The following is a 144,179-nucleotide window of genomic DNA, read 5'->3' as shown; positions in this document are numbered from 1 at the left end:
CATTGAATCCTCTTAAAAAAATAGTTGGTAATATCATGCGATAAGTGCATTCCAAGAGACAAGATGCATACCTATCACACCCAAACTCTTCCCTCCAAACATGCATACAAGCAACAAGAAAGCGGAAGCACACCACCACCATCAAGCTCACTAATATCTTCAGAATCGAGAAGAGAAGCACGTAGGGACTTCTTAACACTACGTAAAGTTGTGAGGTCTGAGAAAAACTAGTAATTTTGATGTGATTCTTGTCGTGATCATGCCCATGATTTCTTATCACACGAGCATGATTCTGGATGGATCTGTGCAAATCTAACTTTTTAGACAATGAAAACCATTTCATGCACATAAGGTCCGGAAGGCTTGTGACAACATTTCCTTTGATGATATAATGCATCTAGCCAACCAGGATCCTCCTCCCAAAACAAGAAAGCAACGCGCGGCCAGCACACACAAAGGAGTGTGTTTTCTGTGCACTGGCTGAATTCTCTCTGAATCGTCCAAGTAGTGAGGAATCCAAGGAGAATCCTCTTAACAAGGAGGGAGAATAGCACTCCTGGGCTTAGCTCAAAAATCTAGAATGCTTTGGCTGCCTATATATCTTTGTTTGGATTTGATGGGCTAAAATAAATGCTATGTACTTGTGCAAGCAAGCCATACTTAGTATACATATCTAGAATGCTTTGGCTGCCTATGTATCTTTGTTTGGATTTGATGGGCTAAAATAAAAGGTATGTACTTGTGCAAGCAAGCCATACTTAGTATACATATCTACCCAATAATTTTCAACAAAATCTTATCTTTTAGAGTCAATATGTTCAAGTGTAGGATGGTTGGATGTGAGAAGATTCCAGCCAATAGTAGTAAAAAATTTCATGAGGATATTCACAAACATGGGCTCCTTGTTTGCGGATGTTTCATTTTGGAATACCGCTCTTGACATGTACTCTAGGAGTCTCTTAAGGTTTCCACGATGCAATGAGATTGTCTGATCATCAGTTTACACTTGGGGTATGCTCATATATGGATCAGTGTGTATGCATTGCTCACATATTAAATGCTCCTGTGGTGGTTGATCAAACATTTTTTATCCTTCCTAGACGCTCCTTTGCAAGGGCACTGCGTTTAATATACCCATAGTCCACCAATATATTGTCAAGTGACCCCACTATTTCCCACCAAGCCCAATATGTTGTCAGGTGACACCACTATTTTCCACCAACCCCACTTTGACAAAATAGAGGTGAGGACATTGAATCCTCTTAAAGAAAATTGGTAATATCATGCGATAAGTGCATTCCAAGAGACAAGATGCATACCTATGGCACCCAAACTCTTTCCACCAAACATGCATACACGCAGCAAGAAAGCGTGAGCACACCGCGTAAACTTTATAATTTAATAAGATAGACATTTGAAATAGTTCCTAGGGGTATCAGGAAACTCATTTGAACAATTGGTTGGGCTGATTAGGGTGAAGACCATCACAGTGATTCTAAAGATGATCACGGCTGTGACTCTAAACCCTGCAAAATCAAGTCGACTAATATCTTCAGAATCGAGAAGAGAAGCACGTAGGGACTTCTTAACACTATGGAAAGTTGTGAGGTCTAAGAATAAATAGTAATTTTGATGTGATTCCTGTCGTGATCATGCGCACGATTTCTTATCACATGAGCATGATTCTGGATGGATTTGTGTAAATCTAAATGTTTAGACAATGAAAACCATTTCATGCACATAAGGTCTGGAAGGCTTGTGACACCATTGCCTGTGATGATACAATGCATCTAGCCAACCAGGATCCTCCTCCCAAAAAGGAAGCAATGCACAGCCAGCACACACAAAGGAGTGTGTTTTCTTTGCACTGGCTGAATATCTTGGAATCATCAAGTAGTGAGGAATCCTCTTAACAAGGAGGGAGAAGGGTACTTCTGGGATTATCTCAAAAATCTAGAATGCTTTGTCTGCCTATATCTTGGTCTGGATTTGATGGGCTAACAAAAAAAGTATGTACATTTGCAAGTAAGCCATACTTAGTATACGTATCTACCTAGTAATTTTCAACAAAATGATATCTTTTAGAGTCCAAATGTGCAAGTGTAGGATGGTTGGATGTGAGAAGATTCCAGCTATAATAGTAGAAAAATTCATGAGGATATTCATAAATGTGGGCTCTTTCAGGGTGTTTCATTTTGGATCAGGGGGTCTATGCATTAATCATATATTAAATGTTGTGTCGTGGCTCAGAAAATACTTCTTAATCCTTCTCAGATGCTCCTTTGCAAGGGCATTGCATTTAATATACATATAATCCACCAATATGTTGTCAAATGACCGCACTATTTCTCACCGAGCACAATATGTTGTCACGTGACACCACTATTTGATGATACAATGCATCTAGCCAACCAGGATCCTCCTCCCAAGAAAGCAATGCGTAGGCAACACACACAAAGCAGTGTGTTTTCTTTGCACTGGCTAAATTCTCTTGGAATGATCAAGTAGTAAGGAATCCATGGACAATCCTCTTAAGGAAGGAAGAAGAGCACTTCCGAGCTTAGATAAAAAATCTAGAATGCTTTGGCCGCCTATATCTTTGCTTGGATTTGATGGGCGTTAAGCAAGATTGCCATGATGCAATGAACATTGGCTCAGCATCAGTTCAAGCCTGGGGTATGCTCATGTATGGATCAGGGGTCTATGCATTAATCATATATTAAATGATGGTGTTGTGGCTCATAAAATACTTTTCAATCCTTCTCAGAAGCTCCTTTGCAAGGGGATTACATTTATTATACATATAATCCACCAATACGTTGTCAAATGATCGCACTATTTCTCACTGAGCACAATATGTTGTCAACTGACACCACTATTTGATGATAGAATGCATCTAGCCAACCAGGATCCTCCTCCCAAGGAAGCAATGCGCAGCCAGCACACAAAAAGGAGTGTGTTTTCTTTGCACTAGCTAAATTCTCTTGAAATGATCAAGTAGTAACGAATCCATGGACAATCCTCTTAAGGAAGGAAGAAGAGCACTTCTGGGTGGCTTAGACCAAAAATCTAGAATGCTTTGGCCGCCTATATCTTTGCTTGGATTTGATGGGCATTAAGCAAGAAAAGTATGTACTTCTGCAAGCAATCCATACTTAGTATACATATCTACCTAGTAATTTCCAACCAAATGATATCTTTTAGAGTCAAAATGTGCAAGTGTAGGATGGTTGGATGTGAGAAGATTCTAGCTAATAGTAGAAAAGTTCATGAGAGAATGGATATTCACAAACGTGGGTCCTTTTAGGATGTTTCATTTTAGAATACCGCTCTTGACATGTACTCTAGGAGTCTCTTAAGATTTCCACGATGCAATGAGATTGAGGTGAGGACATTGAATCCTCTTAAAAAAATAGTTGGTAATATCATGTGATAAGTGCATTCCAAGAGACAAGATGCATACCTATGACACTCAAACTCTTCCCTCCAAACATGCATACAAGCAACAAGAAAGCGGAAGCACACCACCGTGTAAGCTTGATAATTTAATAAGATAGACATCTGAAATAGTTCCTAGGGGTATCAGGAAACCCATTTGAACAATTCATTGGGCCGTTTGGGTGAATACCATCATTGTGATTCTAAAGAGGATCACGGCCCTATATATATTTGTATAGATTTGATGGGCTAAAACAAAAGGAACGTACTTCTGCAAGCAAGCCATACTTAGTATACATATCTACCCAATAATTTTCAACAAAATCTTATCTTTTAGAGTCAATATGTTCAAGTGTAGGATGGTTGGATGTGAGAAGATTCCAGCCAATAGTAAAAAAATTTATGAGGATATTCACAAACGTGGGCTCTTTGTCACGGATGTTTCATTTTGGAATACCGCTCTTGACATGTACTCTAGGAGTCTCTTAAGATTTCCACGATGCAATGAGATTGTCTGATCATCAGTTTACACTTGGGGTATGCTCATGTATGGATCAGTGTGTATGCATTGCTCATATATTAAATGCTCCTGTGGTGGATGATCAAACATTTTTTTATCCTTCCTAGATGCTCCTTTGCAAGGGCACTGCATTTAATATACACATAGTCCACCAATATGTTGCCAAGTGACCCCACTATTTCCCACCAAGCCCAATATGTTGTCAAGTGACACCACTATTTTCCACCAGCCCCACTTTGACAAAATAGAGGTGGGACATTGAATCCTCTTAAAGAAAATTGGTAATATCATGCGATAAGTGCATTCCAAGAGACAAGATGCATACCTATGGCACCCAAACTCTTCCCACCAAACATGCATACAAGCAGCAAGAAAGCGGAAGCACACTGCATAAACTTTATAATTTAATAAGATAGACATTTGAAATAGTTCCTAGGGGTATTAGGAAACTCATTTGAACAATTGGTTGGGCTAACTAGGGTGAAGACCATCACAATGATTCTAAAGATGATCACGGCTGTGACTAAACCCTGCAAGATCAAGTCGACTAATATCTTAAGAATCGAGAAGAGAAGCACGTAGGGACTTCTTAACACTATGGAAAGTTGTGAGGTTTGAGAATAAATAGTAATTTTGATGTGATTCCTGTTGTGATCATGCCTATGATTTCTTATCACACGAGCATGATTCTAGATGGATTTGTGGAAATTTTAACTTTTTAGACAATGAAAACCATTTCATGCACGTAAGGTCCGGAAGGCTTGTGACAACATTTCCTTTGATGATACAATGCATCTAGCCAACCAGGATCCTCCTCCCAACAAGGAAGCAACGCGCGGCCAGCACACACAAAGGAGTGTGTTTTCTGTGCACTGGCTGAATTCTCTCGGAATCGTCAAGTAGTTAGGAATCCAAGGAGAATCCTCTTAACAAGGAGGGAGAAAAGCACTTTTGGGCTTAGCTCAAAAATCTAGAATGCTTTGGCTGCCTATATATCTTTGTTTGGATTTGATGGGCTAAAATAAAAGGTATGTACTTCTGCAAGCAAGCCATACTTAGTATACATATCTACCCAATAATTTTCAACAAAATCTTATCTTTAATAGTCAATATGTTCAAGTGTAGGATGGTTGGATGTGATAAGATTCTAGCCAATAGTAAAAAAATTCATGAGGATATTCACAAACGTGGGCTCTTTGTTGCGGATGTTTCATTTTGGAATACCGCTCTTGACATGTACTCTAGGAGTCTCTTAAAATTTCCACGATGCAATGAGATTGTCTGATCATCAGTTTACACTTGGGGTACGCTCATGTATGGATCAGTGTGTATGCATTGCTCATATATTAAATGCTCCTATGGTGGTTGATCAAACGTTTTTTTATCCTTCCTAGACGCTCCTTTGCAAGGGCACTGCATTTAATATACACATAGTCCACCAATATGTTGTCAAATGATCCCACTATTTCCCACCAAGCCCAATATGTTATCAGGTGACACCACTATTTTCCACCAACCCCACTTTGACAAAATAGAGGTGAGGACATTGAATCCTCTTAAAGAAAATTGGTAATATCATGCGATAAGTGCATTCCAAGAGACAAGATGCATACCTATGGCACCCAAACTCTTCCCACCAAACATGCATACAAGCAGCAAGAAAGCAGAAGCACACCGCGTAAACTTTATAATTTAATAAGATAGACATTTGAAATAGTTCCTAGGGGTATTAGGAAACTCATTTAAAATAGTTCCTAGGGGTATTAGGAAACTCATTTGAACAACTGGTTGGGCTGATTAGGGTGAAGACCATCACAGTGATTCTAAAGATGATCACGGCTGTGACTCTAAACCCTGCAAAATCAAGTCGACTAATATCTTCAGAATCGAGAAAAGGAGCACGTAGGGACTTCTTAACACTATGGAAAGTTGTGAGGTCTGAGAATAAACAGTAATTTTGATCTGATTCCGGTGTCGTGATCATGTGCACGATTTCTTATCACACGAGCATGATTCTGGATGGATCTGTGTAAATCTAAATTTTTAGACAATGAAAACCATTTCATGCACGTAAGGTCTGGAAGGCTTGTGACGCCATTGCCTGTGATGATACAATGCATCTAGCCAACCAGGATCCTCCTCCCAAAAAGGAAGCAATGCGCAGCCAGCACACACAAAGGAGTGTGTTTTCTTTGCACTGGCTGAACTATCTTGGAATCATCAAGTAGTGAGGAATCCATGGAGAATCCTCTTAACAAGGAGGGAGAAGGGTACTTCTGGGATTATCTCAAAAATCTAGAATGCTTTGTTTGCCTATATCTTGGTCTGGATTTGATGGGCTAACAAAAAAACTATGTACGTTTGCAAGTAAGCCATACTTAGTATAAGTATCTACCTAGTAATTTTCAACAAAATGATATCTTTTAGAGTCAAAATGTGCAAATGTAGGATGGTTGGATGTGAGAAGATTCCAGATATAATAGTAGAAAAATTCAAGAGGATATTCACAAATGTGGGCTCTTTCAGGATGTTTCATTTTGGATCAGGGGGTCTATGCATTAATCATATATGAAATGTTGTGTTTTGGCTCATAAATACTTTTTAATCCTTCTCAAATGCTCCTTTGCAAGGGCATTGCATTTAATATACATATAATCCACCAATATGTTGTCAAATGACCGCACTATTTCTCACCGACGAGCACAATATGTTATCACAGGTGACACCACTATGATGATACAATGCATCTAGCCAACCACGATCCTCCTCCCAAGGAAGCAATGCATAGCCAGCACACACAAAGGAGTGTGTTTTCTTTGCACTGGCTAATTTCTGTTGGAATGATCAAGTAGTAAGGAATCCATGGACAATCCTCTTAAGGAAGGAAGAAGAGCACTTCTGGGCTTAGACCAAAAATCTAGAATGCTTTGGCCGCGTATATCTTTGCTTGGATTTGATGGTGGGCGTTCAGTAAGAAAAGTATGTACTTCTGCAAGCAATCCATACTTAGTATACATATCTACCTAGTAATTTTCAACGAAATGATATCTTTTAGATTCAAAATGTGCAAGTGTAGGATGGTTGGATTTGAGAAGATTCTAGCTAATAGTAGAAAAGTTCATGAGAGGATATTCACAAAACGTGGGCCCTTTTAGGATGTTTCATTTTGGAATACCGCTCTTGACATGTACTCTAGGAGTCTCTTAAGATTTCCACGATGCAATGAGATTGTCTCATTCAGTTCACACTTGGGGTATGCTCATGTATGGATCAGTGTGTATGCATTGCTCAGTTTGAATCTCTCTGCAACAAGGAAGTTTATCGCATTCTAGTATTGCCCCATATCTTCACAAAGACTCTTGAGAGAGATGTTCTAAAAGAACAGCTTCGCTAATTGGCATTGCACCGAAGAGGTAGCTCAGCTATGGGTGGAGATAAGGGGGTGCACAGATATCTTCACAAAGACTCTTAGAGACCGAAGAGGTCGCTCATCTATGGGTGGACATTGAGGGGGTGCATGGATATCTTCACAAAGACTCTTAGAGAGAGGCTATAAAACATTTTCATTGGCTCCCATTGGACTGAAGAGGCAGCTCATCTATGGGTGGAAATGTTGCTGCAAATTAATGCTTCCCTATCTTGTAGGTATTGGCCTCCATTATGGGAGAATCCTTGGTTGAGCAGCCCAAACGCTTGCTGGTGTGGTTTGGCTGATCAAACATTTTTTAATCCTTCCTAGACGCTTCTCTGCAAGGGCACTGCATTTAATATACACCTAATCTACCAATATGTTGTCAAGTGACCCCACTATTTCCCACCAAGCCCAATATGTTGTCAGTGACACCACTATTTCCCACCAACCCCACTTTGACAAAATAGAGGTGAGGACATTAAATTCTCTTAAAAAAATAGTTGGTAATATCATGCGATAAGTGCATTCCAAGAAACAAGATGCATACCTATGACACCCAAACTCTTCCCTCCAAACATGCATACAAGCAACAAGAAAGCAGAAGCACACCATTGCGTAAACTTGATAATTTAATAAGATAGACATCTGAAATAGTTCCTAGGGGTATCACGAAACCCATTTGAACAATTCGTTGGGCTACTTTGGGTGAAGACCATCATTATGATTCTAAAGAGGATCACGGGTGTGACTCTAAACCTTGCAAAATCAAGCTCACTAATATCTTCAGAATCCAAAAGAGAAGCACGTAGGGACTTCTTAACACTACGTAAAGTTTTGAGGTTTCTTATCACACGAGCATGATTCTGGATGGATCTGTGCAAATCTAACTTTTTAGACAATGAAAACCATTTCTTGCACGTAAGGTCCGGAAGGCTTGTGACAACATTTCCTTTGATGATATAATGCATCTAGCCAACCAGGATCCTCCTCCCAAAGGAAGAAGCAACACGCGGCCACCACACACAAAGGAGTGTGTTTTCTGTGCACTGGCTGAATTGTCTCGCAATCATCAAGTAGTGAGGAATCCATGGAGAATCCTCTTAACAAGGAGGGAGAAGGGCAATTCTGGGCTTAACTCAAAAATCTAGAATGCTTTGGCTGCCTATATATCTTTGTTTGGATTTGATGGGCTAAAACAAAAGGCATGTACTTCTGCAAGTAAGCCGTACTTAGTATACATATCTACCCAATAATTTTTGGAATACCGCTCTTGACATGTACTCTAGGAGTCTCTTAAGATTTCCACGATGCAATGAGATTATCTGATCATGAGTTCACACTTGGGGTATGCTCATGTATCGATCAGTGTGTATGCATTGCTCATATATTAAATGCTCCTGTGGTGAATGATCAAACATTTTTTTATCCTTCCTAGACACTCCTTTGCAAAGGCACTGCTGCGTTTAATATACACATAATCCATCGGTATGTTGTCAAGTGACCTCACTATTTCCCACCAAGCCCAATATGTTGTCAGGTGACACCACTATTTTCCATCAACCCCACTTTGACAAAATAGAGGTGAGGACATTGAATCCTCTTAAAGAAAGTTGGTAATATCATGCGATAAGTGCATTCCAAGAGACAAGATGCATACCTATGGCACCCAAACTCTTCCCACCAAACATGCATACAAGTAGCAAGAAAGCAAAAGCACACCACGTAAACTTTATAATTTAATAAGATAGACATTTGAAATAGTTCCTAGGGGTATTAGGAAACTCATTTGAACAATTCGATGGTGGGCTGCTTTGGGTGAAGACCATCATAGTGATTCGAAAGAGGATCACGGCTGTGACTCTAAACCCTGTAAAATTAAGTCGACTAATATTTTCAGAATCGAGAAGAGAAGCACATAGGGACTTCTTAACACTATGGAAAGTTGTGAGGTCTGAGAATAAACAGTAATTTTGATGTGATTCCTGTCATGATCATACCCACGATTTCTTATCACATGAGCATGATTCTCGATGGGTCTGTGTAAATCAAAATTTTTAGATAATGAAAACCATTTCATGCACGTAAGGTCTAGAATGCTTGTGACACCATTGCCTATGATGATACAATGCATCTAGCCAACCAAGATCCTCCTCCCAAAAAGGAAGGAATGCACAGCTAGCACACACACAGGAGTGTGTTTTCTTTGCACTGGCTGAATTATCTTGGAATCATCAAGTAGTGAGGAATCCATGGAGAATCCTCTTAACAAGGAGGGAGAAGTGTACTTCTGGGATTATCTCAAAAATCTAGAATGCTTTGTCCGCCTATATCTTGGTCTAGATTTGATGGGCTAACAAAAAAAGTATGTACGTTTGCAAGTAAGCCATACTTAGTATACGTATCTACCTAGTAATTTTCAACAAAATGATATCTTTTAGAGTCAAAATGTGCAAGTGTAGGATGGTTGGATGTGAGAAGATTCCAACTAATAGTAGAAAAATTCATGAGGATATTCACAAATGTGGGCTCTTTTAGGATGTTTTATTTTGGAACACCACTCTTCACATGTACTCTAGGAGGCTCTTAAGATTGCCATGATGCAATGAACATTGTCTCAGCTTCAATTCACACCTGGGGTATGCTCATGTTGTATGGATTAGGGGGTCTATGCATTAATCATATATTAAATGATGGTGCTCATAAAATACTTTTTACTCCTTCTCAGATGCTCCTTTGCAAGGGCATTGCATTTAATATACATATAATCCACCAATATGTTGTCAAATGACCGCACTATTTCTCACAGAGCATAATATGTTGTAAGGTGACACCACTATTTGATGATACAATGCATCTAGCCAACCAAGATCCTTCTCCCAAGGAAGCAATGCGCAGCCAGCACACACAAAGGAGTGTGTTTTCTTTGCACTGGCTAAATTCTCTTGGAATGATCAAGTAGTAACGAATCCATGGACAATCCTCTTAAGGAAGGAAGAAGAGCACTTCTGGGCTTAGACCAAAAATCTAGAATGCTTTGGCCGCCTATATCTTTGCTTGGATTTGATGGGTGTTAAGCAAGAAAAGTATGTACTTCTGCAAGCAATCCATACTTAGTATACATATCTGCCTAGTAATTTTCAACCAAATGATATCTTTTAGAGTCAAAATGTGCAAGTGTAGGATGGTTGGATGTGAGAAGATTCCAAATAATAGTAGAAAAGTTCATGAGAGGATGGATATTCACAAACGTGGGCCCTTTTAGGATGTTTCATTTTAGAATACCGCTCTTGACATGTACTCTAGGAGTCTCTTAAGATTTCCACGATGCAATGAGATTGAGGTGAGGACATTGAATCCTCTTAAAAAAATAGTTGGTAATATCATGCAATAAGTGCATTCCAAGAGACAAGATGCATACCTATGGCACCCAAACTCTTCCCTCCAAACATGCATACAAGCAACAAGAAAGCAGAAGCACACCACTGCGTAAACTTGAAAATTTAATAAGATAGACATCTGAAATAGTTCCTAGGGGTATCAGGAAACCCATTTGAAGAATTCATTGGGCTGCTTTGGGTGAATACCATCATTGTGATTCTAAAGAGGATCACGGCTGTGACTCTAAACCTTGCAAAATCAAGCTCACTAATATCTTCAGAATCGAGAAGAGCACGTAGGGACTTGTTAACACCATTTAAAGTTGTGAGGTCTGAGAAAAACTAGTAATTTTGATGTGATTCTTGTCGTGATCATGCCCACGATTTCTTATCACACGAGCATGATTCTGGATGGATTTGTGCAAATCTAATTTTTTAGACAATGAAAACCATTTCATGCACGTAAGCTCCGGAGGCTTGTGACAACATTTCCTTTAATGATACAATGCATCTAGCCAACCAGGATCCTCCTCCCAACAAGGAAGCAACACGCGGCCAGCACCCACACACAAAGGAGTGTGTTTTCTGTGCTGTTTAAGGCTAAAAATTAGATGCTCTTTTTGTCTACTTTTTTGTCTTTTAATTTGTCATAATCGGATGTAATGTGAAGTGTCTTTTGGAATCTGGATGGAAGTTAGAAGTCATGGGAGTCTTTATATATGGGGGTAGTTCTTGGTGGTTTGGGGAGAAGAAGACGAAGATGAAGATGTTTTTAGGCAGATTTTCTGTGTAGTTATGGGCAGATTTCTGAATGCAAGATGCAGTTTGTCAATCTACTTGTCAATCTACTTTTGTCAATCTTGTTGTCAATCGGTTTGTCATCACACCAGTGCTGTCATTTAGTTTGTCAAATAGTTTGTCAGAAAGTCTGAAGTCCCTTAAAGTTTGTGGAAGATGTGATAAGCCATAAACACTTGGCGATCACGGTGTTTGTGATGAATTTCATGCGCGGGCTTACATTCTTCTGTTAATGGTGAGTGCTGGAAGATGAAGAGATTCATGCAAGCAACAGTTAGAACTTTTTTCATTCATGCATTAATAGTGGCGGGGGTTTGAGTTCGCTCTGGAGGATTCAGGGGAATCATCTCATTTCTATTTTACAAGGTCGAGAGCAAGGCGTTTGGGTTTGCAGCATCGGGGAGATGACCAACATCAACGATGGTTGCATGAAGGTGATGACAGTGGAATGTCAACAGATAGTTCTAATGAGGATTCAGAGAATGCGGTGGTTAATTCAGGGGCAGCAACTCCAGGATTAGCAGGAGGATTTCCACATGCATTAGCAATAGCAGTAATACAACAGGCATTATTGCCTAGAAGACGGTTGCAATTCAATCCATTATCGAATAGGAGAACCAACAGGCAGGTACCCCCAAACAGACCTTTTAACATGGCAGCGGCGACTAGAGCAGATTTGCACGTCAAATTCAGAAGCTTTTCAGGAAAGTCAAAAGAAGACCCTGATTGTCACATAGCTCAATTTGAGACTCGATGGAAGGCTAGAGGATTTGCCGGAGTATATGATGCGCAAGCCAAAATGCGCCAGTTTGAGGCAACATTTGAGGGGAAAGCTGTGCAATGGTTTAGCAATTTTGTGCCAGGACATTTTGCAGATTATGATGCATTGAGGATTGCATTTTTGAATCAGTTTCGGGTGGAAAAGACCGCCAATGATGTGTTGACGTAAGACCTGCATCACTTTGTCATACACCCAGTGATCCTAGGGTATGCGAACCCCATCTACTACAGTGTCGCAGCGGTGTCGGCCCTGGGGGTACCGACGAACCAAAATAAGCGGATCATCTTCAATTTCTCAATCCAATGAATCCGCTTAAGGTCGGTGGTGAGGTTCCCAATTTGATCTGCTCGGATGAAGAAGTATCTCGGCCCACGACTCCAGAAATCTCTGCCCCATCCTCTTTGAATATGAGAGAAATGAGGGAGGGATATCTTCTCTAATATCTGCACCATGGTGTCGCGAAACTCGAAATTCGAGGAGTGACTTAGCAGTCTCGAAGATGCATTGGAAAACTAGAAACTTGGAGTAGGCATATTCCTCTTCCTACAATCATTCAAACATCAATTCAACTTATTTGTTTTAGTAGGATGTTTTTACTAATTAGCATTATGTTAGGTAAAACATTCATTGCAAAACAATCCTTAAATGACAATTCCTAGGAGCTAAGATTGGCTCTGATACCAATTGTAAGGTTCCTCCCTTCTAAAATGGGAGAAATACTTAAGATAGTCTGCTAAGTCTTATCTTGGGAAAAATTTCCTATTCATCGACACCTTGACCCTGTAGAGATTCAAGGATACGATTCATAGGTATGACCTAGCTCTATCCCACAGGGGGAGCATGATTTTCTAAACATCAAATCACCCATAGGGCAATTGATCATAAATTGGGCAACTACTAGACTTGATTTCTAGAGACAACGCTTTTTTCCTCATCTTATGCAAGGCACAGCCGCGCTGGCCTAATCTTCTAGAATAGAGTTGCCCAGGAACCTAACTATCTAATGTAGGGCTTTCACTTAATCTGTTGGAAAGCTACCCGACTAATCAGGTCCACCCGTCCATAGGATGGTGCCATCAGGGCAATCCATCCTCCCACTTTCCACCCTACTCACGCATCAATTTGTTTTCTAATTAATCCTACCACACTGTTTGACATAAATAAACATATTCCTTAATTAAGGCCCTTTTTCACAAGGTTCGTTAAAACAACCTTCTTACACAATACAATCATACCAAAGACAAGATGTAATTATATAAAAAGTTTATACATGAACCAATTCCATACAAGCCAAACCGGCTCTCTTATTCTTATTATGCCGATGATCTAGAATTTGGCCTTCCAGCCTCTACATGCTGGGCAAAACCCTACGGGACCATACACCTCATCGTCGGGCTGGCGAGGACTCAAGCCGGCCTGTCGCCCTCTCAGGCTCCATCGCTCGATCCTCCCGCCCCCTCAGAGGGATGTCTACACACTAGGGTGGGCTTATTTACCGCACTAGCTTGGGCCCTCAGAACTAGGCAACCTCATAATCTCTTGCCTCAATTGGCGATCCTTATTCTCCCAAAGGTATGAGGGATACCTTGGGCCATTCCCGGGCTTGCTAACGACATCGCCCGGCTACACAAGAACGGAACGGAGTTAGCGTTGAAGCCAAAAAAATCTTGAATTCTAAAGATAACAACTTCAATGCAATTTACTAAATATAGCATTCACAATTCAATGAGATAACAATTTCAACGTAATTTATCGAATACAACATCACATAATTCGTAACTTCATATAATTTTTATGTCATCATTTTAAAAGGAAAAGACACCATTCATTAACACTAATTTAAGAAAAATCTCTTCTTTTGAAAATTAAGCAAGCTAACCTGGCCACCGTTTCCTTGAGGGGCTTGAAAAGGGAGGACTAGAGCCGCATTGGGTGCATCTTCCCCCATCTCGTTGTTACGTGCTCCTCTTGAGGCAATATTTTGTCGTCTCCAAGATGAGGCCATCTTAGGCGTCGCCTTGTAGAGCTCGCTGCTGCGATCGAAACGCTTCAGTCGGATCTGAATTCCGAGCTCGTTTGCTCACCGTATGAGCAAAAGAATATGGTGCACGAACCCTTTCTTGAGGCAAAAAACCCTTATTAAAGTCTACGCAAATGGGGGGGGGATTGTGAGATGTCCTTAAGGGCAAAAACGTGGAGAGGGCTGGGAGGGGCTGACTGCCTCTAAGGAAGAGGAAAATGTGCAAGTGTAGGATGGTTGGATGTGAGAAGATTTCAGCTAATAGTAGAAAAATTCATGAGGATATTCACAAATGTGGACTCTTTTAGGATGTTCACGATGCAATGAACATTGTCTCAGCATCAGTTCACACCTAGGGTATGCTCATGTATGGATCAGGGGGTCTATGCATTAATCATATATTAAATGATGGTGTTGTGGCTCATAAAATACTTTTTAATCCTTCTCAAATGCTCCTTTGCAAGGGCATTGCATTTAATATACATATAATCCACCAATATGTTGTCAAATGACCGCACTATTTCTCACTGTTGAGCACAATATGTTGTCAGGCAACACCACTATTTGATGATACAATGCATCTAGCCAACCAGGATCCTCCTCGCAAGGAAGCAATGCGCAGCCAACACACACAAAGGTGTGTGTTTTCTTTGCACTGGCTAAATTCTCTTGGAATGATCAAGTAGTAACGAATCCATGGACAATCCTCTTAAGGAAGGAAGAAGAGCACTTCTGGGCTTAGACCAAAAATCTAGAATGCTTTGGCCACCTATATCTTTGCTAGGATTTGATGGGCGTTAAGCAAGAAAAGTATATACTTCTGCAAGCAATCCATACTTAGTATACATATCTACCTAGTAATTTTCAACCAAGTGATATCTTTTAGACTCAAAATGTGCCAGTGTAGGATTGTTGGATGTGAAGATTCCAGCTAATAGTAGAAAAGTTCATGAGAGGATATTCACAAACGTGGGCCCTTTAAGGATGTTTCATTTTAGAATACCGCTCTTGACATGTACTCTAGGAGTCTCTTAAGATTTCCACAATGCAATGAGATTGAGGTGAGGACATTGAATCCTCTTAAAAAAATAGTTGGTAATATCATGCGATAAGTGCATTCCAAGAGACAAGATGCATACCTATGGCACCCAAACTCTTCCCTCCAAACATGCATACAAGCAACAAGAAAGTGGAAGCACACCACCATGTAAACTTGATAATTTAATAAGATAGACATGTGAAATAGTTCCTAGGTGTATCAAGAAACCCATTTTCTATGCAAATTTGAATACGTATGTATGTATGTATACATACATAGTTTATATGCACACAAACATTTGTACATATTTATATATTGATATGATGTATGTATATGTATATTTGTATGTGTGTTTGTATTCATAAATACATACATATGTAGATATATATCTACCTACATGTCTATGTACATATGTATGTATACATATATGTGTATTTACACACACACATACACACATCAAAACGTTTGGGATAATACCAAATTGGCATTATATAATCCAATCTATGTCAAAATGTGTGCTATATCACAACTTTACGCATACATTGTTTTGTGGAAATTTGCCTCAGGTAAAATAATTATAATTCATTACCATATTCTTTAATCTTTATATCTAAATACCATTCTCTCTTGATATTTTTGTTTAGATAATAAGAATCTTCGTAGGACCCCATACATCTGAATGCACAACATCTAGTGCATTTCTGCTCACATATCTGTTACGTGGAAACATATGCTTTGTTTGCTTTCCAAATTGGCATGCTTCACATATTCTCTGCATACCTTCCACTTTAAATTTTGGCAGTCCTATCACAATTCCTTTTGTCTGCATAGACTTCATTCTCTGCACATTCACATGTCCAATTCTTTTATGCCATATGTCTGTGTCTGTAACAATTCCTGAACCATTTGCAAACATCGCAGCACTCATTTCAGGCATGTCTACATTTAACGTAAACATTCTGCCCACTCTGTTGCCTTTTGCAACCAACCTGCACTTGTCTTTAAAGTCTTCAATATAACAACCATCAGGGTTAAACCGAACCTGCAAACCCTGCTCAATCATCTGGCCAACTGAAACAAAATTTTTTGTTATGTTTGGAATGTGAAGTACATCCTGCAAGGTACTTCACTTTGCCATCCTGCATAGACAATGGCACATCTCCAACATGGGCAATTGGATGAGCAATGTCATCCCCTGTTTCCATAAAACCTGGTCTTTTCGGGTTTTTCATCTCCTTGAACCACTCCCCATGACTTGTCATGTGGTTCGAAGCACCTGAATCCACATACCATACATCATCTTTTTGTGCTGCGTCAACATTTTCAGACATGGCATTCGCGACATGCTGCATAACAAACAACCTTTCATTATCATTATTTCTGCTTGAGGATGCATAGTTGTTTTGCTGCACTTTCCCATTTTGCATGTCAGCCTACTTCTTATAGCATTCTACCTGCACATGTCTAGGCTTACCACAATAATAGCATTCACGTGCATCATTATATTGCCTTTGCCAATTTCCATGGCCTCTTTGACTCCCCCTACCTCTGAATTTGCCTCTTCCACCTGCGTGTTGTTGTTCATTCTGGGACTGTTGTTGCTGTTGTTGGCCATAATTCTGATTACCTGTTCGGCCACCTCCTTGACCGTGTCCATGGCCTCCTCTACCTCGTCCTCTTCCTGAACTCGTGTAGAAGGCCTATTGCTGTTGTTGGCCATAATTCTGATTACCTGTTCGGCCACCTCCTTGACCGCGTCCATGGCCTCCTCTACCTCGTCCTCTTCCTGAACTCGTGTAGAAGGCCTATTGCTCTGAACCGTTTTTGCTTTGTGAAGACTGTTGGTCTTCACCCAAGCTCTTCTCTTCGATAATCAACATGGACACCAAATCTGTAAAGTTGGGAATGTTTTCTCGAGTCCGAATAGACGTCTTGAATGCCTTGTATTGTGGCCCGAGACCACGTATACAGACCTCCACCTTATCATCATCATCTACTGACACACCAATAGATGCAAGGGATTCCACAATACCCTTTATCTTCAACGCATAGTCATTCACAGACATGCTCTTTTTCTCCACAGTATGAAGTTCATTCTTCAACTGTATCTTGCGTGCCTTGGTATTTGTTTCATAAAGCTTTACCAAGGTGTCCCACGCCTCCTTGGGAGACTTGGCATCCTGAATGTGCCCAATCATGGTGTCCTGTATACTAATGGAGAGCTAAGTCATGACTTTCCTGGCTCCTTGGTTCCAATCTTTAAAACCTTTCACATCTGCAGCAGTAGGATTTATGTCCGGTATCTCCGGTGCCTCTTCATGCTCACCTTCTATGTAGTCCCAATAGCCCTTTCCCATCAGGAAATTCGTCAACTTGAACCTCCAAGCATGGAAGTTATTCTTATTAAGCTTCTCAGCCACAATCTGGGTTATCCTATCATTTGATATCTTGCCAAACACACAATTTAACCAGAAATAGCACTCTGGTTTGTCCTGCACAAACTGCTATATTTCTGCACAGCGGTACTGTAGTACTCTCAAATGTAACCAGTGACCTCAATGTGCATACATACACCCAATGGCAACTGTAGACCTCTTTGCAGCACCCACAATGTCTGCACAGTCAATCTGTCTTCCTGCAGTTCTTAAAACAGAGTTCTGCAGAGAATCGATGACTTATCCGCAGTGCTCAAAATCGCCTGCTTTCTGAAAAACGGAGGTCCAGACGCGCCCGAAACGCGTTTTCGGCCCAGAAAATACTGTCCGATAGGAAAGTATAGTTGCCCTATAGCTTTACTCTCACGAAGAAAGCTCCTCAATCAGAGATCGTTTGCCGGTGCCTCCCGTAGAGCTCCCGACAAGGGTGTAGTCACCAACACAAATAGGGAAGAGTAGTTGAAGCTCTTACCCTCGTACTGCTTCCTGTGGTTCTCTTGCTTGCAGCTCAGCCCTTAGCACGAACCAGGCTCTGATACCATGAAAAGATGGAGGGGGGAAGAGAGCTTAAGCTCTTGCAAGCACACACACAATCACAAAACCCTAATAGAGAACACACAAGGTGAGAGGCTGAAAATCTTCTTCTTCTTCACTCAACACTCAACACACCATATACAAGATAAGAGTACACATAATATTGAAAGGTACTCAACCAATACATACACGGGTTCTCTATAGTGTGAACCCGACTAAATGAGCTGGCGCTATAACTATGCCAGTCTCTAGAATGGCTGTCACATAGCCTATCATCCCACTGGCTACATATCACCCAAGATCTCACCAACCATGCCAGTGGTGTAAGTGTGGGGCCTATCCCCCCAGGCGGGTCATCAGTGGCCACCGCCTCACTAGACGAGCTCGATATCTCAACAAAAGGAGCCCAACGAATTGTTCAAATGGGTTTCGTGATACCCCTAGGAACTATTTCAGATGTCTATCTTATTACATTATCAAGTTTACGCGGTGGTGTGCTTCCGCTTTCTTGTTGCTTGTATGCATGTTTGGAGGGAAGAGTTTGGGTGTCATAGGTATGCATCTTGTCTCTTGGAATGCACTTATCGCATGATATTACCAACTATTTTTTTAAGAGGATTCAATGTCCTCACCTCTATTTTGTCGAAGTGGGGTTGGTGGGAAATAGTGGTGTCACCGACAACATATTGGGCTTGGTGGGAAATAGTGGCCACGGTCACTTGACAACATATTGGTGGATTATGTGTATATTAAATGCAGTGCCCTTGCAGAGAAGCATCTAGGAAGGATTAAAAAATGTTTGATCAGCCACCACACCAGCAAGCGTTTGGGCTACTCAACCAAGGATTCTCCCATAATGGAGGCCTTACAAACTAGAGCTAGTCGCCAATACCTACAAGAGAGGGAAGCATTAATTTGCAGCAACATTTCCACCCATAGATGAGCTGCCTCTTCAATCCAATGGTGAGTCAATGAAAATGTTTTATAGCCTCTCTCTAAGAGTCTTTGTGAAGATATCCATGCACCCCATCAATCTCCACCCATAGATGAGCGACCTCTTCAGTCTCTAAGAGTCTTTGTGAAGATATCTATGCACCCCCTTAATCTCCACCCATAGATGAGCTGCCTCTTCAGTCCAATGGTGAGTCAATGAAAATGTTTTATAGCCTCTCTCTAAGAGTCTTTGTGAAGATATCCATGCACCCCCTCAATGTCCACCCATAGATGAGGGACCTCTTCGGTCTCTAAGAGTCTTTGTGAAGATATCTATGCACCCCCTTAATCTTCACCCATAGATGATCTACCTCTTCGGTCCAATGCCGATAGCGAAGATGTTCTTTTAGAACATCTCTCTCAAGAGTCTTTGTGAAGATATGGGGCAATACTAGAATGAGATAAACTTCCTTGCAGAGAGACTCAAACTGAGCAATGTATACACACTGATCCATACATGAGCATACCCCAAGTGTGAACTCATGATGAGACAATCTCATTGCATCGTGGAAATCTTAAGAGACTCCTAGAGTACATGTCAAGAGTGGTATTCCAAAATGAAACATCCTAAAAGGGCCCACGTTTGTGAATATCCTCTCATGAACTTTTCTACTATTAGCTAGAATCTTCTCACATCCAACCATCCTACACTTGCACATTTTGACTCTAAAAGATATGATTTCGTTGAAAATTTAATTACTAGGTAGATATGTATACTAAGTATGGATTGCTTGCAGAAGTACATACTTTTCTTGCTTAACGCCCATCAATTCCAAGCAAAGATATAGGCGGCCAAAGCATTCTAGATTTTTGGTCTAAGCCCAGAAGTGCTCTTCTTCCTTCCTTAAGAGGATTGTCCATGGATTCCTTACTCCTTGATCATTCCAAGAGAATTTAGCCAGTGCAAAGAAAACACACTCCTTTGTGTGTGCTGGCTGCGTATTGCTTCCTTGGGAGGAGGATCCTGGTTGGCTAGATGCATTGTATCATCAAATAATGGTGTCATCTGTGACAACATATTGTGCTCGGTGAGAAATAGTGTGGTCATTTGACAACATATTTGTGGATTATATGTATATTAAATGCAATGCCCTTGCAAAGGAGCATTTGAGAAGGATTAAAAAGTATTTTATGAGCCACAACACAACATTTAATATATGATTAATGCATAGACCCCCTGATCCAAAATAAAACATCCTGAAAGAGCCCACATTTGTAAATATCCTCATGAATTTTTCTACTATTATAGCTGGAATCTTCTCACATCCAACCATCCTACACTTACATATTTTGACTCTAAAAGATATCATTTTGTTGAAAATTACTAGGTAGATACATATACTAAGTATGGCTTACTTGCAAACGTACATACTTTTTTTGTTAGCCCATCAAATCCAGACCAAGATATAGGCAGACAAAGCATTCTATATTTTTGAGATAATCCCAGAAGTACCCTTCTCCCTCCTTGTTAAGAGGATTCTCCATGGATTCCGCACTACTTTTGATGATTCCAAGATAATTCAGCCAGTGCAAAGAAAACACACTCCTTTGTGTGTGCTGGCTGCGCATTGCTTCCTTTTTGGGAGGAGGATCTTGGTTGGCTAGATGCATTGTATCATCAAAGGCAATGGTGTCACAAGCCTTCCAAACCTCACGTGCATGAAATGGTTTTCATTGTCTAAAAATTTAGATTCACAGATCCATCCAGAATCATGCTCGTGTGATAAGAAATCGTGCGCATGATCACGAAAGGAATCACATCAAAATTATTGTTTATTCTTAGACCTCACAACTTTCCATAGTGCTAAGAAGTCCCTACGTGCTTCTCTTCTCGATTTTGAAGATATTAGTCGACTTGATTTTGCAGGGTTTAAAGTCACAGCCGTGATCATCTTTAGAATCACTCTGATGGTCTTCACCCTAATCAGCCCAACCAAGTGTTCAAATGAGTTTCCTAATACCCCTAGGAACTATTTCAAATGTCTATCTTATTAAATTATAAAGTTTACGCGGTGCGCTTCCGCTTTCTTGCTGCTTGTATGCATGTTTGGTGGGAAGAGTTTGGGTGCCATAGGTATGCATCTTGTCTCTTGGAATGCACTTATCGAATGATATTACCAATTTTCTTTAAGAGGATTCAATGTCCTCACCTCTATTTTGTCAAAGTGGGGCTGGTGGAAAATAGTGGTGTCACCTGACAACATATTGGGCTTGGTGGGAAATAGTGGGGTCACTTGACAACATATTGGTGGACTATGTGTATATTAAACGCAGTGCCCTTGCAAAGGAGCATCTAGGAAGGATAAAAAAATGTTTGATCAACCACCATAGGAGCATTTAATATATGAGCAATGCATACACACTGATCCATACATGAGCGTACCCCAAGTGTAAACTGATGATCAGATAATCTCATTGCATCATGGAAATCTTAAGAGACTCCTAGAGTACATGTCAAGAGCAGTATTCCAAAATGAAACATCCACAACAAAGAGCCCACCTTTGTGAATATCCTCATGAATTTTTTTACTATTGGCTGGAATCTTCTCACGTCCAACCATCCTACAGTTGAACATATTGACTCTAAAAGATAAGATTTTGTTGAAAATTATTGGGTAGATATGTATACTAAGTATGGCTTGCTTGATTTTTAAGTTAAGCCCAAAAGTGCCCTTCTCCCTCCTTGTTAAGAGGATTCTCCATGGATTCCTCAAACTACTTGATGATTGTGAGACAATTCAGCTAGTGCACAGAAAACACGCTCCTTTGTGTGTGATGGCCGCGCATTGCTTCTTCCTTGTTGGGAGGAGGATCCTAGTTGGCTAGATGCATTATATCATCAAAGGAAATGTTGTCACAAGCCTTCCGGCCCTTACGTGCAAGAAATGGTTTTCATTGTCTAAAAAGTTAGATTTGCACAGATCCATCCAGAATCATGCTCGTGTGATAAGAAATCATGGGCATGATCACGATAGGAATCACATCAAAATTACTAGTTATTCTCAGACCTCAAAACTTTACGTAGTGTTAAGAAGTCCCTACGTGCTTCTCTTCTGGATTCTGAAGATATTAGTGAGCTTGATTTTGCAAGGTTTAGAGTCACAGCCGTGATCCTCTTTAGAATCACAATGATGGTCTTCACCCAAAGCAGCCCAACGAATTGTTCAAATGGGTTTTGTGATATCCCTAGGAACTATTTCACATGTCTATCTTATTAAGTTTACGCAGTGGTGTGCTTCCGCTTTCTTGTTGCTTGTATGCATGTTTGGAGGGAAGAGTTTGGGTGTCATAGGTATGCATCTTGTCTCTTGGAATGCACTTATCGCATGATATTACCAACTATTTCTTTAAGAGGATTCAATGTCCTCACCTCTATTTTGTCGAAGTGGGGTTGGTGGGAAATAGTGGTGTCACTAACAACATATTGGGCTTGGTGGGAAATAGTGGGGTCACTTGACAACATATTGGTGGATTATGTGTATATTGAATGCAGTGCCCTTGCAGAGAAGCGTCTAGGAAGGATTAAAAAATGTTTGATCAGCCACCACACAAGCAAGCGTTTGGGCTGCTCAACCAAGGATTCTCCCATAATGGAGGCCTTATAAACTAGAGCTAGCCGCCAATACCTACAAGAGAGGAAAGCATTAATTTGCAGCAACATTTCCACACCCATAGATGAGCTGCCTCTTCAGTCCAATGGTGAGTCAATGACAATGTTTTATAGCCTCTCTCTAAGAGTCTTTGTGAAGATATCCATGCACCCCCTCAATGTCCACCCATAGATGAGCGACCTCTTCCGTCTCTAAGAGTCTTTGTGAAGATATCTATGCACCCCCTTAATCTCCACCCATAGATGAGCTACCTCTTCGGTCCAATGCCGATCAGCGAAGATGTTCTTTTAGAACATCTCTCTCAAGAGTCTTTGTGAAGATATGGGGCAATACTAGAATGAGATAAACTTCCTTGCAGAGAGACTCAAACTAAGCAATGCATACACAGTGATCCATACATGAGCATACCGCAAGTGTGATCCATACATGAGCATACCGCAAGTGTGAACTGATGATGAGACAATCTCATTGCATCGTGGAAATCTTAAGAGACTCCTAGAGTACATGTCAAGAGCGGTATTCCAAAATGAAACATCCTAAAAGGGCCCACATTTGTGAATATCCTCTCATGAACTTTTCTACTATTAGCTAGAATCTTCTCACATCCAACCATCCTACACTTGCACATTTTGACTCTAAAAGATATCATTTCATTGAAAATTACTAGGTAGATATGTATACTAAGTATGGATTGCTTGCAGAAGTACATACTTTTCTTACTTAACGCCCATCAAATCCAAGCAAAGATATAGGCGGCCAAAGCATTCTAGATTTTTGGTCTAAGCCCAGAAGTGCTCTTCTTCCTTCCATAAGAGGATTGTCCATGGATTCCTTACTACTTGATCATTCTAAGAGAATTTAGTCAGTGCAAAGAAAACACACTCCTTTGTGTGTGCTGGTTGCGCATTGCTTCCTTGTTTGGGAGGAGGATCCTGGTTAGCTAGATGCATTGTATCATCAAATAGTGGTGTCACTTGTGACAACATATTGTGCTCGGTGAGAAATAGTGCGATCATTTGACAACATATTGGTGGATTATATGTATAATAAATGCAATGCCCTTGCAAAGGAGCATCTGAGAAGGATTAAAAAGTATTTTATGAGCCACAACACAACATTTAATATATGATTAATGCATAGACCCCCTGATCGAAAATGAAACATCCTGAAAGAGCCCACATTTGTGAATATCCTCATGAATTTCTCTACTATTATAGCTAGAATCTTCTCACATCCAACCATCCTACACTTGCACATTTTGACTCTAAAAGATATCATTTTGTTGAAAATTACTAGGTAGATATGTATACTAAGTATGGCTTACTTGCAAACGTACATACTTTTTTTGTTAGCCCATCAAATCCAAACCAAGATATAGGTGGACAAAGCATTCTAGATTTTTGAGATAATCCCAGAAGTACCCTTCTCCCTCCTTGTTAAGAGGATTCTCCATGGATTCCTCATCACTACTTGATGATTCCAAGATAGTTCAGCCAGTGCAAAGAAAACACACTCCTTTGTGTGTGCTGGCAGCGCATTGCTTCCTTTTTGGGAGGAGGATCTTGGTTGGCTAGATGCATTGTATCATCACAGGCAATGGTGTCACAAGCCTTTTAGACCTTATGTGCATGAAATGGTTTTCATTGTCTAAAAATTTAGATTTACACAGATCCATCCAGAATCATGCTCGTGTGATAAGAAATCGTGCGCATGATCACGACAGGAATCACATCAAAATTACTATTTATTCTCAGACCTCACAACTTCCCAGAGTGTTAAGAAAGTCCCTACGTGCTTCTCTTCTCAATCCTAAAGATATTAGTCGACTTGATTTTGCAGGGTTTAGAGTCACAGCCTTGATCATCTCTAGAATCACTGTGATGGTCTGCACCCTAATCAGCCCAACCAATTGTTCAAATGAGTTTCCTAATACCCCTAGGAACTATTTCAAATGTCTATCTTATTAAATTATAAAGTTTACGCGGTGTGCTTCTGCTTTCTTGCTGCTTGTATGCATGTTTGGTGAGAAGAGTTTGGGTGCCATAGGTATGCATCTTGTCTCTTGGAATGCACTTATCGCATGATATTACCAATTTTCTTTAAGAGGATTCAATGTTCTCACCTCTATTTTGTCAAAGTGGGGTTGGTGGAAAATAGTGGTGTCACCTGACAACATATTGGGCTTGGTGGGAAATAGTGGGGTCACTTGACAACATATTGGTGGACTATGTGTATATTAAACGCAGTGCCCTTGCAAAGGACCGTCTAGGAAGGATAAAAAAATATTTGATCAACCACCACAGGAGCATTTAATATATGAGCAATGCATACACACTGATCCATACATGAGCATACCCCAAGTGTAAAGTGATGATCAGACAATCTCATTGCATCGTGGAAATCTTAAGAGACTCCTAGAGTACATGTCAAGAGCGGTATTCCAAAATGAAACATCCGCAACAAAGAGCCCACGTTTCTGAATATCCTCATGAATTTTTTTACTATTGGCTGGAATCTTCTCACATCCAACCATCCTACACTTGAACGTATTGACTCTAAAAGATAAGATTTTGTTGAAAATTATTAGGTAGATATGTATACTAAGTATAGCTTGCTTACAGAAGTACATAACTTTTGTTTTAGCCCATCAAATCCAAACAAAGATATATAGGCAGCCAAAGCATTCTAGATTTTTGAGCTAAGCCTAGAAGTGCTATTCTCCCTCCTTGTTAAGAGGATTCGCCTTGGATTCCTCACTACTTGATGATTCTGAGAGAATTTAGCCAGTGCAAAGAAAACACACTCCTTTGTGTGTGCTGGCCGCGTGTTGCTTCCTTGTTGTTGGGAGGAGGATCGTGGTTGGCTAGATGCATTGTATCATCAAAGGAAATGTTGTCACAAGCCTTCCGGTCCTTACATGCATGAAATGGTTTTCATTGTCTAAAAAGTTAGATTTGCACAAATCCATCCAGAATCATGCACATGTGTGATAAGAAATCGTGGGCATGATCACGACAGGAATCACATCAAAATTACTGTTTATTCTCAGACCTCACAACTTTCCATAGTGTTGAGAAGTCCCTACGTGCTTCTCTTCTCGATTCTGAAGAATTAGTTGACTTGATTTTGTTCAAATGAGTTTCCTAATACCCCTAGGAACTATTTCAAATGTCTATCTTATTAAATTATAAAGTTTACGCGCTGTGCTTCCGCTTTCTTGCTGCTTGTATGCATGTTTGGTGGGAAGAGTTTGGGTGCCATAGGCATGCATCTTGTCTCTTGGAATGCACATATCGCATGATATCACCAATTTTCTTTAAGAGGATTCAATGTCCGCACCTCTATTTTGTCAAAGTGGGGCTGGTGGAAAATAGTGGTGTCACTTGACAACATATTGGGCTTGGTGGGAAATAGTGGGGTCACTTGACAACAATTGGTGGACTATGTGTATATTAAATGCAGTGCCCTTGCAAAGGAGCGTCTAGGAAGAATAAAAAAATGTTTGATCAACCACCACAGGAGCATTTAATATATGAGCAATGCATACACACTGATTCATACATGAGCATACCCCAAGTGTAAAATTAATGATCAGACAATCTCATTGCATCGTGGAAATCTTAAGAGACTCCTAGAGTACATGTATGAGCAATGCATACACACTGATTCATACATGAGCATACCCCAAGTGTAAAACTGATGATCAGACAATCTCATTGCATCGTGGAAATCTTAAGAGACTCCTAGAGTACATGTCAAGAGCGGTATTCCAAAATGAAACATCCACCACAACAAAGAGCCCACGTTTTTGAATATCCTCATGATGAGCTTCCGGTACGGTGGATGAGGGGCCAAGGAAGCGGCCTATGAGTGAAGCGCTAGGTCACCTGCGAAGGTGCTCGGGCTCTGGGTCGCCTAGGATACCCACGCGTGCGTCGAGGAAGATATTGGAACAAGAGTAGGAGTTGTTTTCTGAAATCGGGCATGGATCTGGTTGATTGACCTTGCTGGTCTTCAATGGATAAGTCCATGGCTCTTTATATGGATCTGTTGGTTGATCTTGCTGATCTTCAACGAGAGTCCATCTTGATAAGTGATTATATTGCCGAGTATTAAGGGCTAGGAACTATCGAAACGGCTCCTGAGCGTTCTAGTTGCCAATGATGCCATAGATACTCTGATGAAGGAATGATGGGAAACTAAGAATCAACCGGATAAATTGGAAGATGGTGATCAGTGATACTATGGTTTTATTAAAGGATTGTTTTAAACTGGTTGAATCTGTGAAAAGGCAATTTCATATTGGGTGTGTGAGTGGTGTGACTAGTTTTATTTTGCATGAACACCCGGCTAGGGGGCCTTGGAGCTCTTTTCCTTGGTACCCGGGACAAAACCTAACCAAATTCTTAATTGGATCCCATCACTACAGTGGTTGGGCGGTTGGCTAACCCATGGGACTGGATGGGGTTAGGCTGGACTGATGGATCCGTAAATCGAGACTCAAACTTTTGTTTTTACGATAGATAAAATAAGTCCCGGACAGTAACTGTTCTATGGATAGGAATCAACGGCTGTGCCTCTTGAATGGGGAAAAAAGCGTTGATCCCAATGATCCAAGTGCAAGTTTCTCCCTTGATCTGACCAAGTATCTTATAGATGTAATTGGATCAGCTCGATCAGAAATGATCTTGACTACGTTAGAGTAAAAAGTTATCCTGGTGGAATTGCCCGTGCTTTCCGGTAAAGGAAGTTTTTCCGAGTTCGGTTTTGGAACAACCGACGGATTAGTCTCTTATCTGGATATTCGTGGGTGAGACCCCGAATGTGGGACCCCTGTCCCGCACGAGAAGTGCTACTTCCGCTGCTAGTATCCCGAATCTGTTGCTCGGTGGGAACAGGGATCTTACATGGGGTATGCTCATGTATGGATCAGTGTGTATGCATTGCTCATATATTAAATGCTCCTGTGGTGAATGATCAAACATTTTTTTATCCTTCCTAGACGCTCCTTTGCAAGGGCACTCTTGCGTTTAATATACACATAATCCACCAGTATGTTGTCAAGTGACCTCACTATTTCCCACCAAGCCCAATATGTTGTCAGGTGACACCACTATTTTCCACCAACCCCACTTTGATAAAATAGAGGTGAGGACATTGAATCCTCTTAAAAAAATAGTTGGTAATATCATGCGATAAGTGCATTCCAAGAGACAAGATGCATACCTGACACCCAAACTCTTCCCTCCAAACATGCATACAAGCAACAAGAACGCGGAAGCACACCACCGCGTAAACTTGATAATTTAATAAGATAGACATCTGAAATAGTTTCTAGGGGTATCACGAAACCCATTTGAACAATTCATTGGGCTGCTTTGGGTGAAGACCATCATTGTGATTCTAAAGAGGATCATGGCTGTGACTCTAAACCTTGCAAAATCAAGCTCACTAATATCTTCAGAATCCAAAAGAGAAGCACGTAGGGACTTCTTAACACTGCGTAAAGTTTTGAGGTCTGAGAATAACTAGTAATTATGATGTGATTCCTATCGTGATCATGCCCATGATTTCTTATCACATGAGCATGGTTCTGGATGGATCTGTGCAAATCTAACTTTTTAGACAATGAAAACCATTTCTTGCACGTAAGGTCCGGAAAGCTTGTGACAACATTTCCTTTGATGATATAATGCATCTAGCCAACCAGGATCCTCCTCCCAACAAGGAAGAAGCAACGCGCGGCCAACACACACAAAGGAGTGTGTTTTCTGTGCACTGGCTGAATTGTCTCGCAATCATCAAGTAGTGAGGAATCCATGGAGAATCCTCTTAACAAGGAGGGAGAAGGGTACTTCTTCTGGGCTTAACTCAAAAATCAAGCAAGCCATACTTAGTATACATATCTACCCAATAATTTTCAATAAAATCTTATCTTTTAGACTCAATATGTTCAAGTGTAGGATGGTTAGATGTGAGAAGATTCCAGCCAATAGTAAAAAAATTCATGAGGATATTCACAAACGTGGGCTCTTTGTTGCGGATGTTTCATTTTGGAATACGGCTCTTGACATGTACTCTAGGAGTCTCTTAAGATTTCCATGATGCAATGAGATTGTCTGATCGTCACTTTACACTTGGGGTACGCTCATGTATGGATCAGTGTGTATGCATTGCTCATATATTAAATGCTCCTGTGGTGGTTGATCAAACATTTTTTTATCCTTCCTAGATGCTCCTTTGCAAGGGCACTGCGTTTAATATACACATAGTCCACCAATATGTTGTGTCAAGTGACCCCACTATTTCCCACCAAGCCCAATATGTTGTCAGGTGACACCACTATTTTCCACCAACCCCACTTTGACAAAATAGAGGTGAGAGGACATTGAATCCTCTTAAAGAAAATTGGTAATATCATGCGATAAGTGCATTCCAAGAGACAAGATGCATACCTATGGCACCCAAACTCTTCCCACCAAACATGCATACAAGCAGCAAGAAAGCGGAAGCACACCGCATAAACTTTATAATTTAATAAGATAGACATCTGAAATAGTTCCTAGGTGTATTAGGAAACTCATTTGAACAATTGGTTGGGCTGATTAGGGTGAAGACCATCAGAGTGATTCTAAAGATGATCATGGCTGTGACATTAAACCCTGCAAAATCAAGTCGACTAATATTATCAGAATCGAGAAGAGAAGCACGTAGGGACTTCTTAACACTATGGAAAGTTGTGAGGTCTGAGAATAAACAGTAATTTTGATGTGATTCCTGTCGTGATCATGCGCACGATTTCTTATCACACGAGCATGATTCTGGATGGATCTGTGTAAATCTAAATTTTTAGACAATGAAAACCATTTCATGCACGTAAGGTCTGGAAGGCTTGTGACACCATTGCCTGTGATGATACAATGCATCTAGCCAACCAGGATCCTCCTTCCAAAAAGGAAGCAATGCGCAGCCAGTACACACAAAGGAGTGTGTTTTCTTTGCACTGGCTGAATTATCTTGGAATCATCAAGTAGTGAGGAATCCATGGAGAATCCTCGTAAAACAAGGAGGGAGAAAGGTACTTCTAGGATTATCTCAAAAATCTAGAATGCTTTGTCCGCTTATATCTTGGTCTGGATTTGATGGGCTAACAAAAAAAGTATGTACATTTGCAAGTAATCCATACTTAGTATACGTATCTACCTAGTAATTTTCAACAAAATGATATCTTTTAGAGTCAAAATGTGCAAGTGTTGGATGTGAGAAGATTCCAGCTATAATAGTAGAAAAATTCATGAGGATATTCACAAATGTGGGCTCTTTCAGGATGTTTCATTTTCGATCAGGGGGTCTATGCATTAATCATATATTAAATGTTGTGTTGTGGCTCATAAAATACTTTTTAATCCTTCTCAGATGCTCCTTTGCAAGGGCATTGCATTTAATATACATATAATCCACAAATATGTTGTCAAATGACCACACTATTTCTCACCGAGCACAATATGTTGTCACAGATGACACCGCTATTTGATGATACAATGCATCTAGCCAACCAGGATCCTCCTCCCAAGGAAGCAATGCACAGCCAGCACACACAAAGGAGTGTGTTTTCTTTGCACTGGCTAAATTCTCTTGGAATGATCAAGTAGTAAGGAATCCATGGACAATCCTCTTAAGGAAGGAAGAAGAGCACTTCTGGGCTTAGACCAAAAATCTAGAGTGCTTTGGCTGCCTATATCTTTGCTTGGAATTGATGGGAGTTAAGCAAGAAAAGTATGTACTTCTGCAAGCAATCCATACTTAGTATACATATCTACCTAGTAATTTTCAACGAAATCATATCTTTTAGAGTCAAAATGTGCAAGTGTAGGATGGTTGGATGTGAGAAGATTCTAGCTAATAGTAGAAAAGTTCATGAGAGGATATTCACAAAGGTGGGCCCTTTTAGGATGTTTCATTTTGGAATACCGCTCTTGACATGTACTCTAGGAGTCTCTTAAGATTTCCACGATGCAATGAGATTGTCTCATCATCAGTTCACACTTGGGGTATGCTCATGTATGGATCAGTGTGTATGCATTGCTCAGTTTGAGTCTCTCTGCAAGGAAGTTTATCTCATTCTAGTATTTCCCCGTCAGGCAGTTGCAACTTTATCATCACGACTTTAATCACAAGACGGTCAAAATGCTCCCCCCAGCATTCTTGACATAAAACAATCATTTACAAACAGCATTTACAAACAGCATTTACAAACAGTTTACAATACAATTTCTATTTTAACTTTCATTTTTCCACATTGTCCCTCATCAATCTACATTACTTATTTCATATTCCATTTATATGTATACTCATCCCATCACATCATTTCCATCTCATCACTTCAGATTCCCTCACATCACATATCGTATATTCACATCCATACATCCACATCTATATGCGTACATTCACATCTACATGCATACATCTACATCTCTATGCATACATCCACATCCACATTCACATTCACCTCCATACATCTACATCTACATGCATACATCCACCTCCACATTCACATCCACATCTATACATCTACATCTACATGCATACATCCACCTTTACATCCACATCTACATCTATACACCTACATCTATATGCATACATCCACATCTCCATTCACATCTACATCTATACATCTACATCTACATGCATCCATCCACATCCACATCCACATCTACATCTATACATCTACATCTACATGCATACATCCATATCTCCATTCCCATCTACATCTATGCATCTACATCTACATGCATCCATCCACCTCCACATCCACATCTACATCTGTACATCTACATCTACATGTATACATCCACATCTCCATTCACATCTACATCTATACATCTACATCTACATGCATACATCCATATCTCCATTCCCATCTACATCTATACATCTACATCTACATGCATCCATCCACATCTCCATTTACATCCTCATCTACTTCTACATGCATACATCCACATCTCCATTCACATCTACATCTATACATCTACATCTACATGCATACATCCATATCTCCATTCCCATCTACATCTATACATCTACATCTACATGCATCCATCCACATCTCCATTTACATCCTCATCTATACATCTACTTCTACATGCATACATCCACATCTCCATGCATACATCCACCTCCACATTCACACTCATATCCATACCTCTACATCTACATGCAAACATCCATATCTCCATGCATAATAATATTCTTTTAATTAATCTAGGATGATAGTTCCTAGAATATGGTAGGAAGTCCTCTTTTTATACTTTGAATGAAATTATTTTATGCGTAATTTCTATAAAAATTTTGCCATAGCTCCGCTACTATGACTGATAAATCTCAATTTTTTTCTAAGGGATAAGGCTCATTATTAAACAAATAATTAGAATGGTCTCTAATTGGATCATCAATCCATAATGGTCTCTAATTGGATCATTAAGAAAATAATTAGAATGGTCTCTAATTGGATCATCAATCCATAATGGTCTCTAATTGGATCATTAAGAAAATAATTAGAATGGTCTCTAATTGGATCATCAATCCATAATGGATTGAATCATCAATATACATAAACTAAAAGCATAGAAAAAAGCCATTAATTTGGCCTCAAGCATAGCTTAATCTTGGATTAAGGAAAAGCCTTATGAAAAGCTTCATTTGGATTGAAAAGGATCATGAGTATGACCATTTCTTAACTGAGAGAGAGAGAAAAACCATTAGAATTAAATATAAATAGAATTTTATATAATTCTTTACTATCATTACTTAATTAACTTCAATAGCATTTCAAAAACCATACCAATTAAGCTTCTCAAGCTTGAGAGGGGTTGAGAAGAGAGAATCATTGAGAAATTATAGAAAGATCAAAATTCACTATACTTATCTTATAATTTGCTTGATTCTTTGTTCACGGTAGAGGCCCCCAACCAATCAATTGGTTTAGTATGTTGATGGAGCCACCAATGGGGATTGAAGAAAGAGAGAAGTATCAAAACTAGTGAATTATTAAAGAACTCACAGTTCTTGGCTTAGGTGGAGTAGAGTAACAATGCATAAGACACTATCTTCTTTTCAACAAGGGAAGGCTTCTATTTATAGGAAAAATTGAGCTCCTAACCAAACAAACTGATTCTAGAATTTCCCAAGTCAGTTTGGTTGAATTTGGACTAGATTTGGACCTAGTTTGGTTACTTTTTGTTTCGGTTTGGATCCATTTTGATTTGGTTTGGTTCAAGAGAGATGAGAGATAAAAATATCACATTATTTTTGAGTTTAAAACTCATTCAAGCATGTGAAATATGCACCTCCTTTAAAGAATTCCCCTTCCTTACATATGTGTCAAAATTTTATTGCTCATAGTTTTTTACTAATAAATCTTGTACATTTTCAACTCTTCATCTTATGTGAAATATGCACCTTCTTTAAAGAACTCTTCTTCCTTACATATGTGTCATAGTTTTTTTACTAATAAACCTTGTACATTTTCAACTCTTCATCTTATGTGAAATATGCACCTCCTTTAAAGAACTCCCCTTCCTTACATATGTGTTTATTTACTAATAAACCTTGTACATTTTCAACTCTTCATCTTATGTGAGCATTTACTCATTTTTGGATACCCAAAATATCTCATATTTTTAATATTGCTCATAGTTTTTTACTTATAAACCTTGTACATTTTCAACTCTTCATCTTATGTGAGCATTTACTCATTTTTGGGTATCTTCTTTTACAATTTGGATTTATCTCCTCCCTACACATGGATTGATGCTATTGGCCCATAGGAACCTTAATTGGACCATAATCCAAAAATTTCTGAAAATCTAGACCCTTAGACTAAAGTCCTTTATATCCATTTCTAATTAATTCCAATTGCACATTGGAAAATTCTTTTTGAATTTCTGTTTCAGGGAAACTTATTTTAATAAGATGAGATATTTTTCTATCCAAAAATATTCAAAATCTGAATATTCTCTCTCTAGAATATTTTCTCTCTCTAGGTTAAAACAGCCACAAACAAGATCTCTTATATTTCAGAAAATTGATTACAGGGGAATATGTTAGACATCAAAAAGGGGGTTGGGGGAGGAATCTTACATTACATCCACCTCCACAACCACTTCTACATCTATACATCTACATCTACATGCATACATCCATATCTCCATTCCCATCTACATCTATGCATCTACATCTACATGCATCCATACACCTCCACATCCACATCTACATCTATACATCTACATCTACATGTATACATCCACATCTCCATTCACATCTACATCTATACATCTACATCTACATGCATACATCCATATCTCCATTCCCATCTACATCTATACATCTACATCTACATGCATCCATCCACATCTCCATTTACATCCTCATCTATACATCTACTTCTACATGCATACATCCACATCTCCATTCACATCTACATCTATACATCTACATCTACATGCATACATCCATATCTCCATTTCCATCTACATCTATACATCTACATCTACATGCATCCATCCACATCTCCATTTAAATCCTCATCTATACATCTACTTCTACATGCATACATCCACATCTCCATGCATACATCCACCTCCACATTCACACTCATATCCATACCTCTACATCTACATGCAAACATCCATATCTCCATGCATAATAATATTCTTTTAATTAATCTAGGATGATAGTTCCTAGAATATGGTAGGAAGTCCTCTTTTTATGCTTTGAATGAAATTATTTTATGCGTAATTTCTATAAAAATTTTGCCATAGCTCCGCTACTATGACTGATAAATCTCAATTTTTTTCTAAGGGATAAGGCTTATTATTAAAGAAATAATTAGAATGGTCTCTAATTGGATCATCAATCCATAATGGTCTCTAATTGGATCATTAAGAAAATAATTAGAATGGTTTTTAATTGGATCATCAATCCATAATGGATTGAATCATCAATATACATAAACTAAAAGCATAGAAAAAAGCCATTAATTTGACCTCAAGCATAGCTTAATGTTGGATTAAGGAAAAGCCTTATGAAAAGCTTCATTTGGATTGAAAAGGGTCATGAGTATGACCATTTCTTAAGTGAGAGAGAGAGAGAGAAAAACCATTAGAATTAAATATAAATAGAATTTTATATAATTCTTTACTATCATTACTTAATTAACTTCAATAGCATTTCAAAAACCATACCAATTAAGCTTCTCAAGCTTGAGAGGGGTTGAGAAGAGAGAATCATTGAGAAATTATAGAAAGATCAAAATTCACTATACTTATCTTATAATTTGCTTGATTCTTTGTTCACGGTAGAGGCCCCCAACCAATCAATTGGTTTAGTATGTTGATGGAGCCACTAATGGGGATTGAAGAAAGAGAGAAGTATCAAAACTAGTGAATTATTAAAGAATTCACAGTTCTTGGCTTAGGTGGAGTAGAGTAACAATGCATAAGACACTATCTTCTTTTCAACAAGGGAAGGCTTCTACTTATAGGAAAAATTGAGCTCCTAACCAAACAAACTGATTCTAGAATTTTCCAAGTCAGTTTGGTTGAATTTGGACTAGATTTGGACCTAGTTTGGTTACTTTTTGATTCGGTTTGGATCCATTTTGATTTGGTTTGGTTCAAGAGAGATGAGAGATAAAAATATCACATTATTTTTGAGTTTAAAACTCATTCAAGCATGTGAAATATGCACCTCCTTTAAAGAATTCCCCTTCCTTACATATGTGTCAAAATTTTATTGCTCATAGCTTTTTACTAATAAATCTTGTACATTTTCAACTCTTCATCTTATGTGAAATATGCACCTTCTTTAAAGAACTCTTCTTCCTTACATATGTGTCATAGTTTTTTTACTAATAAACCTTGTACATTTTCAACTCTTCATCTTATGTGAAATATGCACCTCCTTTAAAGAACTCCCCTTCCTTACATATGTGTTTATTTACTAATAAACCTTGTACATTTTCAACTCTTCATCTTATGTGAGCATTTACTCATTTTTGGATACCCAAAATATCTCATATTTTTAATATTGCTCATAGTTTTTTACTTATAAACCTTGTACATTTTCAACTCTTCATCTTATGTGAGCATTTACTCATTTTTGGGTATCTTCTTTTACAATTTGGATTTATCTCCTTCCCTACACATGGATTGATGCTATTGGCCCATAGGAACCTTAATTGGACCATAATCCAAAAATTTCTGAAAATCTAGACCCTTAGACTAAGGTCCTTTATACCCATTTCTAATTAATTCCAATTGCACATTGGAAAATTCTTTTTGAATTTCTGTTTCAGGGAAACTTATTTTAATAAGATGAGATATTTTTCTATCCAAAAATATTCAAAATCTGAATATTCTCTCTTCTTATGTGAAATATGCACCTCCTTTAAAGAACTCCCCTTCCTTACATATGTGTTTATTTACTAATAAACCTTGTACATTTTCAACTCTTCATCTTATGTGAGCATTTACTCATTTTTGGATACCCAAAATATCTCATATTTTTAATATTGCTCATAGTTTTTTACTTATAAACCTTGTACATTTTCAACTCTTCATCTTATGTGAGCATTTACTCATTTTTGGGTATCTTCTTTTACAATTTGGATTTATCTCCTCCCTACACATGGATTGATGCTATTGGCCCATAGGAACCTTAATTGGACCATAATCCAAAAATTTCTGAAAATCTAGACCCTTAGACTAAGGTCCTTTATACCCATTTCTAATTAATTCCAATTGCACATTGGAAAATTCTTTTTGAATTTCTGTTTCAGGGAAACTTATTTTAATAAGATGAGATATTTTTCTATCCAAAAATATTCAAAATCTGAATATTCTCTCTCTAGAATATTTTCTCTCTCTAGGTTAAAACAGCCACAAACAAGATCTCTTATATTTCAGAAAAGGAATTGATTACAGGGGAATATGTTAGACATCAAAAAGGGGGTTGGGGGAGGAATCTTACATTACATCCACCTCCACAACCACATCTACATCTATACATCTACATCTACATGCATACATCCATATCTCCATTCCCATCTACATCTATGCATCTACATCTACATGCATCCATACACCTCCACATCTACATCTATACATCTACATCTACATGTATACATCCACATCTCCATTCACATCTACATCTATACATCTACATCTACATGCATACATCCATATCTCCATTCCCATCTACATCTATACATCTACATCTACATGCATCCATCCACATCTCCATTTACATCCTCATCTATACATCTACTTCTACATGCATACATCCACATCTCCATTCACATCTACATCTATACATCTACATCTACATGCATACATCCATATCTCCATTCCCATCTACATCTATACATCTACATCTACATGCATCCATCCACATCTCCATTTAAATCCTCATCTATACATCTACTTCTACATTCATACATCCACATCTCCATGCATACATCCACCTCCACATTCACACTCATATCCATACCTCTACATCTACATGCAAACATCCATATCTCCAGGCATAATAATATTCTTTTAATTAATCTAGGATGATAGTTCCTAGAATATGGTAGGAAGTCCTCTTTTTATGCTTTGAATGAAATTATTTTATGCGTAATTTCTATAAAAATTTTGCCATAGCTCCGCTACTATGACTGATATCTACATCATACATCTACATCTACATGTATACATCCACATCTCCATTCACATCTACATCTATACATCTACATCTACATGCATACATCCATATCTCCATTCCCATCTACATCTATACATCTACATCTACATGCATCCATCCACATCTCCATTTACATCCTCATCTATACATCTACTTCTACATGCATACATCCACATCTCCATTCACATCTACATCTATACATCTACATCTACATGCATACATCCATATCTCCATTCCCATCTACATCTATACATCTACATCTACATGCATCCATCCATATCTCCATTTAAATCCTCATCTATACATCTACTTCTACATGCATACATCCACATCTCCATGCATACATCCACCTCCACATTCACACTCATATCCATACCTCTACATCTACATGCAAACATCCATATCTCCAGGCATAATAATATTCTTTTAATTAATCTAGGATGATAGTTCCTAGAATATGGTAGGAAGTCCTCTTTTTATGCTTTGAATGAAATTATTTTATGCGTAATTTCTATAAAAATTTTGCCATAGCTCCGCTACTATGACTGATAAATCTCAATTTTTTTCTAAGGGATAAGGTTTATTATTAAAGAAATAATTAGAATGGTCTCTAATTGGATCATCAATCCATAATGGTCTCTAATTGAATCATTAAGAAAATAATTGGAATGGTCTCTAATTGGATCATCAATCCATAATGGTCTCTAATTGGATCATTAAGAAAATAATTAGAATGGTCTCTAATTGGATCATCAATCCATAATGGATTGAATCATCAATATACATAAACTAAAAGCATAGAAAAAAGCCATTAATTTGACCTCAAGCATAGCTTAATCTTGGATTAAGGAAAAGCCTTATGAAAAGCTTCATTTGGATTGAAAAGGGTCATGAGTATGACCATTTCTTAAGTGAGAGAGAGAGAGAGAAAAACCATTAGAATTAAATATAAATAGAATTTTATATAATTCTTTACTATCATTACTTAATTAACTTCAATAGCATTTCAAAAACCATACCAATTAAGCTTCTCAAGCTTGAGAGGGGTTGAGAAGAGAGAATCATTGAGAAATTATAGAAAGATCAAAATTCACTATACTTATCTTATAAATTGCTTGATTCTTTGTTCACGGTAGAGGCCCCCAACCAATCAATTGGTTTAGTATGTTGATGGAGCCACCAATGGGGATTGAAGAAAGAGAGAAGTATCAAAACTAGTGAATTATTAAAGAATTCACAGTTCTTGGCTTAGGTGGAGTAGAGTAACAATGCATAAGACACTATCTTCTTTTCAACAAGGGAAGGCTTCTATTTATAGGAAAAATTGAGCTCCTAACCAAACAAACTGATTCTAGAATTTTCCAAGTCAGTTTGGTTGAATTTGGACTAGATTTGGACCTAGTTTGGTTACTTTTTGATTCGGTTTGGATCCATTTTGATTTGGTTTGGTTCAAGAGAGATGAGAGATAAAAATATCACATTATTTTTGAGTTTAAAACTCATTCAAGCATGTGAAATATGCACCTCCTTTAAAGAATTCCCCTTCCTTACATATGTGTCAAAATTTTATTGCTCATAGCTTTTTACTAATAAATCTTGTACATTTTCAACTCTTCATCTTATGTGAAATATGCACCTTCTTTAAAGAACTCTTCTTCCTTACATATGTGTCATAGTTTTTTTACTAATAAACCTTGTACATTTTCAACTCTTCATCTTATGTGAAATATGCACCTCCTTTAAAGAACTCCCCTTCCTTACATATGTGTTTATTTACTAATAAACCTTGTACATTTTCAACTCTTCATCTTATGTGAGCATTTACTCATTTTTGGATACCCAAAATATCTCATATTTTTAATATTGCTCATAGTTTTTTACTTATAAACCTTGTACATTTTCAACTCTTCATCTTATGTGAGCATTTACTCATTTTTGGGTATCTTCTTTTACAATTTGGATTTATCTCCTCCCTACACATGGATTGATGCTATTGGCCCATAGGAACCTTAATTGGACCATAATCCAAAAATTTCTGAAAATCTAGACCCTTAGACTAAGGTCCTTTATACCCATTTCTAATTAATTCCAATTGCACATTGGAAAATTCTTTTTGAATTTCTGTTTCAGGGAAACTTATTTTAATAAGATGAGATATTTTTCTATCCAAAAATATTCAAAATCTGAATATTCTCTCTCTAGAATATTTTCTCTCTCTAGGTTAAAACAGCCACAAACAAGATCTCTTATATTTCAGAAAAGGAATTGATTACAGGGGAATATGTTAGACATCAAAAAGGGGGTTGGGGGAGGAATCTTACATTACATCCACCTCCACAACCACATCTACATCTATACATCTACATCTACATGCATACATCCATATCTCCATTCCCATCTACATCTATGCATCTACATCTACATGCATCCATACACCTCCACATCCACATCTACATCTATACATCTACATCTACATGTATACATCCACATCTCCATTCACATCTACATCTATACATCTACATCTACATGCATACATCCATATCTCCATTCCCATCTACATCTATACATCTACATCTACATGCATCCATCCACATCTCCATTTACATCCTCATCTATACATCTACTTCTACATGCATACATCCACATCTCCATTCACATCTACATCTATACATCTACATCTACATGCATACATCCATATCTCCATTCCCATCTACATCTATACATCTACATCTACATGCATCCATCCACATCTCCATTTAAATCCTCATCTATACATCTACTTCTACATGCATACATCCACATCTCCATGCATACATCCACCTCCACATTCACACTCATATCCATACCTCTACATCTACATGCAAACATCCATATCTCCATGCATAATAATATTCTTTTAATTAATCTAGGATGATAGTTCCTAGAATATGGTAGGAAGTCCTCTTTTTATGCTTTGAATGAAATTATTTTATGCGTAATTTCTATAAAAATTTTACCATAGCTCCGCTACTATGACTGATAAATCTCAATTTTTTTCTAAGGGATAAGGCTTATTATTAAAGAAATAATTAGAATGGTCTCTAATTGGATCATCAATCCATAATGGTCTCTAATTGGATCATTAAAAAAATAATTAGAATGGTCTCTAATTGGATCATCAATCCATAATGGTCTCTAATTGGATCATTAAGAAAATAATTAGAATGGTCTCTAATTGGATCATCAATCCATAATGGATTGAATCATCAATATACATAAACTAAAAGCATAGAAAAAAGCCATTAATTTGACCTCAAGCATAGCTTAATCTTGGATTAAGGAAAAGCCTTATGAAAAGCTTCATTTGGATTGAAAAGGGTCATGAGTATGACCATTTCTTAAGTGAGAGAGAGAGAGAGAAAAACCATTAGAATTAAATATAAATAGAATTTTATATAATTCTTTACTATCATTACTTAATTAACTTCAATAGCATTTCAAAAACCATACCAATTAAGCTTCTCAAGCTTGAGAGGGGTTGAGAAGAGAGAATCATTGAGAAATTATAGAAAGATCAAAATTCACTATACTTATCTTATAAATTGCTTGATTCTTTGTTCACGGTAGAGGCCCCCAACCAATCAATTGGTTTAGTATGTTGATGGAGCCACCAATGGGGATTGAAGAAAGAGAGAAGTATCAAAACTAGTGAATTATTAAAGAATTCACAGTTCTTGGCTTAGGTGGAGTAGAGTAACAATGCATAAGACACTATCTTCTTTTCAACAAGGGAAGGCTTCTATTTATAGGAAAAATTGAGCTCCTAACCAAACAAACTGATTCTAGAATTTTCCAAGTCAGTTTGGTTGAATTTGGACTAGATTTGGACCTAGTTTGGTTACTTTTTGATTCGGTTTGGATCCATTTTGATTTGGTTTGGTTCAAGAGAGATGAGAGATAAAAATATCACATTATTTTTGAGTTTAAAACTCATTCAAGCATGTGAAATATGCACCTCCTTTAAAGAATTCCCCTTCCTTACATATGTGTCAAAATTTTATTGCTCATAGCTTTTTACTAATAAATCTTGTACATTTTCAACTCTTCATCTTATGTGAAATATGCACCTTCTTTAAAGAACTCTTCTTCCTTACATATGTGTCATAGTTTTTTTACTAATAAACCTTGTACATTTTCAACTCTTCATCTTATGTGAAATATGCACCTCCTTTAAAGAACTCCCCTTCCTTACATATGTGTTTATTTACTAATAAACCTTGTACATTTTCAACTCTTCATCTTATGTGAGCATTTACTCATTTTTGGATACCCAAAATATCTCATATTTTTAATATTGCTCATAGTTTTTTACTTATAAACCTTGTACATTTTCAACTCTTCATCTTATGTGAGCATTTACTCATTTTTGGGTATCTTCTTTTACAATTTGGATTTATCTCCTCCCTACACATGGATTGATGCTATTGGCCCATAGGAACCTTAATTGGACCATAATCCAAAAATTTCTGAAAATCTAGACCCTTAGACTAAGGTCCTTTATACCCATTTCTAATTAATTCCAATTGCACATTGGAAAATTCTTTTTGAATTTCTGTTTCAGGGAAACTTATTTTAATAAGATGAGATATTTTTCTATCCAAAAATATTCAAAATCTGAATATTCTCTCTCTAGAATATTTTCTCTCTCTAGGTTAAAACAGCCACAAACAAGATCTCTTATATTTCAGAAAAGGAATTGATTACAGGGGAATATGTTAGACATCAAAAAGGGGGTTGGGGGAGGAATCTTACATTACATCCACCTCCACAACCACATCTACATCTATACATCTACATCTACATGCATACATCCATATCTCCATTCCCATCTACATCTATGCATCTACATCTACATGCATCCATACACCTCCACATCCACATCTACATCTATACATCTACATCTACATGTATACATCCACATCTCCATTCACATCTACATCTATACATCTACATCTACATGCATACATCCATATCTCCATTCCCATCTACATCTATACATCTACATCTACATGCATCCATCCACATCTCCATTTACATCCTCATCTATACATCTACTTCTACATGCATACATCCACATCTCCATTCACATCTACATCTATACATCTACATCTACATGCATACATCCATATCTCCATTCCCATCTACATCTATACATCTACATCTACATGCATCCATCCACATCTCCATTTAAATCCTCATCTATACATCTACTTCTACATGCATACATCCACATCTCCATGCATACATCCACCTCCACATTCACACTCATATCCATACCTCTACATCTACATGCAAACATCCATATCTCCATGCATAATAATATTCTTTTAATTAATCTAGGATGATAGTTCCTAGAATATGGTAGGAAGTCCTCTTTTTATGCTTTGAATGAAATTATTTTATGCGTAATTTCTATAAAAATTTTACCATAGCTCCGCTACTATGACTGATAAATCTCAATTTTTTTCTAAGGGATAAGGCTTATTATTAAAGAAATAATTAGAATGGTCTCTAATTGGATCATCAATCCATAATGGTCTCTAATTGGATCATTAAAAAAATAATTAGAATGGTCTCTAATTGGATCATCAATCCATAATGGTCTCTAATTGGATCATTAAGAAAATAATTAGAATGGTCTCTAATTGGATCATCAATCCATAATGGATTGAATCATCAATATACATAAACTAAAAGCATAAAAAAAAGCCATTAATTTGACCTCAAGCATAGCTTAATCTTGGATTAAGGAAAAGCCTTATGAAAAGCTTCATTTGGATTGAAAAGGGTCATGAGTATGACCATTTCTTAAGTGAGAGAGAGAGAGAAAAACCATTAGAATTAAATATAAATAGAATTTTATATAATTCTTTACTATCATTACTTAATTAACTTCAATAGCATTTCAAAAACCATACCAATTAAGCTTCTCAAGCTTGAGAGGGGTTGAGAAGAGAGAATCATTGAGAAATTATAGAAAGATCAAAATTCACTATACTTATCTTATAAATTGCTTGATTCTTTGTTCACGGTAGAGGCCCCCAACCAATCAATTGGTTTAGTATGTTGATGGAGCCACCAATGGGGATTGAAGAAAGAGAGAAGTATCAAAACTAGTGAATTATTAAAGAATTCACAGTTCTTGGCTTAGGTGGAGTAGAGTAACAATGCATAAGACACTATCTTCTTTTCAACAAGGGAAGGCTTCTATTTATAGGAAAAATTGAGCTCCTAACCAAACAAACTGATTCTAGAATTTTTCAAGTCAGTTTGGTTGAATTTGGACTAGATTTGGACCTAGTTTGGTTACTTTTTGATTCGGTTTGGATCCATTTTGATTTGGTTTGGTTCAAGAGAGATGAGAGATAAAAATATCACATTATTTTTGAGTTTAAAACTCATTCAAGCATGTGAAATATGCACCTCCTTTAAAGAATTCCCCTTCCTTACATATGTGTCAAAATTTTATTGCTCATAGCTTTTTACTAATAAATCTTGTACATTTTCAACTCTTCATCTTATGTGAAATATGCACCTTCTTTAAAGAACTCTTCTTCCTTACATATGTGTCATAGTTTTTTTACTAATAAACCTTGTACATTTTCAACTCTTCATCTTATGTGAAATATGCACCTCCTTTAAAGAACTCCCCTTCCTTACATATGTGTTTATTTACTAATAAACCTTGTACATTTTCAACTCTTCATCTTATGTGAGCATTTACTCATTTTTGGATACCCAAAATATCTCATATTTTTAATATTGCTCATAGTTTTTTACTTATAAACCTTGTACATTTTCAACTCTTCATCTTATGTGAGCATTTACTCATTTTTGGGTATCTTCTTTTACAATTTGGATTTATCTCCTCCCTACACATGGATTGATGCTATTGGCCCATAGGAACCTTAATTGGACCATAATCCAAAAATTTCTGAAAATCTAGACCCTTAGACTAAGGTCCTTTATACCCATTTCTAATTAATTCCAATTGCACATTGGAAAATTCTTTTTGAATTTCTGTTTCAGGGAAACTTATTTTAATAAGATGAGATATTTTTCTATCCAAAAATATTCAAAATCTGAATATTCTCTCTCTAGAATATTTTCTCTTTCTCTAGGTTAAAACAGCCACAAACAAGATCTCTTATATTTCAGAAAAGGAATTGATTACAGGGGAATATGTTAGACATCAAAAAGGGGGTTGGGGGAGGAATCTTACATTACATCCACCTCCACAACCACATCTACATCTATACATCTACATCTACATGCATACATCCATATCTCCATTCCCATCTACATCTATGCATCTACATCTACATGCATCCATACACCTCCACATCTACATCTATACATCTACATCTACATGTATACATCCACATCTCCATTCACATCTACATCTATACATCTACATCTACATGCATACATCCATATCTCCATTCCCATCTACATCTATACATCTACATCTACATGCATCCATCCACATCTCCATTTACATCCTCATCTATACATCTACTTCTACATGCATACATCCACATCTCCATTCACATCTACATCTATACATCTACATCTACATGCATACATCCATATCTCCATTCCCATTTACATCTATATATCTACATCTACATGCATCCATCCATATCTCCATTTAAATCCTCATCTATACATCTACTTCTACATGCATACATCCACATCTCCATGCATACATCCACCTCCACATTCACACTCATATCCATACCTCTACATCTACATGCAAACATCCATATCTCCAGGCATAATAATATTCTTTTAATTAATCTAGGATGATAGTTCCTAGAATATGGTAGGAAGTCCTCTTTTTATGCTTTGAATGAAATAATTTTATGCGTAATTTCTATAAAAATTTTGCCATAGCTCCGCTACTATGACTGATAAATCTCAATTTTTTTCTAAGGGATAAGGCTTATTATTAAAGAAATAATTAGAATGGTCTCTAATTGGATCATCAATCCATAATGGTCTCTAATTGAATCATTAAGAAAATAATTGGAATGGTCTCTAATTGGATCATCAATCCATAATGGTCTCTAATTGGATCATTAAGAAAATAATTAGAATGGTCTCTAATTGGATCATCAATCCATAATGGATTGAATCATCAATATACATAAACTAAAAGCATAGAAAAAAGCCATTAATTTGACCTCAAGCATAGCTTAATCTTGGATTAAGGAAAAGCCTTATGAAAAGCTTCATTTGGATTGAAAAGGGTCATGAGTATGACCATTTCTTAAGTGAGAGAGAGAGAGAGAAAAACCATTAGAATTAAATATAAATAGAATTTTATATAATTCTTTACTATCATTACTTAATTAACTTCAATAGCATTTCAAAAACCATACCAATTAAGCTTCTCAAGCTTGAGAGGGGTTGAGAAGAGAGAATCATTGAGAAATTATAGAAAGATCAAAATTCACTATACTTATCTTATAATTTGCTTGATTCTTTGTTCACGGTAGAGGCCCCCAACCAATCAATTGGTTTAGTATGTTGATGGAGCCACCAATGGGGATTGAAGAAAGAGAGAAGTATCAAAATTAGTGAATTATTAAAGAATTCACAGTTCTTGGCTTAGGTGGAGTAGAGTAACAATGCATAAGACACTATCTTCTTTTCAACAAGGGAAGGCTTCTATTTATAGGAAAAATTGAGCTTCTAACCAAACAAACTGATTCTAGAATTTTCCAAGTCAGTTTGGTTGAATTTGGACTAGATTTGGACCTAGTTTGGTTACTTTTTGATTCGGTTTGGATCCATTTTGATTTGGTTTGGTTCAAGAGAGATGAGAGATAAAAATATCACATTATTTTTGAGTTTAAAACTCATTCAAGCATGTGAAATATGCACCTCCTTTAAAGAATTCCCCTTCCTTACATATGTGTCAAAATTTTATTGCTCATAGCTTTTTACTAATAAATCTTGTACATTTTCAACTCTTCATCTTATGTGAAATATGCACCTTCTTTAAAGAACTCTTCTTCCTTACATATGTGTCATAGTTTTTTTACTAATAAACCTTGTACATTTTCAACTCTTCATCTTATGTGAAATATGCACCTCCTTTAAAGAACTCCCCTTCCTTACATATGTGTTTATTTACTAATAAACCTTGTACATTTTCAACTCTTCATCTTATGTGAGCATTTACTCATTTTTGGATACCCAAAATATCTCATATTTTTAATATTGCTCATAGTTTTTTACTTATAAACCTTGTACATTTTCAACTCTTCATCTTATGTGAGCATTTACTCATTTTTGGGTATCTTCTTTTACAATTTGGATTTATCTCCTCCCTACACATGGATTGATGCTATTGGCCCATAGGAACCTTAATTGGACCATAATCCAAAAATTTCTGAAAATCTAGACCCTTAGACTAAGGTCCTTTATACCCATTTCTAATTAATTCCAATTACACATTGGAAAATTCTTTTTGAATTTCTGTTTCAGGGAAACTTATTTTAATAAGATGAGATATTTTTCTATCCAAAAATATTCAAAATCTGAATATTCTCTCTCTAGAATATTTTCTCTCTCTAGGTTAAAACAGCCACAAACAAGATCTCTTATATTTCAGAAAAGGAATTGATTACAGGGGAATATGTTAGACATCAAAAAGGGGGTTGGGGGAGGAATCTTACATTACATCCACCTCCACAACCACATCTACATCTATACATCTACATCTACATGCATACATCCATATCTCCATTCCCATCTACATCTATGCATCTACATCTACATGCATCCATACACCTCCACATCCACATCTACATCTATACATCTACATCTACATGTATACATCCACATCTCCATTCACATCTACATCTATACATCTACATCTACATGCATACATCCATATCTCCATTCCCATCTACATCTATACATCTACATCTACATGCATCCATCCACATCTCCATTTACATCCTCATCTATACATCTACTTCTACATGCATACATCCACATCTCCATTCACATCTACATCTATACATCTACATCTACATGCATACATCCATATCTCCATTCCCATCTACATCTATACATCTACATCTACATGCATCCATCCACATCTCCATTTAAATCCTCATCTATACATCTACTTCTACATGCATACATCCACATCTCCATGCATACATCCACCTCCACATTCACACTCATATCCATACCTCTACATCTACATGCAAACATCCATATCTCCATGCATAATAATATTCTTTTAATTAATCTAGGATGATAGTTCCTAGAATATGGTAGGAAGTCCTCTTTTTATGCTTTGAATGAAATTATTTTATGCGTAATTTCTATAAAAATTTTGCCATAGCTCCGCTACTATGACTGATAAATCTCAATTTTTTTCTAAGGGATAAGGCTTATTATTAAAGAAATAATTAGAATGGTCTCTAATTGGATCATCAATCCATAATGGTCTCTAATTGGATCATTAAGAAAATAATTAGAATGGTCTCTAATTGGATCATCAATCCATAATGGTCTCTAATTGGATCATTAAGAAAATAATTAGAATGGTCTCTAATTGGATCATCAATCCATAATGGATTGAATCATCAATATACATAAACTAAAAGCATAGAAAAAAGCCATTAATTTGACCTCAAGCATAGCTTAATCTTGGATTAAGGAAAAGCCTTATGAAAAGCTTCATTTGGATTGAAAAGGGTCATGAGTATGACCATTTCTTAAGTGAGAGAGAGAGAGAGAGAAAAACCATTAGAATTAAATATAAATAGAATTTTATATAATTCTTTACTATCATTACTTAATTAACTTCAATAGCATTTCAAAAACCATACCAATTAAGCTTCTCAAGCTTGAGAGGGGTTGAGAAGAGAGAATCATTGAGAAATTATAGAAAGATCAAAATTCACTATACTTATCTTATAATTTGCTTGATTCTTTGTTCACGGTAGAGGCCCCCAACCAATCAATTGGTTTAGTATGTTGATGGAGCCACCAATGGGGATTGAAGAAAGAGAGAAGTATCAAAATTAGTGAATTATTAAAGAATTCACAGTTCTTGGCTTAGGTGGAGTAGAGTAACAATGCATAAGACACTATCTTCTTTTCAACAAGGGAAGGCTTCTATTTATAGGAAAAATTGAGCTCCTAACCAAACAAACTGATTCTAGAATTTTCCAAGTCAGTTTGGTTGAATTTGGACTAGATTTGGACCTAGTTTGGTTACTTTTTGATTCGGTTTGGATCCATTTTGATTTGGTTTGGTTCAAGAGAGATGAGAGATAAAAATATCACATTATTTTTGAGTTTAAAACTCATTCAAGCATGTGAAATATGCACCTCCTTTAAAGAATTCCCCTTCCTTACATATGTGTCAAAATTTTATTGCTCATAGCTTTTTACTAATAAATCTTGTACATTTTCAACTCTTCATCTTATGTGAAATATGCACCTTCTTTAAAGAACTCTTCTTCCTTACATATGTGTCATAGTTTTTTTACTAATAAACCTTGTACATTTTCAACTCTTCATCTTATGTGAAATATGCACCTCCTTTAAAGAACTCCCCTTCCTTACATATGTGTTTATTTACTAATAAACCTTGTACATTTTCAACTCTTCATCTTATGTGAGCATTTACTCATTTTTGGATACCCAAAATATCTCATATTTTTAATATTGCTCATAGTTTTTTACTTATAAACCTTGTACATTTTCAACTCTTCATCTTATGTGAGCATTTACTCATTTTTGGGTATCTTCTTTTACAATTTGGATTTATCTCCTCCCTACACATGGATTGATGCTATTGGCCCATAGGAACCTTAATTGGACCATAATCCAAAAATTTCTGAAAATCTAGACCCTTAGACTAAGGTCCTTTATACCCATTTCTAATTAATTCCAATTGCACATTGGAAAATTTTTTTTGAATTTCTGTTTCAGGGAAACTTATTTTAATAAGATGAGATATTTTTCTATCCAAAAATATTCAAAATCTAAATATTCTCTCTCTAGAATATTTTCTCTCTCTAGGTTAAAACAGCCACAAACAAGATCTCTTATATTTCAGAAAAGGAATTGATTACAGGGGAATATGTTAGACATCAAAAAGGGGGTTGGGGGAGGAATCTTACATTACATCCACCTCCACAACCACATCTACATCTATACATCTACATCTACATGCATACATCCATATCTCCATTCCCATCTACATCTATGCATCTACATCTACATGCATCCATACACCTCCACATCCACATCTACATCTATACATCTACATCTACATGTATACATCCACATCTCCATTCACATCTACATCTATACATCTACATCTACATGCATACATCCATATCTCCATTCCCATCTACATCTATACATCTACATCTACATGCATCCATCCACATCTCCATTTACATCCTCATCTATACATCTACTTCTACATGCATACATCCACATCTCCATTCACATCTACATCTATACATCTACATCTACATGCATACATCCATATCTCCATTCCCATCTACATCTATACATCTACATCTACATGCATCCATCCACATCTCCATTTAAATCCTCATCTATACATCTACTTCTACATGCATACATCCACATCTCCATGCATACATCCACCTCCACATTCACACTCATATCCATACCTCTACATCTACATGCAAACATCCATATCTCCATGCATAATAATATTCTTTTAATTAATCTAGGATGATAGTTCCTAGAATATGGTAGGAAGTCCTCTTTTTATGCTTTGAATGAAATTATTTTATGCGTAATTTCTATAAAAATTTTGCCATAGCTCCGCTACTATGACTGATAAATCTCAATTTTTTTCTAAGGGATAAGGCTTATTATTAAAGAAATAATTAGAATGGTCTCTAATTGGATCATCAATCCATAATGGTCTCTAATTGGATCATTAAGAAAATAATTAGAATGGTCTCTAATTGGATCATCAATCCATAATGGTCTCTAATTGGATCATTAAGAAAATAATTAGAATGGTCTCTAATTGGATCATCAATCCATAATGGATTGAATCATCAATATACATAAACTAAAAGCATAGAAAAAAGCCATTAATTTGACCTCAAGCATAGCTTAATCTTGGATTAAGGAAAAGCCTTATGAAAAGCTTCATTTGGATTGAAAAGGGTCATGAGTATGACCATTTCTTAAGTGAGAGAGAGAGAGAGAAAAACCATTAGAATTAAATATAAATAGAATTTTATATAATTCTTTACTATTATTACTTAATTAACTTCAATAGCATTTCAAAAACCATACCAATTAAGCTTCTCAAGCTTGAGAGGGGTTGAGAAGAGAGAATCATTGAGAAATTATAGAAAGATCAAAATTCACTATACTTATCTTATAATTTGCTTGATTCTTTGTTCACGGTAGAGGCCCCCAACCAATCAATTGGTTTAGTATGTTGATGGAGCCACCAATGGGGATTGAAGAAAGAGAGAAGTATCAAAACTAGTGAATTATTAAAGAATTCACAGTTCTTGGCTTAGGTGGAGTAGAGTAACAATGCATAAGACACTATCTTCTTTTCAACAAGGGAAGGCTTCTATTTATAGGAAAAATTGAGCTCCTAACCAAACAAACTGATTCTAGAATTTTCCAAGTCAGTTTGGTTGAATTTGGACTAGATTTGGACCTAGTTTGGTTACTTTTTGATTCGGTTTGGATCCATTTTGATTTGGTTTGGTTCAAGAGAGATGAGAGATAAAAATATCACATTATTTTTGAGTTTAAAACTCATTCAAGCATGTGAAATATGCACCTCCTTTAAAGAATTCCCCTTCCTTACATATGTGTCAAAATTTTATTGCTCATAGTTTTTTACTAGTAAATCTTGTACATTTTCAACTCTTCATCTTATGTGAAATATGCACCTTCTTTAAAGAACTCTTCTTCCTTACATATGTGTCATAGTTTTTTTACTAATAAACCTTGTACATTTTCAACTCTTCATCTTATGTGAAATATGCACCTCCTTTAAAGAACTCCCCTTCCTTACATATGTGTTTATTTACTAATAAACCTTGTACATTTTCAACTCTTCATCTTATGTGAGCATTTACTCATTTTTGGATACCCAAAATATCTCATATTTTTAATATGGCTAATTTTTTACTTATAAACCTTGTACATTTTCAACTCTTCATCTTATGTGAGCATTTACTCATTTTTGGGTATCTTCTTTTACAATTTGGATTTATCTCCTTCCCTACACATGGATTGATGCTATTGGCCCATAGGAACCTTAATTGGACCATAATCCAAAAATTTCTGAAAATCTAGACCCTTAGACTAAGGTCCTTTATACCCATTTCTAATTAATTCCAATTGCACATTGGAAAATTCTTTTTGAATTTCTGTTTCAGGGAAACTTATTTTAATAAGATGAGATATTTTTCTATCCAAAAATATTCAAAATCTGAATATTCTCTCTCTAGAATATTTTCTCTCTCTAGGTTAAAACAGCCACAAACAAGATCTCTTATATTTCAGAAAAGGAATTGATTACAGGGGAATATGTTAGACATCAAAAAGGGGGTTGGGGGAGGAATCTTACATTACATCCACCTCCACAACCACATCTACATCTATACATCTACATCTACATGCATACATCCATATCTCTATTCCCATCTACATCTATGCATCTACATCTACATGCATCCATACACCTCCACATCTACATCTATACATCTACATCTACATGTATACATCCACATCTCCATTCACATCTACATCTATACATCTACATCTACATGCATACATCCATATCTCCATTCCCATCTACATCTATACATCTACATCTACATGCATCCATCCACATCTCCATTTACATCCTCATCTATACATCTACTTCTACATGCATACATCCACATCTCCATTCACATCTACATCTATACATCTATACATCTACATCTACATGCATACATCCATATCTCCATTCCCATCTACATCTACATGCATCCATCCACATCTCCATTTAAATCCTCATCTATACATCTACTTCTACATGCATACATCCACATCTCCATGCATACATCCACCTCCACATTCACACTCATATCCATACCTCTACATCTACATGCAAACATCCATATCTCCATGCATAATAATATTCTTTTAATTAATCTAGGATGATAGTTCCTAGAATATGGTAGGAAGTCCTCTTTTTATGCTTTGAATGAAATTATTTTATGCGTAATTTCTATAAAAATTTTGCCATAGCTCCGCTACTATGACTGATAAATCTCAATTTTTTTCTAAGGGATAAGGCTTATTATTAAAGAAATAATTAGAATGGTCTCTAATTGGATCATCAATCCATAATGGTCTCTAATTGGATCATTAAGAAAATAATTAGAATGGTCTCTAATTGGATCATCAATCCATAATGGTCTCTAATTGGATCATTAAGAAAATAATTAGAATGGTCTCTAATTGGATCATCAATCCATAATGGATTGAATCATCAATATACATAAACTAAAAGCATAGAAAAAAGCCATTAATTTGACCTCAAGCATAGCTTAATCTTGGATTAAGGAAAAGCCTTATGAAAAGCTTCATTTGGATTGAAAAGGGTCATGAGTATGACCATTTCTTAAGTGAGAGAGAGAGAGAAAAACCATTAGAATTAAATATAAATAGAATTTTATATAATTCTTTACTATCATTACTTAATTAACTTCAATAGCATTTCAAAAACCATACCAATTAAGCTTCTCAAGCTTGAGAGGGGTTGAGAAGAGAGAATCATTGAGAAATTATAGAAAGATCAAAATTCACTATACTTATCTTATAATTTGCTTGATTCTTTGTTCACGGTAGAGGCCCCCAACCAATCAATTGGTTTAGTATGTTGATGGAGCCACCAATGGGGATTGAAGAAAGAGAGAAGTATCAAAACTAGTGAATTATTAAAGAATTCACAGTTCTTGGCTTAGGTGGAGTAGAGTAACAATGCATAAGACACTATCTTCTTTTCAACAAGGGAAGGCTTCTATTTATAGGAAAAATTGAGCTCCTAACCAAACAAACTGATTCTAGAATTTTCCAAGTCAGTTTGGTTGAATTTGGACTAGATTTGGACCTAGTTTGGTTACTTTTTGATTCGGTTTGGATCCATTTTGATTTGGTTTGGTTCAAGAGAGATGAGAGATAAAAATATCACATTATTTTTGAGTTTAAAACTCATTCAAGCATGTGAAATATGCACCTCCTTTAAAGAATTCCCCTTCCTTACATATGTGTTAAAATTTTATTGCTCATAGTTTTTTACTAATAAATCTTGTACATTTTCAACTCTTCATCTTATGTGAAATATGCACCTTCTTTAAAGAACTCTTCTTCCTTACATAAGTGTCATAGTTTTTTTACTAATAAACCTTGTACATTTTCAAATCTTCATCTTATGTGAAATATGCACCTCCTTTAAAGAACTCCCCTTCCTTACATATGTGTTTATTTACTAATAAACCTTGTACATTTTCAACTCTTCATCTTATGTGAGCATTTACTCATTTTTGGATACCCAAAATATCTCATATTTTTAATATTGCTTATAGTTTTTTACTAATAAACCTTGTACATTTTCAACTCTTCATCTTATGTGAGCATTTACTCATTTTTGGATACCCAAAATATCTCATATTTTTAATATTGCTCATAGTTTTTTACTTATAAACCTTGTACATTTTCAACTCTTCATCTTATGTGAGCATTTACTCATTTTTGGGTATCTTCTTTTACAATTTGGATTTATCTCCTTCCCTACACATGGATTGATGCTATTGGCCCATAGGAACCTTAATTGGACCATAATCCAAAAATTTCTGAAAATCTAGACCCTTAGACTAAGGTCCTTTATACCCATTTCTAATTAATTCCAATTGCACATTGGAAAATTCTTTTTGAATTTATGTTTCAGGGAAACTTATTTTAATAAGATGAGATATTTTTCTATCCAAAAATATTCAAAATCTGAATATTCTCTCTCTAGAATATTTTCTCTCTCTAGGTTAAAACAACCACAAACAAGATCTCTTATATTTTAGAAAAGGAATTGATTCAGGGGAATATGCTAGACATCAAAAAGGGGATTGGGGGAGGAATCTTACATTCTACCCCACTTAAAAAATGCGAGATGTCCTCATCTCGCAAACTGGAACAATTTCGCAAGATGCACGAATATGAGACTTAGAGAAAAATTTTAATCAAGATCAACCACCAAGAAAAGTCTTAAAGAAAGCAAGATAAGAACAAGATTTAAACTTTATTCATTCTCGGAACTTATACAGTAAAGATAGAAGAACTCTTTACACTTCCATAAGCCCGTCCATCATATGGTCACAAAAGCAGCACTCACAAGCTGCACAAGTATAGGGTAACTCATCTATAGGAATGATTCTGCTGGTTATTACCGCACCGATCTCAGTGGTATGAGGTGATCTAACAAAAGGACCTCTGAGAGGCAAGCCAAAAACGGGATAAAGGCATATCTTCTCATGAGGAAGAAAACGCGCCAGTAAGAAGACCCGCTCAGAAAACCCAAGATGCCTTGATCTCATGACGCAGTAGTATCGGGGACCCAAACCCAAAGCTTCAATAACCATGGCCAAGCGGACATTGTTACAAAAGTGCTGCTGACCCCAGGGTGTTACCCTAGTTATGTTTTGATAGGTCCGCGATTTGGTCTGCGCTATCCTAGGTGAGAAAAAAGTGAGCGCTCATACTGTTCTATAAAGTCTTTCTTCACAGACTCTCTTGCGTCTTGAAGGTGAGAAATCATCATGGATAAAAGTAGTTCTTGTTGCCAAGCCATGAAGGAGATTAAGAAAGAAAGGAGATCGATGGGAGTAAGATTACTGTGAGCGACAAGTAAAGTTACGACTTATATAAAGGAAGGAGCTAGCGTAACCTAGAAGCCAACGGTAACTTGCCACTGAAGTTTAACCGTCTTTCCATGATTTGAGTTTGACACATTTTTCTATAGAAGGCATTAAGAATTTTTGAGATGAGGAGATAAAAGAAACTTGTAGGCTAAGTCACCTTCTTTCATTGAATTTAGATATAAGGTCACAATATCTGGGGGATAACTTCTTATACTCCCCAAGAGATAAAGAACTTCTTTTGGGCCGTACTCGAATGAAAACCAAAACCTTGGTATCCAAAACACCGATTCTCACTTCTGAACTCATTGTTCTAAATCCTTAAAACAGGTGGGACTCCTGAGAAGTATTCTAGGGAGAGGGTCTTCCTTTTTTAAACAGAATCTTTCTTTTATTTTAGAGAGGGAATAATTATAAGATCAGAAAGGGAGATTCTTTCTCTTGTATACCTCGAAGGTTGGGGAGGAATCTTACACCCCAAGTGTGAACTGATGATCACACAATCTTATTGCATCGTGGAAATCTTAAGAGACTCCTAGAGTACATGTCAAGAGAGCGGTATTCCGAAAATTATTGGGTAGGTATGTATACTAAGTATGGCTTACTTGCAGAAGTACATGCCTTTTCTTTTAGCCCATCAAATCCAAACAAAGATATATAGGCAGCCAAAGCATTCTAGATTTTTGAGTTAAGCCCAGAAGTGCCCTTCTCCCTCCTTGTTAAGAGGATTCTCCATGGATTCCTCACTACTTGATGATTCCGAGACAATTCAGCCAGTGCACAGAAAACACACTCCTTTGTGTGTGCTGTTCCTAGGGGTATTAGGAAATTCATTTGAACAATTCGATGGGCTACTTTGGGTGAAGACCATCACAGTGATTTGAAAGAGGATCACGGCTGTGACTCTAAACCCTGCAAAATTAAGTCGACTAATATTTTCAGAATGGAGAAGAGAAGCAGGGACTTCTTAACACTATGGAAAGTTGTGAGGTCTGAGAAAAAACAGTAAATTTGATGTGATTCTTGTCATGATCATACCCATGATTTCTTATCACACGAGCATGATTCTCGATGGTCTGTGTAAATAAAACATTTTAGACAATGAAAACCATTTCATGCACGTAAGGTCTAGAATGCTTTGTGACACCATTGCCTGTGATGATACAATGCATCTAGCCAACCAGGATCCTCCTCCCAAAAAGGAAGCAATGTGCAGCCAGCACACACAAAGGAGTGCGTTTTCTTTGCACTGGCTGAATTATCTTGGAACAATCAAGTAGTGAGGAATCCATGGAGAATCCTCTTAATAAGGAGGGAGAAGTGTACTTCTGGGATTATCTCAAAAATCTAGAATGCTTTGTCCGCCTATATCTTGGTCTGGATTTGATGGGCTAACAAAAAAAGTATGTACGTTTGCAAGTAAGCCATACTTAGTATACGTATCTACCTAGTAATTTTCAACAAAATGATATCTTTTAGAGTCAAAATGTGCAAGTGTAGGATGGTTGGATGTGAGAAGATTCTAGCTCATAGTAGAAAAATTCATGAGGATATTCACAAATGTGGGCTCTTTTAGGATGTTTCATTTTGGAACACCACTCTTGACATGTACTCTAGGAGGCTCTTAAGATTGCCACGATGCAATGAACATTGTCTCAGCATCAGTTCACACCTGGGGTATGCTCATGTATGGATCAGGGGGTCTATGCATTAATCATATATTAAATGATGGTGTTGTGGCTCATAAAATACTTTTTAATCCTTCTCAGATGCTCCTTTGCAAGGGCATTGAATTTAATATACATATAATCCACCAATATGTTGTCAAATGACCGCACTATTTCTCACTGAGCACAATATGTTGTCAGGTGACACCACTATTTGATGATACAATGCATCTAGCCAACTAGGATCCTCCTCCGAAGGAAGCAATGCATAGCCAGCACACACAAAGGAGTGTGTTTTCTTTGCACTGGCTAAATTCTCTTGGAATGATCAAGTAGTAAAAACGAATCCATGGACAATCCTCTTAAGGAAGGAAGAAGAGCACTTATGGGCTTAGACCAAAAATCTAGAATGCTTTGGCTGCCTATATCTTTGCTTGGATTTGATGGGCGTTAAGCAAGAAAATGATAAAAAATGTTTGATCAATCACCACAGGAGCATTTAATATATGAGCAATGCATACACACTGATCCATACATGAGCATACCCCAAGTGTAAACTGATGATCAGACAATCTCATTGCATCGTGGAAATCTTAAGAGACTCCTAGAGTACATGTCAAGAGCGGTATTCCAAAATGAAACATCCGCAACAAAGAGCCCATGTTTGTGAATATCCTCATGAATTTTTCTACTATTGGCTGGAATCTTCTCACATCCAACCATCCTACACTTGAACATATTGACTCTAAAAGATAAGATTTTATTGAAAATTACTGGGTAGATATGTATACTAAGTATGGCTTGCTTGCAGAAGTACATACCTTTTTGCTTTAGCCCATCAAATCCAAACAAAGATATATAGGTAGTCAGAGCTAAGCCCAAAAGTGCTATTCTCCCTCCTTGTTAAGAGGATTCTTCTTGGATTCCTCACTACTTGATGATTCCGAGAAAATTCAGCCAGTGTACAAAAAACACACTCCTTTGTGTGTGCTGGCCGCGCGTTGCTTCCTTGTTGGGAGGCGGATCCTAGTTGGCTAGATGCATTGTATCATCAAAGGAAATGTTGTCACAAGCCTTCCGGACCTTACGTGCATGAAATGGTTTTCATTGTCTAAAAAGTTAGATTTGCACAGATCCATCCCGAATCATGCTCGTGTGATAAGAAATCGTGGGCATGATCACGACAAGAATCACATCAAAATTACTAGTTTTTCTCAGACCTCACAACTTTACATAGTGTTAAGAAGTCCCTACGTGCTTCTCTTCTCGATTCTGAAGATATTAGTGAGCTTGATTTTGCAAGGTTTAGAGTCACAGCCGTGATCCTCTTTAGAATCACAATGATGGTATTCACCCAAAGCAGCCCAATGAATTGTTCAAATGGGTTTCCTGATACCCCTAGGAACTATTTCAGCTGTCTATCTTATTAAATTATCAAGTTTACGCGGTGGTGTGCTTCCGCTTTCTTGTTGCTTGTATGCATGTTTGGAGGGAAGAGTTTGGGTGTGATAGGTATGCATCTTGATTCTTGGAATGCACTTATCACATGATATTACCAACTATTTTTTAAAGAGGATTCAATGTCCTCACCTCAATCTCATTGCATCGTGGAAATCTTAAGAGACTCCTAGAGTACATGTCAAGAGCGGTATTCTAAAATGAAACATCCTAAAAGGGCCCACGTTTGTGAATATCCATCCTCTCATGAACTTTTCTACTATTAGCTAGAATCTTCTCACATCCAACCATCCTACACTTGCACATTTTGACTCTCAAAGATATCATTTGGTTGAAAATTACTAGGTAGATATGTATACTAAGTATGGATTGGTTGTAGAAGTACATACTTTTCTTGCTTAATGCCCATCAAATCCAAGCAAAGACATAGGTGGCCAAAGCATTCTAGATTTTTGGTCTAAGCCCAGAAGTGCTCTTCTTCCTTCCTTAAGAGGATTGTCCATGGATTCCTTACTATTTGATCATTCCAAGGGAATTTAGCTAGTGCAAAGAAAACACACTCCTTTGTGTGTGCTGGCTACGTATTGCTTCCTTGGGAGGAGGATGTTGGTTGACTAGATGCAATATGGTGTCACCTAACAACATATTGTGCTCAGTGAGAAATAGTGTCATCATTTGACAACATATTGGTGGATTATATGTATATTAAATGCAATGCCCTTGCAAAGGAGCATCTGAGAAGGATTATGAGCCACAACACCATCATTTAATATATGATTAATGCATAGACCCCCTGATCCATACATGAGCATACCCCAGGTGTGAACTGATGCTGCTAAGACAATGTTCATTGCATCGTGGCAATCTTAAGAGCCTCCTAGAGTACATGTCAAGAGTGGTGTTCCAAAATGAAACATCCTAAAAGAGCCCACATTTGTGAATATCCTCATGAATTATTCTACTATCAGCTGGAATCTTCTCACATCCAACCATCCTACACTTGCACATTTTGAATCTAAAAGATATCATTTTGTTGAAAATTACTAGGTAGATACGTATACTAAGTATGGCTTACTTGTAAACATACATTCTATTTTTTTAGCCCATCAAATCCAGACCAAGATATAGGCGGACAAAGCATTCTAGATTTTTGAGATAATCTCAGAAGTACACTTCTCCCTCCTTGTTGTGAAGAGGATTCCAAGATAATTCAACCAGTGCAAAGAAAACACACTCCTTTGTGTGTGCTAGCTGCGCATTGCTTCCTTTTTGGGAGGAGGATTTTGGTTGGCTAGATGCATTGTATCATCACAGGCAATGGTGTCACAAGCATTCTAGACCTTACGTGCATGAAATGGTTTTCATTGTCTAAAATTTTGATTTACACAGACCCATCGAGAATCATGCTCATGTGATAAGAAATCGTGGGTATGATCATGACAGGAATCACATCAAAATTACTGTTTATTCTCAGACCTCACAACTTTCCATAGTGTTAAGAAGTCCCTACGTGCTTCTCTTCTCGATTATTCTGAAAATATTAGTCGACTTAATTTTGCAGGGTTAAGAGTCACAGCCGTGATCCTCTTTCAAATCACTTTGATGGTCTTCACCCAAAGCAGCCCATCGAATTGTTCAAATGAGTTTCCTAATACCCCTAGGAACTATTTCAGATGTCTATCTTATTAAATTATAAATTTTACACGGTGTGCTTCCGCTTTCTTGTTGCTGCTTGTATGCATGTTTGGTGGGAAGAGTTTGGGTGTCATAGGTATGCATCTTGTCTCCTCGAATGCACTTATTGCATGATATTACCAACTTTCTTTAAGAGGATTCAATGTCCTCACCTCTATTTTGTCAAAGTGGGGTTGGTGGAAAATAGTGGTGTCACATGACAACATATTGGGCTTGGTGGAAAATAGTGAGGTCACTTGACAACATACTGGTGGACTATGTGTATATTAAACGCAACAGTGCCCTTGCAAAGGAGCGTCTAGGAAGGATAAAAAAATGTTTGATCATTCACCACAAGAGCATTTAATATATGAGCAATGTATACACAAACACTGATCCATACATGAGCATACCCCAAGTGTGAACTGATCAGACAATCTCATTGCATCGTGGAAATCTTAAGAGACTCCTAGAGTACATGTCAAGAGCGGTATTCCGAAAATTATTGGGTAGATATGTATACTAATATGGCTTACTTGCAGAAGTACATGCCTTTTGTTTTAGCCCATCAAATCCAAACAAAGATATATAGGCAGCAAAAGCATTTTGGTTTTTTTAGTTAAGCCCAAAACTGCCCTTCTCCCTCCTTGTTAAGAGGATTCTCCATGGATTCCTCACTACTTGATGATTGCGAGACAATTCAGCCAGTGCATAGAAAACACACTCCTTTGTGTGTGCTGTTCCTAGGGGTATTAGGAGATTCATTTGAACAATTCGATGGGCTACTTTGGGTGAAGACCATCACAGTGATTCAAAAGAGGATCACAGCTGTGACTCTAAACCCTGCAAAATTAAGTCGACTAATATTTTCAGAATGGAGAAGAGAAGCACGTAGGGACTTCTTAACACTATGGAAATTTGTGAGGTCTGAGAAAAAACAGTAAATTTGATGTGATTCTTGTCATGATCATACCCACGATTTCTTATCACATGAGCATGATTCTCGATGGTCTATGTAAATCAAAATTTTTAGACAATGAAAACCATTTCATGCACGTAAGGTCTAGAATGCTTGTGACACCATTGCTTGTGATGATACAATTCATCTAGCCAACTAGGATCCTCCTCCCAAAAAGGAAGCAATGTGCAGCCAGCACACACAAAGGAGTGTATTTTCTTTGCACTGGCTGAATTATCTTGGAACCATCAAGTAGTGAGGAATCCATGGAGAATCCTCTTAGTAAGGAGGGAGAAGTGTACTTTTGGGATATCTCAAAAATCTAGAATGCTTTGTCCGCCTATATCTTGGTCTGGATTTGATGGGCTAACAAAAAAAGTATGTACGTTTGCAAGTAAGCCATACTTAGTATACGTATCTACCTAGTAATTTTCAACAAAATGATATCTTTTAGAATAAAATTGTGCAGGTGTAGGATGGTTGGATGTGAGAAGATTCCAGCTGATAGTAGAATAATTCATGAGGATATTCACAAATGTGGGCTCTTTTAGGATGTTTCATTTTGGAACACCACTCTTGACATGTACTCTAAGAGGCTCTTAAGTTTGCCACGATGCAATGAACATTGTCTCAGCATCAGTTCACACCTGGGGTATGCTCATGTATGGATCAGGGGGTCTATGCATTAATCATATATTAAATGATGGTGTTGTGGCTCATAAAATACTTTTTAATCCTTCTCAGATGCTCCTTTGCAAGGGCATTGCATTTAATATACATATAATCCACCAATATGTTGTCAAATGACTGCACTATTTCTCACTGAGCACAATATGTTGTCAGGTGACACCACTATTTGATGATACAATGCATCTAGCCAACCAGGATCCTCCTCCCAAGGAAGCAATGCACAGCCAGCACACACAAAGGAGTGTGTTTTCTTTGCACTGGCTAAATTCTCTTGGAATGATCAAGTAGTAAAAACGAATCCATGGACAATCCTCTTAAGGAAGGAAGAAGAGCACTTCTGGGCTTAGACCAAAAATCTAGAATGCTTTGGCTGCCTATATCTTTGCTTGGATTTGATGGGCGTTAAGCAAGAAAAGGATAAAAAATGTTTGATCAATCACCACAGGAGCATTTACTATATGAGCAATGCATACACACTGATCCATACATGAGCATACCCCAAGTGTAAACTGATGATCAGACAATCTCATTGCATCGTGGAAATCTTAAGAGACTCCTAGAGTACATGTCAAGAGCGGTATTCCAAAATGAAACATCCGCAACAAAGAGCCCACGTTTGTGCATATCCTCATGAATTTTTTTACTATTGGCTGGAATCTTCTCACATCCAACCATCCTACACTTGAACATATTGACTCTAAAAGATAAGATTTTGTTGAAAATTACTTGGTAGATATGTATACTAAGTATGGCTTGCTTGCAGAAGTACATACCTTTGGTTTTAGCCCATCGAATCCAAACAAAGATATATAGGCAGCCAAAGCATTCTAGATTTTTGAGCTAAGCCCAGAAGTGCTATTCTCCCTCCTTGTTAAGAGGATTCTTCTTGGATTCCTCACTACTTGATGATTCCGAGAGAATTCAGCCAGTGTACAGAAAACACACTCCTTTGTGTGTGCTGGCCGCGCGTTGCTTCCTTCTTGGGAGGCAGATCCTGGTTGGCTAGATGCATTGTATCATCAAAGGAAATGTTGTCACAAGTCTTCCGGACCTTACGTGCATGAAATGGTTTTCATTGTCTAAAAAGTTAGATTTGCACAGATCCATCCAGAATCATGCTCGTGTGATAAGAAATCGTGGGCATGACCACGACAGGAATCACATCAAAATTACTAGTTTTTCTCAGACCTCACAACTTTACATAGTGTTAAGAAGTCCCTACGTGCTTCTCTTCTCGATTCTGAAGATATTAGTGAGCTTGATTTTGCAAGGTTTAGAGTCATAGCCGTGATCCTCTTTAGAATCACAATGATGGTATTCACCCAAAGCCGCCTAATGAATTGTTCAAATGGGTTTCCTGATACCCCTAGGAACTATTTTAGATGTCTATCTTATTAAATTATCAAGTTTATGCGGTGGTGTGCTTCCGCTTTCTTGTTGCTTGTATGCATGTTTGGAGGGAAGAGTTTGGTGTCATAGGTATGCATCTTGTCTCTTGGAATGCACTTATCGCATGATATTACAAACTATTTTTTAAAGAGGATTCAATGTCCTCACCTCAATCTCATTGCATCGTGGAAATCTTAAGAGACTCCTAGAGTACATGTCAAGAGCGGTATTCTAAAATGAAACATCCTAAAAGGGCCCACGTTTGTGAATATCCATCCTCTCATGAACTTTTCTACTATTAGTTGGAATCTTCTCACATCCAATTATCCTACACTTGCACATTTTGACTCTCAAATATATCATTTGGTTGAAAATTACTAGGTAGATATGTATACTAAGTATGGATTGGTTGCAGAAGTACATACTTTTCTTGCTTAATGCCCATCAAATCCAAGCAAAGATATAGGCGGCCAAAGCATTCTAGATTTTTGGTCTAAGCCCAGAAGTGCTCTTCTTCCTTCCTTAAGAGGATTGTCCATGGATTCGTTTTACTACTTGATCATTCCAAGGGAATTTAGCCAGTGCAAAGAAAACACACTCCTTTGTGTGTGCTGGCTATGCATTGCTTCCTTGGGAGGAGGATGTTGGTTGGCTAGATGCATTGTATTATCAAATAGTGGTGTCACCTGACAACATATTGTACTCAGTGAGAAATAGTGTCATCATTTGACAACATATTGGTGGATTATATGTATATTAAATGCAATGCCCTTGCAAAGGAGCATCTGAGAAGGATTAAAAAGTATTTTATGAGCCACAACACCATCATTTAATATATGATTAATGCATAGACCCCTTGATCCATACATGAGCATACCCCAGGTGTGAACTGATAATGCTGAGACAATGTTCATTGCATCGTGGCAATCTTAAGAGCCTCCTAGAGTACATGTCAAGAGTGGTGTTCCAAAATGAAACATCCTAAAAGAGCCCACATTTGTAAATATCCTCATGAATTATTCTACAGCTGGAATCTTCTCACATCCAACCATCCTACACTTGCACATTTTGAATCTAAAAGATATCATTTTGTTGAAAATTACTAGGTAGATACGTATACTAAGTATGGCTTACTTGCAAACATACATACTTTTTTTGTTAGCCCATCAAATCCGGACCAAGATATAGGCGGACAAAGCATTCTAGATTTTTGAGATAATCCCAGAAGTACACTTCTCCCTCCTTGTTAAGAGGATTCTCCATGGATTCCTCACTACTTGATGATTCCAAGATAATTAAACCAGTGCAAAGAAAACACACTCCTTTGTGTGTGCTGGCTGCGCATTGCGTCCTTTTTGGGAGGAGGATTCTAGTTGGCTAGATGCATTGTATCATCACATGCAATGGTGTCACAAGCATTCTAGACCTTACGTGCATGAAATGGTTTTCATTGTCTAAAATTTAGATTTACACAGACCCATCAAGAATCATGCTCGTGTGATAAGAAATCGTGGGTATGATCATGACAGGAATCACATCAAAATTACTGTTTATTCTCAGACCTCACAACTTTCCATAGTGTTAAGAAGTCCCTACGTGCTTCTCTTCTCGATTATTCTGAAAATATTAGTCGACTTAATTTTGCAGGGTTTAGAGTCACAGCCGTGATCCTCTTTCGAATCACTTTGATGGTCTTCACCCGAAGCAGCCCATCGAATTGTTCAAATGAGTTTCCTAATACCCCTAGGAACTATTTCAGATGTCTATCTTATTAAATTATAAATTTTACGTGGTGTGCTTCTGCTTTCTTGCTGCTTGTATGCATGTTTGGTGGGAAGAGTTTGGGTGTCATATGTATGCATCTTGTCTCTTGGAATGCACTTATCGCATGATATTACCAAATTTCTTTAAGAGGATTCAATGTCCTCACCTCTATTTTGTCAAAGTGGGGTTGGTGGAAAATAGTGGTGTCACATGACAACATATTGGGCTTGGTGGAAAATAGTGAGGTCACTTGACAACATACTGGTGGACTATGTGTATATTAAACTCAACAGTGCCCTTGCAAAGGAGCGTCTAGGAAGGATAAAAAAAATGTTTGATCATTCACCACAGGAGCATTTAATATATGAGCAATGCATACACAAACACTGATCCATACATGAGCATACCCCAAGTGTGAACTGATGATCAGACAATCTCATTGCATCGTGGAAATCTTAAGAGACTCCTAGAGTACATGTCAAGAAAATTATTGGGTAGATATGTATACTAAGTATGGCTTACTTGCAGAAGTACATGCCTTTTGTTTTAGCCCATCAAATCCAAACAAAGATATATAGGCAGCAAAAGCATTCTAGATTTTTGAGTTAAGCCCAGAAGTGCCCTTCTCCCTCCTTGTTAAGAGGATTCTCCATGGATTCCTCACTACTTGATGATTGCGAGACAATTCAGCCAGTACACAGAAAACACACTCCTTTATGTGTGCTAGCCGCGTGTTGCTTCTTCCTTGTTGGGAGGAGGATCCTGGTTGGCTAGATGCATTATATCATCAAAGGAAATGTTGTCACAAGCCTTCCGGACCTTACGTGCATGAAATGATTTTCATTGTCTAAAAAAGTTAGATTTGCATAGATCCATCCAGAATCATGCTTGTGTGATAAGAAATCATGGGCATGATCACGATAGGAATCACATCAAAATTACTAGTTATTCTCAGACCTCAAAACTTTACGTAGTGTTAAGAAGTCCCTACGCTCTTCTCTTCTGGATTCTGAAGATATTAGTGAGCTTGATTTTGCAAGGTTTAGAGTCACAGCCATGATCCTCTTTAGAATCACAATGATGGTCTTCACCCAAAGCAGCCCACAGATTGTTCAAATGGGTTTCGTGATACCCCTAGGAGCTATTTCAGATGTCTATCTTATTAAATCATCAAGTTTACGCGGTGGTGTGCTTCCGCTTTCTTGTTGCTTGTATGCATGTTTGGAGGGAAGAGTTTGGGTGTCATAGGTATGCATCTTGTCTCTTGGAATGCACTTATCGCATGATATTACCAACTATTTTTTTAAGAGGATTCAATGTCCTCACCTCTATTTTGTCGAAGTGGGGTTGGTGGGAAATAGTGGTGTCATCGTCAACATATTGGGCTTGGTGGGAAATAGTGGGGTCACTTGACAACATATTGGTGGATTATGTGTATATTAAATGCAGTGCCCTTGCAGAAAAGCATCTAGGAAAGATTAAAAAATGTTTGATCAGCCACCACACCAGCAAGCGTTTGGGCTACTCAACCAAGGATTCTCCCATAATGGAGGCCTTACAAACTAGAGCTAGCCGCCAATACCTACAAGAGAGGGAAGCATTAATTTGCAGCAACATTTCCACCCATAGATGAGCTGCCTCTTCAGTCCAATGGTGAGTCAATGAAAATGTTTTATAGCCTCTCTCTAAGAGTCTTTGTGTAGATATCCATGCACCCCTCAATGTCCACATAGATGAGCGACCTCTTCGGTCTCTAAGAGTCTTTGTGAAGATATCTATGCACCCCCTTAATCTCCACCCATAGATGAGCTACCTCTTTGGTTGAATGTTGATCGGCGAAGATGTTCATTTAGAACATCTCTCTCAAGAGTCTTTGTGAAGATATGGGGCAGTACTAGAATGAGATAAACTTCCTTGCAGCAGAGAGACTCAAACTGAGCAATGCATACACACTGATCCATACATGAGCATATCCCAAGTGTGAACTGATGATGAGACAATCTCATTGCATCGTGGAAATCTTAAGAGACTCCTAGAGTACATGTCAAGAGCGGTATTCCAAAATGGAAACATCCGCAACAAAGAGCCCACGTTTGTGAATATCCTCATGAATTTTTTTACTATTGGCTGGAATCTTCTCACATCCAACCATCCTACACTTGAACATATTGACTCTAAAAGATAAGATTTTGTTGAAAATTATTGGGTAGATATATATACTAAGTATGGCTTGCTTGCAGAAGTACATACTTTTTGTTTTAGCCCATCAAATCCAAACAAAGATATATAGGCAGCCAAAGCATTCTAGATTTTTGAGCTAAGCCTAGAAGTGCTATTCTCCCTCCTTGTTAAGAGGATTCTTCTTAGATTCCTCACTACTTGATGATTCCGAGAGAATTCAGCCAGTGTACAGAAAACACACTCCTTTGGCCGCGCGTTGCTTCCTTCTTCGGAGGCAGATCCTAGTTGGCTAGATGCATTCTATTATCAAAGGAAATGTTGTCACAAGCCTTCCAGACCTTACGTGCATGAAATGGTTTTCATTGTCTAAAAAGTTAGATTTGCACAGATCCATCCAGAATCATGCTCGTGTGATAAGAAATCGTGGGCATGATCACGACAGGAATCATATCAAAATTACTAGTTTTTCTCAGACCTCACAACTTTACATAGTGTTAAGAAGTCCCTACGTGCTTCTCTTCTCGATTTTGAAGATATTAGTGAGCTTGATTTTGCAAGGTTTAGAGTCATAGCCGTGATCCTCTTTAGAATCACAATGATGGTATTCACCCAAAGCAGCCCAATGAATTGTTCAAATGGGTTTCCTGATACCCCTAGGAACTATTTCAGATGTCTATCTTATTAAATTATCAAGTTTACGCGGTGGTGTGCTTCCGCTTTCTTGTTGCTTGTATGCATGTTTGGAGGGAAGAGTTTGGGTGTCATAGGTATGCATCTTGTCTCTTGGAATGCACTTATCACATGATATTACCAACTATTTTTTAAAGAGGATTCAATGTCCTCACCTCAATCTCATTGCATCATGGAAATCTTAAGAGACTCCTAGAGTACATGTCAAGAGCGGTATTCTAAAATGAAACATCCTAAAAGGGCCCACGTTTGTGAATATCCATCCTCTCATGAACTTTTCTACTATTAGCTAGAATCTTCTCACATCCATCCATCCTACACTTGCACATTTTGACTCTAAAAGATATCATTTCGTTGAAAATTACTGGGTAGATATGTATACTATGGTTGCAGAAGTACATACTTTTCTTGCTTAACGCCCATCAAATCCAAGCAAAGATATAGGCAGCCAAAGCATTCTAGATTTTTGGTCTAAGCCCAGAAGTGCTCTTCTTCCTTCCTTAAGAGGATTGTCCATGGATTTGTTACTACTTGATCATTCCAAGAGAATTTAGCCAGTGCAAAGAAAACACACTCGTTTGTGTGTGCTGGTTGCGCATTGCTTCCTTGGGAGGAGGATCCTGGTTGGCTAGATGCATTGTATCATCAAATAGTGGTGTCACCTGACAACATATTGTGCTCAGTGAGAAATAGTGCGGTCATTTGACAACATATTGGTGGATTATATGTATATTAAATGCAATGCCCTTGCAAAGGAGCATCTGAGAAGGATTAAAGAGTATTTTATGAGCCACAACACCATCATTTAATATATGATTAATGCATAGACCCCCTGATCCATACATGAGCATACCCCAGGTGTGAACTGATGCTGAGACAATGTTCATTGCATCGTGGCAATCTTAAGAGCCTCCTAGAGTACATGTCAAGAGTGGTGTTCCAAAATGAAACATCCTAAAAGAGCCCACATTTGTGAATATCCTCATGAATTTTTCTACTATGAGCTAGAATCTTCTCACATCCAACCATCCTACACTTGCACATTTTGACTCTAAAAGATATCATTTTGTATAAAATTACTAGGTAGATACGTATACTAAGTATGGCTTACTTGCAAACGTACATACTTTTTTTGTTAGCCCATCAAATCCAGACCTAGATATAGGCGGACAAAGCATTCTACATTTTTGAGATAATCCCAGAAGTACACTTCTCCCTCCTTGTTTAAGAGGATTCTCCATGGATTCCTCACTACTTGATGATTCTAAGATAATTCAGCCAGTGCAAAGAAAACACACTCCTTTGTGTGTGCTGGCTGCGCATTGCTTCCTTTTTGGGAGGAGGATCCTGGTTGGCTAGATGCATTGTATCATCACACAGGCAATGGTGTCACATGAATTCTAGAACTTACGTGCATGAAATGGTTTTTATTGTCTAAAAATTTAGATTTACACAGACCCATCGAGAATCATGCCCATGTGACAAGAAATCGTGGGTATGATCATGACAGGAATCACATACAAATAGAGGTGAGGACATTGAATCCTCTTGAAAAAATAGTTGGTAATATCATGCGATAAGTGCATTCCAAGAGACAAGATGCATACCTATGACACCCAAACTCTTCCCTCCAAACATGCATACAAGCAACAAGAAAGCAGAAGCACACCACTGCATAAACTTGATAATTTAATAAGATAGACATCTGAAATAGTTCCTAGGGGTATCAGGAAACCCATTTGAACAATTCATTGGGCTGCTTTGGGTGAATACCATCATTGTGATTCTGAAGAGGATCACGGCCTGTGACTCTAAACCTTGCAAAATCAAGCTCACTAATATCTTCAGAATCGAGAAGAGAAGTGTGTAGGGACTTCTTAACACTACGTAAAGTTGTGAGGTCTGAGAAAAACTAGTAATTTTGATGTGATTTGTGTCCTGATCATGCCCATGGTTTCTTATCACACAAGCATGATATTACCAATTTTCTTTAAGAGGATTCAATGTCCTCACCTCTATTTTGTCAAAGTGGGGTTGGTGGAAAATAGTGGTATCACTTGACAACATATTGGGCTTGGTGGGAAATAGTGGGGTCACTTGACAACATATTGGTGGACTATGTGTATATTAAACGCAGTGCCCTTGCAAAGGAGCATCTAGGAAGGATAAAAAAATGTTTGATCAACCACACAGGAGCATTAATATATGAGCAATGCATACACACTGGTCCATACATGAGTGTACCCCAATTGTAAAGTGACGATGAGACAATCTCATTGCATCGTGGAAATCTTAAGAGATTCCTAGAGTACATGTCAAGAGCTGTATTCCAAAATGAAACATCCGCAACAAAGAACCCACGTTTGTGAATATCCTCATGAATTTTTTTACTATTGGCTGGAATCTTCTCATATCCAACCATCCTACACTTGAACATATTGACTCTAAAAGATAAGATTTTGTTGAAAATTACTGGGTAGATATGTATACTAAGTATGGCTTGCTTGCAGAAGTACATACCTTTTGTTTTAGCCCATCAAATCCAAACAAAGATATATAGGCAGCCAAAGCATTCTAGATTTTTGAGCTAAGCCCAGAAGTGCTATTCTCCCTCATTAAGAGGATTCTCCTTGGATTCCTCGTTACTTGACGATCCCGAGAGAATTCAGCCAGTGCACAGAAAACACACTCCTTTGTGTGTGCTGGCCGCATGTTGCTTCCTTGTTGGGAGGGGGATCCTAGTTGGCTAGATGCATTGTATCATCAAAGGAAATGCTGTCACAAGCCTTCCGGACCTTACGTGCATGAAATGGTTTTCATTGTCTAAAAAGTTAGATTTGCACAAATCCATCCAGAATCATGCTCGTGTGATAAGAAATCGTGGGCATAACCATGCACCCCCTCAATGTCCACCAAGAGTCTTTGTGAAGATATGGGGCAATACTAGAACGAGATAAACTTCCTTGCAGAGAGACTCAAACTGAGCAATGCATACACACTGATCCATACATGAGCATACCCCAAGTGTGAACTGATTATGAGACAATCTCATTGCATCATGGAAATCTTAAGGGACTCCTAGAGTACATGTCAAGAGCGGTATTCCAAAATGAAACATCCTATTAGGGCCCACGTTTGTGAATATCCTCTCATGAACTTTTCTACTATTAGCTAGAATCTTCTCACATCCAACCATCGTACACTTGCACATTTCAACTCTAAAAGATATCATTTCGTTGAAAATTACTAGATAGATATGTATACTAAGTATGGATTGCTTGCAGAAGTACATACTTTTCTTGCTTAACGCCCATCAAATCCAAGCAAAGATATAGGCGGCCAAAGCATTCTAGATTTTTGGTCTAAGCCCAGAAGTGCTCTTCTTCTTTCCTTAAGAGGATTGTCCATGGATTCCTTACTACTTGATCATTCCAAGAGAATTTAGCCAGTGCAAAGAAAACACACTCCTTTGTGTGTGTTGGCTGTGCATTGGTTCCTTGGGAGGAGGATCCTGGTTGGCTAGATGCATTGTATCATCAAATAGTGGTGTCATTTGTGACAACATATTGTGCTCGGTGAGAAATAGTGCGGCCATTTGACAACATATTGGTGGATTATATGTATATTAAATGCAATGCCCTTGCAAAGGAGCATCTGCAAAGGATTAAAAAGTATTTTATGAGCCACAACACAACATTTAATATATGATTAATGCATAGACCCCCTGATCCAAAATGAAACATCCTGAAAGAGCCCACATTTGTGAATATCCTCATGAATTTTTCTACTATTATAGCTGGAATCTTCTCACATCCAACCATCCTACACTTGCACATTTTGACTCTAAAAGATATCATTTTGTTGAAAATTACTAGGTAGATACGTATACTAAGTATGGCTTACTTGCAAACGTACATACTTTTTTTGTTAGCCCATCAAATCCAGACCAAGATATAGGCGGACAAAGCATTCTAGATTTTTGAGATAATCCCAGAAGTACCCTTCTCCCTCCTTGTTAAGAGGATTCTCCATGGATTCCTCACTACTTGATGATTCTAAGATAATTCAGCCAGTGCAAAGAAAACACACTCCTTTGTGTGTATTGGTGGATGCGCATTGCTTCCTTTTTGGGAGGAGGATCCTGGTTGGCTAGATGCATTGTATCATCACAGGCAGTGGTGTCACAAGCCTTCCACACCTTACGTGCATGAAATGGTTTTCATTGTCTAAAAATTTAGATTTACACAGATCCATCCAGAATCATGCTCGTGTGATAAGAAATCGTGCGCATGATCACGACAGGAATCACATCAAAATTACTGTTGCTTATCAGACCTCACAACTTTCCATAGTGTTAAGAAGTCCCTACGTGCTTCTCTTCTCGATTCTGAAGATACTAGTCAACTTGATTTTACAGGTTTAGAGTCACAACCGTGATCTTTAGAATCACTGTGATGGTCTTCACCCTAATTAGCCCAACCAATTGTTCAAATGAGTTTCCTAATACCACTAGGAACTATTTCAAATGTCTACCTTATTCAATTTTAAAGTTTACATGGTGTCCTTCTGCTTTCTTGCTGCTTGTATGCATGTTTGGTGGGAAGAGTTTGGGTGCCATATGTATGCATCTTGTCTCTTGGAATGCACTTATCGCATGATATTACCAATTTTCTTTAAGAGGATTCAATGTCCTCACCTCTATTTTGTCAAAGTGGGGTTGGTGGAAAATAGTGGTGTCACCTGACAACATATTGGGCTTGGTGGGAAATATTGGGGTCACTTGACAACATATTGGTGGACTATGTGTATATTAAATGCAGTGCCCTTGCAAAGGAGCGTCTAGGAAGGATTAAAAAATGTTTGATCAACCACCACAGGAGCATTTAATATATGAGCAATGCATACGCACAGATCCATACATGAGCGTGATGACCAGACAATCTCATTGCATCGTGGAAATCTTAAGAGACTCCTAGAGTACATGTCAAGAGCTGTATTCCAAAATGAAACATCCGCAGCAAAGAACCCACGTTTGTGAATATCCGCATGAATTTTTTTACTATTGGCTGGAATCTTCTCATATCCAACCATCCTACACTTGAACATATTGACTCTAAAAGATAAGATTTTGTTGAAAATTACTGGGTAGATATGTATACTAAGTATGGCTTGCTTGCAGAAGTACATACCTTTTGTTTTAGCCCATCAAATCCAAACAAAGCTATATAGGCAGCCAAAGCATTCTAGATTTTTGAGCTAAGCCCAGAAGTGCTATTCTCCCTCATTAAGAGGATTCTCCTTGGATTCCTCGTTACTTGACGATCCCGAGAGAATTCAGCCAGTGCACAGAAAACACACTCCTTTGTGTGTGCTGGCCGCATGTTGCTTCCTTGTTGGGAGGGGGATCCTAGTTGGCTAGATGCATTGTATCATCAAAGGAAATGCTGTCACAAGCCTTCCGGACCTTACGTGCATGAAATGGTTTTCATTGTCTAAAAAGTTAGATTTGCACAAATCCATCCAGAATCATGCTCGTGTGATAAGAAATCGTGGGCATAACCATGCACCCCCTCAATGTCCACCAAGAGTCTTTGTGAAGATATGGGGCAATACTAGAACGAGATAAACTTCCTTGCAGAGAGACTCAAACTGAGCAATGCATACACACTGATCCATACATGAGCATACCCCAAGTGTGAACTGATTATGAGACAATCTCATTGCATCATGGAAATCTTAAGGGACTCCTAGAGTACATGTCAAGAGCGGTATTCCAAAATGAAACATCCTATTAGGGCCCACGTTTGTGAATATCCTCTCATGAACTTTTCTACTATTAGCTAGAATCTTCTCACATCCAACCATCGTACACTTGCACATTTCAACTCTAAAAGATATCATTTCGTTGAAAATTACTAGATAGATATGTATACTAAGTATGGATTGCTTGCAGAAGTACATACTTTTCTTGCTTAACGCCCATCAAATCCAAGCAAAGATATAGGCGGCCAAAGCATTCTAGATTTTTGGTCTAAGCCCAGAAGTGCTCTTCTTCTTTCCTTAAGAGGATTGTCCATGGATTCCTTACTACTTGATCATTCCAAGAGAATTTAGCCAGTGCAAAGAAAACACACTCCTTTGTGTGTGTTGGCTGTGCATTGGTTCCTTGGGAGGAGGATCCTGGTTGGCTAGATGCATTGTATCATCAAATAGTGGTGTCATTTGTGACAACATATTGTGCTCGGTGAGAAATAGTGCGGCCATTTGACAACATATTGGTGGATTATATGTATATTAAATGCAATGCCCTTGCAAAGGAGCATCTGCAAAGGATTAAAAAGTATTTTATGAGCCACAACACAACATTTAATATATGATTAATGCATAGACCCCCTGATCCAAAATGAAACATCCTGAAAGAGCCCACATTTGTGAATATCCTCATGAATTTTTCTACTATTATAGCTGGAATCTTCTCACATCCAACCATCCTACACTTGCACATTTTGACTCTAAAAGATATCATTTTGTTGAAAATTACTAGGTAGATACGTATACTAAGTATGGCTTACTTGCAAACGTACATACTTTTTTTGTTAGCCCATCAAATCCAGACCAAGATATAGGCGGACAAAGCATTCTAGATTTTTGAGATAATCCCAGAAGTACCCTTCTCCCTCCTTGTTAAGAGGATTCTCCATGGATTCCTCACTACTTGATGATTCTAAGATAATTCAGCCAGTGCAAAGAAAACACACTCCTTTGTGTGTATTGGTGGATGCGCATTGCTTCCTTTTTGGGAGGAGGATCCTGGTTGGCTAGATGCATTGTATCATCACAGGCAATGGTGTCACAAGCCTTCCACACCTTACGTGCATGAAATGGTTTTCATTGTCTAAAAATTTAGATTTACACAGATCCATCCAGAATCATGCTCGTGTGATAAGAAATCGTGCGCATGATCACGACAGGAATCACATCAAAATTACTGTTGCTTATCAGACCTCACAACTTTCCATAGTGTTAAGAAGTCCCTACGTGCTTCTCTTCTCGATTCTGAAGATACTAGTCGACTTGATTTTACAGGGTTTAGAGTCACAACCGTGATCTTTAGAATCACTGTGATGGTCTTCACCCTAATTAGCCCAACCAATTGTTCAAATGAGTTTCCTAATACCACTAGGAACTATTTCAAATGTCTACCTTATTCAATTTTAAAGTTTACGTGGTGTCCTTCCGCTTTCTTGCTGCTTGTATGCATGTTTGGTGGGAAGAGTTTGGGTGCCATATGTATGCATCTTGTCTCTTGGAATGCACTTATCGCATGATATTACCAATTTTCTTTAAGAGGATTCAATGTCCTCACCTCTATTTTGTCAAAGTGGGGTTGGTGGAAAATAGTGGTGTCACCTGACAACATATTGGGCTTGGTGGGAAATATTGGGGTCACTTGACAACATATTGGTGGACTATGTGTATATTAAATGCAGTGCCCTTGCAAAGGAGCGTCTAGGAAGGATTAAAAAATGTTTGATCAACCACCACAGGAGCATATGAGCAATGCATACGCACAGATCCATACATGAGTGTGATGACCAGACAATCTCATTGCATCGTGGAAATCTTAAGAGACTCCTAGAGTACATGTCAAGAGCGGTATTCCAAAATGAAACATCCGCAACAAAGAGCCCACGTTTGTGAATATCCTCATGAAATTTTTTACTATTTGCTGGAATCTTCTCACATCCAACCATCCTAAACTTGAACATATTGACTCTAAAAGATAGGAATTTGTTGAGAATTATTGAGTATATATGTATACTAAGTATGGCTTGCGTGCAGAAGTACATACCTTTTGTTTTAGCCCATCAAATCATAACAAAGATATATAGGCAGCCAAAGCATTCTAGATTTTTGAGCTAAGCCCAGAAGTGCTATTCTCCCTCCTTGTTAAGAGGATTCTCCTTGGATTCCTCACTACTCGATTCCGAGAGAATTCAGCTACTGCATAGAAAACACACTCCTTTGTGTGTGCTGGCCGTGCATTGCTTCCTTGTGGGGAGGAGGATCCTGGTTGGCTAGATGCATTGTATCATCAAAGGAAATGTTGTCACAAGCCTTCTGGACCTTACGTGCATGAAATGGTTTTCATTGTCTAAAAAAGATAGATTTGCACATATCCATCCAGAATCATGCTCGTGTGATAAGAAATTGTGGGCATAACCATGCACCCCCTCAATGTCCACCCAAGAGTCTTTGTGAAGATATGAGGCAATACTAGAACGAGATAAACTTCCTTGCAGAGAGACTCAAACTGAGCAATGCATACACACTGATCCATACATGAGCATACCCCAAGTGTGAACTGATTATGAGACAATCTCATTGCATCATGGAAATCTTAAGAGAGTCCTAGAGTACATGTCAAGAGCGGTATTCCAAAATGAAACATCCTAAAAGGGCCCACGTTTGTGAATATCCTCTCATGAACTTTTCTACTATTAGCTAGAATCTTCTCACATCCAACCATCCTACACTTGCACATTTCGACTCTAAAAGATATCATTTCGTTGAAAATTACTAGATAGATATGTATACTAAGTAGGGATTGCTTGCAGAAGTACATACTTTTCTTGCTTAACGCCCATCAAATCCAAGCAAAGATATAGGTAGCCAAAGCATTCTAGATTTTTGGTCTAAGCCCAGAAGTGCTCTTCTTCCTTCCTTAAGAGGATTGTCCATGGATTGCTTACTACTTGATCATTCCAAGAGAATTTAGCGAGTGCAAAGAAAACACACTCCTTTGTGTGTGCTAGCTGTGCATTGCTTCCTTGAGAGGAGGATCCTGGTTGGCTAGATGCATTGTATCATCAAATAGTGGTGTCATCTATGACAACATATTGTGCTCGGTGAGAAATAGTGCGGTCATTTGACAACATATTGGTGGATTATATGTATATTAAATGCAATGCCCTTGCAAAGGAGCATCTAAAAAGTATTTTATGAGCCATGTCCGACCCATTGATTAGGGTCGAGAAGACCAATCAAATGCTTGGCGACTTAGAGCATCAGATGCAAGCAATTCATAAAGATATAAACGCTGCCTAGGATTGACAGAGACAATATACGGATAAGAAGAAGACAGTCAGAGAAATCAAAGAAGCAGTTATAGTCTTCAATTGAATACGGACCAAAAGAATTTCTTTATCTCTAGGGGAGTATAAGTAGTTATCCCCCAGATATTGTGGACCAAAGGAAGTAAGTGACTTAACCTACGAACTTCTTTTATCTCCTCATCTCAAAGTTCTTAACGCCTTCTATAGAAATATGTGCCAAACCCAAATCATGGAAAGACGGTAAAACTTCAGTGGCAAGATACCGTTGGCTTCTAGGTTACGCTAACTCCTTCCTTTATATAAGTCGTAACTTTTACTTATCGCTCACAGTAATCTTACTTCCATCGATCTCCTTCTTCTTAATCTCCTTCATGGCTTGGCAACAGGAATTAGTTTTATCCATGATGATTTCTCACCTTCAAGATGCAAGAGAGTCTGTGAAGAAAGATTTTATAGAACAGTATGAGCGCTCACTTTTCCCTCACTTGGGAACTTCTGTAGCGCAGACAAAATGGCGGACCTATCAAGACATAACTAGGGTAACACCCTGGGGTCAGCAGCACTTTCGTAACAATGTCCGCTTGGCCATGGTTATTGAAGCTTTGGGTTTGGGTCCCCGATACTACTGCATCATGAGATCAAGACATCTTGGGTTTTCTGAGCGGGTCTTCTTACTGGCGTGTTTTCTTCCTCATCAGAAGATATGTCTTTACCCCGTTTTTGGCTTGCCTCTCAGAGGTCCTTTTGTTAGAACACCTCATACCACTGAGATAGGTGCAGCAATAACCAACAAAATTATTCCCATAGATGAGTTACCTTATACGTGCGCAGCTTGTGAGTGCTGCTTTTGTGATCATATGATGGACGGGCTTATGGAAGTGTAAAGAGTTCTTCTATCTTTATTGTATAAGTTCCGAGAATGAATAAAGTTTAAATCTTGTTCTTATCTTGAATCTTGCTCTCTTGAGACTTTTTTTAATTGGTGGTTAATCTTAATTAAAAAAATTTCTCTCAATCTCATACTTGTGCATCTTGCGAAATTACCCCCAGTTTGCGAGATGAGGGCATCTCGCGTTTTTCAAGTGGGAGAGAATGTAAGATTCCTCCCCAGCCTCTCAAAATGTCCAGCATCTTCTCCTATAATCAATCCCTCTTCAGAAATATAAAAGACTTGTTCCTAACTGTTTTAACCTAGAGAGAGAAAATATTCTAGAGAGAGAATATTTAGAATTTTAATATTTTTGGATAGAAAATTGTCTCATCTTATTAAAATAAGTTCCCCTGAAACAGAAATTCAAAAAGAACTTTCCAATGTGCAATTGGAATTAATTAGAAATGGGTATAAAGGACCTTAGCCTAAGGATCTAGATTTTCAGAAATTTTTGGATTATGGTCCAATTAAGGTTCCTATGGGCCAATAGCATCAATCCATGTGTAGGAAGGAGATAAATCCAATTTGTAAAGAAGATACCCAAAAAATGAGTAAATGCTCACATAAGATGAAGAGTTGAAAATGTACAATGTTTATTAGTAAAAAACTATGAGCAATATTAAAAATATGAGATATGTAAGGAAGGGGAGTTTTTTAAAGGAGGTGCATATTTCACATAAGATGAAGAGTTGAAAATGTACAAGGTTTATTAGTAAAAAACTATGAGCAATATTAAAAATATGAGATATGTAAGGAAGGGGAGTTCTTTAAAGGAGGTGCATATTTCACATAAGATGAAGAGTTGAAAATGTACAAGGCTTATTAGTAAAAAACTATGAGCAATATTAAAAATATGACATATGTAAGGAAGGGGAGTTCTTTAAAGGAGGTGCATATTTCACATAAGATGAAGAGTTGAAAATGTACAAGGTTTATTAGTAAAAAACTATGAGCAATATTAAAAATATGACATATGTAAGGAAGGGGAGTTCTTTAAAGGAGGTGCATATTTCACATGCTTGAATGAGTTTTAAACTCATAAAAATTGAGATATTTCATCTCTCCTCTCTCCTAATTCAAGTCTAGTTCCAAAAAGTTAGCTTAACTGACCTAAAAATGGTCAAAAATTGACCAAACTGATTTGAAAAATTCTAGAATCAGTTTGTTTTGGTTAGGAGCTCAATTTTTCCTATAAATAGAAGCCTCCCCCTTGTTGAAAAATAGATAGTGTTTATGCATCGTTACTCTACTCCACCTAAGCCAAGAACTGTGAATTCATTTAATAATTCACTAGTTTTTGGAGCTTCCCTCTTTCTTCAATCCCCATTAGTGGCTCCATCAACATACTTAACCAATTGATTGGTTGGGGGCCTCTACCGTGAACAAAGAATCAAGCAAATTATAAGGTAATTAGTGAATTTTGATCATTTTCTATAATTTCTCAATGTTTCTCTCTTCTCAACCCCTCTCAAGCTTGAGAAGCTTAATTGGAATGGTTTTTGAATGCTATTCAAGTTAATTGATGAATGTTAGTGAAGAGTTACATAATTTGATGAATGCTATTGAAGTTAATTGATTAATGATAGTTAAGAATTACATAAATTTCCATTTATGTTTAATTCTAATGGTTTTTATGTAATTTCTCTCTCTCACTCAAGAAATGGTCATACTCATGACCCATTCTCAATCCAAATGAAGCTTTTCATAAAGCTTTTTCTTAATCCAAGATTAAGCTATGCTTGAGGCTAAATTAATGGTGTTTTTTCTATGCTTTTAGTTTATGTATATTGATGATTCAATCCATTATGGATTGATGATCCAATTAGAGACCATTCTAATTATTTTCTTAATGATAAGCTTTATCTCTTAGAAAAATTGAGATTTATCAGTCATAGCAGCGGAGCTATGGCAAAAATTTTATAAAAATTATGCATAATATAATTTTATTCAAAGCATGAAAAGAGGACTTCCTACCATATTCTAGGAATTATCATCCTAGATTAATTGAAAGATATTCATTGTAATCATAGAGAAATTGATATTATGCATAATTGATTTTCATGCATAGAGGTATGCATAAAAGATTATTATTTTAACATAAAAGTGTTACTTTTATCAATTTTCATTTTCATGCATAGAAGTATGCATAAAGGATATTTTTTTAATATTAAAAGTGTTACTTTTATCATTTTTAATTTTCATGCATAGAAGTATGCATAAAAGAAATTTTTTATATCAAAAGTGTTACTTTTATCATTTTTAATTTTCATGCATAGAAGTATGCATAAAGGATAATTTTTTTATATCAAAAGTGTTACTTTTATCATTTTTAATTTTCATGCATAGAAGTATACATAAAGGATAATTTTTTTATATCAAAAGTGTTACTTTTATCATTTTTCATTTTCATGCATAGAAGTATGCATAAAGGATAATTTTTTTTATATCAAAAGTGTTACTTTTATCATTTTTAATTTTCATGTATAGAAGTATGCATAAAGGATAATTTTTTTATTATCAAAAGTGTTACTTTTATCATTTTTAATTTTCATGCATAGAAGTATGCATAAAGGATAATTTTTTTATAGTAAAAGTGTTGCTTTTATCACATTTGAAATTATTGCATAGAGGTATGCATAAAAGATGATTATTATATTGTAAAACTGTTACTTTTGTCATAATTGGTTTTGATGCATAGGGTTATGCATAAAAGATATTTTTATACTAAAAGTGTGATTTTCATCATAAATAGATTTTATGCATAAATTAGATGCATAAGAGAAATTCTTTTATTCTAAAAGTGTAATTCCTACTAAATTGGATTTATGCATAAGAAGATGCATAAAAGATTGATTTTAATTCAAAAGTGTCTTTCTCATCTAAATTGAATTTATGCATAAGAAGATGCATAAAAGATTGATTTTAATTCAAAAGTGTCATTCTCATCTAAAATGAATTTATGCATAGGAAGATGCATAAAAGATTGAATTTTAATTCAAAGTGTCATTCTCATTTAAAATGAATTTATGCATAGGAAGATGCATAAAAGATTGATTTTTATTTCGAAAGTGTTAGTATCCTTAAATAGAATTTATGCATAATTAGATACGTAAAGAAATTTTATATCAATTATAAGAATTCTCTTATATTCTATAAATAGATATGGGAAGGGATAGGATGTGATAAGACGTATATGAGAAGAGTTATGATGTGATAAGATGAGTTAGGATGTGATAAGAGACCTATGGGCTGAGTTAGGATGTGATAAGATGAGTTAAGATGTGATAAGAGACCTATGGGATGAGTTAGGATGTGATAAGATGAGTTAAGATGTGTATGGGATGAGATAAGAAGTGTATGAGATGAGATAAGATGTATATGGGTTGTGATAGGGCGAGAATGGATGTGATGTAAAAGAATAGATGTGAAGGCGTATGAGGCCATATGAATGGAAATGTAAAAATAGATGAATGTAGATGTGGATGTATGAATGTGAAAGTGGATGTATGCATGAAGATGTATATGCATAGATGTGAATGTGGATGTAGATGTATGCATGAAGATGTATATGCATAGATGTGAATGAGGATGTAGATGTGGATGTATAGATGTGAATGTGAATGTGGATGTATGCATGAGGATGTATATGCATAGATGTGAATGTGGATGTAGATGTGGATGTATAGATGTGAATGTGAATGTGGATGTGAATGGGAATGGGAATGTGGATGTGAATGGGAATGTGGATGTGGATGTGGATGTATGTGAATGTGGATGTAGATGTGGATGTATAGATGTGAATGTGGAATGTGGATGTGGATGTATGTATGTATGTGGATGTAGATGTGAATGGGAATGTGGATGTGGATGTATGTGAATGTGGATGTAGATGTGAATGTATAGATGTGAATGTGGAATGTGGATGTGGATGGATGTAGATGTGGATGTATAGATGTGAATGGGAATGTGGATGTGGATGTATGAATGAGGACGTGATAGTGGATGTATGCATGTGGGTGTGGATGTATGGATGTGGATATGGATGTGTATGTATGAATGTGGATACGGGATGTGGATGTATAAATGAGGATGTGAAAATGGAGGTAAGCATGTAGATGTGGATGTATGGATGTGAATGTGGATGTGGATGTGGATGTATGGATGTGGATATGGATGTGAATATATGATATGTGATGTGAAGGAATCTGAAGTGAAGAGATGGAAAATGATGTGATTGGATGAGTACATATATAAATGGAATGTGGAATAAGTAATGTGGATTAATGAGGGATAATGTGGAATAAGTAATGTGGAAAAATGAGAGTTAATATAGAAACTGTATTTGTAAACTATTGTAAATGCTGTTTGTAAATGGCTGTTTTATGTCAAGAATGCTGGGGAAGCATTTTGACCGTCTTGTGATTAAGGTCGTGGAGACCTAACTGTTAAAGTTGCAACTGCTGACGGAGAGTCAATGGAGGACGTCTCGCGTAGCAAGGTCGATCGAGGTCTTGACCAGCCTCGGTTCGATTAAAAATGGTGAGCTTCCGGTACGGTGGATGAGGGACCAAGGAAGCTATGAGTGAAGCGCTAGGTCACCTGCGAAGGATCCTAGAGGGTGCTGACCATACGGTGCTCGGGCTCTGGGTCGCCTAGGATACCCACACGTGCGTCGAGGAAGATATTGGAACAAGGAGTAAGAGATGTTTTGTGAAACCGGGCATGGATCTGGTTGATTGACCTTGCTGGTCTTCAATGGATGAGTCCATGGCTCTTTATATGGATCTGTTGGTTGATCTTGCTGATCTTCAACGAGAGTCCATCTTGATTCTTATAAGTGATTATATTGCCGAGTATTATGGGCTAGGAACTATTGAAAAGGCCCCTGTGTGGATAGGTGGTGAGCGTTCTAGTTGCCAATGATGCCATAGATACTCTGATGAAGGAATGATGGGAAATTATGAATCAACCGGATAAATTGGAAGATTGTGATCAGTGGTACTATGGTTTCATTAAAGGATTGTTTTAAAGTTAGCTGATGCTAAGAAAAAGGCAATTTCATATTGGGTGTGTAAGTGGTGTGGCTAGTTTTATGTTTGCATGAACTTCCGGCTAGGGGGCCTTGGAACTCTTTTCCTTGGTACCCGGGACAAAACCTAACCAAATTCCAAATTGGATCCTATCACTACAGTGGTTGGGCGGTTGGCTAACCCATGGGATCGGATGGGGTTAGGCTGGACTGATGGATCTGTAAATCGAGACTCAATTTCTGTTATTACGATAGATAAAGTAAATCCCGGATAGTAATTGTTCTATGGATAGGAATCAACGGCTGTGTCTCTTGATGGAGAAAAAAGCGTTGATCCCAATGATCCAAGTGCAAGTTTCTTCCTTGATCCGACCGAGTATCTTTATAGGTGCAGTCGGATCAGCGTGATCAGTAATGATCTTGACTACGTTAGAGTACAAAGTTATCTTGGTGGAATCGCCCGTGCTTTCTGGGTAAGGGAAGTTTTTTCGGGTTCGGTTTTGGAAAAATCGACGGATTAGTCTCTTGTCCGGATATCCGTGGACGAGGACCCGAGTGTGGGTCCCTGCCCCGCGCATGAAGTGCTACTTCCGCTGCTAGTACCCCGAATCCGTCGCATGGTGGGGACAGGGATCTCACAGCACTATTTCTCACTGAGCACAATATGTTGTCACAGATGACACCATTATTTGATGATACAATGCATCTAGCCAACCAGGATCCTTCTCCCAAGGAAGCAATGCACAGTCAGCACACACAAAGGAGTGTGTTTTCTTTGCACTGGCTAAATTCTCTTGGAATGATCAAGTAGTAAGGAATCCATGGACAATCCTCTTAAGGAAGGAAGAAGAGCACTTCTGGGCTTAGACCAAGAATCTAGAATGCTTTGGCCGCCTATATCTTTGCTTGGAATTGATGGGCATTAAGCAAGAAAAGTATGTACTTCTGCAAGCAATCCATACTTAGTATACATATCTACCTAGTAATTTTCAACGAAATGATATCTTTTAGAGTCAAAATGTGCAAGTGTAGGATGGTTGGATGTGAGAAGATTCTAGCTAATAGTAGAAAAGTTCATGAGAGGATATTCACAAATGTGGGCCCTTTTGGGATGTTTCATAATCCAACTCTTGACATGTACTCTAGGAGTCTCTTAAGATTTCCACGATGCAATGAGATTGTCTCATTATGAGTTCACACTTGGGGTATGCTCATGTATGGATCAGGGGGTCTTTGCATTAATCATATATTAATCGTTGTGTTGTGGCTCATAAAATACTTTTTAATCCTTCTCAAATGCTCCTTTGCAAGGGCATTGCATTTAATATACATATAATCCACCAATATGTTGTCAAATGACCGCACTATTTCTCACCGAGCACAATATGTTGTCACAGGTGACACCACTATTTGATGATACAATGCATCTAGCCAACCAGGATCCTCCTCCCAAGGAAGCAATTCACAGCCAGCACATACAAAGGAGTGTGTTTTCTTTGCACTGGCTAAATTCTCTTAGAATGATCAAGTAGTAAGAATCCATGGACAATCTTCTTAAGGAAGGAAGAAGAGCACTTCTGGGCTTAGAACAAAAAACTTATCTTTTAGAGTCAATATGTTCAAGTGTAGGATGGTTGGATGTGAGAAGATTCCAGCCAAAAGTAAAAAAATTCATGAGGATATTCACAACTGTGGGCTCTTTGATGCGGATGTTTCATTTTGGAATACCGCTCTTGACATGTACTCTAGGAGTCTCTTAAGATTTCCACGATGGTGCTTCTAGGATTTTCTCAAAAATCTAGAATGCTTTGTCTGCCTATATCTTGGTCTCGATTTGATGGGCTAACAAAAAAAGTATGTATGTTTGCAAGTAAGCCATACTTAGTATACGTATCTACCTAGTAATTTTCAACAAAATGATATCTTTTAGAGTCCATCCACATTCACATACATCCATATCCACATCCACATTCCCATTCCCATTCACATCCACATTCACATACATCCACATCCACATTCCCATTCACATCTATACATCCACATTCACATCTATGCATATACATCCTCATGCATACATCCACATTCACATCCACATCTATACATCCACATCTACATCCACATTCACATCTATGCATATACATCTTCATGCATACATCTACATCCACATTCACATCTATGCATATACATCTTCATGCATACATCCACTTTCACCTTCATACATCCACATCTACATTCATCTATTTCTACATTTCCATTCATATGGCCTCATACGCCTTCACATCTATTCTTTTACATCACATCCATTCTCGCCCTATCACAACCCATATACATCTTATCTCATCTCATACACTTCTTATCTCATCCCATACACATCTTAACTCATCTTATCACATCCTAACTCATCCCACAGGTCTCTTATCACATCTTAACTCATCTTATCACATCCTAACTCAGCCCATAGATCTCTTATCACATCTTAACTCATCTTATCACATCCTAACTCATCTTATCACATCATAACTCTTCTCATATACGTCTTATCACATCCTATCCCTTCCCATATCTATTTATAGAATATAAGAGAATTCTTATATTTGATATAAAATTTCTTTACGCATCTAATTATGCATAAATTCCATTTAAGGATACTAACACTTTCGAAATAAAAATCAATCTTTTATGCATCTTCCTATGCATAAATTCATTTTAAATGAGAATGACACTTTGAATTAAAATTCAATCTTTTATGCATCTTCCTATGCATAAATTCATTTTAGATGAGAATGACACTTTTGAATTAAAATCAATCTTTTATGCATCTTCTTATGCATAAATTCAATTTAGATGAGAAGGACACTTTTGAATTAAAATCAATCTTTTATGCATAAATTCAATTTAGTAGGAATTACACTTTTAGAATAAAAGAATTTCTCTTATGCATCTAATTTATGCATAAAATCTATTTATGATGAAAATCACACTTTTAGTATAAAAATATCTTTTATGCATAACCCTATGCATCAAAACCAATTATGACAAAAGTAACATTTTTACAATATAATAATCATCTTTTATGCATACCTCTATGCAATAATTTCAAATGTGATAAAAGCAACACTTTTACTATAAAAAATATCCTTTATGCATACTTCTATGCATGAAAATTAAAAATGATAAAAGTAACACTTTTGATATAAAAAATTATCCTTTATGCATACTTCTATGCATGAAAATTAAAAATGATAAAAGTAACACTTTTGATATAAAAAAAATATCCTTTATACATACTTCTATGCATGAAAATGAAAATTGATAAAAGTAACACTTTTATGTTAAAATAATAATCTTTTATGCATACCTCTATGCATGAAAATCAATTATGCATAATATCAATTTCTCTATGATTACAATGAATATCTTTCAATCAATCTAGGATGATAATTCCTAGAATATGGTAGGAAGTCCTCTTTTCATGCTTTGAATAAAATTATATTATGCATAATTTTTATAAAAATTTTGCCATAGCTCTGCTGCTATGACTGATAAATCTCAATTTTTCTAAGAGATAAAGCTTATCATTAAGAAAATAACTAGAATGGTCTCTAATTGGATCATCAATCTATAATGGATTGAATCATCAATATACATAAACTAAAAGCATAGAAAAAAAACCATTAATTTGGCCTCAAGCATAGTTTAATCTTGGATTAAGGAAAAGCTTCATTTGGATTGAGAATGGGTCATGAGTATGACCATTTCTTGAGTGAGAGAGAGAAATTACATAAAAACCATTAGAATTAAACATAAATGAAAATTTATGTAATTCTTAACTATCATTAATCAATTAACTTCAATAGCATTCATCAAATTATATAACTCTTCACTAACATTCATCAATTAACTTGAATAGCATTCAAAAACCATTCCAATTAAGCTTCTCAAGCTTGAGAGGTGTTGAGAAGAGAGAAACATTGAGAAATTATAGAAAATGATCAAAATTCACTAATTACCTTATAATTTGCTTGATTCTTTGTTCATGGTAGAGGCCTCCAACCAATCAATTGGTTAAGTATGTTGATGGAGCCACTAATGGGGATTGAAGAAAGAGGGAAGCTCCAAAAACTAGTGAATTATTAAATGAATTCACAGTTCTTGGCTTAGGTGGAGTAGATAACGATGCATAAACACTATCTATTTTTCAACAAGGAGGAGGCTTCTATTTATAGGAAAAATTGAGCTGCTAACCAAAACAAACTGATTCTAGAATTTTCCAAATCAGTTTGGTCAATTTTTGACCATTTTTAGGTCAGTTAAGCTAACTTTTTGGAACTAGACTTGAATTAGGAGAGAGGAGAGATGAAATATCTCAATTTTTATGAGTTTAAAACTCATTCAAGCATGTGAAATATGCACCTCCTTTAAAGAACTCCCGTTCCTTACATATGTCGTATTTTTAATATTGCTCATAGTTTTTTACTAATAAACCTTGTACATTTTCAACTCTTCATCTTATGTGAAATATGCACCTTCTTTAAAGAACTCCCCTTCCTTACATATGTCATATTTTTAATATTGCTCATAGTTTTTTACTAATAAACCTTGTACATTTTCAACTCTTCATCTTATGTGAAATATGCACCTCCTTTAAAGAACTCCCCTTCCTTACATATCTCATATTTTTAATATTGCTCATAGTTTTTTACTAATAAACATTGTACATTTTCAACTCTTCATCTTATGTGAGCATTTACTCATTTTTTTGGGTATCTTCTTTACAAATTGGATTTATCTCCTTCCTACACATGGATTGATGCTATTGGCCCATAGGAACCTTAATTGGACCATAATCCAAAAATTTCTGAAAATCTAGACCCTTAGGCTAAGGTCCTTTATACCCATTTCTAATTAATTCCAATTGCACATTGGAAAGTTCTTTTTGAATTTTTGTTTTAGGGGAACTTATTTTAATAAGATGAAATAATTTTCTATCCAAAAATATTAAAATTTCGAATATTCTCTCTCTAGAATATTTTCTCTCTCTAGGTTAAAATAGTTAGGAACAAGTCTTTTATATTTCTGAAGAGGGATTGATTACAGGAGAAGATGCTGGACATTTTGAGAGGCTGGGGAGGAATCTTACATTCTCTCCCACTTGAAAAACGCGAGATGCCCTCATCTGGGGGTAATTTCGCAAGATGCACAAGTATGAGACTGAGAGAAATTTTTTTAATTAAGATTAACCACCAATTAAAAAAAGTCTCAAGAGAGCAAGATTCAAGATAAGAACAAGATTTAAACTTTATTCATTCTTGGAACTTATACAGTAAAGATAGAAGAACTCTTTACACTTCCATAAGCCCGTCCATCATATGATCACAAAAGCAGCACTCACAAGCTGCGCACGTATAAGGTAACTCATCTATGGGAATAATTCTGTTGGTTATTGCCTCACCTATCTCAGTGGTATGAGGTGTTCTAACAAAAGGACCTCTGAGAGGCAAGCCAAAAACGGGGTAAAGACATATCTTCTGATGAGGAAGAAAACACGCCAGTAAGAAGACTCGCTCAGAAAACCCAAGATGTCTTGATCTCATGATGCAGTAGTATCGGGGACCCAAACCCAAAGCTTCAATAACCATGGCCAAGCGGACATTGTTACAAAAGTGCTGCTGACCCCAGGGTGTTACCCTAGTTATGTCTTGATAGGTCTGCCATTTTGTCTGCGCTACAGAAGTTCCCAAGTGAGGGAAAAGTGAGCGCTCATACTGTTCTATAAAATCTTTCTTCACAGACTCTCTTGCGTCTTGAAGGTAAGTAAAAGTTACGACTTATATAAAGGAAGGAGTTAGCGTAACCTAGAAGCCAACGGTATCTTACCACTGAAGTTTTACCGTCTTTCCATGATTTGGGTTTGGCACATATTTCTATAGAAGGTGTTAAGAACTTTGAGATGAGGAGATAAAAGAAGTTCGTAGGTTAAGTCACTTACTTCCTTTGGTCCACAATATCTGGGGGATAACTACCTATACTCCCCTAGAGATAAAGACAATCTTTTGGTCCGTATTCAATTGAAGACTATAACTGCTTCTTTGATTTCTCTGACTGTCCTCTTCTTATCCGTATATTGTCTCTGTCAATCCTAGGCAGCGTTTATATCTTTATGAATTGCTTGCATCTGATGCTCTAAGTCGCCAACAACTGGTCATCTCCACCCTAATCAATGGGTCGGACCTAGTTAATGGAGTTAAGCAATCTTGTCCGAGACGGACCCTGATTAGATTGGTATGAAGGAATTGGTCTCTGAATTTGGGTTCTAGACTTCCTTGTGTCCTTTCCATGGTAGGAGTCGGGCAGTCTTTTAACTGATGACTAAAACCTTGGCATCCAAAATACCGGTTCTCACTTCTGAACTCATCGTTCTGAATCCTTAAAACAAGTGGGCTCCTGAGAAGGTATTCTGGGGAAAGTGTCTTCCCTTTTTAAACAAAATCTTTCTTTTATTTTAGAGAGAGAATAATTATAAGATCAGAAAGGGAGATTCTTACTCCTGTATACCTCTAAGGCTGGGGAAGGAATCTTACATTCTACCCCACTTAAAAAAGTGCGAGATGTCCTCATCTCGCAAGGTAGAGGACAACTCTTTTTCTTAAGATCCAATTTTATTCTGGGGTTCCTTATATTTTGGTCAACCCAACAGAATACTAGGATAAATATCCCTTAGAACTCATCATTAGATAACAATTCATTCAGATCATATCATTCATATCTTTAACATGATAAAGGTCCATTAGACCGAAAAATTTCCTTCTGAACATTCCTCCACGGGAATTTCAGTCAAGTAAGTTCTCAATTTGTCATCCCTTAACTTGATCTAACGGTCAAGTGTTAACAGTAGCAATTTGATAGCACAATCCACTAATCTCATAATGATTTGCTGAAATCATTATCATCATTTATCATCACAGGGACTCGTCCCATTCATCCTCATTATAGTTTTGCTCAGGTTATTATATTTTAACTAAATTTCAGAAATCATCATTTTTCAATCAGAATCCAAATCAATTCATCAGTTCTCAAACAAAATTAAAATCATATCAACCACATTCGAAATCATCATCTGGATAGCATTAACGCTTATAATTTCAAGTCTTGGATTTACTCGTATATACTGTCGGTAAAGAGCTGCAGTTATACCCTCGGTATATACGGGTCGTCATAATACTTGGAACTATAAGGTAAATACCATCATGTCTAGGCCTCAAGCAAGTCAGGGTTCCATATAATTGCGGTACTTCCATTTGAAGACCCAATTACTAATTTATGAATTTTCAGATTGAATATCAATTTGTATGAATTATATCACACAATTACAACCTTTTTGATTCTTGATAAATTTTTGATATATTTGGCTTCTCGGTTGATCCTTATTAACCAAAAAGCTCTGATACCAACTGTGAGATCCCTGTCCCCACCATGCGACGGATTCGGGGTACTAGCAGCGGAAGTAGCACTTCATGCGCGGGGCAGGGACCCACACTCGCGTCCTCGTCCACGGATATCCGGACAAGAGACTAATCCGTCGGTTTTTCCAAACCGAACCCGAAAAAACTTCCCTTACTCGGAAAGCACGGGCGATTCCACCAAGATAACTTTGTACTCTAACGTAGTCAAGATCATTACTGATCACGTTGATCCGACTGCACCTATAAAGATACTCGGTCGGATCAAGGAAGAAACTTGCACTTGGATCATTGGGATCAACGCTTTTTTTCCCATCAAGAGGCACAACCGTTGATTCCTATCCATAGAACAATTACTATCCGGGATTTACTTTATCTATCGTAATAACAGAAATTGAGTCTCGATTTACGGATCCATCAGTCCAGCCTAACCCCATCCGATCCCATGGATTAGCCAACCGCCCAACCACTGTAGTGATGGGATCCAATTTGGAATTTGGTTAGGTTTTGTCCCGGGTACCAAGGAAAAGAGTTCCAAGGCCCCCTAGCCGGAAGTTCATGCAAACATAAAACTAGCCACACCACTTACACACCCAATATGAAATTGCCTTTTTCTTAGCATCACCTAACTTTAAAACAATCCTAATGAAACCATAGTACCACTGATCACAATCTTCCAATTTATTCGGTTGATTCATAATTTCCCATCATTCCTTCATTAGAGTATCTATGGCATCATTGGCAACTAGAACGCTCACCACCTGTCCACACAGGGGCCTTTTCAATAGTTCCTAGCCCATAATACTCGGCAATATAATCACTTGTAAAAATCAAGATGGACTCTCGTTGAAGATCAGCAAGATCAACCAACAGATCCATATAAAGAGCCATGGACTCATCCATTGAAGACCAGCAAGGTCAATCAACCAGATCCATGCCCGGTTTCACAAAACATCTCTTACTCTTGTTCCAATATCTTCCTCGACGCACGTGTGGGTATCCTAGGCGACCCAGAGCCCGAGTACCGTATGGTCAGCACCCTCTAGGATCCTTCGCAGGTGACCTAGCACTTCACTCATAGGCCGCTTCCTTGGTCCCTCATCCCGTACCGGAAGCTCACCATTTTTAATCGAGGCTGGTCAAGACCTCGGCTGGTCAAGACCTCGGTCGACCTTGCTACGCGAGACGTCCTCCATTGACTCTCCGTCAGTAGTTGCAACTTTAACAGTTAGGTCTCCACGACCTTAATCACAAGACGGTCAAAATGCTTCCCCAGCATTCTTGACATAAAACAGCCATTTACAAACAGCATTTACAATAGTTTACAAATACAGTTTCTATATTAACTCTCATTTTTCCACATTATCCCTCATTAATCCACATTACTTATTCCACATTCCATTTATATATGTACTCATCCAATCACATCATTTTCCATCTCTTCACTTCAGATTCCTTCACATCACATATCATATATTCACATCCATATCCACATCCATACATCCACATCTACATCCACATTCACATCCATACATCCACATCTACATGCTTACCTCCATTTTCACATCCTCATTTATACATCCACATCCCGTATCCACATTCATACATACACATCCATATCCACATCCATACATCCACAACCACATGCATACATCCACTATCACGTCCTCATTCATACATCCACATCCACATACATACATACATCCACATCCACATTCCCATTCACATCTATACATCCACATCTACATCCACATACATACATACATCCACATCCACATTCCACATTCACATCTACATCCACATTCACATACATCCACATCCACATTCCCATTCACATCTATACATCCACATACATACATACATCCACATCCACATTCCACATTCACATCTATACATCCACATCCACATCCACATTCCCATTCACATCCACATTCCCATTCCCATTCACATCCAAATTCACATACATCCACATCCACATTCCCATTCACATCTATACATCCACATCTACATCCACATTCACATCTATGCATATACATCCTCATGCATACATCAACATTCACATTCACATCTATGCATCCACATCTACATCCACATTCACATCTATGCATATACATCTTCATGCATACATCTACATCCACATTCACATCTATGCATATACATCTTCATGCATACATCCACTTTCACCTTCATACATCCACATCTACATTCATCTATTTCTACATTTCCATTCATATGGCCTCATACGCCTTCACATCTATTCTTTTACATCACATCCATTCTCACCCTATCACAACCCATATACATCTTATCTCATCTCATACACTTCTTATCTCATCCCATACACATCTTAACTCATCTTATCACATCCTAACTCATCCCATAGGTCTCTTATCACATCTTAACTCATCTTATCACATCCTAACTCAGCCCATAGATCTCTTATCACATCTTAACTCATCTTATCACATCCTAACTCATCTTATCACATCATAACTCTTCTCATATACGTCTTATCACATCCTATCCCTTCCCATATCTATTTATAGAATATAAGAGAATTCTTATATTTGATATAAAATTTCTTTACGCATCTAATTATGCATAAATTCCATTTAGGGATAATAACACTTTCGAAATAAAAATCAATCTTTTATGCATCTTCCTATGCATAAATTCATTTTAAATGAGAATGACACTTTGAATTAAAATTCAATCTTTTATGCATCTTCCTATGCATAAATTCATTTTAGATGAGAATGACACTTTTGAATTAAAATCAATCTTTTATGCATCTTCTTATGCATAAATTCAATTTAGATGAGAAAACACTTTTGAATTAAAATCAATCTTTTATGCATAAATTCAATTTAGTAGGAATTACACTTTTAGAATAAAAGAATTTCTCTTATGCATCTAATTTATGCATAAAATCTATTTATGATGAAAATCACACTTTTAGTATAAAAATATCTTTTATGCATAACCCTATGCATCAAAACCAATTATGACAAAAGTAACATTTTTACAATATAATAATCATCTTTTATGCATACCTCTATGCAATAATTTCAAATGTGATAAAAGCAACACTTTTACTATAAAAAAATATCCTTTATGCATACTTCTATGCATGAAAATTAAAAATGATAAAAGTAACACTTTTGATATAAAAAAAATTATCCTTTATGCATACTTCTATGCATGAAAATTAAAAATGATAAAAGTAACACTTTTGATATAAAAAAATTTCCTTTATGCATACTTCTATGCATGAAAATGAAAATTGATAAAAGTAACACTTTTATGTTAAAATAATAATCTTTTATGCATACCTCTATGCATGAAAATCAATTATGCATAATATCAATTTCTCTATGATTACAATGAATATCTTTCAATCAATCTAGGATGATAATTCCTAGAATATGGTAGGAAGTCCTCTTTTCATGCTTTGAATAAAATTATATTATGCATAATTTTTATAAAAATTTTGCCATAGCTCTGCTGCTATGGACTGATAAATCTCAATTTTTCTAAGAGATAAAGCTTATCATTAAGGAAATAATTAGAATGGTCTCTAATTGGATCATCAATCTATAATGGATTGAATCATCAATATACATAAACTAAAAGCATAGAAAAAAAACCATTAATTTGGCCTCAAGCATAGTTTAATCTTGGATTAAGGAAAAGCTTCATTTGGATTGAGAATGGGTCATGAGTATGACCATTTCTTGAGTGAGAGAGAGAAATTACATAAAAACCATTAGAATTAAACATAAATGGAAATTTATGTAATTCTTAACTATCATTAATCAATTAACTTCAATAGCATTCATCAAATTATATAACTCTTCACTAACATTCATCAATTAACTTGAATAGCATTCAAAAACCATTCCAATTAAGCTTCTCAAGCTTGAGAGGGGTTGAGAAGAGAGAAACATTGAGAAATTATAGAAAATGATCAAAATTCACTAATTACCTTATAATTTGCTTGATTCTTTGTTCACGGTAGAGGCCCCCAACCAATCAATTGGTTAAGTATGTTGATGGAGCCACTAATGGGGATTGAAGAAAGAGGGAAGCTCCAAAAACTAGTGAATTATTAAATGAATTCACAGTTCTTGGCTTAGGTGGAGTAGAGTAACGATGCATAAACACTATCTATTTTTCAACAAGGGGGAGGCTTCTATTTATAGGAAAAATTGAGCTCCTAACCAAAACAAACTGATTCTAGAATTTTCCAAATCAGTTTGGTCAATTTTTGACCATTTTTAGGTCAGTTAAGCTAACTTTTTGGAACTAGACTTGAATTAGGAGAGAGGAGAGATGAAATATCTCAATTTTTATGAGTTTAAAACTCATTCAAGTATGTGAAATATGCACCTCCTTTAAAGAACTCCCCTTCCTTACATATGTCATATTTTTAATATTGCTCATAGTTTTTTACTAATAAACCTTATACATTTTCAACTCTTGATCTTATGTGAAAATGCACCTCCTTTAAAGAACTCCCCTTCCTTACATATGTCATATTTTTAATATTGCTCATAGTTTTTTACTAATAAACCTTGTACATTTTCAACTCTTCATCTTATGTGAAATATGCACCTCCTTTAAAGAACTCCCCTTCCTTACATATCTCATATTTTTAATATTGCTCATAGTTTTTTACTAATAAACATTGTACATTTTCAACTCTTCATCTTATGTGAGCATTTACTCATTTTCTTGGGTATCTTCTTTACAAATTGGATTTATCTCCTTCCTACACATGGATTGATGCTATTGGCCCATAGGAACCTTAATTGGACCATAATCCAAAAATTTCTGAAAATCTAGACCCTTAGGCTAAGGTCCTTTATACCCATTTCTAATTAATTCCAATTGCACATTGGCAAGTTCTTTTTGAATTTCTGTTTCAGGGGAACTTATTTTAATAAGATGAGATAATTTTCTATCCAAAAATATTAAAATTCTGAATATTCTCTCTCTAGAATATTTTCTCTCTCTAGGTTAAAACAGTTAGGAACAAGTCTTTTATATTTCTGAAGAGGGATTGATTACAGGAGAAGATGCTGGACATTTTGAGAGGCTGGGGAGGAATCTTACAAGTGCGGTCATTTGACAATATATTTGTGGATTATATGTATATTAAATTTTTGAGATAATCCCAGAAGTACCCTTCTCCCTCCTTGTTAAGAGGATTCTCCATGGATTCCTCACTACTTGATGATTCCAAGATAATTCAGCCAGTGCAAAGAAAACACACTCCTTTGTGTGTGATGGCTGCGCATTGCTTCCTTTTTGGGAGGAGGATCCTGGTTGGCTAGATGCATTGTATCATCATAGGCAATGGTGTCACAAGCCTTCCAAACCTTACGTGCATGAAGGTGGGAAATAGTGGGGTCACTTGACAACATATTGGTGGACTATGTGTATATTAAACGCAGTGCCCTTGCAAAGGAGCGTCTAGGAAGGATAAAAAATGTTTGATCAACCACCACAGGAGCATTTAATATATGAGCAATGCATACACACTGATCCATACATGAGCATACCCCAAGTGTAAAGTGATGATCAGACAATCTCATTGCATCGTGGAAATCTTAAGAGACTCCTCGAGTCATTGTCAAGAGAGCAGTATTCCAAAATGAAACATCCGCAACAAAGAGCCCACGTTTGTGAATATCCTCATGAATTTTTTTACTATTGGTTGGAATCTTCTCACATCCAACCATCCTACACTTGAACATATTGACTCTAAAAGATAAGATTTTGTTGAAAATTATTGGGTAGATATGTATACTACGTATGGCTTGCTTGATTTTTGAGTTAAGCCCAGAAGTGCCCTTGATCCTCTTTAGAATCACAATGATGGTCTTCACCCAAAGCAGCCCAACGAATTGTTCAAATGGGTTTTGTGATACCCCTAGGAACTATTTCAGATGTCTATCTTATTGAATTATCAAGTTTACTTGGTGGTGTGCTTCCGCTTTCTTGTTGCTTGTATGCATGTTTGGAGGGAAGATTTTGGGTGTCATAGGTATGCATCGTGTCTCCTGGAATGCACTTACCGCATGATATTATAACTATTTTTTAAAGAGGATTCAATGTCCTCACCTCTATTTTGTCGAAGTGGGGTTGGTGGAAAATAGTGGTGTCACCGACAACATATTGGGCTTGGTGGGAAATAGTGGGGTCACTTGACAACATATTGGTGGATTATGTGTATATTAAATGCAGTGCCCTTGCAGAGAAGCATGTAAGAAGGATTAAAAAATATTTGATCAGCCAACACACCAGCAAGCATTTGGGGTGCTCAACCAAGGATTCTCCCATAATGGAGGCCTTACAAACTAGAGCTAGCCGCCAATACCTACAAGAGAGGGAAGCATTAATTTGCAGCAACATTTCCACCCATAGATGAGCTGCCTCTTCAATCCAATGGTGAGTCAATGAAAATGTTTTATAGCCTCGCTCTAAGAGTCTTTGTGAAGATATCCATGCACCCCCTCAATGTCCACCCACATAGATGAGCGACCTCTTCGGTCTCTAAGAGTCGTTGTGAAGATATCTATGACATCCTGAAGGAGCCCACATTTGTGAATATCCTCATGAATTTTTCTACTATTATAGCTGGAATCTTCTCACATCCAACCATCCTACACTTGCACATTTTGACTCTAAAAGATATCATTTTGTTGAAAATTACTAGGTAGATACGTATACTAAGTATGGCTTGCAAACATACATACTTTCTTTGTTAGCCCATCAAGTCTAGACCAAGATATAGGCAGACAAAGCATTCTAGATTTTTGAGATAATCCCAGAAGCACCCTTCTTCCTCCTTGTTAAGAGCATTCTCCATGGATTCCTCACTACTTGATGATTCGAAGATAGTTCAGCCAGTGCAAAGAAAACACACTCCTTTGTGTGTGCTGGCTGCGCATTGCTTTCTTTTTGGGAGGAGGATCTTGGTTGGCTAGATGCATTGTATCATCACAGGCAATGGTGTCACAAGCCTTCCAGACCTTACGTGCATGAAATGGTTTTCATTGTCTAAAAAATTAGATCTACACAGATCTATCCAGAATCATGCTCATGTGATAAGAAATCGTGCGCATGATCACGACAGGAATCACATCAGGATTACTGTTTATTCTCAGACCTCACAACTTCCCATAGTGTTAAGAAGTCCCTACGTGCTTCTCTTCTCGATTCTGAAGATATTAGTTGACTTGATTTTGCAGGGTTTAGAGTCACAGCTGTGATCATCTTTAGAATCACTATGATGGTCTTCACCCTAATCAGCCCAACCAATTGTTCAAATGAGTTTTATAAAACCCATAGGAACTATTTCAAATGCGGTGTGCTTTCGCTTTCTTGCTGCTTGTATGCATGTTTGGTGGGAAGAGTTTGGGTGCCATAGATATGAATCTTGTCTCTTGGAATGCACTTATCGCATGATATTACCAATTTTCTTTGAGAGGATTCAATGTTCTCACCTCTATTTTGTCAAAGTGGGGTTGGTGAAAAATAGTGGTGTCACCTGACAACATATTGGGCTTGGTGGAGGGAAATAGTGGGGTCACTTTGACAACATATTTGTGGACTATGTGTATATTAAACGTAGTGCCCTTGCAAAGGAGCATCTAGGAAGGATAAAAAATGTTTGATCATTCACAGGCACATTTAACATATGAGCAATGCATACACATTGATCCATACATGAGCATACCCCAAGTGTAAATTGATGATCAGACAATCTCATTGCATCGTGGAAATCTTAAGAGACTCCTAGAGTACATGTCAAGAGCGGTATTCCAAAATGAAACATCCGCAAAACAAAGAGCCCACATTTGTGAATATCCTCATGAATTTTTTTACTATTGGCTGGAATCTTCTCACATCCAACCATCCTACACTTGAACATATTGACTCTAAAAGATAAGATTTTGTTGAAAATTATTGGGTAGATATGTATACTAAGTATGGCTTGCTTGCAGAAGTACATACCTTTTGTTTTAGCCCATCAAATCAAAACAAAGATATATAGGCAGCCAAAGCATTCTAGATTTTTGAGCGAAGCCCAGAAGTGCTATTCTCCCTCCTTGTTAAGAGGATTCTCCTTGGATTCCTCACTACTTGTTGACGATTCCGAGAGAATTCAGCCAGTGCACAGAAAACACACTCCTTTGTGTGTGCTGGCCACGCGTTGCTTCCTTGTTGGGAGGAGGATCCTGGTTGGCTAGATGCATTGTATTATCAAAGGAAATGTTGTCACAAGCCTTTCGGACCTTACATGCATGAAATGGTTTTCATTGTCTAAAAAGTTAGATTTGCACAAATCCATCCGGAATCATGCTTGTGTGATAAGAAATCGTGGGCATAATCACGACAGGAATCACATCAAAATTACTATCTATTCTTAGACCTCACAACTTTCCATAGTGTGAAGAAGTCCCTACGTGCTTCTCTTCTCGATTCTAGTCGACTTGATTTTGCAGGGTTTAGAGTCACAGCCGTGATCATCTTTAGAATCACTGTGATGGTCTTCACCCTAATCAGCCCAACCAATTGTTCAAATGAGTTTCCTAATACCCCTAGGAACTATTTCAAATGTCTATCTCATTAAATTATAAAGTTTACGTGGTGTGCTTCCGCTTTCTTGTTGCTTGTATGCATGTTTGGTGGGAATAGTTTGGGTGCCGTAGGTATGCATCTTGTCTCTTGGAATGCACTTATCGCATGATATTACCAATTTTCTTTAAGAGGATTCAATGTCCTCACCTCTATTTTGTCAAAGTGGGGTTGGTGGAAAATAGTGGTGTCACCTGACAACATATTGGGCTTGGTGGGAAATAGTGGGGTCACTTGACAACATATTGGTGGACTATGTAAATATTAAACGTAGTGCCCTTGCAAAGGAGTGTCTAGGAAGGATAAAAAAATGTTTGATCATTCACCACAGGAGCATTTAATATATGAGCAATGCATACACACTGATCCATACATGAGCATACCCCAAGTGTGAACTGATGATCAGACAATCTCATTGCATCGTGGAAATCTTAAGAGACTCGTAGAGTATATGTCAAGAGCGGTATTCTGAAAATTATTGGGTAGATATGTATACTAAGTATGGCTTACTTGCAGAAGTACATGCCTTTTGTTTTAGCCCATCAAATCCAAACAAAGATATATAGGCAGCCAAAGCATTCTAGATTTTTGCGTTAAGCCCAGAAGTGCCCTTCTCCCTCCTTGTTAAGAGGATTCTCCATGGATTCCTCACTACTTGATGATTGCGAGATAATTCACCAGAGGAGCATTTAATATATGAGCAATGCATACACATTGATCCATACATGAGCATACCCCAAGTGTGAACTGATGATCAGACAATCTCATTGCATCATGGAAATCCCTTGCAAAGGAGCGTCTAGGAAGGATAAAAAAATGTTTGATCATTCACCATTGATCATTCACCAGAGGAGCATTTAATATATAAGCAATGCATACACACTGATCCACACATGAGCATACCCCAAGTGTGAACTGATGATCAGACAATCTCATTGCATCGTGGAAATCTTAAGAGACTCGTAGAGTACATGTCAAGAGCGGTATTCGGAAAATTATTGGGTTGATATGTATACTAAGTATGGCTTACTTGCAAAAGTACATGCCTTTTGTTTTAGCCCATCAAATCCAAACAAAGATATATAGGTAGCCAAAGCATTCTAGATTTTTGAGTTAAGCCCAAAGTGCCCTTCTCCCTACTTGTTAAGAGGATTCTCCATGGATTCCTCACTACTTGATGATTGCCGCCACGCGTTCCTTCTTCCTTGTTGGGAGGAGGATCCTGGTTGGCTAGATGCATTATATCATCAAAGGAAATGTTGTCACAAGCCTTCCGGACCTTACGTCTAGGAAGGATTAAAAAATGTTTGATGAGCCACACCACACCAGCAAGCGTTTGGGCTGCTCAACCAAGGATTCTCCCATAATGGAGGCCTTACAAACTAGAGCTAGCTGCCAATACCTACAAGAGAGGGAAGCATTAATTTGCAGCAACATTTCCACCCATAGATGAGCTCCCTCTTCAATCCAATGGTGAGTCAATGAAAATGTTTTATAGCCTCTCTCTAAGAGTCTTTGTGAAGATATCCATGCACCCCCTCACCATAGATGAGGGACCTCTTCGGTCTCTAAGAATCTTTGTGAAGATATCTATGCACCCCCTTAATCTCCACCCATAGTTGAGCTACCTCTTCAGTCCAATGCCGATCAGCGAAGATGTTCTTTTAGAACATCTCTCTCAAGAGTCTTTGTGAAGATATGGGGCAATACTAGAATGAGATAAACTTCCTTGCAGAGAGACTCAAACTGAGCAATGCATACACACTGATCCATACATGAGCATACCCCAAGTGTGAACTGATGAAAAGACAAGCTCATTGCATCGTGGAAATGTTAAGAGACTCCTAGAGTACATGTCAAGAGCGGTATTCCAAAATGAAACATCCTAAAAGGACCCACGTTTGTGAATATCCTCTCATGAACTTTTCTACTATTAGCTAGAATTTTCTCACATCCAACCATTCTACACTTGCATATTTTGACTAAAGATATCATCTCGTTGAAAATTACTAGGTAGATATGTATACTAAGTATGGATTGCTTGCAGAAGTACATACTTTTTTTGCTTAACACCCATCAAATCCAAGCAAAGATATAGGCGGCCAAAGCATTCTAGATTTTTGGTCTAAGCCCAGAAGTGCTCTTCTTCCTTCCTTAAGAGGATTGTCCATGGATTCCTTACTACTTGATCATTCCAAGAGAATTTAGCCAGTGCAAAGAAAACACACTCCTTTGTGTGTGCTGGCTGCGCATTGCTTCCTTGGGAGGAGGATCCTGGTTGGCTAGATGCATTGTATCATCAAATAGTGGTGTCACCTATGACAACATATTGTGCTCGGTGAGAAATAGTGCGGTCATTTGACAACATATTTGTGGATTATATGTATATTAAATGCAATGCCCTTGCAAAGGAGAATCTGAGAAGGATTAAAAAGTATTTTATGAGCCTCAACACAACATTTAATATATGATTAATCCATAGACCGCGTGATCCAAAATGAAACATCCTGAAAGAGCCCACATTTGTGAATATCCTCATGAATTTTTCTACTATTATAGCTGGAATCTTCTCACATCCAACCATCCTACACTTGCACATTTTGACTCTAAAAGATATCATTTTGTTGAAAATTACTAGGTAGATACGTATACTAAGTATGGCTTACTTGCAAACGTACATACTTTTTTTGTTAGCCCATCAAATCCAGACCAAGATATAGGCGGACAAAGCATTCTAGATTTTTAAGATAATCCCAGAAGTACCCTTCTCCCTCCTTGTTAAGAGGATTCTCCATGGATTCCTCACTACTTGATGATTCCAAGATAGTTCAGTCCCAGTGCAAAGAAAACACACTCCTTTGTGTGTGCTGGCTGCGCTATGCTTCCTTTTTGGGAGGAGGATCTGGGTTGGCTAGATGCATTGTATCATCATAGGCAATGGGGTCACAAGCCTTCCAAACCTTACATGCATGAAATGGTTTTCATTGTCTAAAAATTTAGATTTACACAGATCCATCCAGAATCATGCTCATGTGATAAGAAATCGTGCGCATGATCACGCCAGGAATCACATCAAAATTACTGTTTATTCTTAGACCTCACAACTTCGCGTATTGTTAAGAAGTCCCTACGTGCATCTCTTCTCGATTCTGAAGATATTAGTCGACTTGATTTTGCAAGGTTTAGAGTCACAGCCGTGATCATCTTTAGAATCACTGTGATGGTCTTCACCCTAATCAGCCCAACCAAGTGTTCAAATGAGTTTCCTAATACCCCTAGGAACTATTTCAAATGTCTATCTTATTAAATTATAAAGTTTACGTGGTGTGCTTCCTCTTTCTTGCTGCTTGTATGCATGTTTGGTGGGAAGAGTTTGGGTGCCATAGGTATGCATCTTGTCTCTTGGAATGCACTTATCGCATGATATTACTAATTTTCTTTAAAAGGATTCAATGTTCTCACCTCTATTTTGTCAAAGTGGGGTTGGTGGAAAATAGTGGTGTCACCTGACAACATATTGGGCATGGTGGGAAATAGTGGGGTCACTTGACAACATATTGGTGGACTATGTAAATATTAAACATAGTGCCCTTGCAAAGGAGCGTCTAGGAAGGATAAAAAAATGTTTGATCATTCACCACAGGCGCATTTAACATATGAGCAATGCATACACATTGATCCATACATGAGCATACCCCAAGTGTGAAGTGATGATCAGACAATCTCATTGCAAAAGATATCATTTCGTTGAAAATTTAATTACTAGGTAGATATGTATACTAAGTATGGATTGCTTGCAGAAGTACATACTTTTCTTGCTTAACGCCCATCAATTCCAAGCAAAGATATAGGCGGCCAAAGCATTCTAGATTTTTGGTCTAAGCCCAGAAGTGCTCTTCTTCCTTAAGAGAATTGTCCATGGATTCCTTACTACTTGATCATTCCAAGAGAATTTAGCCAGTGCAAAGAAAACACACTCCTTTGTGTGTGCTGGCTGCGCATTGCTTCCTTGGGAGGAGGATCCTCGTTGGCTAGATGCATTGTATCATCAAATAATGGTGTCATCTGTGACAACATATTGTGCTTGGTGAGAAATAGTGCGGTCATTTTACAACATATTTGTGGATTATATGTATATTAAATGCAATGCCCTTGCAAAAGAGCATCTGAGAAGGATTAAAAAGTATTTTATGAGCCACAACACAACATTTAATATATGATTAATGCATAGACCCCCTGATCCAAAATGAAACATCCTGAAAGAGCCCACATTTGTGAATATCCTCATGAATTTTTCTACTATTATAGCTCGAATCTTCTCACATCCAACCATCCTACACTTGCACATTTTGACTTTAAAAGATATCATTTTGTTGAAAATTACTAGGTAGATACGTATACTAAGTATGGCTTACTTGCAAATGTACATACTTTTTTTGTTAGCCCATCAAATCCAGACCAAGATATAGGTGGACAAAGCATTCTAGATTTTTGAGATAATCCCAGAAGTACCCTTCTCCCTCCTTGTTAAGAGGATTCTCCATGGATTCCTCACTACTTGATGATTCCAAGATAATTAGCCAGTGCAAAGAAAACACACTCCTTTGTGTGTACTGGTGGCTGCTCCTTTTTGGGAGGAGGATCCTGGTTGGCTAGATGCATTGTATCATCATAGGCAATGGTGTCACAAGCCTTCCAGACCTTATGTGCATGAAATGGTTTTCATTGTCTAAAAATTTAGATTTACACAGATCGATCCAGAATCATGCTCTTGTGATAAGAAATCGTGTGTATGATCACGAAAGGAATCACATCAAAATTATTGTTTATTCTCAGACCTCACAACTTTCCATAGTGCTAAGAAGTCCCTATGTGCTTCTCTTCTCGATTTTAAAGATATTAGTAGACTTGATTTTGCAGGGTTTATAGTCACAGCCGTGATCATCTTTAGAATCACTGTGATGGTCTTCACCCTAATCAGCCCAACCAAGTGTTCAAATGATTTTCCTAATACCCCTAGGAACTATTTCAAATGTCTATCTTATTAAATTATAAAGTTTATGCGGTGTGCTTCTGCTTTCTTGCTGCTTGTATGCATGTTTGGTGGGAAGAGTTTGGGTGCCATAGGTATGCATCTTGTCTCTTGGAATGCACTTATCGCTTGATATTACCAATTTTCTTTAAGAGGATTCAATGTCCTCACCTCTATTTTGTCAAAGTGGGGTTGGTGGAAAATAGTGGTGTCACCTGACAACATATTGGGCTTGGTGGGAAATAGTGGGGTCACTTGACAACATATTGGTGGACTATGTGTATATTAAACACAGTGCCCTTGCAAAGGAGAGTCTAGGAAGGATTAAAAAATGTTTGATCAACCACCACAGGAGCATTTAATATATGAGCAATGTATGCACACTGATCCATACATGAGCGTACCCCAAGTGTAAAGTGATGATCAGACAATCTCATTTTGCATCGTGGAAATCTTAAGAGACTCCTCGAGTCATTGTACTATGTAAATATTAAACGCAGTGCCCTTGCAAAGGAGCGTCTAGGAAGGATAAAAAAATGTTTGATCAACCACCACACAGGAGCATTTAATATATAAGCAATGCATACACACTGATCCATACATGAGCATACCCCAAGTGTGAACTGATGATCAGACAATCTCATTGCATCGTGGAAATCTTAAGAGACTCCTAGAGTACATGTCAAGAGCGATATTTCGAAAATTATTGGGTAGATATGGATACTAAGTATGGCTTACTTGCAGAAGTACATGCCTTTTGTTTTAGCCCATCAAATCCAAACAAAGATATATAGGCAGCCAAAGCATTCTAGATTTTTGTGTTAAGCCCAGAAGTGCCCTTCTCCCTCCTTGTTAAGAGGAGTCTCCATGGATTCCTCACTACTTGATGATTGCGAGACAATTCACCACAGGAGCATTTATAAATGAGCAATGCATAGACACTGATCCATACATGAGCATACCCCAAGTGTGAACTGATGATCAGACAATCTCATTGCATCATGGAAATCCCTTACAAAGGAGCGTCTAGGAAGGATAAAAAAATGTTTGATCATTCACCACAGGAGCATTTAATATATGAGCAATGCATACACACTGATCCATACATGAGCATATGCCAAGTGTGAACTGATGATCGGACAATCTCATTGCATCGTGGAAATCTTAAGAGACTCGTAGAGTACATGTCAAGAGCGGTATTCGAAAAATTATTGGGTAGATATGTATACTAAGTATGGCTTACTTGCAAAAGTACATGCCTTTTGTTTTAGCCCATCAAATCCAAACAAAGATATATAGGCAGCCAAAGCATTCTAGATTTTTGAGTTAAGCCCAAAGTGCCCTTCTCCCTCCTTGTTAAGAGGATTCTCCATGGATTCCTCACTACTTGATGATTGCGAGACAATTCAGCCAGTGCACAGAAAACACACTCCTTTGTGTGTGCTGGCCGCGCGTTGCTTCTTCCTTGTTGGGAGGAGGATCCTGGTTGGCTAGATGCATTATATCATCAAAGGAAATGTTGTCACAAGCCTTCCGGACCTTACGTGCAAGAAATGGTTTTCATTGTCTAAAAAGTTAGATTTGCACAGATCCATCTAGAATCATGCTCGTGTGATAAGAAATCATGGGCATGATCACGATAGGAATCACATTAAAATTACTAGTTATTCTCAGACCTCAAAACTTTACGTAGTGTTAAGAAGTCCTTACGTGCTTCTCTTCTGGATTCTGAAGATATTAGTGAGCTTGATTTTGCAAGGTTTAGAGTCACAGCCGTGATCCTCTTTAGAATCACAATGATGGTCTTCACCCAAAGCAGCCCAACGAATTGTTCAAATGGGTTTCGTGATACCCCTAGGAACTATTTCAGATGTCTATCTTATTAAACTATCAAGTTTACGCAGTGGTGTGCTTTTGCTTTCTTGTTGCTTGTATGCATGTTTGGAGGGAAGAGTTTGGGTGTCATAGGTATGCATCGTGTCTCTTGGAATGCACTTACCGCATGATATTACCAACTATTTTTTTAAGAGGATTCAATGTCCTCACCTCTATTTTGTCGAAGTGGGGTTGGTGGGAAATAGTGGTGTCATCGACAACATATTGGGCTTGGTGGGAAATAGTGGGATCACTTGACAACATATTGGTGGATTTTGTGTATATTAAATGCAGTGCCCTTGCAGAGAAGCGTTTAGGAAGGATTAAAAAATGTTTGATTAGCCAACACACCAGCAAGCCTAGGTAGATGTAAGATTCCTCCCCAGCCTCTCAAAATGTCCAGCATCTTCCCCTGTAATCAATCCCCTCTTCAGAAATATAAAAGACCTTGTTTCTAACTGTTTTGACTTAGAGAGAGAGAATATTTAGATTTTGAATATTTGTAGATAGAAAAATTTCTCATCTTATTAAAATAAGTTCCCCTGAAATAGAAATTCAAAAAGAACTTTCCAATGTGCAATTGGAATTAATTGGAAATGAGTATGAAGGACCTTAGCCTAAGGGTCTAGATTTTCAGAAATTTTTGGATTATGGTCCAATTAAGGTTCCTACGGGGCCAATAGCATCAATCCATAAGTAGGGAGGAGATAAATCCAATTTTGTAAAAGAAGATACCCAAAAATGAGTAAATGCTCACATAAGATGAAGAGTTGACTATGTACAAGGTTTATTAGTAAGAAACTATGAGTAATATCAAAAATATGAGATATTTTGGGTATCCAAAAATGAGTAAATGCTCACATAAGATGAAGAGTTGAAAATGTACAAGGTTTATTAGTAAAAAACTATGAGAAATATTAAAAATATGAGATATTTTCGGTATCCAAAAATGAGTAAATGCTCACACAAGATGAAGAGTTGAAAATGTACAAGGTTTATTAGTAAAAAAAACTATGAGCAATATTAAAAATATGAGATATTTTGGGTATAATGATTCCATTTTGACACATATGTAAGGAAGGGGAGTTCTTTAAAGGAGGTGCATATTTCACATGCTTGAATGAGTTTTAAACTCAAAAATAATGTGATATTTTTATCTCTCCTCTCTCTTGAACCAAACCAAATCAAAATGGAACCAAACCGAATCAAAAAGTAACCAAACTAGATCCAAATCTAGTCCAAATTCAACCAAACTGAATCTGGAAAATTCTAGAATTCAGTTAGCTTTGGTTAGAGCTTCCCTCTCCTATAAATAGAACATGAGTCCTTTGAAAAAAAGGAAGAATTTTACTATACTAGAGTTATGCTGAAATAATGCTAGTTTCTACTATTCTCTAAAATTCTCTCCAAATTGAAGAAATTGGAGCTTCCCTCTTTCTTCAATCCCCATTGGTGGCTCCATCAACATACTTAACCAATTGATTGGTTGGGGGCCTCTACCATGAACAAAGAATCAAGCAATTTGTAAGGTAAATGGTGAATTTTGATCTTTTCTCTTCTCAAGGTTTCTCTCTTCTCAACCCCTCTCAAGCTTGAGAAGCTTAATTGGAATGGTTTTTGAATGCTATTGAAGTTAATTGATGAATGGTAGTGAAGAGTTACATAATTTGATGATGCTATTGAAGTTAATTGATTAATGATAGTTAAGAGTTACATAAATTTTCATTTATATTTAATTCAAATGGTTTTTATGTAATTTCTCTCTCTCACTCAAGAAATGGTCATACTCATGACCCATTCTCAATCCAAATGAAGCTTTTCATAAAGTTTATCCTTAATCCAAGATTAATCTATACTTGAGGTCAAATTAATGGTTTTTTTCTATGCTTTTAGTTTATGTATTTCATAAATATTGATGATTCAATCCATTATGGATTAATGATCCAATTAGGGATCATTCTAATTATTTCCTTAATGATAAGCTTTATCCCTTAGAAAAATTGAGATTTATCAGTCATAGCAGCGGAGCTATGGCAAAATTTTTATAAAAATTACGCATAAAATAATTTCATTCAAAGCATGAAAAGAGGACTTCCTACCATATTCTAGGAATTATCATCCTAGATTAATTGAAAGATATTCATTGTAAGCCTAGAGAAATTGATTTTTATATTATGCATGATTGAATTTCATGCATAGAGGTATGCATAATTGAATTTCATGCATAGAGGTATGCATAAGAGATGAATATTTTATTATAAAAGAGTTACTTTTAGCATAATTGAATTTCATGCATAGAGGTATGCATAAGAGATGAATATTTTATTATAAAAGAGTTACTTTTAGCATAATTGAAATTCATGCATAGAGGTATGCATAAGAGATGAATATTTTATTATAAAAGAGTTACTTTTAGCATAATTGAATTTCATGCATAGAGGTATGCATAAGAGATGATTATTTTATTATAAAAGTGTTACGTTTATCACAATTGAATTTCATGCATAGAAGTATGCATAAAAGTTGATTATTTTATTATAAAAGTGTTACTTTTATCATATTTGAATTTCATGCAGAGGTATGCATAAAAGATGATTATTTTATTATAAAAGTGTGACTTTTATCATAATTGAATTTCATGCATAGAGGTATGCATAAGAGATGATTATTTTATTATAAAAGAGTTACTTTTAGCATAATTGAATTTCATGCATAGAGGTATGCATAACAGATGAATATTTTATTATAAAAGAGTTACTTTTGGCATAATTGAATTTCATGCATAGAGGTATGCATAAGAGATGAATATTTTATTATAAAAGAGTTACTTTTGGCATAATTGAATTTCATGCATAGAGGTATGCATAAGAGATGAATATTTTATTATAAAAGAGTTACTTTTGGCATAATTGAAATTCATGCATAGAGGTATGCATAAGAGATGAATATTTTATTATAAAAGAGTTACTTTTGGCATAATTGAAATTCATGCATAGAGGTATGCATAAGAGATGAATATTTTATTATAAAAGAGTTACTTTTAGCATAATTGAATTTCATGCATAGAGGTATGCATAAGAGATGATTCTTTTATTATAAAAGTGTTACGTTTATCACAATTGAATTTCACGCATAGAAGTATGCATAAAAGTTGATTATTTTATTATAAAAGTGTTACTTTTATCATATTTGAATTTCATGCATAGAGGTATGCATAAAAGATAATTATTTTATTATAAAAGTGTGACTTTTATCATAATTGAATTTCATGCATAGAGGTATGCATAAGAGATGAATATTTTATTATAAAAGAGTTACTTTTGGCATAATTGAGTTTCATGCATAGAGGTATGCATAAGAGATGAATATTTTATTATAAAAGAGATACTTTTGGCATAATTGAATTTCATGCATAGAGGTATGCATAAGAGCGTCGTGGAAGATATTGGAACAAGGAATAAGAGTTGTTTTCTGAAATCGGGCATGGATCTGGTTGATTGACCTTGCTGGTCCTCAACGGATAAGTCCATGGCTCTTTTATATGGATCTGTGGGTTGATCTTGCTGATCTTCCACGGAGATTCCATTCTGTTATATGAATATATTGCCGGTTACTATGAGCTAGGAATTATGGAAAAGGCCCCTGAGTGAACAGGTGGTGAGCGTTCTGGTTGCCAATGATGCCATAAGTATAGCGATGAATGAAAGACTGGAAATAAGGATTCAACCAGAGACTATGAGGATTGTCATCAGTGACATAATGGTTTCATTAAAAGATTATTTTAAAGTTAGCTGATGCTAAGAAAAAGGCAATTTCATATTGGGTGTGTAAGTGGTGTGACTAGTTTTATGTTTGCATGAACTTCCGGCTAGGGGGCCTTGGAAAACTCTTCCTTGGTACCCGAGACAAAACCTAACCAAATTCTTAATTGGATTCCATCACTACAGTGGTTGGGCGGTTGGCTAACCCATGGGACTAGATGGGGTTAGGCTGGACTGATGGATCCGTAAATCGAGACTCAATTTCTGTTATTATGATAGATGAAGTAAGTCCCAGATAGTAATTGTTCTATGGATAGGAATCAATGGCTGTGTCTCTTGATGGGAAAAAAAGCGTTGATCCCAATGATCCAAGTGCAAGTTTCTCCTTGATCTGACCGAGTATCTTTATAGGTGCAGTCGGATCAGTTTGATCACTAATGGTCTTGACTACGTTAGAGTAAAAGTTATCCTGGAGAAATCGCCCGTGCTTTTCGGATAAGGGAAGTTTTTCCGGGTTCGATTTTGGAAAAACCGACGGATTAGTCTTTTGTCCGGATATCCGTGGACGAGGCCCCGAGTGTGAGACCCTGCCTCGCGCATGAAGTACTACTTCTGCTACTAGTACCCCGAATCTGTTGCGTGGTGGGAACAGGGATCTCACAGTTGGTATCAGAGCTTTTTGGTCAATAAGGATCAACCGAGAAGCCAAATATATCAAAAATTTATCAAGAATCAAAAAGGTGGTAATTGTGTGATATAATTCATACAAATTGATATTCAATCTGAAAATTCATAAATTAGTAATTGGGTCTTCAAATGGAAGTACCGCAATTATATGGAACCCTGACTTGCTTGAGGCCTAGACATGATGGTATTTACCTTATAGTTCCAAGTATTATGATGACCCGTATATACCGAGGGTATAACTGCAGCTCTTTACTGGCAGTATATACGAGTAAATCCAAGACTTGAAATTATAAGCGTTAATGCTATCCAGATGATGATTTCGAATGTGGTTGATATGATTTTAATTTTGTTTGAGAACTGATGAATTGATTTGGATTCTGATTAAAAAATGATGATTTTTGAAATTTAGTTGAAATATAATAACCTGAGCAAAACTATAATGAGGATGAATGGGACGAGTCCCTGTGATGATAAATGATGATAATGATTTCAACAAATCACTATGAGATTAGTGGATTGTGCTGTCAAATTGCTACTGTTAACACTTGACCGTTAGATCAAGTTAAGGGATGACAAATTGAGAACTTACTTGATTGAAATTGTAAGATTCCTCCCCCAACCCCCTTTTTGATGTCTAGTATCTTTCCCTGTAATCAATCCCTCTTCAGAAATATAAAGACCATGTTTCTAACTGTTTTAACCTAGAGAGAGAATATTCTAGAGAGAGAATATTCAGATTTTGAATATTTTTGGATAGAAAAATATCTCATATAATTAAGATGAATTCTCCTGAAACAGAAATTCAAAAAGAATTTTCAAATGTGCAATTGGAATTAATTGGAAATAGGTATAAAGAACCTTAGTCTAAGGGTCTAGATTTTCAGAAATCTTTAGACTATGGTCCAATTAAGGTTCCTATGGGCCAATAGCATCAATACATGTGTAGGGAGGAGATAAATCCAATTTGTAAAAAGAAGATACCCAAAAATGAGTAAATGCTCACATAAGGTGAAGAGTTGAAAATGTACAAGGTTTATTAGTAAAAAACTATGAGCAATATTAAAAATATGAGATATTTTGGGTATCCAAAAATGAGTAAATGCTCACATAAGATGAAGAGTTGAAAATGTACAAGGTTTATTAGTTAAAAAAAACACATATGTAAGGAAGGGGAGTTCTTTAAAGGAGGTGCATATTTCACATAAGATGAAGAGTTGAAAATGTACAAGGTTTATTAGTAAAAAAAAAACTATGACACATATGTAAGGAAGAGGAGTTCTTTAAAGAAGGTGCATATTTCACATAAGATGAAGAGTTGAAAATGTACAAGATTTATTACTAAAAAAACTATGAGCAATAAAATTTTGACACATATGTAAGGAAGGGGAATTCTTTAAAGGAGGTGCATATTTCACATGCTTGAATGAGTTTTAAACTCAAAAATAATGTGATATTTTTATCTCTCATCTCTCTTGAACCAAACCAAATCAAAATGGAACCAAACCGAGTCAAAAAGTAACCAAACTAGGTCCAAATCTAGTCCAAATTCAACCAAACTGACTTGGAAAATTCTAGAATCAGTTTGTTTGGTTAGGAGCTCAATTTTTCCTATAAATAGAAGCCTTCCCTTGTTGAAAAGAATATAGTGTCTTATGCTTTGTTACTCTACTTCACCTAAGCCAAGAACTGTGAATTCTTTAATAATTCACTAGTTTTTGACACTTCTCTCTTTCTTCAATTCCCATTGGTGGCTCCATCAACATACTAAACCAATTGATTGGTTGGGGGCCTCTACCGTGAACAAAGAATCAAGCAAATTATAAGATAAGTATAGTGAATTATGATCTTTTCTATAATTTCTCAATGATTCTCTCTTCTCAACCCCTCTCAAGCTTGAGAAGCTTAATTGGTATGGTTTTTGAAATGCTATTGAAGTTAATTAATTAATGATAGTAAAGAATTACATAAAATTCTATTTATATTTAATTCTAATGATTTTTCTCTCTCTCTCTCTCACTTAAGAAATGGTCATACTCATGACCCTTTTCAATCCAAATGAAGCTTTTCATAAGGCTTTTCCTTAATCCAAGATTAAGCTATGCTTGAGGCCAAATTAATGGCTTTTTTTTCTATGCTTTTAGTTTATGTATATTGATGATTCAATCCATTATGGATTGATGATCCAATTAGAGACCATTCTAATTATTTTCTTAATGATCCAATTAGAGACCATTATGGATTGATGATCCAATTAGAGACCATTCTAATTATTTTCTTAATGATCCAATTAGAGACCATTATGGATTGATGATCCAATTAGAGACCATTCTAATTATTTCTTTAATAATGAGCCTTATCCCTTAGAAAAAATTTGAGATTTATCAGTCATAGTAGCGGAGCTATGGCAAAATTGTTATAAAAATTACGCATAAAATAATTTCATTCAAAGCATAAAAAGAGGACTTCCTACCATATTCTAGGAACTATCATCCTAGATTAATTAAAAGAATATTATTATGCATGGAGATATGGATGTTTGCATGTAGATGTAGAGGTATGGATGTGAGTGTGAATGTGGAGGTGGATGTATGCATGGAGATGTGGATGTATGCATGTAGAAATAGATGTGTAGATGAGGATGTAAATGGAGATGTGGATGGATGCATGTAGAAGTAGATGTATAGATGTAGATGTGAATGGAGATGTGGATGTATACATGTAGATGTAGATGTATAAATGTAGATGTGGATGTGGAGGTGGATGGATGCATGTAGATGTAGGTGTATAGATGTAGATGTGGATGTGGAGGTGGATGCATGCATGTAGAAGTAGATGTATAGAAGGTAGATGTGAATGGAGATGTGGATGTATACATGTAGATGCAGATGTATAGATGTAGATGTGGATGTGGAGGTGGATGGATACATGTAGATGTAGGTGTATAGATGTAGATGTGGATGTGGAGGTGGATGGATGCATGTAGATGTAGATGTATAGATGTAGATGGGAATGGAGATATGGATGTATGCATGTAGATATAGATGTATAGATGTAGATGTGGATGTGGAGGTGGATGGATGCATGTAGATGTAGATGTAGATGTAAAGATGTAGATGTGAATAGAGATGTGGATTCCAAGGGCCGTGACTACCCATATATACCGAGAGTATACTGCAGCTCTTTACTGACAGTATATACGAGTAAATCTAAGACTTGAAATTATAAGCGTTAATGCTATCTAGATGATGATTTGGAATGTGATTGATATGATTTTTAATTCTGTTTGAGAATTGATGAATTGATTTGGATTCTGATTGAAAATGCTGATTGAAAAATGTTGATTTTTAAAATTTAGTTGAAATATAATGAAACCACAATGAGGGGGAATGGGACGAGTCCCTGTGATGATATTCATAACTAGAATGATGATAATGAATTCAGCAAATCACTATGAGGTTAGTGGGTTGTGCTGTTAGATTGCTACTGTTAATACTTGACCGATAGATCAAGTTAAGGGATGTCAAACTGAGAACTTGCTTGACTGAAATTTCCATGGAGGAATGTTCCGAAGGAAACTTTTCGGTCTAATGGACCATTATCATGTTAAAGATATGAATGACATGATTTGAATGAATTGTTATTTAATGATGAGTTCTATATAAGGGATATTTATCCCAGTGTTCTGTTGGGTTGACCAGAATATAAGGAACCCCAGAATAAAATTGGATCTTAAGAAAAAGAGCTGTCCTCTACCTTGCGAGATGAGGACATCTCGCACTTTTTAAGTGGGGTAGAATGTAAGATTCCTCCCCAACCTTCGAGGTATACAGGAGTAAGAATCTCCCTTTCTGATCTTATAATTATTCCCTCTCTAAATTAAAAGAAAGTTTCTGTTTAAAAAAAGGAAGACCCTTCCCTAGAATACTTCTCAGGAGTCCCACCTATTTTAAGGATTTAGAAAAATGAGTTCAGAAGTGAGAATCGGTGTTTTGGATACCAAGGTTTTGGTTTTCATTCGAGTACGGCCCAAAAGAAGTTCTTTATCTCTTGGGGAGTATAAGAAGTTATCCCCCAGATATTGTGACCTTATATCTAAATTCAATAAAAGAAGGTGACTTAGCCTACAAGTTTCTTTTATCTCCTCATCTCAAAAATTCTTAATGCCTTCTATAGAAAAATGTGTCAAACTCAAATCATGGAAAGACGATAAAACTTCAGTGGCAAGTTACTGTTGGCTTCTAGGTTATGCTAGCTCCTTCCTTTATATAAGTCGTAACTTTTACTTGCCGCTCACAGTAATCTTACTCCCATCAATCTCCTTTCTTTCTTAATCTCCTTCATGGCTTGGCAACAGGAATTAGTTTTATCCATGATGATTTCTCACCTTCAAGACGCAAGAGAGTTTGTGAAGAAAGATTTTATAGAACAGTATGAGCGCTCACTTTTCCCTCACTTGGGAACTTCTGTAGCGCAGACCAAATGGCGGACCTATCAAGACATAACTAGGGTAACACCCTGGGGTCAGCAGCACTTTCGTAATAAATGTCCGCTTGGCCATGGTTATTGAAGCTTTGGGTTTGGGTCCCCGATACTACTGCGTCATGAGATCAAGACATCTTGGGTTTTTTGAGCGGGTCTTCTTACTGGCGTGTTTTCTTCCTCATGAGAAGATATGCCTTTACCCCGTTTTTGGCAGCAATAACCAGCAGAATCATTCCCATAGATGAGTTACCCTATACTTGTGCAGCTTGTGAGTGCTGCTTTTGTGACCATATGATGGACGGGCTTATGGAAGTGTAAAGAGTTCTTTTATCTTTATTGTATAAGTTTCGAGAATGAATAAAGTTTAAATCTTGTTCTTATCTTGCTTTCTTTAAGACTTTTCTTGGTGGTTAATCTTGATTAAAATTTTTCTCTAAGTCTCATATTCGTGCATCTTGCGAAATTATTCCAGTTGCGAGATGAGGACATCTCGCATTTTTTAAGTGGGGTAGAATGTAAGATTCCTCCCCCAACCCCCTTTTTGATGTCTAGTATCTTCCCCTGTAATCAATCCCTCTTCAGAAATATAAAGACCTTGTTTCTAACTGTTTTAACCTAGAGAGAGAAAATATTCTAGAGAGAGAATATTCAGATTTTGAATATTTTTGGATAGAAAAATATCTCATAATTAAGATGAATTCCCCTGAAACAGAAATTCAAAAAGAATTTTCAAATGTGCAATTGGAATTAATTGGAAATAGGTATAAAGAACCTTAGTCTAAGGGTCTAGATTTTCAGAAATCTTTAGACTATGGTCCAATTAAGGTTCCTATGGACCAATAGCATCAATACATGTGTAGGGAGGAGATAAATCCAATTTGTAAAAAGAAGATACCCAAAAATGAGTAAATGCTCACATAAGGTGAAGAGTTGAAAATGTACAAGGTTTATTAGTAAAAAACTATGAGCAATATTAAAAATATGAGATATTTTGGGTATCCAAAAATGAGTAAATGCTCACATAAGATGAAGAGTTGAAAATGTACAAGGTTTATTAGTTAAAAAAAACACATATGTAAGGAAGGGGAGTTCTTTAAAGGAGGTGCAGCAATAACCACCTCATAAGAAATGGTCATACTCATGACCCTTTTCAATCCAAATGAAGCTTTTCATAAGGCTTTTCCTTAATCCAAGATTAAGCTATGCTTGAGGCCAAATTAATGGCTTTTTTTTCTATGCTTTTAGTTTATGTATATTGATGATTCAATCCATTATGGATTGATGATCCAATTAGAGACCATTCTAATTATTTTCTTAATGATCCAATTAGAGACCATTATGGATTGATGATCCAATTAGAGACCATTCTAATTATTTTCTTAATGATCCAATTAGAGACCATTATGGATTGATGATCCAATTAGAGACCATTCTAATTATTTCTTTAATAATGAGCCTTATCCCTTAGAAAAAATTTGAGATTTATCAGTCATAGTAGCGGAGCTATGGCAAAATTGTTATAGAAATTACGCATAAAATAATTTCATTCAAAGCATAAAAAGAGGACTTCCTACCATATTCTAGGAACTATCATCCTAGATTAATTAAAAGAATATTATTATGCATGGAGATATGGATGTTTGCATGTAGATGTAGAGGTATGGATGTGAGTGTGAATGTGGAGGTGGATGTATGCATGGAGATGTGGATGTATGCATGTAGAAATAGATGTGTAGATGAGGATGTAAATGGAGATGTGGATGGATGCATGTAGAAGTAGATGTATAGATGTAGATGTGAATGGAGATGTGGATGTATACATGTAGATGTAGATGTATAAATGTAGATGTGGATGTGGAGGTGGATGGATGCATGTAGATGTAGGTGTATAGATGTAGATGTGGATGTGGAGGTGGATGCATGCATGTAGAAGTAGATGTATAGAAGGTAGATGTGAATGGAGATGTGGATGTATACATGTCGATGCAGATGTATAGATGTAGATGTGGATGTGGAGGTGGATGGATGCATGTAGATGTAGGTGTATAGATGTAGATGTGGATGTGGAGGCGGATGGATGCATGTAGATGTAGATGTATAGATGTAGATGGGAATGGAGATATGGATGTATGCATGTAGATGTAGATGTATAGATGTAGATGTGGATGTGGAGGTGGATGGATGCATGTAGATGTAGATGTAGATGTAAAGATGTAGATGTGAATAGAGATGTGGATGTATGCATGTAGATGTAGGTGTATAGATGTAGATGTGGATGTAGAGGTGGATGTATGCATGTAGATGTAGATGTATAGATGTGGATGTGAATGTGGAGGTGGATGTATGCATGTAGATGTAGATGTATGGAGGTGAATGTGAATGTGGATGTGGATGTATGCATAGAGATGTGGATGTATGCATGTAGATGTGAATGTACGCATATAGATGTGGATGTATGGATGTGAATGTGCATGTAGATGTGGATGCATGAATGTGCATGTAGATGTGGATGTGAAAATAGATGTATGGATGTAGATGTGGATGTATGGATGTGAATGTGGATGTGGATGTAGATATATGTATGGATGTGAATATATGATATGTGATATGAAGGAATCTGAAGTGATGAGATGGAAAATGATGTGATGGGATGAGTACACATATAACTGGAATGTGGAATAAGCAATGTGGATTGATGAGGGATAATGTGGAAAAATGAGAGTTAATATAGAAACTGTATTTTGTGAATGTTTGTAAATGCTGTTTGTAAATGACTGTTTTACGTCAAGATTGCTGGGAAAGCATTGTGACCATCTTGTGATTAAGGTCGTAGAGACCTAACTGAAAAAGTTGCAACTGCTGACGGAGAGTCAATGAAGGACGTCTCGCGTAGCAAGGTCGGCCGAGGTCTTGACCAGCCTCGGTGCGATTAAAATGGTGAGCTTCCGGTACGGTGGATGAGGGGCCAAGGAAGCGGCCTATGAGTGAAGTGCTAGGTCACCTGCGAAGGATCCTAGAGGGTGCTGACCATACGGTGCTCGGGCTCTGGGTCGCCTAGGATACCCACGCGTGCGTCGAGGAAGATATTGGAACAAGAGTAGGAGTTGTTTTCTGAAATCGGGCATGGATCTGGTTGATTGACCTTGCTGGTCTTCAATGGATGAGTCCATGGCTCTTTATATGGATTTGTTGGTTGATCTTGCTGATCTTCAATGAGAGTCCATCTTGATAAGTGATTATATTGCCGAGTATTAAGGGCTAGGAACTATCGAAATGGCTCCTGAGCGTTCTAGTTGCCAATGATGCCATAGATACTCTGATGAAGGAATGATGGGAAATTAAGAATCAACAGGATAAATTGGAAGATGGTGATCAGTGATACTATGGTTTTATTAAAGGATTGTTTTAAACTGGTTGAATCTGTGAAAAGGCAATTTCATATTGGGTGTGTGAGTGGTGTGACTAGTTTATTTTTGCATGAACATCCGGCTAGGGGGCCTTGGAACTCTTTTCCTTGGTACCCGGGACAAAACCTAACCAAATTCTTAATTGGATCCCATCACTACAGTGGTTGGGCGGTTGGCTAACCCATGGGACTGGATGGGGTTAGGCTGGACTGATGGATCCGTAAATCGAGACTCAAACTTTTGTTTTTACGATAGATAAAATAAATCCCGGACAGTAACTGTTCTATGGATAGGAATCAACGGCTGTGCCTCTTGAATGGGGAAAAAAGCGTTGATCCCAATGATCCAAGTGCAAGTTTCTCCCTTGATCTGACCAAGTATCTTATAGATGTAATTGGATCAGCTCGATCAGAAATGATCTTGACTACGTTAGAGTAAAAAGTTATCTTGGTGGAATCGCCCGTGCTTTTCGGTAAAGGAAGTTTTTTCGGGTTCGGTTTTGGAACAACCGACGAATTAGTCTCTTATCCGGATATCCGTGGGTGAGGCCCCGAATGTGGGACCCCTGTCCCGCGCGAGAAGTGCTACTTCCGCTGCTAGTATCCCGAATCTGTTGCTCGGTGGGAACAGGGATCTTACAGAAATTCCCGTGGAGGAATGTTCAGAAGGAAATTTTTCGGTCTAATGGACCATTATCATGTTAAAGATATGAATGATATGATCTGAATGAATTGTTATTTAATGATGAGTTCTAAGGGATATTTTTCCCAGTATTCTGTTGGGTTGACCAGAATATAAGGAACCCCAGAATAAAATTGGATCTTAAGAAAAAGAGTTGTCCTCTACCTTGCGAGATGAGGACATCTCGCACTTTTTTAAGTGGGGTAAAATGTAAGATTCCTCCCCAGCCTTTGAGGTATACAGGAGTAAGAATCTCCCTTTTTGATCTTATAATTATTCCCTCTCTAAAATAAAAGAAAGATTCTGTTTAAAAAAGGAAGACCCTCTCCCTAGAATACTTCTCAAGAGTCACGCCTGTTTTAAGGATTCAGAACAATAAGTTCAGAAGTGAAAATCGGTGTTTTGGATACCAAGGTTTTGGTTTTCATTCGAGTACGGCCCAAAAGAAGTTCTTTATCTCTTGGGGAGTATAAGAAGTTATCCCCCAGATATTGTGAGCCTTATATCTGAATTCAATGAAAGTAGGTGACTTAGCCTATAAGCTTCTTTTACCTCCTCATCTCAAAGTTCTTAATGTATTTCATAAAAATATGTGCCAAACCCAAATCATGAAAAGATGGTAAAACTTCAGTGGCAAGATACCGTTGGCTTCTAAGTTATGCTAGTTCCTTCCTTTATATAAGTCGTAACTTTTACCTGTCGCTCAGAGTAATCTTACTTCCATCAATCTCCCTTCTTCTTAATCTCCTTCATGGCTTGGCAATAGGAATTAGTTTTATCCATGATGGTTTCTCACCTTCAAGACGCAAGCAAGTCTATGAAGAAAGATTTTATAGAACAGTATGAGCGCTCACTTTTTCCTCACCTAGGAACTTCTGTAGCTCAGACCAAATGGCGGACCTATCAAGACATAACTAGGGTAACACCTGAAAAGATGCAGGGGGGAAGAGAGCTTGAGCTCTTGCAAGCACACACACACACTCACAAAACCCTAATACAGAACACACAAGGTGAGAGGCTGAAAATCTTCTTCTTCTCTACTCAACACTCAACACGCCATATACAAGAATAAGAGTACACTCATATGAAAGGTACTCAACTACCAATACATACACGGGTTCTCTATAGTGTGAACCCGACTAAATGAGCTGGCGCTATAACTATGCCAGTCTCTAGAGTGGCTGTCACACAGCCTGTCATCCCACTGGCCGCATATCACCCAAGATCTCACCAACCATGCCAGTGGTGTAAGTGCGGGGCCTATCCCCCAGGCGGGTCATCAGTGTCCACCGCCTCACTAGATGAGCTCGATATCTCAACACTCCCCCTCGAGCTCAACTCCATCTCATGTACACCAAGCGAAGCCCTGAATCTGCGGAGCTTCTCTGTACCCAATGCTTTTGTGAAGATGTCAGCTACCTGATCCTCTGTGCTGACATAAACAAGGTCAAGGTCTCCTGCCAAGACTCTCTCTCTGACGAAGTGGTAGTGGACCTCTATGTGCTTCGTACGAGCATGGAAGAGTGGGTTCCTGGCCAACTGTATACTGCTAATGTTGTCACAGAAAATGACAACTTGTCTATCCAGTGATAGACCCAAATCTGCAAGTAGCTTTCTCAACCAAGCTACCTCACATGCTGCCATAGCAGCTCCTCTATACTCGGCCTCTGTACTCGATAGATGTAACGTCCCTCCCAAGCCATGTATGTATGTGTCTCTTTTTAATATAGATTTCAATAAGAAAAGAGAGTGTAATTAGAAAGAGTGAGACAATAAGGCTAGAAACATTAGAAAAGTGTTAGAATAAAAATATTAGCTCCAAAAATTCAAAAGAAATAAGAACATAAGAAAGAGATAAGTATCCCCAAAAATAGAATTTCGATTTTAGGTGATGAGAGGTCATATTTAGAGTACTTTTACACATTTAGAGTCCATGCATACTAAAAATGTGGAAAAACAACGCGTTTCTAAAGATAGTGCGTTTGCGGCTATATACAGACGTTTTTGCCTATTCTGCCCGCGTTGGCTTGTAGACCAGATGCCTTCCCGTTCTTTTGACTGGTTACATGACCATATTCTGAGTTTTTATTAGAGAGTTATGGTCGGTTTGCTGTTTCTGTCAGGGTCTCTACATAGAGAAAACTGTGAGAAGGCAGCAAGTAGCCTCAAGGTAATCCTAGAGTTTGAGATGCATTTATCCCTTCATTCTTATCTAATATCTCAGAAAAGAATCTTAGATTGCTATAGTCTTTCGGAGGAAGAGACCAAAACTCCATAGCTTTTCTTTTAGAGAAAGAATAGTATGCCGTAGCCCTGTAAGAGAAGGTTATTTTGCCATAGATCTTAGAAAGAGAGAAGAGTCACAGTATGAGTAAGAGGAGATAAATCTTGGAGATGATTGGATGATTTCAATCATAAGAGAAGGTATTAGAAGACTCTATATTCTAAAGCTCTTGTTAATAACGAGCAAAGGCAACGATAAACGACAAATTTCTGTAAGGTATATACATATTTTGTTTTTCAATTATATATCATTCTTAGGGGTTGAGGTATGGCCCCGGCTTCTCTATTGATTGTTACAGTGATCTATTTGATTGATTTACCATTTAAAGTTTGTATTCTTTTAAGCAATAGCATATGCCTGAATAAAGAATGTCTTATCGCAATCTCAAGTTGAAATGCTAAAATCTTTGTGAAAAGGATTGTTTTCTTGAGAAGGTAACATGGATTCTAGTACTATGGTTTAGTTGAATAAATGGATTGCTATCTTGGTTAAATTAAGGTACAGGTATAACTTCTCCCTGCCTTGACGCTGCCCCGTTCTTGTGCTTGTATAGCCGGACGGCGGAGACGTTAGTAAGGCCCGGAGTTGGCCCATGGTATCCCTCATACCATTGGGAGAATGAGGTTTGCCGATTGAGGCAAGTGATTGTGATGATGCTGCCTAGTTCTGAGGGCCCAGGCTAGTGCGGTGAATTAGCCCACCCTAGTGCGCAGACATCCCTCTGAGGGGCGGGAGGATCGAGCGATGGAGCCTGAGAGGGCGACAGGCCGGCTTGAGTCCTCGCCAGCGGCCGACGATGAGGTGTATGGTCCCGTAGGGTTTTGCCCAGCATGTGGAGGCTGGAAGGCCGAATTCTAGATCATCGGCGGTATAAAGGAAAAGAATAAGAGAGCCACTTTGGCTTGTATGAAATTGATTCATGTTTAACTATGTTTTTATAAATCTTGTCTTTGGCATTATTGTATTGTGGAAAAAGGCAAAGGCTGTTTTAATAAACCTTGTGAAAGGACCTTAATTAAGGAACATGTTTGTTTATGTCAAACAGTGTGGTAGGATTAATTAGAAAACAAATTGACGCGTGAGTAGGGTGGAAAGTTGGGAGGATGGAATGCCCCGACGGCACCATCCTACGGACGGGTGGACCCGATTAGTCGGGTAGCTTTCCAACATATTAAGTGAAAGCCCTACGTTAGATAAATAGGTTCTCGAGTAATTCTATTCTAGAAGACTAGGCCAACGGCTGTGCCTTGCATGGATGAGGAAAAAAGCGTTGTCTCTAGGAATCAAGACTAGTAGTTACCTAATTTATGTGATCAATTACCCTATGGGTGATTTGATTTTAGAAGACCACGCTCCCCCTGCGGGATAGAACTAGGTCTTACCTATGAATCGTATCCTTGAATCTCTGCATGGTCAAGGTGTCGATGAGTAGGAAATTTTCTCCAAGTTTAGACTTAGTGGACTATCTTAAGTGTTTCCCCTATTTGTGGAAGGGGGGGAACCTTACAAGTGGTATCAGAGCCGATCTTAGTTCCTAGGATTTGTTTTTCAAAGGTTAACTATCAAGGGATTAAAATAAGTGATTGTTTATCTTATGAGGACGAATCAATCATCTCTACTGGCCATAGAAGTGATTTGAATATCCTCACATGTTGAGACAATCATCTTATGAAATTGTGCTTGTATCTTGGGGGTGCACACGCAAGATATTTGTACAATAAATTTGAGAAATAAGATTGGGGAGAAAACCTTTTGTGAGGAAAAATATAGGGTGATCAAATTAAGAAACTAGTGAGAGATTGAATGACTAGAAGGATAGACTGAATGACTAGAAGAATAGACCGAAACTTGTTTAGAGAGATTTTCAGGATATATCTCATTAGTTCGCATATTATAAATTATTAAGATTATAACTCCATTAAGGTTTGAATAGTTGATGTGTGAATGTCATCCATTGGATGCTTTACACTAGGACGATCATCCAAGATCTAGAACCCATCTTAGACAAACATGGGTCTAAATTCGGATGTGTAATTCCCAGAGGATCATGCTCTTAGATGTGTTAATCCCAAGATACCAGATGTGTAATTCTCAAAAAAATGAGGATCTCAAATGTATTAATCCTGACTGCCTTCAAATGTGGTGCTATGATAAGTATTTGATAGTTTTGAACTTTTAATGGATATAATGAAAGAAGCAAGCTCATCCTTGCTTGCGTCTAAAAATCGTAAGAAATGCCAAATTAGTTGGAAGCATTGTTGTGAATCTAACCATTGGAGCTAAAAAGTTAGAAGCATTGTTGTCAATCTACTGGAGCTAAAATCAGTTATATGAGATGCCATGAAAGTATACCTTCGTGAAAGGTTTTGCCCTCTAGGATTTTGAGAGGATAAAATGAATGAATTTTTGGAGAGCTAACCCAAGAAAGGAAGACCCTAAAAGAATACCACCAAACTTTTGTTAAACTTCTCCGATTTGCTCCAGAGATGGATGAGGTAACTCTTCTCCATCGATTCATTTGGAAGCTTAATCTACCTTTGAATAACCTCATCAAGAATGTAAAACCATCCTCTATTTTAGAAGCCATAATTATAGCTAGAGACTGTGATAAAGTTTTTTTATATAGAAAGTGTCGAGAAGGACATGAGTCCTTCCATGTTAATCAAGAAGAGGTCCCCTAATTCAAGAGGAACGTCAAGTCCACTCTTGGCTACAAGGAATCATGAGCTAGAGCAAAAATTAGGTCAAGAAATAGGGATAGCAGGGTTAAAGATAACCGAATTCAACAAGTATTTCTATGAGTAAATAGAAGAGGATGGTGCAAGATTCATGTGAAGTAATGTGCATGATGAATAGAGGTATTCTACAAGACAATACTAAGATTATGAAATTGCTATCATAGGTTAGATTGCGTAAAGGATTGATTCCCTTACGTTTTTCCATGATAATTTGTTAAGTACCATACTACATGGGGGTATAGAATAAGGAATTCGAAGGTTCATATCATATGAGAGGTATATGGATGCATGAAATTAGGATAATAAGGCCAATTAACTTTAGAATAATAAAGACCTTTTGGAGGCACAACAAAACAAGCCAAACACATGAAATAAAAGACTCTTTAAGAACAATGTTTAGATAAAAGAAGATTTTTACCTAGTGGTGGGGACACCAATTTGAAAGAGACAGGAGGATTTACTTAGATACTACCCTGGCTCGCGAGATGAGGACATCTCGAATCTTTTAAGTGGGGGAGATTGTAACGTCCCTCCCAAGCCATGTATGTATGTGTCTCTTTTTAATATAGATTTCAATAAGAAAAGAGAGTGTAATTAGAAAGAGTGAGACAATAAGGCTAGAAACATTAGAAAAGTGTTAGAATAAAAATATTAGCTCCAAAAATTCAAAAGAAATAAGAACATAAGAAAGAGATAAGTATCCCCAAAAATAGAATTTCGATTTTAGGTAATGAGAGGTCATATTTAGAGTACTTTTACACATTTAGAGTCCATGCATACTAAAAATGTGGAAAAACAACGCGTTTCTAAAGATAGTGCGTTTGCGGCTATATACAGACGTTTTTGCCTATTCTGCCCGCGTTGGCTTGTAGACCAGATGCCTTCCCGTTCTTTTGACTGGTTACATGACCATATTCTGAGTTTTTATTAGAGAGTTATGGTCGAAACAGTTTGCTGTTTCTGTCAGGGTCTCTACATAGAGAAAACTGTGAGAAGGCAGCAAGTAGCCTCAAGGTAATCCTAGAGTTTGAGATGCATTTATCCCTTCATTCTTATCTAATATCTCAGAAAAGAATCTTAGATTGCTATAGTCTTTCGGAGGAAGAGACCAAAACTCCATAGCTTTTCTTTTAGAGAAAGAATAGTATGCCGTAGCCCTGTAAGAGAAGGTTATTTTGCCATAGATCTTAGAAAGAGAGAAGAGTCACAGTATGAGTAAGAGGAGATAAATCTTGGAGATGATTGGATGATTTCAATCATAAGAGAAGGTATTAGAAGACTCTATATTCTAAAGCTCTTGTTAATAACGAGCAAAGGCAACGATAAACGACAAATTTCTGTAAGGTATATACATATTTTGTTTTTCAATTATATATCATTCTTAGGGGTTGAGGTATGGCCCCGGCTTCTCTATTGATTGTTACAGTGATCTATTTGATTGATTTACCATTTAAAGTTTGTATTCTTTTAAGCAATAGCATATGCCTGAATAAAGAATGTCTTATCGCAATCTCAAGTTGAAATGCTAAAATCTTTGTGAAAAGGATTGTTTTCTTGAGAAGGTAACATGGATTCTAGTACTATGGTTTAGTTGAATAAATGGATTGCTATCTTGGTTAAATTAAGGTACAGGTATAACTTCTCCCTGCCTTGACGCTGCCCCGTTCTTGTGCTTGTATAGCCGGACGGCGGAGACGTTAGTAAGGCCCGGAGTTGGCCCATGGTATCCCTCATACCATTGGGAGAATGAGGTTTGCCGATTGAGGCAAGTGATTGTGATGATGCTGCCTAGTTCTGAGGGCCCAGGCTAGTGCGGTGAATTAGCCCACCCTAGTGCGCAGACATCCCTCTGAGGGGCGGGAGGATCGAGCGATGGAGCCTGAGAGGGCGACAGGCCGGCTTGAGTCCTCGCCAGCGGCCGACGATGAGGTGTATGGTCCCGTAGGGTTTTGCCCAGCATGTGGAGGCTGGAAGGCCGAATTCTAGATCATCGGCGGTATAAAGGAAAAGAATAAGAGAGCCACTTTGGCTTGTATGAAATTGATTCATGTTTAACTATGTTTTTATAAATCTTGTCTTTGGCATTATTGTATTGTGGAAAAAGGTAAAGGCTGTTTTAATAAACCTTGTGAAAGGACCTTAATTAAGGAACATGTTTGTTTATGTCAAACAGTGTGGTAGGATTAATTAGAAAACAAATTGACGCGTGAGTAGGGTGGAAAGTTGGGAGGATGGAATGCCCCGACGGCACCATCCTACGGACGGGTGGACCCGATTAGTCGGGTAGCTTTCCAACATATTAAGTGAAAGCCCTACGTTAGATAAATAGGTTCTCGAGTAATTCTATTCTAGAAGACTAGGCCAACGGCTGTGCCTTGCATGGATGAGGAAAAAAGCGTTGTCTCTAGGAATCAAGACTAGTAGTTACCTAATTTATGTGATCAATTACCCTATGGGTGATTTGATTTTAGAAGACCACGCTCCCCCTGCGGGATAGAACTAGGTCTTACCTATGAATCGTATCCTTGAATCTCTGCATGGTCAAGGTGTCGATGAGTAGGAAATTTTCTCCAAGTTTAGACTTAGTGGACTATCTTAAGTGTTTCCCCTATTTGTGGAAGGGGGGGAACCTTACAAGTGGTATCAGAGCCGATCTTAGTTCCTAGGATTTGTTTTTCAAAGGTTAACTATCAAGGGATTAAAATAAGTGATTGTTTATCTTATGAGGACGAATCAATCATCTCTACTGGCCATAGAAGTGATTTGAATATCCTCACATGTTGAGACAATCATCTTATGAAATTGTGCTTGTATCTTGGGGGTGCACACGCAAGATATTTGTACAATAAATTTGAGAAATAAGATTGGGGAGAAAACCTTTTGTGAGGAAAAATATAGGGTGATCAAATTAAGAAACTAGTGAGAGATTGAATGACTAGAAGGATAGACTGAATGACTAGAAGAATAGACCGAAACTTGTTTAGAGAGATTTTCAGGATATATCTCATTAGTTCGCATATTATAAATTATTAAGATTATAACTCCATTAAGGTTTGAATAGTTGATGTGTGAATGTCATCCATTGGATGCTTTACACTAGGACGATCATCCAAGATCTAGAACCCATCTTAGACAAACATGGGTCTAAATTCGGATGTGTAATTCCCAGAGGATCATGCTCTTAGATGTGTTAATCCCAAGATACCAGATGTGTAATTCTCAAAAAAATGAGGATCTCAAATGTATTAATCCTGACTGCCTTCAAATGTGGTGCTATGATAAGTATTTGATAGTTTTGAACTTTTAATGGATATAATGAAAGAAGCAAGCTCATCCTTGCTTGCGTCTAAAAATCGTAAGAAATGCCAAATTAGTTGGAAGCATTGTTGTGAATCTAACCATTGGAGCTAAAAAGTTAGAAGCATTGTTGTCAATCTACTGGAGCTAAAATCAGTTATATGAGATGCCATGAAAGTATACCTTCGTGAAAGGTTTTGCCCTCTAGGATTTTGAGAGGATAAAATGAATGAATTTTTGGAGAGCTAACCCAAGAAAGGAAGACCCTAAAAGAATACCACCAAACTTTTGTTAAACTTCTCCGATTTGCTCCAGAGATGGATGAGGTAACTCTTCTCCATCGATTCATTTGGAAGCTTAATCTACCTTTGAATAACCTCATCAAGAATGTAAAACCATCCTCTATTTTAGAAGCCATAATTATAGCTAGAGACTATGATAAAGTTTTTTTATATAGAAAGTGTCGAGAAGGACATGAGTCCTTCCATGTTAATCAAGAAGAGGTCCCCTAATTCAAGAGGAACGTCAAGTCCACTCTTGGCTACAAGGAATCATGAGCTAGAGCAAAAATTAGGTCAAGAAATAGGGATAGCAGGGTTAAAGATAACCGAATTCAACAAGTATTTCTATGAGTAAATAGAAGAGGATGGTGCAAGATTCATGTGAAGTAATGTGCATGATGAATAGAGGTATTCTACAAGACAATACTAAGATTATGAAATTGCTATCATAGGTTAGATTGCGTAAAGGATTGATTCCCTTACGTTTTTCCATGATAATTTGTTAAGTACCATACTACATGGGGGTATAGAATAAGGAATTCGAAGGTTCATATCATATGAGAGGTATATGGATGCATGAAATTAGGATAATAAGGCCAATTAACTTTAGAATAATAAAGACCTTTTGGAGGCACAACAAAACAAGCCAAACACATGAAATAAAAGACTCTTTAAGAACAATGTTTAGATAAAAGAAGATTTTTACCTAGTGGTGGGGACACCAATTTGAAAGAGACAGGAGGATTTACTTAGATACTACCCTGGCTCGCGAGATGAGGACATCTCGAATCTTTTAAGTGGGGGAGATTGTAACGTCCCTCCCAAGCCATGTATGTATGTGTCTCTTTTTAATATAGATTTCAATAAGAAAAGAGAGTGTAATTAGAAAGAGTGAGACAATAAGGCTAGAAACATTAGAAAAGTGTTAGAATAAAAATATTAGCTCCAAAAATTCAAAAGAAATAAGAACATAAGAAAGAGATAAGTATCCCCAAAAATAGAATTTCGATTTTAGGTGATGAGAGGTCATATTTAGAGTACTTTTACACATTTAGAGTCCATGCATACTAAAAATGTGGAAAAACAACGCGTTTCTAAAGATAGTGCGTTTGCGGCTATATACAGACGTTTTTGCCTATTCTGCCCGCGTTGGCTTGTAGACCAGATGCCTTCCCGTTCTTTTGACTGGTTACATGACCATATTCTGAGTTTTTATTAGAGAGTTATGGTCGGTTTGCTGTTTCTGTCAGGGTCTCTACATAGAGAAAACTGTGAGAAGGCAGCAAGTAGCCTCAAGGTAATCCTAGAGTTTGAGATGCATTTATCCCTTCATTCTTATCTAATATCTCAGAAAAGAATCTTAGATTGCTATAGTCTTTCGGAGGAAGAGACCAAAACTCCATAGCTTTTCTTTTAGAGAAAGAATAGTATGCCGTAGCCCTGTAAGAGAAGGTTATTTTGCCATAGATCTTAGAAAGAGAGAAGAGTCACAGTATGAGTAAGAGGAGATAAATCTTGGAGATGATTGGATGATTTCAATCATAAGAGAAGGTATTAGAAGACTCTATATTCTAAAGCTCTTGTTAATAACGAGCAAAGGCAACGATAAACGACAAATTTCTGTAAGGTATATACATATTTTGTTTTTCAATTATATATCATTCTTAGGGGTTGAGGTATGGCCCCGGCTTCTCTATTGATTGTTACAGTGATCTATTTGATTGATTTACCATTTAAAGTTTGTATTCTTTTAAGCAATAGCATATGCCTGAATAAAGAATGTCTTATCGCAATCTCAAGTTGAAATGCTAAAATCTTTGTGAAAAGGATTGTTTTCTTGAGAAGGTAACATGGATTCTAGTACTATGGTTTAGTTGAATAAATGGATTGCTATCTTGGTTAAATTAAGGTACAGGTATAACTTCTCCCTGCCTTGACGCTGCCCCGTTCTTGTGCTTGTATAGCCGGACGGCGGAGACGTTAGTAAGGCCCGGAGTTGGCCCATGGTATCCCTCATACCATTGGGAGAATGAGGTTTGCCGATTGAGGCAAGTGATTGTGATGATGCTGCCTAGTTCTGAGGGCCCAGGCTAGTGCGGTGAATTAGCCCACCCTAGTGCGCAGACATCCCTCTGAGGGGCGGGAGGATCGAGCGATGGAGCCTGAGAGGGCGACAGGCCGGCTTGAGTCCTCGCCAGCGGCCGACGATGAGGTGTATGGTCCCGTAGGGTTTTGCCCAGCATGTGGAGGCTGGAAGGCCGAATTCTAGATCATCGGCGGTATAAAGGAAAAGAATAAGAGAGCCACTTTGGCTTGTATGAAATTGATTCATGTTTAACTATGTTTTTATAAATCTTGTCTTTGGCATTATTGTATTGTGGAAAAAGGCAAAGGCTGTTTTAATAAACCTTGTGAAAGGACCTTAATTAAGGAACATGTTTGTTTATGTCAAACAGTGTGGTAGGATTAATTAGAAAACAAATTGACGCGTGAGTAGGGTGGAAAGTTGGGAGGATGGAATGCCCCGACGGCACCATCCTACGGACGGGTGGACCCGATTAGTCGGGTAGCTTTCCAACATATTAAGTGAAAGCCCTACGTTAGATAAATAGGTTCTCGAGTAATTCTATTCTAGAAGACTAGGCCAACGGCTGTGCCTTGCATGGATGAGGAAAAAAGCGTTGTCTCTAGGAATCAAGACTAGTAGTTACCTAATTTATGTGATCAATTACCCTATGGGTGATTTGATTTTAGAAGACCACGCTCCCCCTGCGGGATAGAACTAGGTCTTACCTATGAATCGTATCCTTGAATCTCTGCATGGTCAAGGTGTCGATGAGTAGGAAATTTTCTCCAAGTTTAGACTTAGTGGACTATCTTAAGTGTTTCCCCTATTTGTGGAAGGGGGGGAACCTTACAATAGAGCAACCGTAGGCTGCTTCTTGCTGCTCCAAGTCACAGCAGCACTCCCCAAAGAAAACATGAATCCACTGGTAGATCTTCTATCTGAGATACTACCCGCCCAATCAGCATCTGTGTACCCATGTACACATATCTCTGTCCCAGTCTCATAGAATAGTCCACAATGCAAAGTAGACTTCACATACCTCAGTATGCGTCTCACTGCATCCAAATGCGGTTTCCGTGGAACCTGCATAAACTGACTCACCAACCCAACAGCATAGCTCAAATCTGGTCTGGTGATCGTCATGTAGATCAAACTTCCTACTATGCGTCTGTACATAGTAGGATCCTCCAAGATCTCTCCTGAATCTGCAATCAACTTGCCATTCTGATCCAATGGCACGGAAATAGGCTTACAGCCTGTCATACCATACTTGGACAACATGTCCAAGCCATACTGTCTCTGCAGTAATCCAATACCATGTGGTGACCTAATCACCTCAATGCCCAAGAAATATCTGAGCTCCCCCAGATCCTTCATCTCGAACTTCTGCTTAAGCAAGATCTTTACATCGAAGATCTCTGCATCATGGTCCCCCGTAATGATCAAGTCATCTACATAGATGACAACAAGCACAACCCCTCTATCACCATGTCTCACATACAATGAGAAATCTGCATTGGCTACATGAAAGCCAATAGTGACAAGATATTCAGAAATCTTGTCAGACCATGCTCTTGGTGCTTGCTTTAAGCCATACAAGGCTTTCTTCAACCTGCAAACATGCTCGGGGTGACCCACATCCTCATAACCAGGTGGCTGCAACATATACACCTCTTCTTGCAAATCCCCATGCAAGAATGCATTCTTTACATCCATCTGATGTAAAGACCATTGCTTTGACGCAGCCACTGCTATCACAACTCTCACCGTTGCCATCTTGGCAACTGGGCTGAAAGTTTCCTCATAATCAATCCCATATGTCTGCGCATATCCTTTGGCTACCAATCTAGCCTTGTACCTGTTTATGCTTCCATCACTGTTATGTTTAACTTTGTACACCCACTTGCATCCAATGGCTTTCTTGCCTTCAGGCAATTGCACTAAATCCCAAGTTTCATTTCCATATAGTGCATCCATCTCCTCATCCATAGCTTTCTCCCAACACACATTTCCAACAGCCTCATCAATGCATGTGGGCTCAACAACCTGCACAACCTTTGCCATATATGCATAGTGATGTGCCACATAACCATCATATGTAAATCTCTGCACAGGGTTCTTCACTCTCCCTGATCTTCGCAGCTTTTCATTCATGGCTTCCATAGCCTTCTTTACACCAGGTGTTCTCATAGCTGGGATCCCAAGCTCCTCATCAAGGCTCATATCTGAGCCACTAGACTCTCCATCAACATGAGAATGCCCTGCAGAAATGTCAGGCATACCAAGGGGCTCAACCACTTTCTCTTTTCCTTTACGTGATGTACTAATCACATTTGCAGGGCTGGTATTATGACGCAGCCTGCCACTCCATGGTCTATCAACAGACCCACTAGATGAGGACTCTCCTGGTCCACTCAAAGACTGTGATTGCTGACCTGCATTCTGTGCAACCACACTTCCACTCACATCAGCCCCAACAGCTTCTTTTTCAGCAGCATACCAGCTGCTCATCTCATCAAAGACAACATCCCTGCTTACTCTCAACTCACGTGTAGCAGGGTTATAACACCTGTATCCCTTTTGCTCAAGGGAATATCCAATAAACACACATTTTTCAGCTTTCGGATCCAGCTTAGTTCTCAGCTCATCTGGCACATGCACATATGCAATGCATCCAAAAACTTTCAGATGAGACAAATCTGGTTTTCTGCCAGTAAACCTCTCCTCTGGAGTTACATCATGTATGGCTGCAGTTGGAGTCCTGTTCATGATGTATACTGCTGTAGAAACAGCCTCAGCCCAATAGCAATGCGGCATATTCTTCTCTTCCATCAATGCCCGCGCAATCTCAGCAATGTGCCTGTTTTTCCGCTCAGCAACTCCATTTTGCTGCAGAGTGTATCTGCATGTATACTGTCTCCGAATACCATTCTTCTTCAAATATTCAGAGAACTCATTGGAGAAGTACTCTCCCCCTCCATCTGACCTTAGGCACTTTACATATTTTCCTGTTTGCTTTTCAACCAAAAACCTGAAATTCTGAAAGTGAGTGAACACCTCACTCTTCTCCTTCATGAAATATACCCACACTTTCCTTGTGTGGTCATCAATGAAAGTCACATAGTACCTGCAGCCTCCCATAGATATGGTCTTCGTAGGACCCCATACATCTGAATGCACAACATCTAGTGCATTTCTGCTCACATATCTGTTACGTGGAAACACATGCTTTGTTTGCTTCCCAAATTGGCATGCTTCACAAATTTTCTGCATACCTTCCACTTTAAATTTTGGCAGCCCTGTCACAATTCCTTTTGTCTGCATAGACTTCAATCTTTGCACATTTACATGTCCAATTCTTTTATGCCATATGTCTGTGTCTGCGACAACTCCTGAACCATTTGCAAACATCGCAGCACTCATTTCAGGCATGTCTACATTCAACGTAAACATTCTGCCCACTCTGTTGCCTTTTGCAACCAACCTGCACTTGTCTTTAAAATCTTCAACATAACATCCATCAGGGTTAAACCGAACCTGCAAACCCTGCTCAATCATCTGGCCAACTGAAACCAGATTCTTTGTTATGTTCGGTACATGAAGTACATCTGCAAGGTACTTCACTTTGCCATCCTGCATAGACAATGGCACATCTCCAACGTGGGCAATTGGATGAGCAGTGTCATCCCCTGTTTCCACAAAACCTGGTCTTTCCGGGTTTTTCATCTCCTTGAACCACTCCCCATGACTCGTCATGTGGTTCGAAGCGCCTGAATCCACATACCATACATTATCCTTTTGTGCTGCATCAACATTTTCAGACATGGCATTCACAACATGCTGCATAACAAACAACCTTTCATTATCCTCATTATTTCTGCTTGAGGATGCATAGTTGTTTTGCTGCACTTTCCCATTTTGCATGTCAGCCTGCTTCTTATAACATTCTGACTGCACATGTCCTGGCTTACCACAATAGTAGCATTCACGTGCATCATTATATTGCCTTTGCCAATTTCCACGGCCTCTTTGACTCCCCCTGCCTCTGAATTTGCCTCTTCCACCTGCGTGTTGTTGTTGTTGTTGATTCTGGGACTGTTGTTGTTGCTGCTGCTGCTGGCCATAATTTTGATTACCTGTTCGGCCACCTCCTTGACCGCGTCCACGGCCTCCTCTACCTCGTCCTCTTCCTGAACTCGTGTAGAAGGCCTGTTGCTCTGAACTGTTTTTGCTTTGTGAAGACTGTTGGTCTTCACCCAAGTTCTTCTCTTCGATAATCAGCATAGACACCAAATCTGTAAAGTTGGGAATGTTTTCCCGAGTCTGAATAGACGTCTTAAACGCCTTGTATTGTGGCCCGAGACCACGTAGACAGACTTCCACCTTGTCATCATCATCTACTGACACACCAATAGATGCAAGGGATTCCACAATACCCTTTATCTTCAACGCATAGTCATTCACAGACATGCTCTTTTTCTCCACAGTATGAAGTTCATTCTTCAACTGTATCTTGGGTGCCTTGGTATTTGTTTCATACAGCTTTACCAAGGTGTCCCACGCCTCCTTGGGGGACTTGGCATCCTGAATGTGCCCAATCATGGTGTCCTGTATACTAATGGAAAGCCAATACATTACTTTCCTGGCTCCTTGGTTCCAATCTTTAAACTCTTTCACATCTGCAGCAGTCGGATTTATATCCGGTATCTCCGGTGCCTCTTCATGCTCACCTTCTATGTAGTCCCAATAACCTTTTCCCATCAGGAAATTCGTTAACCTGACCTCCAAGCATGGAAGTTATTCTTGTCCAGCTTCTCAGCCACAATCTGTGTTATGCCATCATTAGACATCTTGCCAAACACACAATTTTACCAGAAACTGCACTCTGGTTCTTCTGCACAATTGCTGTATTTTCTGCACAGCGGTACTGTAGTACTCTCAAATGTCACAACCAGTGACTTCAATGCACATACATACACCCAATGGCAACTGTAGACCTCTTTGCAGCACCCACAGTGTCTGCACAGTCAATCTGTCTTCCTGCAGTACTTGAAACAAAGTTCTGCAGAGAATCAATGACTTACCCGCAGTGCTCGAAATCGCCTGCTTTCTGAAAAACGGAGGTCCAGACGCGCCCGAAATGCGTTTTCGGCCCGAAAATTTCAGTCCGTAGGTCCGTAGGACTGTATAGTTGCCCTATAGCTTCACTCCCGCGAAGAAAGCTCCTCAATCGGATATCGTTTGCCGGTGCCTCCCGTAGAGCTCCCGACAAGGGTGTAGTCACCAACACAATAGGGAAGAGTAGTTGAATCTCTTACCCTCGTACCGCTTCCTGTGGTTCTCTTGCTTGCAGCTCAGCCCTTAGCACGAACCAAGCTCTGATACCATGAAAAGATGCAGGGGGGAAGAGAGCTTGAGCTCTTGCAAGCACACACACACACTCACAAAACCCTAATACAGAACACACAAGGTGAGAGGCTGAAAATCTTCTTCTTCTCTACTCAACACTCAACACGCCATATACAAGAATAAGAGTACACTCATATGAAAGGTACTTAACCACCAATACATACACGGGTTCTCTATAGTGTGAACCCGACTAAATGAGCTGGCGCTATAACTATGCCAGTCTCTAGAGTGGCTGTCACACAGCCTGTCATCCCACTGGCCGCATATCACCCAAGATCTCACCAACCATGCCAGTGGTGTAAGTGCGGGGCCTATCCCCCAGGCGGGTCATCAGTGTCCACCGCCTCACTAGATGAGCTCGATATCTCAACACTATGTGTATATTAAACGTAGTGCCCTTGCAAAGGAACGTCTAGGAAGGATAAAAAAATGTTTGATCATTCACCACAAGCGCATTTAATATATGAGCAATGCACACACTGATCCATACATGAGCATACCCCAAGTGTGAACTGAGATTATCAAACAATCTCATCGCATCGTGGTGGAAATCTTAAGAGACTCCTAGAGTACATGTCAAGAGCGGTATTCCGAAAATTATTGGGTAGATATGTATACTAAGTATGGCTTACTTGCAGAAGTACATGCCTTTTGTTTTAGCCCATCAAATCCAAACAAAGATATATAGGCAGCCAAAGCATTCTAGATTTTTGAGTTAAGCCCAGAAGTGCCCTTCTCCCTCCTTGTCCCTTAACTTGATCTACCGGTCAAGTATTAACAGTAGCAATCTGACAGCACAATCCACTAATCTCATAGTGATTTGCTGAATTCGTTATCATCATTCTAGTTATGAATATCATCACAGGGACTCGTCCCATTCCCCCTCATTGTGGTTTCATTATATTTCAACTAATTTTTAAAAATCAATATTTTTTTTTTCAATCAGCATTTTCAATCAGAATCCAAATCAATTCATCAATTCTCAAACAGAATTAAAAATCATATCAATCACATTCGAAATCATCATCTGGATAGCATTAACGCTTATAATTTCAAGTCTTAGATTTACTCGTATATACTGTCAGTAAAGAGCTGCAGTATACTCTCGGTATATACGTGTAGTCACGGCCCTTGGAATTATAAGATAAATACTATCATGTCTAGGCCTCAAGCAAGTCAGGGATTCTATATAATTGCGGTACTTCCATCTGAAGACCCAATTACCAAATTACAAATTTCAGTTTGAATATCAAATTGTATGAATTATCTCACACAATTATAACCCTTGTTTGTTTCTTGATAAATTTTTGATATATTTGTCTTCTCAGTTGATCTTTATTAACCAAATGCTCTGATACCAACTGTAAGATCCCTGTTCCCACCGAGCAACGGATTCAGGGTACTGGCAGCGGAAGTAGCGCTTCTCGCGCAGGACAGGGGTCCCACACTCGGGGCCTCGCCCACGGATATCCGGATAAGAGACTAATCCGTCGGTTGTTCCAAAACCGAACCCGGAAAAACTTCCTCTACCGGAAAGCACGGGCGATTCCACCAGGATAACTTTTTACTCTAACGTAGTCAAGATCATTTCTGATCGAGATGATCCGATTACATCTATAAGATACTTAGTCAGTTCAAGGAAGAAACTTGCACTTGGATCATTGGGATCAACGCTTTTTTCCCCATTCAAGAGGCACAGCCGTTGATTCCTATCCATAGAACAGTTTCTGTCCGAGATTTATTTATTTTTTTCTATCGTAAAAACAAAAGTTTGAGTCTCGATTTACGGATCCATCAGTCCAGCCTAACCCCATCCAATCCCATGTGTTAGCCAACCGCCCAACCACTGTAGTGATGGGATCCAATTAAAAATTTGGTTAGGTTTTGTCCCGGGTACCAAGGAAAAGAGTTCCAAGGCCCCCTAGCCGGATGTTCATGCAAAATAAAACTAGTCACACCACTCACACACCCAATATGAAATTGCCTTTTTCAACCAGATTCAACCAGTTTAAAACAATCCTTTAGTAAAACCATAGTATCATTGATCACCATCTTCCAATTTATCCAATTGATTCTTAATTTCCCATCATTCCTTCATCAGAGTATCTATGGCATCATTGGCAACTAGAATGCTCAGGAGCCGTTTCGATAGTTCCTAGCCCATAATACTTGGCAATATAATCACTTAACATGATGGACTCTCGTTGAAGATCAGCAAGATCAACCAACAGATCCATATAAGGAGCCATGGACTCATCCATTGAAGACCAGCAAGATCAATCAACCAGATCCATGCTCGATTTCAGAAAACAACTCCAACTCTGTTCCAATATCTTCCTCGACGCACGCGTGGGTATCCTAGGCGACCCAGAGCCCGAGCACCGTATGGTCAGCACCCTCTAGGATCCTTCGCAGGTAACCTAGCGCTTCATGCATAGGCCGCTTCCTTGGCCCCTCATCCACCGTACCGGAAGCTCACCATTTTAATCGCACCGAGGCTGGTCAAGACCTCGGCCGACCTTGCTACGCGAGACGTCCTTCCCCGTCAGCAGTTGCAACTTTCTCATCACGACCTTAATCACAAGACGGTCAAAATGCTCCCCCCAGCATTCTTGACATAAAACAATCATTTACAGACAGCATTTACAAACAGCATTTACAAACAGTTTACAATACAATTTCTATTTTAACTTTCATTTTTCTACATTATCCCTCCTCAATCTACATTACTTATTCCATATTCCATTTATATGTATACTCATCCCATCACATCATTTCCATCTCATCACTTCAGATTCCCTCACATCACAATCGTATATTCACATCCATACATCCACAACTATATGCGTACATTCACATCTACATGCATACATCTACATCCCTATGCATACATCCACATCCACATTCACATTCACCTCCATACATCTACATCTACATGCATACATCCACTCCACATTCACATCCACATCTATACATCTACATCTACATGCATACATCCACCTCTACATCCACATCTACGTCTATACACCTACATCTACATGCATACATCCCCATCCACATCCACATCTACATCTATACATCTACATCTACATGTATACATATACATCTCCATTCACAACTACATCTACATGCATACATCCATATCTCCATTCCCATCTACATCTATACATCTACATCTACATGCATCCATCCACCTCCACATCCACATCTACATCTATACATCTACATCTACATGTATACATCCACATCTCCATTCACATCTACATCTATACCTCTACATCTACATGCATCCATCCACATCTCCATTTACATCCTCATCTACACATCTATTTCTACATGCATACATCCACCTCCACATTCACACTCACATCCATACATCTACATCTACATGCAACATCCACATCTCCATGCATAATAAAATTCTTTTAATTAATCTAGGATGATAGTTCCTAGAATATGGTAGGAATTCCTCTTTTTATACTTTGAATGAATTTATTTTATGCGTAATTTCTATAAAAATTTTGCCATAGCTCCGCTACTATGACTGATAAATCTAAATTTTTTTCTAAGGGATAAAGCTCATTATTAAAGAAATAATTAGAATGGTCTCTAATTGGATCATCAATCCATAATGGTCTCTAATTGGATCATTAAGAAAACAATTAGAATGATCTCTAATTGGGTCATCAATCCATAATGGATTGAATCATCAATGTGCATAAACTAAAAGCATAGCAAAAAGCCATTAATTTGGCCTCAAGCATAGCTTAATCTTGGATTAAGGAAAGTCTTATGAAAAGTTTCATTTGGATTGAAAAGGGTCGTGAGTATGACCATTTCTTAAGTGAGAGAGAGAAAAACCATTAGACTAAATATAAATAGAATCTTATGTAATTCTTTACTATCATTAACTTGAATAGCATTTCAAAAACCATATCAATTAAGCTTCTCAAGCTTGAGAGGGGTTGAGAAGAGAGAATCATTGAGAAATTATAGAAAAGATCAAAATTCAATATACTTACCTTATGATTTGCTTGATTCTTTATTCACGGTAGAGGCCCCCAACCAATCAATTGGTTTAGTATGTTGATGGAGCCACCAATGGGGATTGAAGAAAGAGAGAAGTATCAAAAACTAGTGAATTATTAAAGAATTCATAGTTCTTGGCTTAGGTGGAGTAGAGTAACAAAGCATAAGACACTATCTAATTTGGCTTAGGTGGAGTAGAGTGACAAAGCATAAGACACTATCTAATTTGGCTTAGGTGGAGTAGAGTGACAAAGCATAAGACACTATATATTTTGGCTTAGGTGGAGTAGAGTGACAAAGCATAAGACACTATATATTTTGGCTTAGGTGGAGTAGAGTGACAAAGCATAAGACACTATATTTTTTTCAACAAGGGGAGGCTTCTATTTATAGGAAAATTTGAGCTCCTAACTAAACAAACTGATTCTAGAATTTTCCAAGTCAGTTTGGTTGAATTTGGACTAGATTTGGACCTAGTTTGGTTACTTTTTGATTCGGTTTGGTTCCATTTTGATTTGGTTTGGTTCAAGAGAGATGAGAGATAAAAATATCACATTATTTTTGAGTTTAAAACTCATTCAAGCATGTGAAATATGCACCTTCTTTAAAAAATTCTTCTTCCTTACATATGTGTCAAAATTTCATTGCTCATAGTTTTTTACTAATAAACCTTGTACATTTTCAACTCTTCATCTTATGTGAAATATGCACCTCCTTTAAAGAACTCCTCTTCCTTACATATGTGTCATAGTTTTTTTACTAATAAACCTTGTACATTTTCAACTCTTCATCTTATGTGAAATATGCACCTCCTTTAAAGAACTCCCCTTCCTTACATATGTGTTTATTTACTAATAAACCTTGTACATTTTCAACTCTTCATCTTATGTGAAATATGCACCTCCTTTAAAGAACTCCCCTTCCTTACATATGTGTTTATTTACTAATAAACCTTGTACATTTTCAACTCTTCATCTTATGTGAGCATTTACTCATTTTTGGATACCCAAAATATCTCATATTTTTAATATTGCTCATAGTTTTTTTACTAATAAATCTTGTACATTTTCAACTCTTCATCTTATGTGAGCATTTACTCATTTTTGGGTATCTTCTTTTACAAATTGGATTTATCTCCTCCCTACACATGGATTGATGCTAGTGGCCCATAGGAACCTTAATTGGACCATAATCTAAAAATTTCTGAAAATCTAGACCCTTAGACTAAGGTTCTTTATACTTATTTCCAATTAATTCCAATTGCACATTGGAAAATTCTTTTTGAATTTCTATTTCAGGGAAACTTATTTTAATAAGATGAGTTAATTTTCTATCCAAAAATATTCATAATCTGAATATTCTCTCTCTAGCATATTTTTCTCTCTCTAGGCTAAAACAGTTAGAACAAGGCCTTTATATTTCTGAAGAGGGATTGATTACAGGGGAAGATACTAGACATCAAAAAGGGGTTGGGGGAGGAATCTTACATTCTACCCCACTTAAAAAAATGCGAGATGTCCTCATCTCGCAAACTGGGATAATTTTACAAGATGCACGAATATGAGATTTAGAGAAAAATTTTAATCAAGATTAACCACCAAGAAAAGTCTTAAAGAGAGCAAGATTCAAAATAAGAACAAGATTTAAACTTTATTCATTCACGGAACTTATACAGTAAAGATAGAAGAATTCCTTACACTTCCATAAGCCCGTCCATCATATGGTCACAAAAGCAGTCCTCACAAGCTGCACAAGTATAGGGTAACTCATCTATGGGAATGATTCTGCTGGTTATTGCCGCACCTATCTCAGTGGTATGAGGTGATCTAACAAAAGGACCTCTGAGAGGCAAGCCAAAAACGGGATAAAGGCATATCTTCTCATGAGGAAGAAAACATGCCAGTAAGAAGACCCGCTCAGAAAACCCAAGATGCCTTGATCTCATGACGCAGTAGTATCGGGGACCCAAACCCAAAGCTTCAATAACTATGGCCAAGCGGACATTGTTACGAAAGTGCTGCTGACCCCAGGGTGTTACCCTAGTTATGTTTTGATAGGTCCGCCATTTGGTCTGCGCTACAGAAGTTCCTAGGTGAGGAAAAAGTGAGCGCTCATACTGTTCTATAAAGTCTTTCTTCACAGACTCTCTTGCGTCTTGAAGGTGGGAAATCATCAGGGATAAAACTAATTCCTGTTGCCAAGCCATGAAGGAGATTAAGAAAGAAAGGAGCTTGATGGGAGTAAGATTACTGTGAGCGGCAAGTAAAAATTACGACTTATATAAAGGAAGGAGCTAGCGTAACCTAGAAGCCAACGGTAACTTGCCACTGAAGTTTTACCGTCTTTCCATGATTTGAGTTTGACACATTTTTCTATAGAAGGCATTAAGAATTTTGAGATGAGGGAATAAAAGAAACTTGTAGGCTAAGTCACCTACTTTCATTGAATTCAGATATAAGGGTCACAATATCTGGGGGATAACTTCTTATACTCCCCAAGAGATAAAGAACTTCTTTTGGGCCGTACTCGAATGAAAACCAAAGCCTTGGTATCCAAAACACCGATTCTCACTTCTGGACTCATTGTTCTAAAGCCTTAAAACAGGTGGGACTCCTGAGAAGTATTCTAGGGAAAGGGTCTTCCTTTTTTAAACAGAAACTTTCTTTTATTTTAGAGAGGGAATAATTATAAGATCAGAAAGGAAGATTCTTACCCCTGTATGCTTCGAAGGTTGGGGAGGAATCTTACATTCTACCCCACTTAAAAAGTGCGAGATGTCCTCATCTCGCAAGGTAGAGGACAGCTCTTTTTCTTAAGATCCAATTTTATTCTGGGTTCCTTATATTCTGGTCAACCCAACAGAACACTGGGATAAATATCCCTTATATAGAACTCATCATTAAATAACAATTCATTCAGATCATATCATTCATATCTTTAACATGATAAAGGTCCATTAGACCGAAAAGTTTCCTTCAGAACATTCCTTCCCACGGAAATTTCAGTCAAGCAAGTTCTCAATTTGACATCCCTTAACTTGATCTACCGGTCAAGTATTAACAATAGCAATCTGACAGCACAATCCACTAATCTCATAGTGATTTGCTGAATTCGTTATCATCATTCTAGTTATGAATATCATCACAGGGACTCGTCCCATTCCCCCTCATTGTGGTTTCATTATATTTCAACTAATTTTTAAAAATCAATATTTTTTTTTTCAATCAGCATTTTCAATCAGAATCCAAATCAATTCATCAATTCTCAAACAGAATTAAAAATCATATCAATCACATTCGAAATCATCATCTGGATAGCATTAACGCTTATAATTTCAAGTCTTAGATTTACTCGTATATACTGTCAGTAAAGAGCTGCAGTATACTCTCGGTATATACGTGTAGTCACGGCCCTTGGAATTATAAGATAAATACTATCATGTCTAGGCCTCAAGCAAGTCAGGGATTCTATATAATTGCGGTACTTCCATCTGAAGACCCAATTACCAAATTACAAATTTCAGTTTGAATATCAAATTGTATGAATTATCTCACACAATTATAACCCTTGTTTGTTTCTTGATAAATTTTTGATATATTTGTCTTCTCAGTTGATCTTTATTAACCAAATGCTCTGATACCAACTGTAAGATCCCTGTTCCCACCGAGCAACGGATTCAGGGTACTGGCAGCGGAAGTAGCGCTTCTCGCGCAGGACAGGGGTCCCACACTCGGGGCCTCGCCCACGGATATCCGGATAAGAGACTAATCCGTCGGTTGTTCCAAAACCGAACCCGGAAAAACTTCCTCTACCGGAAAGCACGGGCGATTCCACCAGGATAACTTTTTACTCTAACGTAGTCAAGATCATTTCTGATCGAGATGATCCGATTACATCTATAAGATACTTAGTCAGTTCAAGGAAGAAACTTGCACTTGGATCATTGGGATCAACGCTTTTTTCCCCATTCAAGAGGCACAGCCGTTGATTCCTATCCATAGAACAGTTTCTGTCCGAGATTTATTTATTTTTTTCTATCGTAAAAACAAAAGTTTGAGTCTCGATTTACGGATCCATCAGTCCAGCCTAACCCCATCCAATCCCATGTGTTAGCCAACCGCCCAACCACTGTAGTGATGGGATCCAATTAAAAATTTGGTTAGGTTTTGTCCCGGGTACCAAGGAAAAGAGTTCCAAGGCCCCCTAGCCGGATGTTCATGCAAAATAAAACTAGTCACACCACTCACACACCCAATATGAAATTGCCTTTTTCAACCAGATTCAACCAGTTTAAAACAATCCTTTAGTAAAACCATAGTATCATTGATCACCATCTTCCAATTTATCCAATTGATTCTTAATTTTCCATCATTCCTTCATCAGAGTATCTATGGCATCATTGGCAACTAGAATGCTCAGGAGCCATTTCGATAGTTCCTAGCCCATAATACTTGGCAATATAATCACTTAACATGATGGACTCTCGTTGAAGATCAGCAAGATCAACCAACAGATCCATATAAGGAGCCATGGACTCATCCATTGAAGACCAGCAAGATCAATCAACCAGATCCATGCTCGATTTCAGAAAACAACTCCAACTCTGTTCCAATATCTTCCTCGACGCACGCGTGGGTATCCTAGGCGACCCAGAGCCCGAGCACCGTATGGTCAGCACCCTCTAGGATCCTTCGCAGGTAACCTAGCGCTTCATGCATAGGCCGCTTCCTTGGCCCCTCATCCACCGTACCGGAAGCTCACCATTTTAATCGCACCGAGGCTGGTCAAGACCTCGG

The sequence above is a fragment of the Cibotium barometz genome, chromosome 13 (genome assembly GCF_041138505.1).
Source record: "Cibotium barometz isolate CiBa-2024 chromosome 13, ASM4113850v1, whole genome shotgun sequence".
In the NCBI taxonomy this organism is placed as follows: Eukaryota; Viridiplantae; Streptophyta; class Polypodiopsida; order Cyatheales; family Cibotiaceae; genus Cibotium; species Cibotium barometz.
This window is presented reverse-complemented; position numbering follows the sequence as displayed.